This window comes from Nesoenas mayeri (assembly GCF_963082525.1).
Source record: "Nesoenas mayeri genome assembly, chromosome: 13".
Classification (NCBI taxonomy): domain Eukaryota; kingdom Metazoa; phylum Chordata; class Aves; order Columbiformes; family Columbidae; genus Nesoenas; species Nesoenas mayeri.
In genome coordinates, this window is record NC_137550.1 from 19,861,659 (window position 1) to 20,004,102 (window position 142,444).

At 53.4% G+C, this 142,444-nt stretch overlaps 3 protein-coding genes across 6 annotated transcripts; all 3 read right to left on the minus strand.

Annotated features, from left to right (window-relative positions):
- Positions 1–7,546: 7,546 nt before the first annotated feature.
- LOC308045501 (transforming growth factor beta activator LRRC32-like) lies at positions 7,547–10,527 on the minus strand (the record flags this gene model as incomplete). The annotated part of the gene is made up of 2 exons (XM_080352804.1): positions 7,547–9,563; positions 10,408–10,527. The coding sequence occupies 2 exons, from the start codon at positions 10,525–10,527 to the stop codon at positions 7,572–7,574; spliced, it is 2,112 nt and encodes a 703-aa protein (XP_080208930.1). The 3' UTR covers positions 7,547–7,571.
- A 5,811-nt stretch (positions 10,528–16,338) lies between these two features.
- Positions 16,339–87,830, minus strand: EDA (ectodysplasin A). Of its 4 annotated transcripts, none has more exons than XM_080352386.1 (8): positions 87,486–87,830; positions 43,562–43,667; positions 26,306–26,335; positions 23,275–23,454; positions 21,935–21,969; positions 21,485–21,536; positions 18,942–19,057; positions 16,339–16,975 (listed from the first exon to the last, which is right to left on the minus strand). In XM_080352386.1, the coding sequence occupies exons 1-8, from the start codon at positions 87,762–87,764 to the stop codon at positions 16,724–16,726; spliced, it is 1,050 nt and encodes a 349-aa protein (XP_080208512.1). In that variant the 5' UTR covers positions 87,765–87,830; the 3' UTR covers positions 16,339–16,723. The 4 variants fall into 4 exon arrangements, with proteins under 4 accessions (XP_080208512.1, XP_080208511.1, XP_080208510.1 ...); XM_080352385.1 differs by having other exon boundaries at positions 18,936–19,057; XM_080352384.1 differs by having other exon boundaries at positions 18,942–19,066.
- Positions 87,831–107,027: 19,197 nt separating this feature from the next.
- NALF2 (NALCN channel auxiliary factor 2) lies at positions 107,028–124,660 on the minus strand (the record flags this gene model as incomplete). Its single annotated transcript, XM_080352593.1, has 3 exons — positions 107,028–107,437; positions 107,924–108,095; positions 123,875–124,660. 3 exons carry the CDS (start codon positions 124,658–124,660, stop codon positions 107,028–107,030), a joined length of 1,368 nt encoding a protein of 455 aa, XP_080208719.1.
- Positions 124,661–142,444: the final 17,784 nt, after the last annotated feature.

Here is a 142,444-nt window from a genome sequence, read left to right on the forward strand (position 1 = left end):
CTTGCTGCTGTGAGGACCTTCAGGAACCAGGTGGGCTGATGTTTGCCACAGTGGGAGGTGACATTTGAGACACAAGCCCAGCTGACATCAGCTTCATTTGGAGACAGTCACAGGTTGCAGACCTGGCTTCTGCTTTCTCCCTTGCCATGCAGCTTCCTTCTTCACTGGAACGGGCTTTCCCTTGGCAGGACACGAGTGGGTGGTTGGTTTGCAGCCCCCCATGACCTTCCTTTGTCTTGCACTAAAACCAGGACACGCAGCTTGAATTGTTGACCTCCCCAAACTGCTCCTTGGGGATGAAAAGTCCACAAGGTACTTTGTGCTGGAGAGATGGCCCATGAGGAAGGGTCCTGCTAGGAACACGTCGAGGTCGCTCCCAAATCCCAAGCAGAGTTACACGAGGCCTAATTAAAGCACAGAGAGAAAAGAAAGAGATGCTGTATTCGGTGTCCCTGGAATCAGCTGGCTCTGATCCCGTTAACCTTCCTCTCCCTGATGCCCGTGGGCTGACACCAAAGGGCTCCAAAGTTACAGCAAGCTCTTGTCAGCTGAAAAATGACTTTTCTTTTGGCTGGAGTAGCAAAGAATCAGTTCCCCAGAGTCCTTGTTGGAGAGGACAAGGGATAACCCAAACCTATATTCTGTACTCACCAAACCCCATGTTTTGGTTTTTGTCTCTAAATGAGGACTAAGCTGGTTAAAATAGCAACACCCTGTTTTAATGGGCTGAGGTAGCAATGTGCACCCTCCCTCCTGCAGCACGTGCTGCTCCAAATCCCTTCAGACCAAGCGTCAGGTCCTGGAGACCACCAGCACCTGTGGGACAGCAGGGCAGGTCCTGCCCAGCCGCTGCCCTCTCCAGCCACGGTTATTGCCCCACACAGGAAGATGTGAGGGCATGTCAGACACTGCTAGAGCTGTTTGTGGTCCCCAGCTGTGGGACGGGTGACTCAGCCCGAGGGGAAACAGGGCACAGGCGTCTTGGCAGAATTCATCCATCATCAGGAGCACCTGGAGCTTCTCTAGGCTTTCTGCTGGTCCCAGGCATAATTCAAACACTGCTTCCCACATGCAATTTACTACTTTATTTTTAGTGTCGCCTTGAGGTGACGCTCATGGGCAGCTCTCGGCCTCCAAGTACCCATGACAAAATGCACAGACGGGTTTGAGACACGTGTGTGCGAGGGGCTGGAGCTGCACCACGCCATACCAAAGAACCAGGGAAGGGTCCCACCGCTACTCAGCCCACATACAGAATCACAGAATCATTTTGGTTGGAAGAGACTCTTAAGATCGAGTCCAAACACAGCCTAACTCTAGCACTAAACCATGTCCCCAAGAACCTCATCTTTTAAACCCCTCCAGGGACGGTGAATCCCATGCGATCTGCTGCAAAGACCCTTCGCCCACCGCGATCCTGCGCTTGGATGACCTCAGCACACCTTCCAAGGGCCAGAACTCACCAGTGCTGTGGGACAGGAGACAATTTCCTACGTTTTCTGCAAGCCCCTGGGTTGTCAGCCCAACTCAGCCACTGCCTCACCAGCCCAAAGTCTCCTCCAGCATCCCCGATATTTAAGAAAGCTGCTGTTGCTCTTTGTACCTGGGGCTTGGAGCTGCCATCCCGTGTGAGATCCAGGTGGCACATGGCAGAGAACCTCACCTGCAACCTGGTCAGCTTCTCGTGAGGGTTCTGCACTGAGAAACAGCCCCTGTTAAACCCCTGGAGTGATGGATTTTGCTCACACGCCTCACAGGACCTGGGGTCCTTTGCCATGAAATTGTTCATTGTGCTTGGTGAGGCTGAAATCAGACCGGCCTCACCACAGTGACACGGTTCAGCTTTCACCTTTCCCGACCCAGTTCAGTCCTCTCGGTCCTCACTGCACTCTGGAAGTCCCTGATATTTATTTGACATCCCACCTCCCCATTCACGGCTGCTACAGATCTTTCTCTTACCTTGACCCGCGATCAGATACCGTGTCCACACTTCTCCCTCGTGCTCCTTTCCCTCTAACCCAGAGGATTTTAATATTATGAAACCATATTCTGTGTAAGTTCCCTTTTCAGCCTTGGGGAATGGGGAAATGCCTTGGCCCCTGAGGGGAGACATTATGGGGAAATCTGAGCAGCTTCTGGAGGGATTAGGAATTTTCTGAGCAGGAAAAGCTGCTCTTTGTCAGGATGGGGAGGTGCCTGGGTGCTTTTTTGGGGCATCATGTGCTCCGTGGGCAGAGGGAGGACAGTAGTTCAATGAAGCAGGTCCAAGGCAGGAGTTACCAAGCCAATGCAATCCCATGCGCTGGGCATGTCCCACCAGCCACCACCCTCTCCAGCCAGAGGGGTGCAGGGACTCCAGTACCTCCCAGTTACCACTGTTCTGCCTCATCTCTGCCAGGCCCAGAAAGGAGAGGGGATATTGCCACCTTCTGGCCAGTGCTTTTGCTTTCAAAGGCCACCATCTTCTCTTAGTCTGGGAGCTGGAGCATCGCAAATGGGCTTGAGATCTGCAATGCGAGGTTACTGTGGGCACTGGGCAAAGTCCCCAAAAACCAGCGTTGGGAACAGTGTCCTGTGTCCCCATCCCTGGAAGGGTTCAAGGCCAGGTTGGGCATTGAGCAACCTGATCTGGTGGAAGGTGTCCCTGCCCATGGCCAGAGGGTTGGAACTAGATGATCTTCAAGGTCCCTTCTGACCCAAACCATTCTGTGATTCTATCTTTCTATGATTTCTGATGCCAGTCTCCTGTTCCAACTTGCTGTCTCCTACAAGAGGTGATTTTTACCAAGCCCCCTTCGCAGAAAATTCTTGCCATGACTTAGTGGTAGGAGGAAAAAAAAAAGAAGAAAAAAACAGTTTCCTTTTATAGCAAAAGCAATCCTTCGTTTCATGTCAATTCCTCTTAGCTCAACTCTTGAAATAACCATAGGGTAAGTGCTAAAAATACCCCTTCCCCCTCCGCGTCAGGTCTCTCTTGGGGAAGCAGGAGGGCAGGAGGGGATCCCCAGCCAGGAGAAAGGCTTCCCCCTTCCGCAAGAGCCGCCGGGACAGAGCGCAGCCAGGGACGCATCTGTGGGCGCAGAGCGGAGGGAAAAGCCAGGGGGGCAGGAGAGGAGCCGGGAGGGACACTGGGAAATGTCCCCCCCATTGGGGGTGGCTGCCCTGGGGACACGGCCGGGAGGGGAAAGGTCCAGGAGGAACAGGCAGAAGAAGACCTGACACGGGGTCGAGGCTTTCCTGCACACAGAATTTGCTCCTGGGATTAAGGTAATTAGCGGAGAGATATCAAATAGTTGTCCTGGATGGCCAAAGGTTTGTGTCCTCCGCTACTGGGGCTCAGACAGGGGCCAAAGGAAATGCCCACGGGTGTTTTGTGACCTGTGTAACTACACGGGAACCCTCTGCGTGGAATTACAGAATCATTTCAGTTGGAAAAGACCCTCAAGATCATCAAGTCCAACCATTACCCCACCCCTGGCACTGCCCCATGTTCTGAGAACCCCACCTCTGTCTGTCCAACCCTCCAGGGCTGGTGACTCCAGCACTGCCCTGGGCAGCCTGTTCCAATGCCCCACAGCCCTTTGGGGAAGAAATTGTTCCCAGATCCAACCTCAACCTCCCCTGGCACAACTTGAGGCTGTTTCCTCTGCTGCTGTCACTTATTATTTGGAAGAGGAGACTAACACCCTCTGTGCTACAACCCCACGTACCATCCCAGCTTGCAACAGCTTTTGGCTTTGAGGCAGCTTCCTACGAGGACATTCCAGGGGTTCCCCTGCCACCAATGTGCTCATTGTCCCCTCAAGTCCTCGGTGACCTCAGTGCTCCCCCACCCCTTTGCCTGGGAGGCTGTGACAGTGCCGGTTGCGGTGACACAGGCGGCGGTGGCACGATGTCACGTGGTGCTGACGTCCTGTTGAGGATGCAGGTCGCGTGCTCCAGCCGTGTCCCAGAGGTTGTAGATGGGTCCCTGCTGTGGGCTGGCACCTCAGAGTATTCCGTCCCCTCCGCAGGCTGGGGACACCAGTGAGTGCCACCCGGGGTCCCAGGTGACCGTCCTGCTGCAGATGGCTGCTTTCCTTTAGCGAAACCATCCTCCTTCCTCTTTCCGACGTCACGCTGACGTCGGTGACCTCACCACAGGACAGGTTCTCCTCGTCCCGTGGCTTCACTCCCTCACCGTGACGCTGCTGCCACGGGCGTCCATAGAGATGTCCCCTTGCTGGGACCAGGGACTGTGGGTTCAAGCTGTGAGGAGACAGAGGACCTGGTGACACCCCTGGAGCTGCTGTGACCTGGGCTGCCTGCGGCTGTGACACTGTCCCATGGCAGGCAGAGCGGGCTCTGCAGCACACCCTGTCCCCAGGGACAGGTGGGCTGGGGCATCCAGCTGCAGCACATCTGTCAGCATCCGCATTTCCCCCAGCAGCCCGGGCAAGCGATGCTGCAGGAGGCAATGGAGGATTTTGCAAGGCTGGGGAGATGTTGGCAGCCACGCTCCTCATCTGTTCCCACCAGAGTCTCCTCTGGGTGAAGGTCCCCGTGCTGGAGGGTTTGGTGGCAGGTCTCAGCCTGGCCGGAGCCCCGCCAGAGACAAAGAAAGTGTCATGAATCACATGCCCAACCTCACCGACCGGGCTGGAAACAGCTGCCGGCGAGTTCTGTTGAGTCACGCACAGCAGCTGTGGCAGCGAGATAATGGAAAGCAGCAGCAGAATGGGAGGGACAGGCGGGCTGGTGGCCCAGAGGTGACACATGGGGACAAGCCACTACCACCAGCCTCCTGCCCCATCCCGAAGCTGCAGAGCAAGTGTTGCATTAGCCAGGAGCACATAAAAACCACCCGGCAAGAGGACAGTGGTTTACGAGATCAACCACATTTGGGAACACACATTGCAGCAATATCAGCAAAAAATAAAACAAATAAACAAAATTAAAATAAACAGCCATTCTGCTGCTGTCTGAGCACTGATGTGGACTTACCTGAGTTCTGCTCTGGCCTTTTCACACCTTGCAACAGCCTAAAGCTCATTATCTTGCATTAGCTTACAACAGAGATTTGGGGAGATTTAGGCTGACCTGTGCTCCTTCTAAACCCAGAGCTTGGGGGACAAGGAGCTCGGGGGACGAGGAGCCCAGGGGTCAAGGAGCCCGGGTGTCAAGGAGCTGTCTCCCAGCTCTGCTGGGCAGGGGCAGCTCGAGCAGGGATACCTGACAGCCAGTGATCTGGAGATCCTGCAGCTCTGGCTCTCATCTCCATGGAGCAAAAGGGACAAAGGAGAAAAAGAAACAGTCCTCTAACTGAAGTTAGCTACAGACAAGGTAATTTCCGCATGAGTTAGCGGAATAGCTAGTTGGAAATTTTTGATAAGATCTATTTTTCTTTGAAAATGCAGATCCAGTGAAATGTGGAAGCTTTCCACTGGAAAGAATGAGTTCTGTTAGATTTCTCAACTAGTTCTCTACAGAAATTTGTAAACGGTCACAGTATTTTCACCACAACTGCCTTTTTTTTTTTTTTTTTTTTCTTTTTCAGACCAAAATTTATACTCCTCCTGCCTTACAGCTTGACATTAAAATAAAACATTTTTGGCCTTCCCTGAAGGCTAAAACCAGTCCCAGGATCTCTTATTTTTAGTCCAGGCTTTAGCAGATGCTCTAATCCCTGGAGAAAACCTGGGGGCATCAACAGCTCGCTGTCTCCACATGGGTCAACCACCAACTGCTGCTGGCCCATGGGGACTTGATGCAACCCGTGTCAGCAGGGCTGGATAAACACAGCTCCAGAGCACCCCGTAAGCCCAGACTAAGCACGCGGTGGTACTGGTGTCCCCATCAGTCCCCAGCCCTGGTGGCTCTGAGGCTCCAGCCCTCCACAAGCCTTAAGGAGAGGAAGAGGCTGGTGGGAACTGGTGAAGAAGCAGCACAAAGGGCAGAAGATCTGATGGTGATGGGCACGGAAAGTACAGCTTGGGAGGGGGTTTAAATGAGGTACAGACAAAAGTCATCAGAAACACCCACCCAAGGCAGCAGTAGCAGTTTGCGGTCTGGCCAGGCAGCCCCAAGGAGTGTCCCTGCAATGTCACCAAGCACCCAGGCTGGGGGTGAGGCTGCCATGGCTTTGGGGACGGGCTGAGCTCACCCACCTGCTGCTTCTTGGGCGCACAGGACAGCACGTCCCTGCCACAGGGAGCTCGGGTGGCACCTGGGCACAGGGGACCCTGCTGAGGAGAAGTGCAGAAGTGATGTGGGGGACACAGCGGCTCCCGGCACGCTGCGCCAGCTGGTGACATCAGCTGGGACCTGCGCTGGAGCAGCGTGGCAGATCAAAGGGAAACTGAGGCAGGGACGGAAACACGGGGCCACCAGAGGAGTCCCCAGGGAGGTGGATGCCCAGCAAACCTGCAGCCCCAGCAGCAACATGGGCAGCGTGGGGAAGGTGTACGTCTCACAGCAAAAATACCCTTTGCTTCACAGTAAAACCACAATAAGCATGAAAGGAGAAAGAAAAAAGAAGTTAAGCAATTGGGATTTTAAGTGACTTCCAAGCCCTTTTGCTCTCTCAGCCTCTAACCCCACAGGTGTGTGGCCAAGGACGTGGCCTGGGAGAGCTGGGGACTTCTAAGGTGGCACCAAAGAGAAGTGGCACCAAGAAGAAGGAAAAGCCTTTCAGGTGCTTGTTGGGCATCTGACTGCTGTCCTGGGAAGCTGGACATGTCACACCTGGGACAGATGGACAGCTGTTTGTGCACAGACAGGGAGCATCACACCACAACAACAGCCACCCTGCATCACATCCCACGGTGACAACAGCCTGGGGACCACAGCACTTACCCCTGTGCTGAGGACCGAGCTGTCCCTGCTGCCACTGACTCGGGAGTCCAGGCTGGAACGTCCTGCACCCGCTTCACAGAGCCAGGAACAGCACAAGACAGGGGTTCTCTCTTTCATTCTCCTTATCTCAGGGTCATTTAAAGCCCTGCCAACCTCACAGCATCACTCAGATGACATCTTGGCAGGATGAAGCAGGAGAGAAGCGTGTAGGATCCTGCAGAAACTTCCTCTCATCCTAACCAACCGGCACCATTTCAGACTTGGGAGCAGCAGCAGGTACTTAATCCAGCTATTAAACCTATTTAAAAGGCAAATAGTGACAGCTGGGAAAGCTGTGAAACCCTCAGGTGCTCTCAATGGAGACAATTCCCTTTCCACTAACAGCCCTTGGTGGGTTCAGGGGTGGCCAGGTCATTCTGAGCAGCCCAGGCCTTGGTTTCTTGTCATGGGTGATGTGAATGTGTGATGGCAGGGTGGAAAACCCACCCAAAATTGCTCACAGCGTGTTTGATTTTATGCAGGGAACAGAGGAGGTGGGGACATCCTCCCTCTCGAGAGGGATCATCTCTGCCCGGACCAGAGCTCAGCACCAACCACTCTCCCTTTATTGGGTTTGCAAAACACAGGAAGGACAGTGTTGAAGGAAGGAGGTCTGAAATACAATAATATTATTAATATTATTAAAAAATAATTAGAGTTCTGACCCATCGCTACAGTTCCTGCTCCCCAGGGCTGGGCTACACTTTGGTGATGTTCTCTGCTAGCTTCACCTCGGCTGGCTCCTCAGTTTTGGGATGGAGGGGGAAGACCCTCGCCCTGTTGCTGCAGAGTCCCCCATGCCCCGGCACCTTCTGCCCTTTCTTGAGAAGCCAGCAAACCCCAGAGCTGAGAAACAAAAGGCTGATCACGACCACGAGCAGAGCCAGGGAGCTGGTGTCCTTGGGCCGTGGACAAAGCCACCAAGGGCTGCTGGTTATTTTGGCTGAGAAGTTCCTGCTCCCGTCCCGGTAGGAGCAGCGGGTTTGGTCCAGGTCCCGCACGCCCACGCCGGCCGCCCGCAGCGCGTCCAGCCAGCCCAGCGAGCAGCAGCCGAAGGGGTTTCCAGCGATGGACAAGTCCTGCAGGCTGCGGGACCAGCTGGCGCCCACCGGCTTGTCCAGCCCCGGCAGGTTGTTATTGCGAATGTCCAGGCTCTCCAGCGGGGAGCAGAAAAGCCCCGCGGGCAAGAGGCTCAGCTTATTGCCAGAGAGGTCCAAGAGCTTGAGCGTGGCCATGCAGGGCAGCTCTGCCTTGCTGTCGTCCATCTGGTTGTCCCTCAGTGAGAGTTTCTGCAGGGACAACTCCAGTCCCCCCAGGGCTTCCTTTGGCACCAGCAAGTCCCTGTTCCCCGACAGGTCCAGGGAGAGCAGCGAGGTCCGGTGGAAGGCGTAAGGCTGCAGCCTGCTGATGTTGTTCTTGCAAAGGCTCAGATGCTTCAAGCGAGGCACATTGTAGAAGGGGGTGCAGGTGCCTCCCGGGGCTGGTACGTGTGACATCCCAGCTCCCAAACTCCCCCCCCGATCGCTCCTGTGGCTCTTGCAAGGCTGGAGGCTGTTGGAGCCCAGATCGATCGTTTCCAGCTGAGGCAGAGAGTGGAAAAACCACGGCGGCAGCACGCGGATGGCGTTGCCGTGGAGGTCCAGCGACCGCACGGAGAGGACGACGCGGGCCGGCGCTGCGGGCGAGTGGTCGCCAGGCTCAGTGCTGCCGGCCAGCGCCTCCCCGGCCACCTCCTGGAGACAGTTCCTGGCCAGGCTGAGGGTGTGCAGGGAGCCAAGGCCGTGGAACACGGTCAACGGGAACACCTGCAGCTGGTTATTGCTGAGATCCAAGTCAGCGACACGTGTCAGCCCTGCCGTGCCAGGCAAGGTCCTGTTAAACCTCGTCAGCTCCTTGTAGGGAAGCACAAACTCCTCTGGCTGGTGTGAGCCTGGGAGCAGGGAAGCAATAAGGTTGTTGGAGAGGTTTAAATGGGTGAGATAATGGGCTTTGGGGAGCTCTGGGAAAGAGAGGAGTCTGTTATGGCTCAAGTCGAGCACTTGAAGCAGGTAGGGCTCCGCTCCCTCCTCCCAGACAAAGAGCTCCAGGGCGTTGTGGCTCAGATTTAAAACCCGCAGCTGCCTGAGGCTGAAGCCAGAGATGCAGTGGAGAGAATTCAAAGCCAAATTCACTACTTCTAGCTCTTCCAGAGACTCAAAAACTCCCTCCTCGATTTCCATGATGTAGTTGTTGCTGAGGTCGAGCTGGCGCAGCCCTGGCGCGCTCCAGAAGATGCCGGCTGGCAGCTGGGTCATCTTATTCCCGGAGAGATCCAGCATCCTCAGCCTGGTGAGGTTCCTGACGTACCAGCCTGCCATGTGGCTCTCCAGATCATTTGCCGACAGGTCCAGGACCTCGATGTTGCTGAGCAGACGGAAAGCTCGCCCATTAGCCAGGTAATTGCGGTCCAGGTGGTTTGATCCCAGCAGGAGGGAGCGAAGCTGGGGCAGCTGAGCCAGGGTCGTGTCCGACACGGCTTCCAGCTGGTTGGAGCACAGGTCCAGGTACTCCAGCTGCCCAAACCCTGGCATGTGGCTGCTCGACAGGTTTCGGATGAAGTTGTCAGAGAGCTCGAGGTACTTAACGCCTTGCCCAAGCTCCTGGGGAAGGTTGCGCAGGCCAGCTCCTTTGCAAGACACCTTGGTGGGGCTCTGCAGAGAGAGAGGAGAAGCCGTCAGCGTGAGAGGGGCGCCGGCCATGCCAGCTCTGTCCAAGATGGGCACCAGCAGCATGGACATGAGCACAAGCCTGGGAAGGGGACAGTCCACCTAAAGCCACTGCTTAGAGACAAGGAGTTTGTCGCCAGGGTTAAGGTGGGATTTCCAAGACACCGCTGAGTTATTTCTGATGGAGCAAGGAGAAGGCTCAGCCTCTGCCACCCCACCCTGCCCTCCCATGCATCTCAGCCAGCAAAATTGGCAAAAAAGTGGTGTAAGCACTGGTGATGCAACAGGCTGGTGGGGCAAACCCAGCGTTGGGAGGGCATTGGGACAGCCCAGGGACTGGTCCAGAGCATCCCTATCCTGTCTAAGCAGAGGAAGGGCACCGTCCTGGTGGGAGCCAACTTCCAATTGTTTTCCTCCACCTGTTTGGAATCAGGAGCCTAGACGTGGAGCGGATGCTTTTTAGCGCCCCCCCCCGCCACGAATGTGGCGGGGGGGGGGGGCTAAAAAACATCCGCTCCACGTCCAGGCTCCCAATGACCTTGCTAACATCCATGGCCGCTCTCTGAATCCTCATGAGACCCCGCACTCCATCCTGCCTCTCAGCAAGCATCTCGAGGTGACATCCCCATGGCAGGGACTGCTGGAAGGTGCCACCAGCACAGCGGGGACACGGGAGCAGCAGGGCGCTGGGGACCGGCTAGACAGGAGAGCAGATCAAAGCTGGGATGGTTAAAGAGAGGGTGGGTGGAGGGAGACGAGAGCGGTGGGGAGGAGATGCGTAGAGGGATGTTCAGCCCTAGCGGTGCTGCTGGGGCCATCCCAGCCTTACCTGCTGGCACGGCGTGGACCTGGGCTTTGCGTCCCAGTTAGGCTGGGCTCTGAGCACAGACGGGAGCAGCCAGAGCAGCAAACATCCTCTCTGATCCAGCCGGTGTTCAAACAAGAGCATGTTGGGCTGCGGGCACTGCCAGCCCCGTCCTGCTCCTCCGGTGCTCTCAGGCAGGAGCCGGGCTGTGTATAAATAGGTTTCAGGATGGGACAGGGGAAGGAGATAAGGCATGTGGGTGTTTGTAGCTACGGAAGTGGGAAAAGAAACACATGAAGATTGCAGAGGGGGAAAAACAGCACAGAAAGCCACAAGGAAGGGAAAGAGAAACGGGTGGGATGGGCTGCACCAGCGCTCAGGTGATGGGCTGCAGCCACCGCCAGCAATGACATCCAAGGCAGAGGTGGTACTCGGGAAAGCCGAGAGGTTTTTGGGGAATTCCCCTGCCTGGACCGGCTCTTCCTCCAGCTTTCTGTGTCAGGGCCAGGCTGTGCCTGGTGCCAGCAGCTGGTGACAAGGACACCAAGAGCAGTCAGGGATGGCTCCTCAGCCAGGGGCTGAGCTCCTGGTGGCAGCCAGACCGTCCCCTCTGATGTGAAACACCAGATCCCCAGTCTTTGCCACCCATTCCCAGCGGGAAGTGCAGAGCTGCCACCACCTTCCTCCTCCTCTTCCTCCTCCTCCTCGTCCTCCTCCTCCTCCCCAGTGCTGCCCGTGCTGGGCTCCTCGCTGCCACATCCCTGTGTCCCAGGGGGCCAGGCCTGGGGAAGAGCTGCTGGGTCACCTCCTCGCCCAGGGCAGGGACCTGCAGGGACTTTCCCTGCAGCAGCTCCAGGTGGTTTCGGGGCACCCAGAGCTGCACCCCACCCATAGGGATATTTTTGCGGGGACATCTCCGTGTCCCTGTGCCACCCAGAAGTGGCACACAGCACCCAGGGACATGGTCCCTGCACGCTTCATGGGCTGTTCTGCAAAACACACGCCTTTGGAGCTTTTGGCTTATTGTGGCCAACTCCCTTCCCATCTGATGAGCATCTCCAGGCTGCTGCACAGCTGCCCATGTGTTTTGCTGTAGTTTCAGCTGTAGAGCTGCTGCTCCAGCCCTAGATGGGTCTGGCAGAAAAAAACCTATATATATATACATATATAGAAAAGAATATAAGTAGAGATATACACACGCCTACATACACATCTGGAAGATGCAGCAGCTTGGCTTCTGCTGCTGTTGCCCACCTGACAGCTGGCACGGTGGGGACATTTGTCACCTCCGGGATGTGGTTCAGCCTTGAGCCACTGCCACCAACCAGCCGGGGCACGCACGGTGGTGACAGCCAGCCCGGAGGCCAGGGCCGGTGTCCTTGCCTGATGGCCACTGTGCTGGACGGGGCTCCGGGAGCAGCGACCATCCCGCCATCGTTTTCGGAGGTGTGGGGTGAGCACATCTGCACAGATGTGAAGTCCTGCAGGGCTCCAGCCAGGGAAACACCGACCTCTGGATGAACCTTCGCGGTCCCTCATCTCCCACCAGCGGAGCCCCGAAAGTGGAAGGTGACGCAGGGAGGAACGGCACCGAGTGCTCCAGCCCCCGGCACCGCCTCGCCCGGGGAACCCCGGCCCTCTCCTCCCTGCACCCCAAACTGCTGGGCATGGATCTGCACAGCGGGCTCGGCCGATGAAATCAGCTGAAAGTCCCTGATTTTGCTCAGGGACTTCTGTGGAGAATCCCTGGGCATTTGCATCCCAAGGCTGTGAACTCCCTTTGCAGGAGTGGCCGGTGGCGCCAGCCCGGTGTGGACTGAGAGCCGTCCAAGGACCCTGCAAATAAATACCCAGAGGCTTTTCACGGACCAAGAGCCGTCCAAACACCCTGCACATAAATACCCAGAGGCTTTTCACGGACCAAGAGCCATCCAAACACCCTGCACATAAATACCCAGAGGCTTTTCACGGACTGTGCCGCAGGTGGAGTGAATCACACAGTATGAACGGGGAGACGCTCCTGTGCATCCCGGAGCATCCCGTCCTTGCCTCCCCTGGCCTCCAAGCTGGCTCCCACGTTCCAGAGGGGTTCATTAAGGAGAGATGCCTCTGTTCCCCCAAAAGCTTTCATGTCTCCAAAAGATGGGACGAATAACAGCAGGACGAAGGCAGCATAAAGGCACCTGCCCAACGTCACAGCCACACTGGGGGGTGACAGACCCTCGCTCCCAGCCTGGGCAGTAAGGAGGCAGAAGCGTACCTGGTTATGTCTGTATATCAGATCTATATTTCCTTCCCAGCATACATGGTGACAGCAATGCTGCTTTCTGCGCTTTCCCCCGACTGTAGTGGGTCGGGAAGGGCAGACGCTGAGCAGCTCTGAGCCCGACCAGGGGACCGGGGCCTCCCGCATCAGCAGCTGCAGCACCTGTGTATCAAATAGTCCCCGCTTTGCCCTTCAGCCGCGTCCCACGGCACAAGCACCATCAAAAGACCTGCCACAGAAACTCCTGGTTTGGCTGGGGAAGGAAGTCCCACCCGGAACACCGAGATCAGGAAAAAAAGCTTTATTTGCAAAGAAAATATTGACAATTTACATAAACTTACATCCTAGTTTATATACATTATGTATATTTTATATACAGATAGTGTCTGGAATAAAGATGTCGAAGCACAAAACAGCATCATGAGTTTATCACCGCGCAGCTTTGACAGGGAAAGGAGGAGTCGTGTCTCTTCCCACGGCTCCTCTCCCGTTCTGCTTGTGTTGGGGACCCAGAGGCTTCACCCCAGCCTGGGAGGGATGGCCGGGGGTGCTTGTCCCTCCCCTGTCCCCAAAGCCTGTGTGAGGACAGGAGCCGGGGCCGGTGCCACCGGCCCGCAGGGACGGGAAAGGACACCCCATGCTCTGCTTCTTACCGGGAAGAGGGGAAGGACCACGAACAAGCCAATGCACTTTGGTCATCTCCATCCTCAGGTGCCCTTGCTAAGTCAGTGGAAGGATGATGCCAAGTCCCCAGGTGGGGACAGGGGGTGGCAGGGAGACCACAACTGCTGACCTGGGTGGGAAAGGCGCTGGGGGGAAGAAAGAGCCAGGTAGTTTTGGGTAGGAAGCTGTGACTTAAAGCCTTTACCGAAGGGAATCATTCCCTCAACAAGGGCCCAGGACACCACAGCTGAGCTGGCTTCCCTAGAACCCGTCTCTGTACAGAGGAGCTGAGGGGGGAGAAGGGTTTGACAATGCTGCTCGCAACACTTGTGCAGCTGGAGCCCAGCCCGAGGTTGGGCAGCAGAGCCAAGGCACGCAGGTAGGAGCAGAGGCAAAAGCACCGCCGGAGGGGATGGCTGCACACGGGAAAGTCGGCTTTGTGTCCACCGTGTCGGATACGCAGACCTTTGTCTGAAATGAAGCACCTTCCCAACCAGAGCAGGAACCGAGATACATCAGCATTCAGAGCCATCGGAGGGGAAGACCAGAGCAAGGCCCTGTTCCTGCTGGGCTGTGTTAAAACCTCCCGTACGCACCCCCCTCCTACCCTCGGAGCCGCTTCCAGGCCTTTTCGGCTCCTGTTAAGGGCAAGAGGCACCAAGGATGGTGGGACACCCTCCGCAGAAGCACCATCGAGAAGCAGCTGTGCTACAGCCTGCTAACCTGTGCTGGAATACTTCACTAAGGAGAACTTGTTGCTAGAGAGGCCAAAGGGTTCCAAGTGTAAAGACTCTCCATGGCTGCCGAAGGACCAGCGATCTGCTCACCCCAGGGACGAACACGCTCTCGAATGAAGGCCACTAGCTGGCATTCTCTGCTCTCCAACTCCGCGTCTCCAGCTCAGCGCCACCCAGCTTTGGTGTAACGCAAACGCTGGAACAAGCCCGTCAGCACCGCGGTGACGGGGCAGGCAGGATGCGATCCCTCCCGCTCTCCTCCCGCGTCTCGGGCAGGTCCAGCGAGGGAACTCGACAGCGACGTGTGGGGCTTCTACAGAAATGAGTCCCTGCCTCCCCCTGCCCGTAGCCGGGAGCACGTCCCACGTCCCACATCCCATATCCCATGTCCCACGTCCCATGTCCCGGCAGCAGGGGACAAGGAACACAAACTCCATCCACCGCGCTCTCCCAACTCACCGCCTTATTCACGCCGGCCCCTAATCCTTGCTGCTCAGGCTGTATTCTAAAGCAATCCTGTTAATGATTTGTTTCATGTTCTCAACTATACACAGTTGTCCCAACTCATTCTTGTCAGAGGAACATGTCCTTCTTAATCCACTTTAAAGGAAACAAACCACAAAGACTGGGTGAGTGCCCTTAAGGCTCTTGCTAGTCCAACATGTTAAGGCTAGAAAGGAGGAGAACATATTGAAAAGAGGAATAGCAGGCAATTTTTCATGCAGCTATTTTACAAACTGCACGCCTCCTGTGAATAGCGAGGCCGTGGCCAAAGCTGGGTGCCCCCAAGAAATACTTATCTCTCAATAACAGCAATACTTGGCAAGCGAGATCACTGGCTGCGGATGGGGAAAAGCGATGGAGCCAAGAACGCCGCAGCTGGGCCGGACCCTTGTGTCGCTCCAGCACGGGGCCGGGACACGTCCCTCGTCCCCGCAGGTGACAATCCTGAGCCACCTCTGCTTGGGGATGGAGCTCATCGTCACCAAGACATCGGTTTGAGACCCGTCCCCTTTGCTACATCGGCCGGAACGTCACTACCCTCTTTACTTTTTAAGGGGAAAAAAAACGCTCTGAAAAGAAATCTGATCAAACAAAAACACAAATGACAATGCGACCAAGCACAACCCAGGGCACGACACAAAAGAGCAATTATCGCTTCAGCCTCTTCCTCAGCTCCAGCACATCTTATAGCTTTAGGTCTCCCCAGCTGGAGGGAGGGAACGGGAGAGAGTTGCTCAAGAAGCCAAAAGAAACAATAGTGTCCCAGCTCTTCCATTAGTCACCAGCAATCGGGTTGTGACCAGACTCAGCAGGGCTCGGAGAAAAGAAAAGTGGTGACTTCATGCTGGACCAGGCTTTTAAAATACTTGGTTTTTTTCTGCTAAAGACTCCATCACCACTTATTAGAGCGGTTTAGGTAGAAGGGTGCCAAAAGGAAAGGGGTGGGAGAGGAAGGACAGAAACCACATCTAAAAGCAGGACAGTTACTAGTAAAACAGAAAAAAAAAATCCTGTTTGAATAATTTTATTCTTAAACATGACAAACTTCTTCAGAGTGTTTCCACAAGTACTCGTGTCTGCTCTCAAGCCTGTAGAAATGTGTTCTGGTTTGCAAAACATTAATTCAAAAGACAACAAATAAAAAAGAACCCAAACAACAAAGCCGGACCCGGCGCTAACAGCAGCAGTGCCTGGGGCAGCCCCGCTGGGGAGGGCGGCCCGGGGGGGCAGCCCCGCTGGGGAGGGTCACCCGGGGGGGCAGCCCCGCTGGGGAGGGTGGCCCGAGGGGGCAGCCCCGCTGGGGAGGGGGCGCCCGGGGGGGCAGCCCCGCTGGGGAGGGCGGCCCGGGGGGGCAGCCCCGCTGGGGAGGGCGGCCCGGGGGGGCAGCCCCGCTGGGGAGGGGGCGCCCGGGGGGGCAGCCCCGCTGGGGAGGGCGGCCCGGGGGGGCAGCCCCGCTGGGGAGGGGGCGCCCGGGGCAGCAGCGCGGGGCCCTGCAACCGCAAGTCGGCATTTGCTTTGGGATGCTGCGATTTCTGGGGCGTGGGGGCAGTTTCCCACATGCCAAGCCTGAAAATTTCCCCTTCCCCCAGTGCCGGTGGCTTCGCAGCCCCGTCCCGGGCGCTTCGCCACCCGCGCCCCAAGGGCGGAAGTAAACACCCCCGGCCCCGTCCTATTCCCCTCCCTCCGCACCCCAGTTCAGACTGGGGAGGCAGAAAACCAGAACCCCCCCTTTTTCCCTTTTCCTTGCCTTTGGTTAGCGTGCAGAAGCAGGAGCGCCTGGGTGGGACACGGTGGACACGAGTCTGGCTTCTCCCGCGACCGCCTGGGATGCTCTTGCTAGTGCAACATGAAAGCAGAGACCCACACCGCTCCCAACAAGCCTCGGTGAAGATCACAGAGCAAACATCAGTGCAGTAATACTTGAAATACTGAGACAAGGCAGACACAACAGCCTCTCTTCCTCACAACGCTTATTTTTTGGTTTTTGATCCAAGTCTCCATGCAAGTCACAGAAGACAATTGTGCTTCCTGCATTCACATATAGGAATAAATAGCTCTGGATCAGTTTTCTTTTTGGCCGGATTACAGAACCCCCTGAAATACTGATAACGCTTATGAACAGCAGCACGGTGCAGTTCTGCGAGTCTCCTTGGATGTGCCCGAGTTCATCTTAGGATGCTGGCGCATCTCCTAGGCGTATGGCCCCAAAGAAGGTTGTGTGCTTGCTCATGTTGATGGAGATGTCAGCATGGACCATCTTCACAGCGATCTTCTGCCTGGCTTTGAGGAGGCAGACCCCGGCCGTGTAGCAGGTGTTGAAGTTGGTCTTGCCGGTCTCGATACTCCGAGTGCATTGCAGAAAGGGCTTTTCATCCACCACCACCTCGTAGCTGGCAAAATCTGTGAAGTTTATGTAGTATACCTGATGTGAAGCAGGAAGAAGAAAGGCATTAGGGAGTGGGTTTGTGCACACGGAACAAGCCCACGTTCCTTTTAGTGTGTACACACACGTTCCTCTCCGCTAGCGATCCCTGCCTTGGCCCGGGACTCCTACACCACGGGAGGTTGACTTGTTCGAGGCAGAAAGAACCCCAAGCCAACCAAACACGAGGAAACTCTGTCTTCTGCTTCATACTCACACAAGCATGCAAGTGTCCGCGAATCCATGTATCTAAGGCTGAGCTACAAATCCTCGCTTTAGACCCCGCTTATTGCAGGAAAAATAAAATACAAACCTGCACAGGCCTCGTTACAAAAACGCACAGACAACCTTATCTGCTACAAACAGTTCTGCATCCAACAAACAAACAGAAATATTTTAACTGAAGTCCTCTTGCACTTACCTGGCCAGTCCTGCTTCCCGGGTCCCATGAGCCTCCTTTAGTGTTGCCATCAAAAATGCCCTAAGATGTACTGGGAGGCGCCTTCTTTGCAATGGGACTCGAGGTGCTTTCAAAGGCATAAACTATTACAGGGAAAACACTCTCCCAACCTCCAGAGCTCGGAAGGAAATGACCTTAGAGTGTTCGCGCTGGTTTAACTCTGTGATCTAGCGCCTGAGTCCACGACTCCATCACTCGTTACTTCACCACCTCCCACACACTGATTCTGAAGAACTGTGGGATGCCTGAGAAACACCCACCCGAAGAGGAGTCACCCCCGGGAGCTGCTGCTTCCCCCTAGAAGGAAACCAGCCGCCTCGGGTGTACCTGCTAGTTCTTCTTAGGCTACACCCTGCAACCGCAGAAGCTGCGCAAAACTGAGTCCCCTTTTTGCATGGGGGACTACAAACGACAAAAGCTTCAGAGGTACAACGTTGTGGCCAGCAATTAGCACTTGGGGAAATAATTATACTTTGGCCTACGTGGAGTTATTTTTCCTGTCCCCGTCCAAAGCAGGCAGGTGAGCAGTTCTATGCAAGAGCAGCTCCCTCCACACTTGATCCGGCTCGGAACAGTCCCAGTGGGGCTGCGACTGAACAGAGGCAAATCGTGAGCAGCAGGTGATACCAGAAGCCTGAAACAAGGTGGAAGTTGCTTAATTGTGTTTGCCACACAGAACCCCTCTCATATGAGTAAAATCTGCCGCAGAACCTGGACGGTTTTTGAGTCCGCGGGGGGGTGGACGCCCTGCCTGCCCTGGAAGGGGAGAGCTCCACGGCTCATAATCCACGGGGCTCAGCAATTCCACTCAGAGATGTGCAAGACACTGGGAACAGAGCCCATCTCCTGCCTTTTATTTGAATGGGGAGAGGTAATCACTTAGCTGTATATTATATCGTGATAATTCATGACTTTGTTTAGCCCATTCTACAGAAGCAGGTCCGTACATCTGCCACTGGTACCAGCTGAAGCAGCGGCTGGGCCACCCCGCTGCGCGACGCGGCTGCTGGCTCATCGTGTCGGGCTGGAGCTACGTGAAGGTGGAGGCAAAATGGAGTTACCTGGGCTGGAGTTTGGCCAAGCCACCCGGGGCTGCGAGTCCTACGCTTACAGAGGGTGACATGGCTTCACAAGCATCCCCAGCTGGCCGGGTTTTGGTTCTTAATCTCTCTTAAAGCGCAGAGCCCAGCGTCCTGCTGGGACCCTTGTTCTGCAAGGAGGTTTAGATGGGCACAGACAAGCACCGGTGGCATATGGGCTGTGGCGGGGCGCCTGTGTTTCGGTAACTAATCTCTCGCGGCTGGTGTCACGGCGAAACGTGTGACCTTGCCCTTCGTGACTCTAACGTCTTCCTCCGACACACATCTCCTAGAGCACGAAGCGGTTAAAAGTACATACAAGTTTCTTGGCATTTGCTAGTGGTCTGGAGCCCTCTCGTGGTTTCATGCAAGGCTTCCATTGGAACACAAGAATAGGAGTTAGGCCTAGGACCGTACTCACTTCTACCTGACTATAGATGAAGTATGTGCCGTCCACCAGTACCTCCAGCTCCCCACTGCGGGCATGCAGCTTAAACACCTTGGGGTTCATAGTGATGCGAGACCAGTCATTGAGGACTCCACCTGAAAGATCTCAGTATGAGAAAACGGCAGTCACTCAGTACCCGTCAGAAGGAAAAGCGCAGGAGCACACAAATACAGTCACATCGTCAAGGTTTCATACACAACAGCTGGCACAGACTCAAGTTGAAAAGTCAAGTGACTCAGTAAGAAAATCCCAGAATTAAAGACTACGGTGCGTTGATTTGGATGCCTCTCTCCAGCTCAAATGACACCACGTCTTGCGGGTGGACACCCGTTTTGTTCAGTGTGCAGCACAACTGATTTGAGTCTCTACTTGTCCTCGTCAAGAGTTCTCATCCTTGAAAAACAGGCGTATGGCCTTTTGTCCTACACTACGCTCACCCCCAGCGCTGGTACAGGCTGGCTTGCCTCCTCCTGACACTAAGCTCAGCTTATTATCATATTTGAGTGCTTTACAAGGCCTGAAAACGGGTTCCCATCAAAAGTAAGTGGTATCATCCCCACTCCAGAGCAAAGACAGCCCAGCACACGCAAGTCAACGTCAGTACTATAAGGTACTTGCAAAGTTTCCTTAATTCACCTGAGAGGCCAGGGGTTGATTTTTCGCACTATTCCTGTCCTTATGGGAATGGGCCCACCCGTGGCCAATGTGTCTGACCCCTCCCAGTGCTGCTGGGCAGGAGTGCTCATGATGTGCTTCACTTTAAGCCTTGGGATCATCCCTAGAAAAACACTAGTCCTTGAGGGAAAAGAGGCAACAGTATCATGGAAAAACTCATGTTGAACCACGGGACTAGACCATGTATGTGCACGGAGGTTGGCATTACACAATGGGTTTTAATTCTGGTATTCCTTGACTTCGACATTCTTGACTTTGTACCTAGCCTTGTTTTAACACATGCTTTGTCATTACATTTCTTAGGGGTTTAAAAGCCCAAATAACAAGCAAGTATGAAATTGCACCACGTCGCACCCCATTAGCCCCTAACTGCGGTCCTCAGCACGGTCAGAGGTTTATAGATCCACCACCAGTCCCCTGGTGCTGGGGACAGCGGAATAACTGACAACGTGAGTGGACTTCTGCTCTCTGGACGGGCCAACGAGCAGGTCCAGAGGACACGCTTTGCTATGAGCCGGGCACAGAGCCATTCTCTGTAGGTGCCTTGTTCTATTGAATCCAACCCTTCCCCTCCCAGCCTTCCCCTGCTCCCCAGCTCCCTGCCCCAGTTGCGCACCAGCCAGCTGGACAGAATTAATGGCTCACGGCGTCAGATTGTTCCTGAGCAGCAGGGAAGGACCCTCACAGGGCAATTCCCACTCTCAGGGAGCAGCGTACGCTCTGTCAACATCCAGGCTTCCCATTAATAACGGGATAATTACTTTCTGAATGTTGAGCAAAGCACCATCTTTCCCCTCATTTTGTTCCTTTCTTGTTTTGGGGAGCTTTCCCCCACCCCAATGTAAGCACAGTTGCTAACCGTGCAAAATCACAGCTCACGTCTGCTGAAAGAGGGAAAACCGCCTTTCAAACAGAAGTGGTGGGCAGCAGAATGTGGGCAGGGGTCCCGCAGCCCTGTCCCTGCTGCCCCGGCGCCTGGGGGGACACACACTGGGGCTGCTGCCCACGCTCCCCGGGGAGCTGCATGGTGTGAATTACAGAATAATAGAATATTTGGGGTTGGAACGGACCTTTAAAGATCATCTAGTCCAACCCCCCTGCAATGATGCAGGGGACAACACAGCCCAGACATTGTGAGCGGCAGCTAATGAATGAGACCCAGCTGTTGGCAAGAAGAGCAGGAACTCGAGCAGAAATTGGAGAGGGATCCGGGGAGGAAGGAGGAGAGCAAAGAGCCGCCTCTGGACGTGAAACGGCTCAGCAGGACTTGAGCTTAGAGGCTTGGAGGAGGTTGGTGAGGGTAGAGATGCATAAGGGACCACAGAGGATGCGTGTGCACGAAATGTCAGTGTAACGCAGGGGGAGCTGGTGGCCGCGCACCTCTGTGTCCTCCCACTAGAGCTGGGCCTTCCCCTGCCAGAAATTACTGGGAAAACTGGAGAAAAACACAGGCTAACGGGGCTGAGACGGGAAAAGGACACACTGAGGGCTTAAAATAGAATAGAGTGGGAAAGAAGGCTGGCCAGCGAGGGAAACTCTGATACGACGGCAGGTTGGGGGAGGCACATCGTGTATCTGGGGGTCAAGAAGGGAGATGCAGCAGGACAGAGTTACCGGGATTCACAGGATAATCCAGGAGATAAATAGAAACACAGGAGAAATGGGGATGGAGGCTCAAGAGGAGACTCCTCTGAGGGGCTTTGGGCAGGAGAATCAGCCTGTGACAGGGGAGGCCAACAGCAGGGACAACAGGGACGTGTTTTAGGATGGACTTAGACCCAGATACGAGGCTACGGGTGCAGGATGGGCTTGCTGAAAAGGAACTGCCAAAATCATGAGATCCTTACCATTTTTCACTTGGATGGCTGAGCCTTGGCCTTGGAGGTGGACCACAGCTGGCTGCAAACGAGAGCAGAGGGATCACAAATGAATGGGAAATGCTGCGCCACGGGACGGTCACTCCACGCACCCCACAGCCCATGACCGGTACAGAGGCACGACAGCACCCCCAGAGCACTAATGCTTCTCATAAATGAAAAGAGGTATCAGAGCAGCTGACAACAACATGGTTAAGTGCTGGAGAAGAGGTGAGAAGCCCAAACCAGATACCCAGAGCTTTCTTTTGAGCAACAGAAAGGGTGAGCTCAGGCAGTCACTCTGATGTAGCACATGCAGAAAGGAGGTCTTTTTGTTTCAGAGCTGTACCATCGAACACAACGTTAGCAAACAAGGCTGGTGGTGCTTACAAAAATACAGCCATAGCTGGGTGTTTTTCCCTTAAAAGAAGATCAACCAACCTGGACGTCTCTGGAGCCGGCCTTGTCCGTGGCACCTGTAAAGTGCAATCGCACATCACTGAACGGGAAGCTTGAAAGAGCTGCAGTAAACGCTCCCATAAATAAGACTTTTACCCCATAATAACCATTAACCTCCCATTTTTAATAGAAGGTGGACAGCACCAGTGGTATAAGGTGCAGCTTAATGTTAATAAGTACACAAACAAGAAGAAGATTCATCTTACTTTTTCCTGTTTTATTCCTACATTTCTGCCCAACATCATCAAAACTCCCAAAGCTATTTGACCAGTTTCCACTAGAAGGACAAATTGCACAACGCTTCCCCCGATCGGCAGTGCCAATAAAGCCTCTTGGCTGCAAAGATTACAAGTTTCGCTGCGCAGTAGCTCAGGTCATTCATTGCATTCAAGCTACACGCTGAAATCTCTGTTCTCCAATAGCCCAATCCCTCTGAAAGAGGAGATGCCTGTGGGCAGCGCTCCGCGGTGCTGAGGACCTCATGCTGCTCCTGGCCTCTGCGCTGCCAATTTCTGACATACAAAACTGAGAAGTCAACCAAGCTTTCCTTTGAGAGCCATGCGAGCTATAGCGCAATAGTCCTGATTTCTTTGAAGATATGTTTTTTTGATACTAGGCTGTTCATACGTATATATATAACGAAAAACACTGATGTGAACTTGTGCATTTTAAAGAGTTGTTAACTTCAGGGATTTTAACAAAATAATTGGCGCATGACTCCATGGAGAAACAATATGGTGAGGATACAAAGAAACAATGAAAAATGAAACTAAGAACTGTGGGAGAAAACACTCTTTTCGTCTGGCTAGTACGGGAGGCAAGTTCGTGCGGTTCCTGGGCTGGCTCAGCGGCGGTGCTAAGCGCCACCCTTCCTGGTCCCGTTGCAAAGCTAGACTTTGCAGCAGCTTAAGGGGAATTAACGCACACCCCGAGTCACCGCTGGGAAGAGCCACTTTGCACACCCAGAAATTGGTCAGATTTTGGTGGGATGCTTAAGGGGAACCGAGGCTCTGCATGTCTTGCTGCTTCTTTCCTCCGCATGCTCTGCTGACAGGTACCGCACTGCACCCTAAACCAGCACCCGAAAACCCCACCGTGCAGCACAACTTCTGCTCCTCCCGTGTCCCCATGGGCGCAAGGACCAGCCCAGGAACACCTGAGTCCTACACAAGGATGCTGCACAACCAGGTTCAGACCCTCCACTGTCCTCTGATGGAAAACCAGAGCTTTTCTATTTATTTGCACATCCTTGTGCCGCCACGGCATCTCCCGCATCCCCATGACACACCAGGGCTCTGAGCACAGAGGGACAACGCAGTTACCTGAGGGACCCTGCAGTCCGGGAGGTCCCTGAGGGCCTGGCGGGCCAGGGGGGCCGGGTGGTCCCATCACGGTTGTGCCGGGAATCCCGGGGATGCCGGGAATGCCAGGGGGGCCCTGGGGCCCAGGAGGACCTGGTGGCCCTTGGGGACCATTGGGCCCTGGAGGACCAGCCTTCTTACCTGAAAAACAGAAGGTCAGACGTTAGCTTCATCCCACGCCCAGCCTGCAGAGGTCTTTGACCTACAGGACGAGGGGATGCGGAAGGCAGAAAATCTGGGATGGCTGTTTGCTGGCTGGAGGGCAGGGACAAGGAGGAGCATCCAACCATGTGGGATGTTCTTATGCCTTAGGATATAATGGCCATGGCCTGATCTCCCGTCTGAGGAGGAGATGCCTCCAGAGGGCAGTTCCGAGCTGAACTGCAGCTCCTTCCAGCAATGGGAGGGATCCCACATTGCTATGGGGCCAGCGGGATGCAATTCATGTGCACCAAGGGCTCTGATGCTACGGCTCCTCTAAATAATTAATTGTGCGTTTTGGGCTCCGGATGGGGCAAGGGAAGGAGTAACCCATTCAGGAAGCACTGCCGTATTCCCCAAACGCAGCTCACCACATGGTCCCAGAAGGAGAAACAGCACAATCAATTTAATTAAAGACTCTTATCAGACATATCCAGAGCAGACTTCCCGCAGGGACAGCCTGACCTGTGCGCTCCCAGTTTTCCAGATCCCCAATAAAAAAGATGTCCTTTTGGGGCAGTTTTTTAAATGCAGATTTGTCACAGCTTATATGTCAAAGAGCTTTATTAACAGCACAAAATCGCTTCAATTGCTGAAACAAAGTCCACTGTAGGACAGAATTAAACGCTTTTTTAGATGACAGCAGCAGACAGGATATGAAATAATGGTTATTGGAATGGTTTCTGAGTACATTCATGTACTTGTTTCTCTACTGACTACCCGTCTTTGCCATGGAACAATGCTGTAAGAAAACCCCATCTGTTTTAGTCAGTGAAGAAGTGGAAATCTCAAGACGGCCACGAGCAAGGGCACATGGAAATCAGTGTAGGACAATAGTGCGGTTGAGCTTCAACGTGCAGAAAACTAAGTTAAAGTGATTAAAGCAACCCTGGCATCCTACGAGCTTAAGGGGACAAATCATTCACAGCAGAATTTCCACCCAAATTAGCAGCCGTGTCTTCGAATCTGCGCTGGCAAGACGCCAGCCCCTCCTCGGATCCGCAGCTCTGCTCCTCCCCGGGTTAACGACACGCTCTGGAAACTATCGACCCGCTTCTCCTACCGCACGCTCGCTCAATTCTCGCCGTTCGCATCCCCGCCGGTCTGCGCCATCCAGAGCGGGACCGCACGCAGCGAGCGGGATCCTGCTGCTGCCGCTCCTTGCCTTCCTTCCCAAGGGGGGTCCGCATTACAGCTGCTTTAACTAATCTGCCCTGCTACTAAACGAGCTGCTCGTTTAGCGGTAAAACAATCGCACGTAGTTCGGGTGCCGCACAGGGATGCGTATTTTCTGTGCATTCACGATCCTCCAAGGAATTTCATCTACTTGTTAGCACTGATGGAACCTCACTTGTTAAAGTCACAAGGCAAAAGAACCCAGATATTCAGTAAATATAAAGCTCTCGATCCATCTGCTAACAGAGGAGACCCCAGGCCCAGCAGCACCCAAGTCCCAGCTTGCCCAGTCTCCGTCTTCGGCCACATGCACCAGGCAGGCTCCAAAACTCAAAGCAGGCAGAACCACTAAGTTTCCCTTAATCATCCTTCACCAAACAATATGTTCTAATTCTGAAAAAAATTAAATGTGACAATACCATAAAATTAAAACTATTTTATACGGCGCTACAGCTGTATATAATACAGCGCTGTGAGATCCCCCTGCTACTCCGGAATTGCTGCGAACACCACAGCCATCATTTGTTATTAGTTCAGCTGATTTAACATGAGTTTGGGGTTTCAGAGCTTTGCTAGGACAAACTTCTCAAACATAACATTTTATGCTGCTTTCGAGGGTAAATATAAACTCAGTTTCTAACTGCGGCCTGTCTCAGCGTCTCAGCCGTAAATCTTGAGCCTGGATCCAAGGATTAAAAGGGATGGGATGCGCTACTGAAGTAGCGCTTCGATGGCTCCGAGGAGCAAAAATGGGTAACGCGACTGTGCTTGCCCAAAATCAATGCCGCAGCGTATTTCTGAGGAGAATTTTATAGAATGATAGAATCTGATTGATTTGTGTCCTAAGCTGTTCATACTTGAATAGAGAAAGACGACGGCCATGTGTGTAATGTCACTGTGTTGTGTAAAGGTTGTGTTCAGATGCCATGCATACGCTGACAGTAACTTATGCCAGTGTATAATATGCATGTATGTATGTATATGTGAGTATATGAGTTTATACTCACACGTACAAGCAATTCGGATCCTTTCACTCATTTAAGTTCCTGGTGGCAAGTAAGTGTATGAGCGTGAGCATTCCCCGGGACTCCCGGGACCATCAGACACCCCATGGAAACACGGGGCTGTCCCCAATAACCGAAATCACAATAACTCATCGATACGCATCTTAAAAATACCCAACTGCAAACAGCTTGAGGAACATAAAGTCAGACAAAACACCAACGCACAAAATAATCCTTCTAAGGTTAATGCACAACCATAAGTGAGATGCTGAGCGTATCACCGTTGACTTTGGTGGGTCTGAAGGAGACCCCAACCTGCTCGCTGTTGGGCAACCTGAAGCTGTTTGGGCAAACGGCTCCCGAGAGCTGGTGTGTGACATAACTCCACCCAGCTATTTAATTATAGTGTCTTCAGAATTACTTCTGTACAATGTAATTAGCTTGTTGGAGCTTTTAGGGAAGGCTTTAACAAGCGCCGATGCTGCTCTGCCACAATCCCTGCCCGTCTCGGAGACGGAACCTTCTCCTTGGTGTCCTTCACGCTGGCTAAAGATTGTTCACAGCTGGGTAACAAAGGCATGGGAAGGGAAACTGATTCAAACTCAACTTACCCTTTTTCTTGGTTTTAACTGAACTTGGACCTACAAAGGAAAAAACAGAAAATTAGTGAAATTCGGCAATGATTTAATCTTAGGAAATCCCCGCTGGCACCAGCACCCACCAGCCCACAGGTGCCCCTCGGAGCTGGAACAAGACTGTCAACAAAGCCAATAAATGTAGAATTGTCCATTTTCTACAAACAATTGCTGTGTAACGATTTTACCGCGACCTGTATCTGTTTTACCTCCTCTCAAACAAGCAACCCACGGCTGGTTTAACAGAAGTCAGCGAGTTTTGGCAGGTACGTTCCCTCCTCATTGCAAAGATGAGTTAAACCAATGGCAAAGCTCAGGTGACATATGTCCTTCCCCCTTAAGCCAGGTAGCAGTTTAGTTCCAGCTCTGCTGAGCACGGCTCAGTTTTGCCATAGCTCCCTGAGGGAAGTACCTTCAGACCGAGAAATCCTGAGACTCAACAGAAACCATTTAAAAATGTGATCCCTGCACAGCAATTATTTCTCAATGGATGCATTTGTGGGCTGTGCAGCCGTACAGGAACTTTCTCTGTTTGCTTGAAGTTTCCCAGCTTAACATTTAAAGCTGACACATTTGACTTCCTGCTGAGGACAGGTTAGAAGGACGTTAATGTGACCCAGCTGAGAGCAGCAACCCAAATACTTGTGAGCCGCGTTGTTTAAAAATAACAAAATACTAAAAAAAATCCCCAAAGCAAAGAATGAGTCTGAACTGGCTCATTTAAACAATGAGAACAGAACCCTCCCCAGTAACAAGTGACGAAACGTTGAGTGAAGCTGAGAAACTACATGACTTTCTGAGCAGAAGCTGAAGTGTGAAATATGCTCCATTGCCGCCTCAAAAATTAACGAGGGATGGGAATGAACTGCAAAAATCCCCAAATATTCCCTTGCTGTTCATCAGTGAAATGCCTCGAAAATCTGCATTTAAGCACACAGCGAAGATCGAAATCACCATTGACTGAGATAAGCTTATAATGAACAGAAGGTAACGAGGGTGCTTTGAGTCAGCACTGAAAGAGAAAGTCAAATTCCCAATTAGCACAGAAGCGCCACATTCCCATGGCTGGATGGACAGAGGAGAGAACGACCAGAGAAATACCCCGCGACCTTACTGACGCCTTTTCAACAGGAATATTAACTTACCTACATCATGCTGTTGAGTCACGGGAAAATTCTGGTATTACCTAATTTGTTAGTTCTGCTAATTTACTGGTTTTTTTTCACTAATCTGTATATTCACAATATTAAAACATACAGATAGGACAGATGCAAATGCTAACAATGCCAGTCCCAGTAACTTGACAGGGAGCACCATGGAAGCCAAACACCAGCACATGAACTGCGAAACCTTTTAGCTTTGGATTATTTGGATTATTTTTGCATTTCCTGAGCTCCCGAGACGCAGAATGAGCCACAAGCACAGCGGCGATTTCCACCGACCCTCATCTCAGGCACCAGCTGGTTAATCGCATTTTCAGTGCAGAGAAAAAAAGTGTCTGGGGGACATAATTAAAAGAAAAAGCCAAACAAAACACCAGAGCAAGCAAAATGCAAGTGCTGCGTATGTGTCTCTGCAGACCCCGGAGTCACGAGAGTTTATTTCATGTTATATATATCACACCATTAGCGCCATAACCAGAGTGAAAGTACAAATAGCTGCGGCGAGCCAAACACATTTGAAATGGATGGAACCAATTAGCTTCAAAGATGAATGGGAGGAATGAGAACCACATGGGATGTCAATGTTCGCAGTCTATATTACAACACACGCATCTGTTCCAGGCACGGCAGAGAGAGATGTTACGGCTGTGCAAGTGAATCTTTCGACAAACACAAAAAATACTTCTGACATGAAAAAAACACAATATTATTAGCCTTGGGAGCTTCTGAGTCTCTGGGATTCGCATCTGTTCATCTCGCAGGAGGAGGGGGTGGATAATTTAATTGTAGCAGGGAGCCAGGAGGTTCATCCCGTACACCAGAAAACAGGATTTTCTTCATTTTTGCTCAAAATGGTAAACTCAGCGGACCTTCCTAAATTTAGTCTAAAACGGTAACAAAGCCTCTTGCGGAGTTTGGAAAGCAGAGCTCCACCAAAACATCGGGTCTGTATTTCCTTCAGCACAGAACGTGCTGAGGCGCAAGGCTTGAAAACTTCACTTGATATCAGTTGTCCCAACACATATATGCAGAGAAGGAGAAAAACATGAATGCGTATGACCCACGGGTTAGCTGTTAGGTGTTAAATACCTACAAGTTAGGCGATCCTAAATCTTTCCAGAGTCTTCTCCTACCTTATTAATCCCATCTCGCCACCCCACTGCTCCTGCTGGTCTCCAAGCCTTTCACACCACCCACGTTTCTTCAGTCTGGTTTCACGGAGGCCATCAGATGACCTGATTCCAAGGAAGATCTATGAGAATGTACTATTGTTTTCTTTCTCCAAGATGCAGACCACGGGCACACACACCGTGTTCCTCTACAGCCTTGGATAAAAACCCAAGTTACGCGATACCTACTGCTGCTCCGGGGTCCACGGGAGCTGCTGTCTGCTCGTAGGGCGACATTGGTTTGACTTGAAGAATTCTCCACCATCAACACTGCCTGTTACCACTCTCATCTCTCCTTTGGGGGCGCTGGAGGATGTATCCGAGAGCAGCCCGACCGTCAGCTGTTCCCCAGCACCCCTTTTCCCTTCTCCATAAAAATAACCGCAGGTTTGTTTTTCTGCACTTTCCTGACATTGTGTCTCTTCCTCATGAATTCCTTAAAGTATCTGTTAGGAACTCGCCAGAGATCAAGCTCGTGGTCTGGACTACTGGTATTAAATGTGACAGCGACCCACGCGTAGCTATTTACGTCCAAATCTGCTTGCGCTCAACTCTGGCACTTCTCCCTCCCAATCCCACCTATCCCCCACCTCCTTTCCGCACGCTGTCTGCTCGTGTCTGAGGTCAAACCAGACCCCAGACCTGGGGAGGTCCATCCCCTTCTACACTTCCTGTCTTTCATCTGAAATTAAATTTATGCTTATGCTCTAATCCATCCTCGAAGGAGCTGTCAGCTCCGCTCAACCCTTGGGTTTAGCTTTGCATAGCAGAGGGAGGAAAGGTGACAAGAGCTGTTAATGCAGAAGAGGACCGGGCTACCAGAGAGGACAGGCTGGGTGGCTCTGAAGGATGCAACCGTACGCATGGCATGGGATTCAGTCATATAAAATGCACAGTCCTACGAATTACTTCTACAGAGGGAATAATAAACTGTTGTGCTGGATGGTGGAGCTCCTCAGATGGAGGACAACACCTGCACCTGCTGAGCTGCTGTCACACGGCCACGAAAGGCAGGAAGGCAATGCTGAAACACGGTGGTGGAAACAGCCCTGTCAGACATGGCACAATACTGATGCCACTCGGAAAGTGGGGGTGAAAAACTCTAATCCCGATCCTCTACATACAGAAAGATGAGTTTACATAAGAACAATTTCACAGAAGGTCAAGAAGTGGTCAAAGGGAGCTTGGCTGGTTGGCCATCAGTGCTTGGAAAGAGATGAGAACACCCCTTGGAATGGCGACGGTGATGGGCATGGAGGGAGAAGACCCGTTAGGTCTTGAAGAACAGCTCTGGCATGTCCTTGTGGGTGCAAACTGCTCCTCAGGACCGTGATGCTGGCAATGAGAAGGCTTCTTCTAACCTCCAGAAGGGGCAGCATGGGCTGGAAGGGTCTTCTGGTTCAGGGTCACTGCTGGAAAGTCCCTCAAAAGCTCATCAGCCCCTTTGGAAATTGGAGAGGCTATTTGTTGCCGAGCTACTAAAGCCATAGCTACGAAGCTCTAAGCCTGACTTGAAGTGTTTAAGCCAGCTACCTGATCCTCCGCTAAAATTTATCATCTCTTCCACTGGATTTCCTGTAGGAAAATCCCACCGGCTCCTGCTGTAATAACTCAGGGCAGCTCCATCGCCTGTCAGCCGAGTTCTTCATCACGGGACGGGATGAACCCAGCAAAGGTGCTGGAGCAGCAATGCTGCACGTTGAGCTTCTGCACTCAGACATCTCCAAAAGCTGGTTTTCCATAGTTATTTGGAACATAAAACGATAACAGAAAAGGAGGGAACATCAAAGCATCAGTAATGGTAAAATTTGAGGGACAGGTACAGGCAGGAAAAGATGGCTCTAGATGACAATAAAACCCTCAGAACCACCCTGCTGGGCACCTGCAAGGGCAACGCCGAGTCCTCACCTCCAGCTATGGCCGTGGGTTCGAGCGACGAGCCCCTTCAGCTGCAAACTTCTCACTTCAGACCAAGAAAATACTTGCAACCGATGAGCTTTTGTTGTGCGAAACCACAGCTGTGGCCCAGCAAGCAGCAGAAGACATCTAAGCGTGCTTCAGGGAGCAGGTTCTCGCCCCCAGCCCCTGCAGCCCCAGCATCTGCTGGATCCCTTCCAAGGGCTTCAGAAAAAACCCACCAAACCCACAAACAACAGATGGTGATGCAACTCAAGGATATTACATATGACATGTTTTCTCTTATAAAGATTAATAGAGTTTACCCCCCCAATTTTTCTTTCTGCATGCTACACGCTGCTATGATTTACTATAAATAAAAAAATATCAAAAACTTCTTTAGGACATATGCTGATATAAATAGTATATTTAAAAAGCCCTGCGTTCACTTATTAGTTGTGTGTGTGGATTAACAAGGAATAGTTTAAATTCCAGCAAAACGGTTCAAACTGGGTTTATTGATGGGAACAGATCTTTGTAATTACGTGTATTTTATACAAACCTATAAAAGGTTGCCCGGTATAGAAATCACTCAACCGAAGGATGAGTACCTCGGAATGCTGCTGAACTGCCCAAGTTCTCAGCGCTCTGCCCCCATGCTGAGATGGAGGTGCTGGGAAGTCATCCCAGGTTACAAACAGAATCAGAGACAAAATCATGCTGAATAAAGGGCCGATAGCATCTTCCCAAAATGCCAGAGCACTTCTCACTCTGCCATGAAATAAGCATAAGGTCCACAGCTAAATTCAAGATGAACATCTAGTTTTGAAGAGGAAAACAGAAGCAGGGAGCTCTATGTGACTTATCTAATATGCATCTTTTCAGAACCATATTGTCTTTGAGCACTAGAAAAAAAAGTAGCTTTTTATGTGAAGTATCAACTTCTGGCTGTAGCTGGAAGAAGAATATTAGGTTTAAATGATCACTGTTCTCCATAGCTATGGAAATCTGTGTATTTTTCCAAGCCCTGCTAGCCATCTGGTTTAACAGAGAGTCCACTTGCTAAACCTCAGACAAAGCTCTGAATACTGCCCAAATCCACAGACTGACAGAACTGGAAAGGAGTTCCTGGACATCAGCTGGGACACCATTCCTCATGGAGAAGAAACAGAAGCCGAGCACAAAGCCAGGCTCTGAGGTTCAGCTGACAAGTGCTGCTGACCACCCAACCCAACCCAACACGGTGTCTCCATCTCCACAGAAAGCTCTGACCACCAAACGCCCCCAGCCATCAAAGTCTCCCCCTTTCCACAAAGGACATTCTCTGCCACTTGGAGCCTCCCAAAAAACAGAGGGGCAAAGTGGCTATTGAAATGTCACCGTTCCTGACCCACACCTGGGGATTAACCAGTCCCGTCGACTTGCGCAGACAGCAAGACCTGCAGGAACCATTACGACGATCGAGAATTAAAGAATTCCTACCCGTTAAGCCTCTCATTGATCCCTCTGTTTTGATCGCTCTCTTTGACCAATACTAAAGGTGGATGGGGCAGAAAGAAAAGCTCAAGAGCTTCAAGCGATGAAGAATCTTCTACCTCCTTTGATGTAAGTTGGCCCAACCCTTCCATTTCAGTCCAACTTCTGAAACGCAGTTGTTTCATTTACAGAACTGGTGTAATGATATTTACTCCATTCACATGGGTATGAGATATGTCAGGCTTTTCAAATATTTTTAAGTGCGGCATTATTAATGCCAGACTATGGTGGAGCTGGGGAAAGGAGGATGTTAGCTCCCAAACACATGCTTAATCTAGAACATGTGGTTTTGGGGGAGGTTTGGAACCAATATGTTTTCAACATTTTCAGGAAATTTGGTCTATCCAGATGAAAGCTTCTTGGAGCCTACTGAAACACCAGTCAGCGATACAAATACTGAAACAAGATGAATTTTTTCCCTTCCCTGAAAAAGAAAGTGCTTCTTCACCAATTCCAGAACTCGAAGAGCAGCTTTACCATTATTACTCTAGTAATAGAATATATCAGAATACAGCGAATATATGACAAAACAGAATAGGGAGCTCAAAGTAGAAAGCGTGGGAAGGATCAAACCGTGCTGCTTGGTGTTACCAGCACACAAGGCAGAACCCAGGGCCATTCAGTTTTTCCTTCACCACCATCGTTGCTTCTCTCTCTACTTGACTCTCAATTTTGTTTTGAACTGTTGAAAATTCATGTGTGAACACAGTCACCCTTAATTGTCTTTTTCTGGTTACATCTTAAATTGAGATGCTCGATGACAGCATCCCGTAAACAGCGTTCCTTCCTCGTCCTGCGTCTAACGGCATCTTAATTCCACGGCAACACCCAGAGTCAGGCCTGGAGGACACCCCGGCCCCTGCTCTACCATCCTGCACTTCAAACTCTGTGCACAGGAGCAATAAAAGCCCTGAATTTCAGGAATGTGCTGCCATCCAGCGGGACCTGGACAGGCTGGAGAGTTGGGCGGGGAATAACCTGATGAAAATGTAGAGTCCTGCATCTGGGCAGGAACAACCCCAGGTTCCAGTATAGGTTTGGAAATTACATATTAGAGAGCAGCATAGGGGAAAGGGACCTGGGGGTCCTGGGGACGGCAGGGTGACCATGAGCCAGCACTGGGCCCTTGTGGCCACGAAGGCCAATGGTACCTGGGGTGGATTACAAGGGGGGTGGTCAGTAGAGGTTCTCCTTCCCTTCTACTCCGCCATGGTGAGACCCCATCTGGAATATTGTGTCCAGTTGTGGCCCCTCAGTTCCAGCAGGACAGGGAACTGCTGGAGAGGGTCCAGCGCAGCCACCAAGATGCTGGAGGGAGTGGAGCATCTCCCGTGTGAGGAAAGGCTGAGGGAGCTGGGGCTCTGGAGCTTGGAGAAGAGGACACTGAGGGGCGACCTTATTAATGTTTATAAATATATAAAGGGTGAGTGCCATGAGGATGGAGCCAGGCTCTTCTCGGTGACAAACAATGATAGGACAAGGGGTAACGGGATCAAGCTGGAACACAAGAGGTTCCACTTAAATTTGAGAAGAAACTTGTTCCCGGTGAGGGTGGCAGAGCCTGGAACAGGCTGCCCAGGGGGTCGTGGAGTCTCCTTCTGTGCAGACATTCCAACCCGCCTGGACATGTTCCTGTGTAACCTCACCTGGGTGTTCCTGCTCCATGGGGGGATTGGACTAGAGGATCTTCTGAGGTCCCTTCCAATCTCAAACATACTGTGATACTGTAATCTTTGCTTAGTGGTAACTCTGTCATATTCTAGAGTTATAGGCTGCTAAGTCCCCAAGACAGGCCCGGAGCTCATTCACAGCGGACAATTCTTCTGACACCCCACCCTGAGCTGAACTCAACTGCCCAATGCTCAAAGCCAGTCTCCTCCAGCCCGAGAGATCAAGGAGAGTTTGCAGCTCATCTCAGACTCTTTTGAGGCACTCCCTTGGCCCCGTTCACTCTTTGAGGCTATTCACCACATGTCTCCAGGGGAAGCATCTCGCATTGAGGTCTCCCCCAACACTTCTGGGACACCGTGCCTCTTGGTCGGAGGGTCTGAGAAGAGCTTGTGCATCAACACCAAAGGCTGAGACTCATTTCTCTTGTGGTGAGTGAGGTATGAAAGGGGCCTTCTGCTGCCTCGCCGCTCTTCTCCTCTGAGCAACCCGACAAAGGACAAGCCTACACCCATGTGTCATCCAGATGATGGGATGCTGCTCCAGGAGCTCCATGGCTCGGTAGCCTGCTCCCTCCCTATCCCTCTGATCCCACAACACCAGACCTCAGCTCGAGCCTATCAGTCTGAAAACAAATGGAGAGAAGTCACAGCTCATCCCTGCCCCATCTCGCGTGTCCCCAGAGTGACATGAGATGGCAGAGAGCCACAATCTCTCTTCCTCAGGCAGCTTCAGACGATGTAAGATCCCATCACATTACAGGGATTTTTGCCAAAGTTTTTTATTTTCTCCTGCCAATACTCAGAGAGATTTTTGCCTGCTTTGATATTTACAGAACAGGACTCCTCAGGAAATAACATGGCCAAGCTCACAAAGAACAGGAGGGCAGTTAAATGGAAATATACAGAGATACTGGCCAACGGTGACAGCAGGTTGTGATGTACTTTATACTGATCTTTAATCATATCAAAGGGGGAAAAAAAGATCAGTTATTGCAGTTCTAGATGACCAGAACTGAAGTGTGAGCTAAGCGACCACCAGTCAACAACCAGCTCACTGGTCCAGGTGAAAGTACCTTGTGAAGCAACTACCCCCTGCCCGGCTGGAGCAGGGCAAGGAGCGGGATCAACGGAATTGCTCCCATGCATTTACCAGGATCTTCCACATTTAAAGGACAGTGTGACTCGCAGGTCATCAGCTGCTGTCTGAAGAGACTTGTGCTGGAGCACGTAGAGACCCACCAGCCCTGCCTACCTGTGAATGGCTTTTTGGCAGAAGGAACAACACAGGTGTGAGGTCATGGAAGAAACAGGCTGGAATGGCCAGTCTGTCACTTCTGTCACGGTGCTGGTCATGCTTTGGGGGACAGAGCTGCATCCAGTCGCCTTTTGAGGTCCCCTCCATCCTCCGTCACTCCAGGACGCCAGCTCTGCTGAGTCACAACTCACTGCTGGCTCCCTCGAGGTGTCCGCACTGCAGCGGGAGCCCCCACCGCTCTGCGTGACAAAGAACAACCTGCTGATTTATTCCCCTCATCCCACTCACAGCCACTTCGGGCTCGGTGTCGAGGGACCAGGACAACCTGCTGGTACCACGAAGGCTTTTACCAACAATCTCCAGCTAGTAGGTGCAAGCACACCACAGTGCAAATGTGTTCATGAGCGAAGACAAAATCCTGCTCCCAATTAACTACAGAGCCACTGTTGCTGGCAAAATCATATTGCGCTGCCTTCTCGAAAACACAGAAAACCAGTCAAACATAAATCTCCACACTTCTTAACTCTGCTCCCACATAATCTGTCCCAGCCAAGGTCCTGGGGTTCACACCAGAACCTGTGGCCATCGTATTTCATTTTCCACACTCTCACTGGCTATGGAAGAAGAATATGATGTGCCTTTTGTTTTCCTTCAGGCATTTAGGTTGGATTCCAAAGGCTGGATCTTTACAGCAGAGCTGACAAACAACATTACAATTTCTAATTCAAGTACCTCAAGGCTTTTTTTGGCTTGCTGGCTGGACTCACAAGGCTTATTTTCTATACACCACTGCACCCTATTGCTTACTTTATCAATACCACATACTTGAATTCAACAATTTAAAGCGTAGTATTACAGCTGTGTTTTTATTTTGTTTGTTTTATTCGGTTGTTGCTTAACACAAAACATTCTGACATTTTAAGTCATATCCCACTAAGATAAACAACGAACATATGTCATGAATTCCAGCAGAAATGATTCCCAAGTGGCGGAGCAGCAAGGTTTTAACCAAGCGTACGAAAGGCTCTCTTAAATTGTTTGCTGGGTGTTTTCAATGCGCTCCTCCCCACCGCAGCTTTCCATAAGGAATCGAGGGCAGGTGGGAGGAAAAGACTGACTATCACATCCCTGCAGAACTTGACGTGTTTTAAGTAATTCTGCCTCATTGGACTGAAAGCCTCTGTAGCATTGAGTCTGTAAACTGATGGTTTAATTCCATGGAATAGCATGGGATGTATATCCAAAGATATATCTGTGTGCATATACACGCGCTTGTGTTTATACGAATCTGAAAAGGGGTTTGAAGGAAACCCAGAAGAGACCCCAGCGCTCTTTGGGAAGCCAAAGCCAAGTCATGACACAGCAGAGCGGTGCCTGCCTCAGCCAGCTCTCCGGTTTACCCATTCACAGCATTTCAGACAGATTAACGGACTTCACCAAATCCTGCTCGCGTTAATGAGATCCGTTACGAACCCAACAATGTCGCTATACATCATAACCAACAAAGCCCTCATGAAAACTTGCAACTGCCGCGGCTCATTCACAACTTTTTCCCCCAAGACCTTCCTGCTGGTGGTCTTCTCCAGCCTTGCGCAACCGCGCTTTGCTTATGGCTGATGTATCTGGCCTACTATAGCCAAATGGCTTTTTAACGAGCGCCCAGACAGGCCACAACTGAAGACAACCTCCCAATTCCCAGCGCCAGCGCGGCAGCTCTGGGTTTGGCTCTTCAGTCCCACCCCAGCCCCGCAGAGAGAAAAACCAGCTTATTCAGCCCAAGATGTGCAGAAGGCGGATGCAGCAGCATCTCCCTGCCCATTTTGGAAGGTTTATGTGCTCCAGCTCAGCACCAGCTCCTCAGCCTCTGTGCTGGACCCGTGGATGCGGCCAGAGGGCCGGTTTATCCACAGAAATCAAAGCTCAGCTGCAAATGCTTCAGCAAGACAGACAATAGAGCCTCTCATACTGTGGGAAAGAAATCACCAGCTACCAGCTGAGTTCAGCGTTTCCAGCGCTCGGTGCACGGCATCCGTAGCTCAGATGCTCACATAGTTCAGATGCAATCGCATTCCTGCCCGGCTGGGACATCTGTTCTCCTCTCATTAGCCCCGGCCATGTTTTGTAACAGAAGAAACTATCTGAGATTCCTGAACTTCAGTATTTGACCCCAGGGCATCATGAAAGCCTCAGTTTTCAGAAGTGAAATTCATACAGAACCACCAGTCACTTCTAATAATGTTGGGCCCTGCTTAACATGCAGCTGTAAAAGAAAGCTTAGAGGCTGAGTCCGAGCTCCAGCAAAGCCTGCGGAGACACGTGCTGTAGACTACGCTCTGAGGATCCATCGGGACAACTCTGAAACCCACCCCGAAGCAGAACCAGGGCAAAGTATCTGAAAATGCAACTGAGTGGAGAATTCCTTCTGAATGTTCTCCACATCTCCAAACCTTCCAGCTGTCATCCCACCACCTTATCCAGACCCAGCGGGAGGCACCAGGGAAGGACAAACACACCAAAGCTGCCCTGCGGATGGAACGAATCAACAGCACTTCATCACCGCTTTACAAATATTAAGAGTAATGAAATAGGGTTGTGGTTTTTTTCTTTGGAACAACCCAGGTCATGACTGGAAAGGCTGGTGAAGACAACAGGAGGCAAATAGAGGTTGCGTATGGATCAGGACACGTCAAAAATTACCCGGTGAACCCCATGAGCTGGAGTGATTCCTCCTCACAGCCACCACACAATTAGGCTTGTGCGTCTCCCAGCAGGTTAATTGCTTTTCATATTTAACAAGCAATTGGGACAGCAAATATGCCAGAAGAATTCTGGACTCCATCAGTTTTCAGATCTCAGTGCCTTCTTGCTGGCTTCGTGCAGCAAAACCTCATGGAAATCTCCCCCTCAATGCGTCCCGCAGGAACGAATGCCACTGCCCGGGCTTTTCAGCATCACACCTTCTCTAGGTACAGAAAGCGACCCCGAAAGTCTTTAAACTGAAATAGCACATTGGCTCAAACCCAGATGTTAACACCTCTGCTTTGCGTGGGTGTCCACCACATTGTGCTGCTGGACTATCACTGTATCCTCACGGCTGAGAAGTGCCCCAGGTGTCAGACCTTACACAGATACCTGCCTTATTGTCATAGGCAGAGGTGTAACATGTAGGTAAGGATCTGCAAATGAGCTGTGGTCTTAATTTTACTGTAGCAATAACAAGCACTGACAGCAACGTCACAGGAAAGGGATGGAGATCGTGCACGAATGTTCAGACATCACCTCAGTTCCCCCCTTCTCCCACTTTAGGGGCAAATCACCGAAATTCTGGGGGAATCAGTTAAGTGCAAACACTTTGTGGTGAGCCTTTTTTTTCCTTTTGGGACGGTCTCCTGCCCTCCGGTATCCAGGAAACGTCCTGTATTTACTGCGTGCTCATCACCATGGTTTCGGAGCACAATAAGGCTCTATCGCCCTTCATACATCTGCGTTTCTGGGAACGCCGGGGCTTTGGGGAATTGCGCGGGGCCGAGACAAAGGCACCGATTGTTCTGGAGGCCGAGGGACGAACCTGCCCTTTCCAAAGGAGAGGAAGCGGCAGGAAAAGTCACCATTGTGATCTGGATATTAAAAACAAAAAAAAATTAAAAGCCCTATTGCATCGTCAGTGCTGCCAGGTCAGAATGGGGACGGAGGGAGCCAGGGACCCCCAGACATGCTCCGGCATCAGCTACCTGCTAAACCAGCCTGAACCCAATGATGAACACTAACCAGGTTCCAGTATAAGTTAGGGAATGACCTATTAGAGAGCAGTGTAGGGTAAAGGGAGCTGGAGGTCCTGGGGACAGCAGGGTGACCATGAGCCAGCACTGGGCCCTCGTGGCCAGGAAGCCAATGGTACCTGGGGTGGGTTAGAAGGGGGTGGTCAGTAGGTCAGAGAGGTTCTCCTGCCCCTCTGCTCTGCCCTGGGGAGACCACACCTGGAATCTTGTGTCCAGCTGTGGCCCCTCAGTTCCAGCAGGACAGGGAACTGCTGCAGAGAGTCCAGCGCAGCCACCAAGATGCTGCAGGGAGTGGAGCATCTCCCGTGTGAGGAAAGGCTGAGGGAGCTGGGGCTCTGGAGCTGGACAAGAGGACACTGAGGGGCGACCTTATTAATGGTGATCAGTATGGAAAGGAGGAGTGTCAGGAGGATGGAGCCAGGCTCTGCTGGTGACAACCAATGGTAGGACAAGGGGCAATGGGTGCAAACTGGAACACAGAAGGTTCCACTTAAATTTGAGAAGCAACTTGTTTGGGGTGAGGGTGGCAGAGCCTGGCCCAGGCTGCCCAGGGGGGTTGTGGAGTCTCCTTCTGTGCAGACATTCCAACCCGCCTGGACACCTTCCTGTGTAACCTCATCTGGGTGTTCCTGCTCCATGGGGGGATTGCACTGGATGAGCTTTCCAGGGCCCTTCAACCCCTGACACTGTGATTCTGTGAAATACTGAACCCACGTAGCCGGCACATCACTTCCAGAGCTCCGGGCAGGAGGAGGGATGCAGACGAGCTGCTGCTCTCGCCCGATTCGGATTTTCATTTCAACAAAAGCCATTTGCAGCGCCGGAGCCCGCGCGTTCTCATCCAGGACTTTCCCCGGCAGCGAGTGCTGCCAAAGTAGTAGGAACCAAATTGTTGTCAGCTTGGGACAGCCATCTGCTCGGCCTCCCCCGCCGCCCCCTCCCCGGCAGCCAACGGGCAGCGGGCGCTTGTGTTTCTCACCAAGCGCAATAGGAATAAAATCTCGGAAGGGAATTAAAAAAATAACAAAAAAAAAAAAGAAACCCCAAACCAAGAAGCACAAACCAACCAAAGCAGGAAAGCAGCACCGCAGGGATCTGACTGCGAACAGAGATGAAAGCAGGCAAAAAAGAAACTATTTTTTTAAAAAAAACCCAATGTTTCTAAAGAGTCCTATTGACATCTGCTTTGTAAATGCTCTGTCATTATTTATAACCTCCAGAGCACGGAATTGTCTCTGTAGTTACAACCATGCTACTCTCATATTTTGGCTTTGTTAGCAAAGAGCCAGCAGCATTTTTACTGGTGTTCTGGGAATAGAGATCTAACATTTAATACACAGTTTATTTAAAAGTGGACTAATTTAACATTCTTGATGGTTCCTTTTAGCACAACTGTTGCTAATTACCAGCTCCGGAATGATTTGTTCATCTGGGAGCAGCAGCAGTTCCACAGCAGCATAAATACACCAAGACAAAAAGGAAGGAGACATTGGAGAGGGTCAAGTTTTAGCGAACTAAGGGAAATTAAGTGGCAGGTGGAGTTGGTAACACAGAGCAGAAAGAACATTGTAAAATGGACCTTTAAAGGGGATAATCCCGGTCCTTGGGAAAAAAACAGTGGCAATTCTTAAGCCATGCAAATGTTGGTTGTGGTGGCACGAGGAGGATGGAAGGTGGCCTGTGCTCCTCAGGATGGGACAGGCACCAGCCCCCGTTAACGCAGCTGGACAAACAGACGGACACACAGACGGACACACGGACGGCTGAGAGGGGGGCCCGCAGGAACCTCGGCCAGGACACGACCTCGGCTGCTTTAATTGGTTCCAGGGTGCTGTGCGTGGAGGGACACAAACAAACATGAAGCAAACGCGCTCATAAAACATGACAAACGAGCAGGACTGAAGCCGGAGCGCTCCGAGGAGGAGCTCGTGAAATACCGGAGGCATTTTTGGAAGCGCCGGGATCCAGCCGATGGTTTTGCACTTTTGCACACAATCTTTCTTGGGGTTTTTCAGCAAAAAAAACCCAAAGAGGCACCGAAGCAGCTTCACTGCTTGTCCTCCCATGACCCGTCCCTGTGGCCGCCACACTCCCCATGTCCCCACGAGACCAAACCCACCTTTTCCACAGCAAAACGCTTGAAAGCAAATTTTCCTAAAAGAAAAAAACCCAACAACAACCAAACTTTTAGGAAAGGACCCGTGTTATCTTTGGCTCTTGTAAACCATCCAAGCCATCCCGTAGCAGTGCCCAGAGGAGCAGGACTCGAGCAGGCGTGGAAGGGGACGAAGCAGCCGCCTCCCGCCACGGCTTCCACGCCTGCATCACTTTGGTCTTTCACGGCATGTGCGAAAGGACTTGAAAGTTCATACAATTAATTCCAGACAAATATTAGCAAGGCCTCAAGCGCAAAGCACAACTCCTTCCTCCTGGGAATTTATAGTTCATCCACTTTTATCTTCTGCAGGCTCTTTGGAGATCAAAGATTTGATCGACTTTCCCTTTGCAAAACTCCTGAAGAAAAGGGTGTTAGCAATACCGTGACATGATTTCATTTTATCTTTTGCTAAATGATTCATCGCCCTTCTCTAAAAAATGAAGATTCCTTCATGTAGGTCTAAAAGACACAAGAGAGCTGTTCCGTTTATTTATTGATTTTACGGTTGTTGCAAGGCCAATTCCTGTGCCGGCAGCTCCCACCTGTTAAATACTGTCCTACCTAATAAAACCGAGATGGCCAGACATGAAATACAACTGCTCGCCAACACAGCGCCACCAGCAAAACAACCCATCACTGTTGATTTTCCCCATCCCCACCGTCCGATGGGTCCAAAGCTCCTAATTTACAAAAAGACACATACAATTGGTGGAAAAGTGCTACGTTTCTGGAGTCACTCAGGGAACATAAAGCGGATCCGAGAAAGGAGAGCGAGTTAGAAACGTATTATACGACAGGTTTTCACCCAGGTGCAAGGGTGATCAGAAACACCCCCAGAACTCCACCGACTTTCAGCGTCTATTTCTCGCCGAGCAGCAATTCTCTGCACATCTGGCAAGAGAAAGGCGGCGTTACGGCAGCCGAACGGACGAGGCCGATTCCAGTGAACATCTGCCTGCGGCACTTCATCGACACCGCTCGCGTGCGGGGGAAACCTGCTACTTCAACAGCCACTTGTGGCCATGCTGGAAGTGATTTGGAGGACTTGGAGCTGAGCGCTGGAGCGGCACCGGCTCGCGAGACGATGGACCCTGTTGGGCTGGAATCGCTCGGGGAGGCTGCTCCAAATGCATCAAACCTGTCAGCATTTCGGGGAGGAGGAATCCAGGGAGTTCCATGAAGCTCCCTCTTGGAGCGGAGCCACCAGAAAACACTTTTCCACTGTGAAACCGGGAAGGTTTTGGGCGAGACGGGAAGCTCAGGAAAGGCAAAGTACTGATAGCCAAGTTTATAGTGCAGCCAGGACTTGTGCTTAGTGGGCATCAAGCTGCTCACAGACCACTCCTCCCTTATTTTTTCCCTATTTTCCCTGGAATCCAGTCTCCTCCTCTCTGTATAAAACATAAGCTGGGCTTTGCTGCAGTAGGAAAGAGCTGGAGCAATTAGGGAGGCAAGTCCTCGTGCCTCAGGGGAGCCGCACAACCACGAAAAGCCAGCGCTGGAAATAAGAGAGTTTATCCTGAAATCAGGCCGGGGGACGGGCCTGAAGGTGAAGTTATTTTTCATCATTTTCACACTTATTACTTAAGTTCTGAACGAGTGTTGAGAGTGGTTTCGGTGCAATAAAGGTGTCACCGTACTTACCCCCTAAGTTATGCTCTACCTAAGGATTTCAGTGCTGCTCTTAGAAGAACAAAGGTGACAATACGCAACCTCAGGCATGAAATTTAATTCTGGGAGGGTTCATTTTCCATTTCAAAGCATGCTTCAGACATCCAAGGGTCAGCCCAGTGTCTTCGCAGCCATCGGGAATGGCCTCCAGATCTCACATCCTCATTTTCACATTTATCAAATCAGAGATAAATACTTAGAATCACAGAATCATTTTGGTTGGAAGAGACCCTCAGGATCATCGAGTCCAACCATAACCTGACCTAACTCTAGCACTAAATCATGTCCCTAAGAACCTTGTCTAAATGCCTTTTAAACCCCTCCAGGGATGGCAACTCCACCAGTGCCCTGGGCAGCCTGTTCCAATGCTTCACAACCCCATCCATGAAGAACTTTTTCCTAATATCCACACATTGGTATTTTGGTCCCTTTCTACTCTTTCAGCGCAAGCTCTGTACAACTCTGACTTCTTCACATGGGTTTCGAACCCACCTGAGACTCCACTGCACTGAGAAATCTCATTATAAACCAGTTCCCGTTTCGTGACATGGATGTTCCAGCTGTTAATTAGACTACAAATAGCTACTTGATGGTTTTAAGCAAAGACGAGCGTACAGAACAACAAATACAGGTATATAAGCAAAAATTATGACCTTAAATGAGCACGGAGCCTCGCTATTAGAGAAGAAGAGCCAAGGACGAGATTACTAAACTGCATTAACCTGCACAGAATCTCTAGACCTACAGTTGCGGATAGCAGAACTAATGGAATTCCCTGTCTGGAAGGCAATCAAAATCAGAAGCTATTATAAGCCACAGATGCCAGCTTTTCTTTCCACATACAGAACTGTGTATGCAACCACGATCTGAAAACACCCATCAACCTTTTGCCTCCCTGCGCGACGCCGAGCAGCGCGGAGCCGAGCGGGACTCACCGTCTGGCCCTTCGCTGCCTTTACTCCTTTTATTTCGACGGACACGTCTGCCTTCTTCTCCGATGTGCAGCTTTTCTTCAGGGTGAAAGAAGTTCAGCAAGGCCAGCTGGAAGAACAAGGACAAGGTTTAGCACCTTTGGCGAAGGACGGCTGAGCCAAGCGCAGCGACCGGAGCCTCAACACCAAACCCTTTCCGTGTGAGCCGAGGTGGGGATGCAGGATGGATGCTCATGGATGTCCAGCTCATCCCAAGGAGCTGCATCCCCTTGGAAACCACCAAGGACTTGGGAAAACTCAACCCAAAGGGTTTGGCGGGGAGAAGCGCCCCCTTGGGACATAGGGGGCTGCAGGGACAGGGATGCGGGTGGCATCAGGGGAGACCTATTGCTGGAAGTAATCAAACACCCCAAACACCAGTGCAATCGTTTCTAATTATCCACTGCAAAACTTGCTCAACCCTGTAGCTCTTTCAGCAGCATTACTCACTGCCAGTAAGTTTTCCCGCTCTTGAGCTCACTTCTGCGAGCTCCATCAGCCACTGAGATTCAAAGGCCTTCAGGGACCTTTAAATCCAATTCAGTACACCACATAAATTAACACTTTAAACCTAGAGCAAGTACATCTTTATAATATGATTTTTTTTTTTTTGCCAAGAGGCAAAAATTTTATGTAGCGACCCCTTATTCATGAAAAAGTAGTTGCCACATTAAAAACTCTCTGACAGTTATTAAATCAACATCCCTGCTCAGAAACTGGAATTTCGGTTGAGAAACGTGGCCGGTGCTGGCAGCTGCCCCAGGGAGCGCTGGCTCGACACCAGCGGCACTTCCACAGGGATTCCCGCACCCTAAATTCAGGAATTGCCAAAAAGATCAATTAGGAGCCAAACACCTCGTTCTGTATCTTACAGACGCACTCTCTGCCTCTTACCAGGACGGGTTTTCTTTATGCTGAAGAAACCTGATCGCACTTATTTAAGCCATAAATATGCAAGCCAAATACAGCCCAAGAAAAGAACTTAGAGGCTTCAAAAAAGCAGCACCAAAGGTTATCGAAGGGCGTTATTGTTCTGAGAACAAAACGTGGGGCATCAAAAGCATCTCTGAGATAGCAGAGAAGAATAAACTCCTTCCCTGAATGGCTCGTTAAGCCACAGGCCATAAAATGCCTTATCAAAAGCAACTATCACTAAAGGTCTCTTTGCTTTTGAGTGTCTCTGCTCCCTCTCCCACCTCTGGGGAGCGGGGGGCGCACCCTTCTGCTCACAAATGCCGATTCTCCAGTTATTGTCCCCGAAAACACACCTATTCCAGTGCTAGAACATCCCATTCCTGCTTCCCCGTGAGCAGCCACTGGATTTTACATTTACCTCCTGCTTTGCTCCAACAAGCCCTACTGCCGCTTCATGAATGGGATCTGGGAATCCAAAGGGTCTTCCCCCATAAAAACCCCAGAATGTTTCCCAGATTCCCAAACTGTTGCTATTTAATTCCACTCGTGAGCAGGCAGGGCTACATTTACCACAGTTCCTAATTTGTTGTCCCTGCAAGGACTCCGTGTCCTAAAGGACCTCGAAACGCTGCAGGATGGCCTGGGACCGGCTCACCACACGCACAGTTATTCTCTTAAACATGCCTAAAAAGCAACAACAAGTAAAAGCCAGTGCCTATCTCCCTAAGGAAGGAGCAGGCACAGCGTCAGGTGGAGAACCAAAGGCTCTTAATTTCCAATATACATTTAGTCAATGTTGAGAAGAAGGGGCAGAGCTCCCCTCTGCCCACCCTCCCCACCTCCTGCATCCCACCAGGGTGACCCCACATGGACCGCGGGATGAGGGTGCTGGTACCCACCCCTACGCCACAAAGCGCTTATTTACATCAAGCTGAAACATCGCAGAACTAATTGAAGAAACAAATCGCATTGTAACTCAGGTTAAAAGTCCAACAAAACCACCAGCGCTGCTTTTGAGTGCTGTTAGTACTTGGCTCTCTTATCTGAGCATTTAAAAACAATGATTGAATAAAAGCTCTGCAAATGAAGCTGTGGGAAACCAGCCCGCTCAGATGTGCGGGTTCCTGCCTCACATTGCCGAGGCTAAAACTGACATTTTTCATCTCGAGAACTCAGATTTTGTAACAGCACAACCCTAATTGTGTCAAAACAAACAGATTTCCTCTTCTCCCTGCTATTACCAACACAATTCTAACATGACATCCTCAATTTTGAAAAGCTGCAGCATAATATGAAGCTCACCCTGTGTCACCTCCTTCTGCACATCTGGGCATTGACACAGAGTCCAGTGACAAATGCACTGAATTCTTTTCCAGCCAAATATAAGCTGGATCCTCACGTCACCCCACGGCCATGGTGTAAAAACCAGAACTATGGTGGGCTTGGAATAATTCGGAGAAGAGTTTCACCTGGAAAACCCCCAGGATTTGGAAAGGATGAGCCGCCCTGATTTCTCATTTTGATTGATGGGTTTTGTTGTTTCCAGCGAAACAATCAACATTTCTTAAGAGACTTGAGAGCTTTTCGCAATCTGAACAAAACCATTTATGTTTAGTCTCAGAAGGGGAAATACAAGAGATTGACACAATATGTTTATTTTCCTGAAGAGTTAATGAAAATAACCCTCCTACTCCCAAAACTCCAGCACCAGGGCTCTAAGCACGCTTTGGTCAGCACTAATAGTAATGCCAAACCTTAGATCCAAAGGTCTAAAAGGGGGGTCTAAAAGACATTACTGTCCTGGTCCAGCATTTCACTGGAACTCCTCATCCCCAAAGTCACAGGGAATTGACTCCCCAGCTTCCCCAGGCTGCACCACCCAACTCCTGCTTCATCTGCTGCCCCTTCTCACCGACGTTTTATTATGTTTATTATTTAGGGACAAACTAATCAGTCAGAAAACCACTAAATATTGTCTAAAAGTAATCTACCAATTCAACTTTGTCTTTCTAGTAAGACCAAGTCAGAAAGAGAAACGACAGTAAGGGTAAATGACCTAAATCTACTTTTTACTTAGGAAAAAACTCTATAGAAATGGCTTGTGACAGCCATTGTGACCACACCAGCTATGGGCACATGGTGCTTTGAAGCTGAATCTAATGAGAACAAGCTCTCCTGAGGATGTAACACCAGTACTTCCAGCTCAGCCCCGTAATGGGCACAAAGAGAGAGAGAAGGTTTGTCCTGGGGACGGCTGCCGCTGCCGTTGTCATGATGCAATGGATGGCATCTCACCTGTGCTGAGCAGCATAGAGGCTTCCGAGAGAACCATTGAACAGCTTGGGTTGAAGGGACCTTCCCAGCTCCCCAGTGCCCCCCCTGCCATGACAGGGACATCTGCACCAGCTCAGGGTGCTCAGAGCCCGTCCAGCCTGGCCTGGGATGTCTCAGGGATGGTTCAGCCACCACCTCTCTGGGTACCTGGGCCAGGCTCTCACCACCCTCAGGGCAACAATTCCTTCCTCCTGCCCAGCCTGAATCTCCCTTCTTTAGTTTAAAACCATCACCCCTTGTCCTGTCATAACAAGCTCTGCTCAAAAGTCTGTCCCCATCTTTCTTATTGGTCCCTTTTAAGTACATAAAGGCCGCACTAAGGTCTCCCGGAGCTTCTCTTCTCCAGCTGAACCCCCCAGCTCTCTCAGCCTGTCCCCAGCAGAGCTGCTCCAGCCTCGGGTCATTCCTGTGGCTGCTCTGGCCCCTCTCCAGCAGGTCCATGTGTGTCCCGTGCTGAGGACAGAGCTGGACCAGCCCTGCAGGGGGTGTCACCAGAGCAACAGACCTGCTGGCCACCAGGTCACCCTGTGAGGAGCCACGCTGGGGACCGGCCGTGGGCACAGCTGCACCGGCCAGGGGAGCGAGTGACGCTTTTTCCATTCACCACCCCCCGAGATACGATTAATACGTTCACTTGCAGATCTTGGACTCCGCAACTTCTGTCTGGACCTAAGGCTGAATGTTGTTGTGCCTTAAGTTGAACTCATCTACTCCCTGTAATTTGGTGTGGCCGCAACGAGGGAGAGGATTTCCAGAGCCGAACAAGCAGATGTTTGCCACCCATCTTGCGAATTATGATGCAGCCACAGATGCGAAAGGAGAAACAACCTTCAGTGAAAAGCTGCTGGCTGGACACTAGCGTTTTAAAACCACCCAGAAACATTTTGCACAAATATCAGTCGAATCCTCTTACAAAAATGTGGAGCAAACACACTCGCAGGGCTTGAACCCTTGCCTGCTAAACCTGGGTGTTCCTCACCCCTCCCCGAACTGCAGTTGGTGATTTGGAGGCGCAAGAGCTGGACCTTGGCTGGGTCTCCAGGAGATGAGATGGAGCTGGTGGAGCAGGACCAGGGGTGTGGGGGGTTGGAATGAGGTGGGTGAGATGCGGACACACCTGCAAGAGCTGAGCCCCCTGCGCTTGCTCCCTCTGGGAGGGCTACAAGAAATCGCTGTCCTGGTCCACTAATTTCACCAAAATTCCTCATCCTCGAGGTCACGGAGAACTTGTCCTCTCAGCCTTTGCACTTGTAGAGCAAGAGTATTTGTGAGGAGCCCAGTAAGCACATACCTGCTCCCCAAAAAGAAGCCGTATTTTCTCTGTATAGTTACACAACAGCGACAGAAAAGTTTGGAACAGTCACCGTTTCCCTCCTCCCCCAACCTAAAGCACTCAAATTACCTTTAGTTTAGAAACACCATGTAAACCCATTACGACTCCAAACTTCTAATCAAGACAATCACTATAGGATGCAAAAAAGGTCAAAAAGCCAAGAGAGGAAAAATCCCAGGGGAAACCAGACCTCAAAATAACCTGGGAAACAATAGTAAAGACGGGGCTCAGCAGAATGAACCCGCTCTGCCTTGGTTCCTCTCAGCAAAACAGAGAAAAACAAAGGCTCGCACACAGAAGTGTTGATTTCCTCTGCAGCCGCAAGTGGAACCCGCTCTGGAATAACCCAAATAACGCAGCCTGCGGTCCCCCCGAGACTCAGCTGCTCTAGAAGGCCAGACATTTCATTCACTACAGAACAATAAAGAGTTATATGCATAGATGCATATTTTTTTCATATCTTTTTTTAAGGTACCATACAATAGGAAGCTGTCTTCAAGCTCTGAAACCCAAAGATATCACGGAGCTATGGCTGGATATACAAACCGTGTGCAATAAGCAAACCAGTGCTGGGATGCTGACATAACTGCTAACGTTTGCGTATTTCATTGCATCCCTCCACAAATGCCCCGAATACCACACATCCCTCACAAACACTTTATAGGAGCGAAGACCTGCTGGACACCAAGGGAATGTATTTCCAGTGGTAAAACAGCATCAAAGTGAGGGAAGGGGAAAAATACAACCTGATCTATGCAATTATGTGCAAATGGCACTTCTTTTTGGTAGGAAGAAACAGCAGAATTGGGAAAAGCACACGGGCGTTCAGGTGCACGACTCCTGCAAAGTCTTCCAGAGCATATTTATCACTAACAAAAGCCCTCAAGACTTCTCTGCGTGCTCTGGAACAAAGCTGGATCCCAATTAGCCAGGAGAAAATGAGAGCAGCCAGCTCTAGAGCTGATCAATAAACCCCGCGCTCTCCTACGGCACAACATCTTAAAGCACCAGAGGAAAAGAAGGCGGCATGAAATCATCCTCTTGCATTATTGCTTAATGGTATTGTTAAAGTCAAATTCCCCCATCATTTGCAGTTTTGAAGATCATTAGTGTGAGGAGGCTAATAACGAGACTAAGCTCTTTAGGGACATTCTTTGCCAGCAATATTGTTGTTTTTCTGGAGTTCAGCTGTCGAGGCTGCGGTTCAGAGCAGCAGCTACTTGAACATCAGCCCCGTTGTCCTGCATCAGAAATTTGCCTCTGGTAACACGTGGCACAAAGAAGAAATTAAGTAGATTATTTATTTTCAAAGAGACTAGAAAGAAGTTTTGGGAGTAGCTTTGCTTTACTGAAAAAAAAATTTGACATATTATAAACCTTGGTTTTGTCATTCTGACTTTTTTTCTTATATAAATGAAAGAAGCAAAAGCGTAAACAATTCCCATTTCAACACGATCAGAATTTATACACGACGTCTTGTCTGCAAGACAAACCATGGCCCTGAACGCAAAGCTCCTGCAACATGATAAATGCCACCAGCCAGAACATGGTCAGAGATAGCGATGGAGAGAGCAGAGATGGTATTTTCTCCAAGCCGTAACTCTCACAACCCGTCTTCCTCCCCTAAATCGGGTGTTTTCAGCCCAGCCTGCCTGTGTGTGTCCTTTCCAAGGGTCTGGAGCAGGTTACACAACGTCCTCTGCAAACTCCTCCACCACCTTCTTTTCCGCATGAAAGCTCAAGTACGGTCCTGTCCTCCAAAACTCTTCCCGTCCCTATTGCGTCAGGACTCTCGTCGCTCCAACCCCCCTTTGTTCTCATCACCTATTCACAATGAAGCCCAAGGTTCCAGGGGACCCCACCGCAATTCCTCCACCTTCTGATCTTCACTTCAGCGTCCTTACTGAGCTTTTGAGACCCAAGGGTGAGCTTTGAAAGCTTTTTCCTCCCAAAGCTACGAGGCAAAGCAACTCTATACTATCCAGTTCCTGCTTCAGAAATAAAAGCACCAGAGATGATGAAGAGTTTATCCAAAGCCAGGTGGGAGTTTTGGGTTGATGGGGGAGCTGAGCGATGCCTCCGGGCAGGAGCTGTATCAGCAGAGCCACCGCCATCCCAAAACTCATCAGGAGTGATGGGCAAGCAGCCATGCAAGCATTTGGCCATTAGATAACAGAACTTACTTGGTCTCGCAGATGGAGGTGAACCAGGTAATATGGACCAGTGGCACCGCACCAGCTCCTGCCCGCCCGTCTCGGTAAATCTACAGCCCTTAACACGCCACCACCGCTGTTTTAAGCAGCAGATTTGAGATGCTTTGGATCTGCTGAGCGTTTCTGACCCTGGATTGAAAGGGCGTTCCAGAGCGGGCTGCGCAATCCCTGTTTGCAGAAGGCCAGCGAGCCACGCTCCCAGGTCTTCGAGGCACTGTGGTAACAGAAAGCTAGTAGACAACAATAAAAGAGGAGGGAGCATATTTGCCTAAGTTTTTATTGGTATTCTAACTTCATTACCCAGGAAAGCCACTGTATTCTTCAGCACAGAACATTAAATCCGACTGCCAGCTATCAGTTCAAGCCTCGTTTCAAGTGGATGAACACGGTGAATTAGTTGCCATTGGGGGGGTATAACGCAACTCAAACATTCCTGCAGATCTGAACCCTTTCAGAAACCTTCCTCCCCATTCCTCCTCCTCCTCCTGTCACAGAGCTTTAAGCAGCAGTCCTAGATATGTGACAGTGCTCTTCTTTTCGCACGCTGCACACTCCCAGGTACAGCTACCAAACTTCCACTGCCAAAATCGATAACCCGTCCCAACAGAGGGCAACCAGAACACAGCTTCAGTATTTGAAAGTGTCATTAGAACTTGGGAAGTAAGCTAGATCAAAGAAACCCACCAAATGCCACATCGTTTGCCAGAAACAACACTATCTTTAAAACAAAAGCATTTCCCCGCCTACCAAAACAGAATGGGACTCAGGCTTTCTGCTGGCTTGGGAGCGAGTCCAGGTCTTTTCCTGTGACCACGCTGTGTTGGCCTGGGGCTACACGAGGTTTATTATACAGGCTATGGCTGCTCTTCCATATTTTCAGCTGCTGGTACGCGACTTTAGCCCAGAGGGACAGTTTCACCCATGCAAAAACCTCAGCCACCGTAATTAAAGCAGGAGCTCCATAGACACTCCCGAGGAGACAAAACTTGAGGCTCAAGCCAGAGCTGCAGGCTAAGAGCAAGATGAAAGCAGTTCTGGGACAACATCAACATAATGAGCTTGGACAACAACTCCTTGTATTATTTTCATGATTTGTCTTAGCAGCCACATGTGGGCTGCGGGTCAAGGAATGAGAGGTGCTAGCATCCATGTACAACGTCCCTACGGCCACCTGGCAGCAGGGAGAGCTGACCACAGGAGAGGGTCTTCACCACACACAGATCACTACCCAAGGCTTCCACCCAGCACATCTGAACCAGAAACCAACCACGGGAGAACAGACTTCGATGAACAACTCTATGAAAAGTCAACCATGGGAGAACAGACTTTGATGAACAACTCTATGAAAAGTCAACCATGGGAGAACAGACTTCGACGAATAACTCTATGAAAAGTCAACCACGGGAGAACAGACTTCAGTGAACAACTCTATAAACAGTGGTGTTTTCTGCACTTTAAAGAAAAAATGGGAAATAAAAGTGCAAGTGAAACAAAAACGTGATCCAGCTGAACATACCACTGCTTTCTACTTTCTATCAACTCAGGGAACCTGAAGCAAATGCACTTAAACCCTGACAAGTAAGAACACGGCAGAAACAGCAGGCAGATGGGTTTGCTCTGAGCGGAAGAAGAGAATAATATAACATCAGAGAAGGAATGGTTCTGACATTCCTCCAGCACAGGCAGAATAACCCCTTCAGCCCTGCAGAACACAGCTTCTGCCACAGATCTCCATATGAAACCTATTTCTAGCATAAAATGGAACCAGGTACGCAGTCCAGATCCCCAGCTCACACATGCACCACAGCTTCAACCAGCCTTGTACGAGCACTTGAACAGCTAAACGTGACACCAAACCCAGCATCACCTTGGGCCTAGGAGACTGTGGCTTGGTTTACAAGGCTGCTCGCCCAAAGTCTCATCTCGGGACACCTTCCCATGAGGACGGTGGATGGAGCTGCGATGCTGCTGGTGGACGTGCCCTCGGCACTGCGTACGCTCCGTACGGCACAGAGCAAGGGCCGACGGTTCCAATTCATTCCACCTGTCGGCACTGGAAGGGAAAGCTAAAAACGTGAGCCAGATGTTAGGAAGAAGAAGGTCAAAGCTGAGTTTAACACCCTATATGAAGACACCTGTAGTAAATTTTTTAATGGTGGCGAGAGTAAGAGGTTCGTGCTGCAGGAACCCGGCCCTGAGCTGGGAACATGCTGCTTAAAACGCCGAAAAGTATCAATGTCAGTGCAAGGTAAGGAACCTAAATCAGTTCCTTTTGTCTCCCAAGGAAATCAAATTTAGCTGTGAACCAGCGCCAGACAGAGATCTGCTGTCTATTAGCAGGAATTCTCGGTTTTTCACATTTTAATTAGCCTTCGTAGTCTTTTTCAGTCAGCTAGGCCACGTCCCCCTCCAGATGGAGGTCACGGTTTCTTCTCCTGCATACCAACTGCAATTCTTTCCTTATTTTAGCATTTATATTATCAAAGCGCTTGTGCACTTCTAAAAAGCACCATGCGCACTCGCTCTGGGGGGAAACCTGTAAGTTTAAGTGACTCAGTCTTAGCCGTATTTCTTCCCTTTGCCTGTTTCTCCAGCTGTGCCTTTGCTTTCTCACCACCTGGGTCTTCTCCAGCACGTCCAGGACAGCACCAGGTCAGTAACAGCGTGATCTTCCTCAAGGCCATAATACGCCTTAAAGAAGACCCAGCTCCCGAAAGCTCTGCTGCTCTCCTCGCAGCACCTTGCCCAACACAACAAAGAACTGGCGTCTCTCCAGCCTTCAGCCACCCTCCGCTCTCCTCCTTCGGAGAAAGTTTCCTTTTGCTGTGTTTGACAATGCTTTTAAGGACACCTGGCATGTTCTGTTGGCGACGACAGAAACACTGATCTCATCTGGCTCCCACAACCGATATAACATGAGCCATGATGAGACCGAGAGGCCGTTCCCAGAAGACGCCGTTGGGCCGCTCTCCATGGCGCGGTTCTCTTGCACTCAGCGACTTCAACTTGCACCCATTCCAGACGTTTCTTGTGAGACAGGAGCACTGAAGTCCCAGCAGCTGGGAAGAACAGCTTCTTGAATTAATAGTCGTCATCTTTTCGAGTCCCACCTCCAAAGCGGACGCGCGCTCAAGGGGACAAAGCCACCTCTTGCAACAAATGAACAGGCAGCTCCTCCTCTGGAGCTTTCCATCAAGAATACAGCTGCAGGACCTGAATTTATTCCACTTTTCAGTTCTCTGATATTTGCCTTTTCATCTTGTGAAATTCAACATAAACCCATTGCTTGAGATGGGACTAGTGACAGCAAAGAACAGCTTTGGATTCACTCTTTGGGATGACCCCACAGGAGAATATGTCAGACATTGGAACTGATATATCTCAGCAAACTTATTTCTGCCCTTGCTATCAGAGATCTATTCCTATCCCCCCTTTTTTTTTAATCTTAAAAAAATCTTCATAATTTTGAAATCTTTTTGCTATAAACTGTTCAGATAGATAAAGTTCTAAAAACATCTTTCCTTGCTCCATTAAAAAAACACAAAGGCTTCCTGTTAGAGTGCATTTTTCCTTTCAGCACAAGGGTTTTAAAATCCTATTTTCTAAATCTGGATGGTAAAATTGGCCTTCAGCTATGATTAATTTTTATGACATTTTATTGGAAGGAGAAAAACAGAAGGGAAGGAAACAGGAGGAGGGAATCGAGGAGTCCGGATCAAATAGCATTACCATTAAAAGAAAAACAAGTCCACTGTAAATGTAACATCCACAAAATAATGCAACCAATATAAAGATAAAAAGTCCACTGCAGCAACTGGGAAATAATCTCAATTATTACACACATTTAAAATAGTTTCCATGCTCAAGCCCTCAATGAAAAAGCCAGAGAAACCCAGAATGAGCTGATTGCCCATTTTTTAGTTGCTAATCCCCGTGGTGCAAGCGGAGCTCCCCTAATTGCAGGGGCTGGGCAGCGGCACCGCGGTGTGTCCAGACCTGCCGCGGCACATCAGCCGGCTCACAACCTTCAACTTGACTTGTTCTATAAAGATATCTGCTCAGACAGTGACGGCTTTAACGCTGACTCCCGTACCTGCAGGAACGCACGATATCCTGATGGGAGACGGCGGCTGCCAGTTCAATTCTATAAAATTAATCTGCTCACATCAATTACGCTGCGTTGACTAATTAATCAGATCCACCGCAATTAGTGTCAAGAAGAGACTGTGATCTCATACAAACAGGATTTGGAGGCTCAGGAAGGGCTCGTTTTGTTGCAGGGCACGGCGACGCAAACAAGTCCCCGCAAGGCAGAGCGGCTGCGGTGCCACGGCCCCCGGGGTTGCAAAACACCACGTCCCGCTGGCACGGTGCAAACCGGGACTCAGGAGCAACTGGGACCAGCATGGGAGCCGGGGAAGGAGGGAACGGCCCCTCCAGAACGCCGGGAGCACCGAGGTCCTGCTCGGCACACGGCACCCGGGAAGCGAGCTGGCTCCGCTTCAACGTCTTGCTTGCCAAAAGCTGAAATTACGCTGCTGTTCGGTCTCCTCCTGGCTCGCTTTCCCCTGGCTGCGTTATTTCAGCCGCAGGATCTGCCTCCTCTGGAAGCGGAGACACCCGGAGCACGTTCCCACGGCCCCGGCGCTCACCGAAAGCATCGGCTCAAGGGGAAAACCCACTGGCAGCCCCTCGCGCACGGCTCCGTCCTAAAGCCCACGGCAGCCTGGCCGGGCCGGGCCAGCTCCTTGCCCTTCCCAACTCGCTCGGTGTCACTTGGGCAGCTGAGGGAGCAGGAGGTGGCACAAGGAACTCGGGTGGGTCGGGGACGGCACCACTCGGCAACGTGCCACAGAGCCAGGCCAAGCAAACGGCGCTGGGTCTACCCAGGGACTTCATAAACCACCATTTCACGGCAGAAAAGCGAGCTCTGAGGGAGCTAATGGTGGCTGATGGGCACGAGGAACACCAGGACGTGCTGGAGAAGTGGAAACTACGGGAAAAGAGCTGGGAAGGAATTCAGGAATCTGAATTTTCCACAGGCCGCTATCTCGCGCAGTTGGTCCCGAGCGCCGGCAACGCGCGCAGCCCCAGCCGCGTGCTAGGCTGAGCTTTGGGGCTGCCAAATAACCCAGCTCCACTTGCTGCTGTAAGGACCAGACGGCTTCATAATTAGAAAAACATTTGCCGTTTACTCTCTACATGGAAACAGAAGGACTGCTTTTAATCGAAATAAAACTGCAACCAACCACCCCACTGTCTGAGCAGCCGTCCATCGAGTAGGAGGTGCAGCTGGCACAGCACTAGCAAGTGCATTTTGAAGCCGAGCAAAAGAATTACGTTATCTTTTTAGCACACGAACCTCAATGACACCACTCAGCCCCCGGCTGTGAGCAGAGCCGCAGCAGCCCAAGAAAGGAGAGGTGTTAAGTTTTGTGCAAGCCAAGCCTTTCTGCTCCAGACTTTGATGTGATGAACCGGCGAGCACGTCCTTCCACCAGCGACGGCGAGATGCTGCGCATCGCAGCAGCCGGCACAGCGCCTCAGCCGCGAGGCTCCGTACGCTGTCAGCCCATCCAGATGTTTCCACCCAGCACGTCAGGCCAGCTGCTGCACAGCTGCCTCGAGCCGGGCTTTGTGCGCTGGGAAGCGCTCGCTCGTTGCTCGCGTACAGGTTCTTACTTTCCGATGCGGAAACAAAATGCTTGTGCATAGTCCTGCTATAGTTTGTCAAGGTGAGTTAAAGTATTTAAGTAGTACGGAGGTATTATTACCGCTTGGGCAGCAGCTGCTTTCTCCACCATACGGACAGTGCAAACCAAGGCGCTGAAAAGACTTAAGTGGCTGTCTGAAGGTTGAAAAAAGAAATTCACAAACAGTTCTGTCCATGCCCAATTCCTAAAGTAAGCTGGCTTGTACGATTTTCAAGCTGGCTCTCAAGTCTTTCTGAAATACCACTCATCTCAGCTTTTGAAGTTCATCATCCTTTGAAGTTCAATATTCAACTGTAAATGTACACGGAGTACATGGGGGTATCCCCGACCTGCTCCTCTGAAGTGGACCCCGCTGAATCATCCCCAGGGAAAAACTGATCAATCAATTTACCATTATCCTCTTCCTTCTACCCAGAAAACTGCTGGGTACCAGGTACGGAAGAGGCAAGTCCTGTCCCACGCCATGTCCCGCTGGCCGTGAGGCTGGGACAGCTACATGAGACAAACAGCTACGTGGCTTGAGGCTCGGCAGAAGAAAAGACATGTTTCTAGATGGAATTTTGCAACTTGTCCAGATGTCACTCCAGGTCACGCTTTGCCCATGACGGGGACACAAAACCTGAGCAAGACTCCGGAGTCTGTGCATCCCGAACACGCACAGGCAGAAGGACCCATAAACCTTCTGAAGGCTTGAAACTGAAGGAGGATGGAAACTATTTAACTTTTGCCAGGAAAAAGTATCAAATATATCCTCACTGGGTTGTTCAGACAGTTTGGTTTGGTTTTGTTTGTTGTATTATTACTTTTTTATTTTCTGAAGCTAAGCAGGCTTTCTAAATCATCCCAGACAGCCAAACAAGCTGGAACATCGCACTGATTCAAAACCCAAAGAAAAATCACTCCACTGGCCAGGTTTTGCTAGAAGTTAAGTGTACCGAAGCCTTTATTCTTCCCACAGCACACACTAAATCTGCCACGGATCCAGCGCCATGGCCTGTGGAGGGCGAGGGCAGGATGGGGCCGAAAGCCCATTTCTGAGGAGCATCAGCGCCCAGCTGGAACCAGCACCGTCCGGGTCACATCGGAGCTCTCGGGTTGATCTCAGTGTCACGATGTTTTATTCCCCTGACCCTCAGGATCAGCCAAGCTGGGAAAGGCTCCCGCACCCCCCCAAAGGGAAGGGACATTTTACCGTCACCCTAAATAAACAAAAAGCAAAGGAGACAAGATGCTGCCAGCAACTACAAAGGGCGGCTGTAAACACAAGGGCAGATAAAGCAGATGGATGTTTCAAACAATCGTTTGCATCGGAGAAAAAACACATGGGATGCGTCCCCACACCCCCGGGGAACGAATTCACTGCAGCCAGAAACCACGTTACACAGACAAATTCCCATCTATAAACATCACCTGCTGACTCTGAAAAAGCCCACAAGTAAAAGCCGGGACAGAAGAAGTTAGTAATAACTTCTGTGAGAAAAAACAAATGACTGAGGATCCCACGTGGAGATGACGACGCCATAAACTCCGATGCAGAGATCTTAAGATCTCCCAAGGTGAGGGATCTTTTTTTGACACCCAGCACCCAAAAGCAGAAGGACATGCCTGGTCTGGACCACATTCAGACTCAGTTCTGGCCCTCTTTAGCTTGTCATGCATGGAGAACACAATTTGGGTTTCTATTAGCAGACTGGAGAAGCACAAGGTTGTGATGGAAAGCAGAGAGAACAGAGCCAGGGCAAGGAACCAGCCCCTTGTGCGAGACCTTATTGTCCTTATTAAACAAGAAACCCCTCGTACACACAAAGTAGCAAAGAATAGAAACTACCCACAAAACAGCCTCATGAAATGGATTATTTTGGAATGACACCATCATTCAGACGCCGGTATTTTGGAAGACGCCTTCCATGGGATTCGTGTCCCTCAAGAGTTGCTCTTGCTCCCCTGGCGGCACCTTCACCCACCGCGGCACCTTCACCCACAGCTCAGCAGCTGAAGTTTTTAACTTAAGCAATTAAAACTGCTGTATAATTGACAAGGCTCGGGGCGCTGTCTGCTCCCTTGCTCCCGGCTTCCTCTCCAGGATCTGTGAAATCCACCCGCCAACCGTCCAGAAGCAGCACCAGGCAAGGTCAATATTTAGCTAGACTGGGGCTGATCTTTCTAAAGCGTAACCCTGCTTCTTACCATGAACTCAGCTCGTTGTGCTTTGTTGACACTCAATATGTCAACAACTGATTGCCCAGCTCAGCTCACATTTGATTTGAGTCCCATCTCCCAGAAGGAGCGACCTACAAATGTCCTATGGAAGAGCAAACCCACCAAGGAGTTAAGACGAGGGCTTGAATGCGCAAGGCAATGTCATGATGCCCAGGTGTCGGAGCAATCCCAAAAGAAGGCAGGACAGAAAAAGCTGGTCTGTCTACACACTGGGACATCAAATCTGGCCTGTCCACACGCCATGCCAAACCCAGGCTGATCCCACCTCTGGTCTCCAGGCTGGACAAGCTATGGCAGCTCCAACATGGAGATACAAGCAGGACGCTGAGATGCTGCGATGGCCAGAGGGGAAACACAGGCTGGATCAGAGCTGCCTCTGCCCCAAGGTCTTGGGGGACAGGGGGACGGGCACCTCAGGTGACACTGGGTGACATCCATGGGGCACCCGGACACTGGTTCTTGCAGGTTTGCTCAGCCAAGCTCTGACCACAGAACAGCAAAGGGGGAAAGCCAGTGTCCTCGGGCAGCAGAGGAGGAAAGATGTTTCCTTCTGCTTTAACTGCTGCCCAAGAGCAGCTGAGGGCGAGTTGTTAAGACATGAGCGTGGGAAAGGCCTGTGGGGTCTCCATCTTCGTGGGGTTTGCAGTGTAGGTCCCCACTGAAGCCATTTACCACATATATCTGAATGGGTACGGTGGGGGCTGAAGCCTTCACCCCTCCCTCCCCACAGCAACCACGCAGCTCAGCGAAAGGGAACACCAAACCCATCCTAACACCAATGCTCGTGTCACGACCAACACCCATGACGCGCAGCAGCCCACCCAAACATGCCCAGGAAGGCAGGAGGAGACTGTATTCACCCAGATCGGAGGTAAACTCAGATATCAGATGCACACATGGGACTAATTCTGATACACTCAGCAATCGCAGAATATTCTGGCCCCCCAGAAGGGCACGTTTACCCCTCTGCTTTGCCCAGAGAGGCGGCTCTGCCCGTGGCCCTATACACGGGGCTGGCTCCAGCATGGAAGCACATCACCAATACAGACCCTGGAGTGTATGTGTGATCTTAGTTACAGAAATCCAGAAAAATGAATGATCAGGTCCCCCCGGCAGTTACCAGATGCTCACATATATCACTTGGCAGGGAGAGCAGACAGTCAGACAACTTTATGCAGTAAGGTCACCATTCAAAAGAAGCAGCAACCCAAACCCTCTTTCAACTTTCAGAGTTGAAGAAAAAAGGAGAAAGAGCATCTGAAAGGGATGAAATACATACAGCACCCCAGACGCACAAACGTTAACCCCGAGATAACGTCAGCTAACTCTGCTAAGGAACCAACCACGCTTTGACTGAACGTGCAAACCAGCCTGCACCTCCCCAACTCGCTTTCTTCTGGGATGCTGTCAGTTTTGCATTAGCAAAAGAGAAGATGGATTTCTAAAACAGCTGTTTCTGTGCAGACACGAGATCCAGCAGCATGTCCCAACACCTACCCCTCCGGTCATGCTTTATCGTCTCGCCCACACCCCTTAAGTGGCTCTTTGTCAGACACCCGAGTGTTGACATATCCTGTCCTGCAGAATTATGCAAAATGGAAAGCAACAAAAGGTTGGGCTGCGCATGTTTCTGTGGATTAGCTGCTATCATCCTTCTAGCCAGGAGCAGTACTTGTACTGGGTATTTATCAAGATAATTCCCTTACACATGCATTAAGCAGAACGCCAAGTCAAAGTCGGCAACAGCTTAAAGCACCAAAACAAACAGTCGGTGCTCTCGCGCTACCCCGTGAGATGCAGGAATGTCCGTTGAGACCTTCTCTGAAGTGCTTAGCTTAGAATCACAGGATGGTTTGGGTTGAAGGGATCTTCCCAGCTCCCCAGTGCCCCCCCTGCCATGACAGGGACATCTTCACCAGCTCAGGGTGCTCAGAGCCCCGTCCAGCCTGGCCTGGGATGTCTCAGGGATGGTTCATCCACCATCTCTCCAGTGAAAAATCAAGCAACCGCCACGTTCTCACTGTGGGGAGGGCAGCAAGTAAACTGAGGCAGGGGAACGTGTGAGCAGGCAATGGCGGAAGCTGCTCTTCCACTTTGTGTCTCGTTCAGCATCTCCAAATCAGCTTCCAGCATCTCACGGGGCCTCAGCTGTGCTGCAGTCCACGGTTCATCCGTGCTCCCGCATCACTTCTCGATGCCACTGTCAAACTGTGTCTTTGACGTTCAGCTATTCACCGGCAAGAAGATTCTGAGACACATCATTATGTGCTACTGGAGTCTTTCCATCGCCAGGTTGGGGCAGGCAACACCTCTTGCTGTAAACAGATTGTGAAACCTACGATCCGGCGAAAAGAAAAGCATTTCGGCAAAACCCTGAGTCACAGGCACTAGCAGCCCAGGGCACAAGATCCAAGTCCCGTGGAGATGATGTCCCCGGTCATGTCACCTCACCTGATGCCCCCAGGCTGAGGGCAGACGGTGCCCATTGTCCCCCACAGCCCAGGCTCCACGTTCCCAGGGAGCCACCCCAGCACCGGGGCAGGGACACCACCGCCAGACCCTACAGAAACCACCAGGAAAAACAAACCAACCCCAAAACCAACCAGACAAAGAACCAAAACAAAACCCCAATTCACAACCAGAAAAACCAACCAAACTAACAACCAATTCCAAATCCACCTCCCGTGCCTCTGACGCACAGTGCCAGCTTGGCATGATACCAAACCCTCTAATTTTAAGTCGAAGAAACAAACAAACCAAACCATATTTATCAAACTCTGGGTATTAAATCCCACATCTTCCACTAACTGCACAACTTTCCTTTTCTTAATAACTGATTAAGAGGCTTAAACTTCAAACCTCACAGGGCCTTGTGTGGCCTATTACATTAAAAAGCCAAATGAGAGGAAATAAGGCTTTATTCATGCTCTGCAATCAGTAGTTTGGGCACGACGAGTCCCTTTCAAATCAGAACAGCGCTCTGTTAGCAGACGCCGTCGCAGCCAGCAAGACGCTCCTTCTTTCCAGTTTATCCTCAAACAACTTGTGCAAAATGAATTGTTATTTTCCGTGGAGCAAGCACTTGGATGCCCCATTACCCGGCGTCTCAAGGGCGGGATTTCTCCGTGCAAATCAACCAAAAAGAGACTTAAGGCACAAAACCTGAGTGTTTATATAGCTTGAGGTCACCTTTGTGTTTTTCCTGGTAGAGGGACAACACTCACGCCAAGCGCACCGGGCGGCTGGGGCACACACACAGAATAAACCGCAGGGGCAAGGAGACACTTTGTTATAACGAGCATAGAAATTAAAAAAACTAGAATTAGGAGGGAAAAAAAATAAGCTCATGCAAATGTGAGCAGAGGACACTTCTCCAAGTCAACCCAGACATTTCTGGGGTGAGAAGGAACGGCTTATTGCAATGAAATAATTGTAAGTGCCACGCAGCCATCAACAGATTGACGGGCTTATCGCTCCTTTTCAGCGGGGCCGAGGGAGCGAGGCCATGGCGAGAATCATTTCAAACAGTTGTAGCGCAAATACGCACGTGGGTTTGAAATGCGTTTCGCCAGCTTGAAGTCATATGTTGCCTGAGAGGCTTTACAATATAATCTGGAGAAAGAACAGCACATAAACACAGTGCCTACACAAGCCAAGGGCCTCGGAAAAAAAGGAAAGAAGGAAGGTTACAGAATGCCCTGGCAGGGTTTGAAAGGGATTCCGCGTCAGCTGACAGCCTCTCCAGATTAACACAGATAACGCAGCCGTACTTGAACTTTCAAAGACTTATTTTGCAAATAGCGAGAAGCAGCCGTTGGACGGGGGAGCGATATGAGCTCGGTCTAAGGATGGCTGGGGATCTGTGCGCAATGGAGCAGCCGATGTCCCCTCCGAGCCGGCTGCAGCCCGGGTGACCGCGCAGGAGGGGTCACGGCGCTTCGCATCACCAGGTTTTGTGAGCATGAAAGAATCGGTGAATCGAAGAACAAAAACGCACCCAACCAAACAGTGGCCATTGAAAAACACTAATAGTGTAACAGCGTTGAATGAACGAAACCGCCACCAAAGCGACTGAGAGCACACCTCCCCCTGCCTCGGAGCCCACCAGCTCATCACAACGGATCCAACGTATTTCTGCACAGTTCTACTTGCTTTTAGTTCAATTCCTCCAAGTTTTTCATGTCCTCTCCACCAACAGGTCCTTGCCGGTGGTTTTCACACTGATCCAGGAGGGATTTCCAGAGCAAATCCCATGTTAAGGCTTCCAAACCGCCCAGGAGATGGCAAAGACCTGAAAGTTCCAATGCACCAGGACCCACATTTCCACCCTACAAACCTCTGGGACGGACTTTTGGCTTTAACTCCTTGCAGCTTCTTCCCACCCAAACATGTTGCTGAACGTCCTCTCGGCAACACCCGCCGACCAGGTTTTGAACACGCACCCTCAGCTCCGCAGAGCGTTTCCATTCATCCGAGGACAAACACGTCGAAGCTTTTTCCAGAATCACCTTACACGCTGCGCAGCAGATTCATGGATCGCAGGGGTCCCTGCGCCACCATCCCCAGCACCACGGGGACACAGCCCAAAAACAACCCACAGCCCTTTTCCATTTAACCTGACCCGATGCTTTCCAGGGAATGCACTTGTGCCGCCCGCAATGGTTAAGCTTCACGTTGACGTTCCTCTGTAAGCGAACGCTGGGCTGCTCCTCAAGCTGCCAGCTCGGGATGCCTTTTTTTCATTAAATCACTCGTTCCAAGTCGAGAGCTTTCCGTAAATTTAATTTGAGCTAATCACTTTCTTGCCAAAGGAGAAAAACGAATCAAAGGTTTATTTTAATGCTATTGAATTCAATGCCTGTAAATTTAATTTCTATCTGTACTTTTGTTTAAGCATTTTACAGTGTTAATTACAACAAGCAATGCAAATTAATCTTCCAGTATAATAAAGGGCCTGTTATAACAGACAATAAATAGCTTTGAACCATAAGCTCATTAAGATGCTGCTGAAGTGCGTGCTCTGACTCACAGGTTAAGATCAAAATCTTCATCCCAAAATCAGGATGAGGATCCTTGTGGCTTCTACGAGCCCCGAGCGCTGACGCAGAACGTCACATTCTTTCCAAAGGAAGATCTTGGGGCCAGCGGATGGGCTGAAACCAAAGACACGGCAACTGAAAACCCCAACCCGGGACTCCCGCTAAGCTGGTTTAGACAGGTACCACGAAGTGCTACTCACTATTTCCTCCTGTTTGCGGCCATTTAAATGCCAAGCTCGATGCAAATAAACGATTTATTTATTTGAATGACGGAAATCCTGCGCGCCCTGATCCCCTTTCTTAGGTCCGCAAAAAGTGCCAAATAAGTTCATTCCTCGCGGTGACTGCAGGACAAGCTCAGCCCCTTTCTGCTCTTCCATGGGGATGCAATAAGGTCACAGTATGTTTGGGATTGGAAGGGACCTCAGAAGCTCATCCAGTGCAATCCCCCCATGGAGCAGGAACACCCAGGTGAGGTTACACAGGAAGGTGTCCAGGCGGGTTGGAATGTCTGCACAGAAGGAGACTCCATAACACCCTGGGCAGCCTGGGCCAGGCTCTGCCACCCTCACCAGGAACAAGTTTCTTCTCAAATTTAAGTGGAACCTCTTGTGTTCCAGCTTGATCCCATTACCCCTTGTCCTATCATTGTTTGCCACCGAGAAGAGCCTGGCTCCATCCTCGTGGCACTCACCCTTTATATATTTATAAGCATCAATAAAGTCACCCCTCAGTCTCCTCTTCTCCAAACTAAAGAGCCCCAGCTCCCTCAGCCTTTCTTCGTAAGGGAGATGCTCCACTCCCTTAGTCATCTTTGTTGTCCTACGCTGGACCCTCTCCAGCAGTTCCCTGTCCTGCTGGAACTGAGAGGCCCAGAACTGGACACAATATTCCAGATGGGGTCTCACCAGGGTGGAGTAGAGGGGAAGGAGAACCTCTCTCGATCTACTAACTACCCCCCTTGTAATACACCCCACAGGTCCCACCACAACCTGCAGCCCGAGGGAAAACCACGGACCCAAGAGCGGCAGGAGGGATGGACAGAGGTGCAAGATTGCAGGAGACAGCTCGGAATTCCAGCTCCTGGGACCCCTTACCAAAACCCACTGTGCACGTGCCCCAGCTGAGGCACCCAGGCACGGGGCAGCAGCAGAGACCCCAAAACATTCTGTCTTCCTGAGAGCTTGCAGGGATTCGGCAGACCCGCACACGGAGCCCAGCAGGGAAGTTCTTCTTGCTGGACCCCAGGCCGACTGCAGGATCCGCGGGATTTTGAGGACATCTGGTTGATTCTCCTCTCGTGATCCAAAAGCCTGAGCAAGACCAGGGGTGCCTGCCAACACGCTTACATGCCTGATACACTGCTGACACGACGCCAGCACAGACTTACCACTTCCAACAAGGAGCAGGTGACGGCGGCTGCGATTTGCTGATATGAAATACAGCGGTGCTGCTGCCAGCCAAGCCTTGCACAGGATCCCGCTCTATCCAAGGGAAAAACAGCCAGTAGCCCCGTGCTGGGACATACAGACACCCTGCAGGGACACACAGATGTCCTCCCGGCTAGGGCCACCACATCCCAGGAGACGGACCTGAGCCCTCAGCGTGCTGAGGAGCTGCTGCAGCTCCGCATCGGGATGGAGACGTGAGGACACCCAAAAAGCCACACACGTAAATCTAAGAGGAAAACCTCATTCGCACAGGTAAGAAAGAAGACAGAGGTATGAACATGAGCACCTTGCTGGTCAGTGGGACGCTGGCCTCCTTCTCTGGACCTCACCATCCTTAACCTTCACCTATCTCCAAAGCGTCCAGGGCTGACCATGCGCCACTGGAGACCCCGCTGATGCTCCTCCTCTCCTGCCTTTTGGAGGCACACCAGTCCCAGCGCCAGATGCAGTCACCCCTGGTCCTCACAGTGCCTCTCGCGGGACCAGAGGTGACCCAGCCTCAGCCCAAGGAACGTCCCTTTCCTCCGCCCAGTGCTCGGGGTGGGTCATCCCAAAGGGGAGGATGCGGATCTTCTCCTTGCTGATGGTTTCCAACAGGCTGGACACCAAGATCACCATCTGATCATCATCTCGCTTTCTGCTGGATGGAGATACGACAGCTGTGGGCTTGGAGTACCAGCTCCACGTGGACAAATAGCTTTGATCCTTATAGTTTGGTCCTAACAGGAATTTATATATATATACACATATATATATGTGTATATATATATATATATAATTTTGCATTTAGTGAGGAGGGTAGTTAAAAAACCCCTATATTGTGAATCAAGAAAGCCTGTCCTTGATACCATCACTGGTTGTTCTGTGGATTCAGGCCATGTCCTACCCAAGATAAAAGATGCTTAGAGAACAAACCTATAACCAATACTAAAGATGTAGCTTTTGCTGAAATGCCAATGCTTTGCCAGCGAGTGCTGCTATCAGATCTCCGTTCTCCTGCCTGCTGTGGCTCAAGCGTTGGTCGAAAGGAGGATTTACCACAGAGAGACGACCACCGCTCACAGGTTTTCAGCCACCACCTCCCCACCTACTTGCCTTGCCAAAGACAAGAGATCCCGGGCAAACCACCACCAACCGCTCTGCCCTCAGGCGGCCACGAAGGAGGCAGATTTTATGACCACACATCTGGCACATCAATGGCTTTTCCTTGATTCCTTCTGTGCGGTGCAAATGACATCAACTCATTGATCTCACAAGTTAATACGGATTGCAAAATAAAACACGCAGGCAGGTGTTCTTCTCCGCAGTTCGCCCTTTGTCTCTGTTTCAGATGCAAGAACAGCTACAGAGAACTGTAGGAACATCCCATAGGGCTGGCTGGGGGTAGTGACATGGTGTCCCAGCACACCAGGCTGCCTTTCAGGAGATCTGGTTTGAAAACGTTGGCTCAAACACAAGCTTCTGGGGAGACCTTTAGCCAACGAGGCTCCTCTGCACCAACATCTTCCATTTATGACCCAGGGTGACGCTGTCCCCAACCCAAGCGATGTCCTTCTGCTCTGCAGAGCTCTTGCAAGGACAAAGTCCACTCACATTGCAAACACGGCACAAAACCAAAAGCAAAGTTTGTATTTGCAACCAAAAAGGAAGAGCCTTGACCAGATTCTCTAGGTACACAAAACGATCACAATGTGCAAGAAAGAGAAAGGAGCTGAGGCTTGGAAAGACAAAGAAAACGAGGCTAAAGCGGAAGAAAAGTCCCGTTTAAGAGCGAGGTGCATGGCATTGCGCCCTTTCAGGGGTCACACAAAGGTCTGGAGGGGGTCTGGGTGGTTCAGCCCCAGGGTGCGTGGGGAGCCGAGGTGCCTCTGGCTCCCCGTTCTGGAAACATAAGCCTCAGTTGTTCTTCCTGGAAAAGTATGGGCAGCTAGAAAGAGAGCTGGTAAGTTTACACTGCAAGAAGAGAATGGCACAACACAGACGGGAAGGAATTTTCCATTCAGAATTAATTTGTTTTCATTAACACCCAATTCCATTGCTGGCTATTAGAAGAAAAGCTCGTTTGTTAAAATTTCTAGGGGCTGAAAAGGCCAAAGAAGGGCTGAAAATGCTCCTCCCATAACAACGGATTCGCTCCATGAGACTGTCCACAGATAATAAGCAACATCATGGTCCATACTCCTGATACTTCTGAGGTTATAAAGTGTAGGAAAGCCCCTTAAAAGCAGAGTTTGGTGCCATAAACATGCTGAGTCATTTTCTCTATGATATAGGAATCCCAGGAACCCCAGGAGAGCAGCAGCCATATGGGATATGAGCATCTTCATTAATAAACTACTGCCACTCTTTAGGATAGTTACCGGCATTTAAAGAGAACCCCATAAGGGGATGGAACAAGGAATGAAATCCAGTAGAATGAGATTAGAATTAAAATTAACAGAAAGGCGACTGCCGTTCTTCCCTAAAGACTAACACCAAAAAGTGAAGCGAAATGAATGCTGGGACAGCGCTGTAGGTAAAAACACGAATAAAAGTCACTTAGCAGGTTCTGAAATAAGGTTTTTTGGAAGCTAGTGTACGTTTTACAGATGAGAAACCTAATATTGTAATCTCTTTCTACGGAGTTGATGCAAAACTCCGGGAAATCCAGAATCAATTGCAAATATTTACTCCCGATAAAGAGATTTAAACAAGTGAAAGACGATTTCACCGAGGAGTAAAATCTAGCGGAGCTGGAGGATGTGGCTTAATAAAGCTCTAGAAAAACACACACAAAATATGATGAGCCTGCCTGTTTCGAGGTATCATGACCTCCTTCCCTTTGGCTTCCTAAACTCCTTTCATGGCGGATATGAGAGTTTTGCAGGAATTTCCAGGTGAGCTGGTACAAACTGAGAGAGCTGGGGTGTTCAGCCCAAAAGGTGACAATAAGAAAGATGGGGACAGACTTTTGAGCAGAGCCTGTTGTGACAGGACAAGGGGTGATGGTTTAAACTAAAGGAGGGAGATTCAGGCTGGACACGATGAAGGAATTGTTGCCCTGAGGGTGGTGAGAGCCTGGCCCAGGTACCCAGAGAGGTGGTGGATGAACCATCCCTGAGACACCCCAGGCCAGGCTGGACGGGCTCTGAGCACCCTGAGCTGGTGCAGATGTCCCTGTCATGGCAGGGGGGCACTGGGGAGCTGGGAAGGTCCCTTCAACACAAACCATCCTATGGTTCTAAGTGAAGCACTTAGGAGAAGGTTTTACTGAAAAATGTAATGAAAGCCCTGGCCTTGCTGCCCTTCCCCGAGCTCCGTTCCCTGCAACAGGCTCGGACAGGAGCGACAAATAAACTTTAACAGCATAAAAGATGAACTAGAGAGGAGCAAGGGGATGCTAACACCATCCCCCAGGTTGAGCAATGGCCTGCATGACTTTGTAGCTACAAGACCAGTGACCACAGGACACAACAACGCACAGAGACGGAACGCGCTGGGCCCCAAAATAACGCAGGATTGGAAGATGCACAGCCCTGGCCCTGGCACCCTCCTCGGAGATGTCCCCGTGACGGGGGGAGCGCCGCCTGCTCCGGGAAGGCGGCTGAGAAAGGACAGGAACGTATACGAAACGTCCCCCGGTGCGGCCGTGGAGCCAGGCGGCTTTGCTGGGGACCAGCTTTCCACATCGCCCCACGGCTACGAGCGCTTGTGCAGCCCAGTCACGTCTGGCAGCCCGGCAAGAGCTGGCAGGGACACTGTCCCCCCCGAAACCCCGGCCTGGGGGGCACCCACTGCCCCCCGGCCTGACGGGCACCCCCAAAAACCAACACGCTCCCTCCTCCGCTCCCTCCAGCCTGGCATATCCCATATACATGCTCTCCACTGCTGCCCTGCTATACAGCACTAATTCTGCTTTATTAGCGTCTTTTTCTTTTTTTTTCTTTTTTTTTTTAATACTATGTTTAAAGTTGTATATTGTTCCAAAGTTTCCTTGTTTCATGTCATTGTTTGTTGCTGTGTTTGAAAGTTGGCACATATTTGTTCAATTAAAGATTTATTTGCACTATTTGTTGAATAAAGATTATTCTTGCTAAAAGCTAAATAAAGTTTCATAAAAAACTCGCACAACCCATAAACAAAATACAATGTCCCTTCCAAAAAACCATTGCACAAAACATTTCAAAATCACTCAATTCATTATACAATAAATCCACACACAAAATAACAAGACCCTGCCAGAATACATAATAAAATCTCATTACAACACTTTCAGACCCGAGCTTCAAAGCGGGAACACAAAGCCTCCTCGGCCTCAAAAATTGCCGACGGCGTGGCCGGGGACTCTCCCGAAAGCCTCCGCACCCCCATCAGCACCCATGGGTGCCAGCTCCGCGCCACTCGGCTGCTACCGGCGGCAATAAACCCACGGTGGCTCCCAGCCAGCGCGTCCCCATCCCTGTCCCCCACCCCTGCCCCGGGCCAGCTCATCACCATTGTGCTGGAGCGGGGATGCTCCTCATGGCCCCAGCATCACATAAAAGCGCTCGCAAAACCACGGCGACAGAAGGCGAGCAGGGCTGCCAGCGGCACCGCATCGCATCGGGAGGAGTCAGCACAGAACTGCCACACGAGCCCCGAAAGCAGAGCCCCGCTCCTCATTAAAGCACCAGGCGGAGTTTCTAAAAACCACGGATCCTCACAGAGCCCAGCACATCAATAATCAGGTTGATGACGGTTATGGGTTGGCTTTCCAAAGCCCGGCTAGTAGAGAGAAAAAAAGTCCTTTGAGTTTGAAATGGGGTTTGGGGCAAAAAGCTGTGTTGCAATACGCTTAGGGAATCCCAAGTCATGCAAAAGCGTCCTCTGTGCTCCCGGACTCGGTGACAGCGCTCGGCACCAACTGCAAAGCAAAATGGTTTCCTTGCACCCGGCCAAACGCCAACGTGGAGCGCGGCAAACGCGCCGGCAGCATCGGCCCGTGTGCCGGCACCCCCAGCACATCCTGACCTGCTGCAGAACGCAACAGCGACATTTGCCACCCCTGCCATTGCCGTGCCAAAACTAGGTTCAGCTAAACCTTGTCTAACCCCCAAAAGCACGCTGTGAAAGCTGCGCTGCCGTACACGGTGCTGTCGGATGCTGCTGCATCCCCAGGGCAGCTCACAGCACAAACGAGGGTCTCTGTTCCCCGGCAATCGCTGTCATCCCAGAATCATTTAGAATCCCAGAACCCCGCCGGTTCTCCCCACCAACCACAACTTGCAAGGTGGAGAGGGGTTCTTCCCCTCATTTTAAGCGCTCCCCAAGCGCACAGGGCTGTACAGAAGGGTCATCACCGCGCACCAGCTGCACCGGCCGCAAAGCGCAGCTTTATGTTTGCGTTCACCTCCTCCCCTCCGAGCAACAGCTGTCCATGTGGATTCAGTTATTGCGGAGCAGCTACTCCGAACCAGGAGGAGCCCCCTGTGCAGAGAAGCCCTTGGCAAATATCAAAGACAGATAGGGCAGATCACGGAAGGCGCTGGCGATGGCAGGACTCGCCTCGCCAGGCGCAGCGCGGCGCTCGGGCTCAGCTGAGCGAGGAAAACTCGGGAATAACGCTCAGAAGACCTGGCTGAGAGGGACGAGGCTATGGAACAGCTCGCCAGTGGAAATGGAAGTAGAGTTGGCTCTGCTGCCCCATGAGTGAAGGGGAAATGAAGGAAAAGAGCAGAACGCAGAGCACAGCGGGGATGCCCTTCTGACAAAACAGGTGCTGAGGGACACGCTTTACATCACCCAGATGAGCTCCCTTTTTAATATAAGCTCCTAGAGATGGTGCCGCAGGCTGGGGGGCAGGGGACAAACTCTGCTGAAGGACAAGGACCCTTGAAATGGTGAGCAGCACAGAGATGGGCCGTGCACGGGCCACCCCACCCCAAAGCAGGGGTTAAAAACGGGGCTTTTTCCTGCCATTTCAAGCACATAATCACTTGCATTAGTTGCTAGAGACGCCTCCCTCCCAGTTTCTCACTGAATATATTGTCTCACCAGGCACAGGAGGATGAACTCATCGTGGTTTCCCAATCCTGACCAGGGGCTCCGCGAGCTACTGGCAATACATATAATAAGTTATTATGCAAATAAAAACTGGACTCAGCCAAGGGAAATATGCTGGCTCTTCAAGTCCCATCTGCATCACAGCAAGGATCTCAATGAACTTTAAAATACTTATTGTCACCACAATGGGCAATATTATATTCTAGTTTGGATCTGTTCCTTCAGAGCGTTAGCGCTCATTTGTAGATATTTTTAGATTTTCCTATCCCACTCCTCATTATGAAACACTGAGCTGCAGATTGATTTATTTCTCAAAAGCAAGTTGCTGTTTTCCCAATAACAGATTTAACAAATTTGTTCCACCTGTTCAGTTATGCTTCCAATGTCTTTTTTGTGGTTTCATTGAAGTTTTTTTTAATTCAAACCTCAAAGACTCCAAGCTCAGCATTAAAAGACAAGCTCAGCATCATCGCCACCACTCACAATTCAAATGCTGCTCCAAATTACTGCAAGCTTTCATTTGTAAGTCGATACAGACAGCAAGATTATTAAGCTTAATGGCTGCGGGCACAAACACACGCTCTTCGGAGGGCATTCGCCTACTGTAAATCCTGGGTTCGCTGCATCCTCCTCAGCATCTTCCTCCCATCACCTCGGCTAACCTCAGCCACAAACAGAGAGCTAGTAAAGAACAATTAAATATCCTATATATAAATATATGTATATTCATCAGAGTCCCTCTAGCCCAGTGTTTTTCATGGCTTTTCTGCATGGGTCAGACAGCAGGACAAGGAGCCTTGGGAAAGGCAACAGGAGATCTCTTGGTCTGGAGGTGACGGATACGGAGCCATTAACACCCCGTTTTACTCCGAGGTGCAGGGTTTTGGTCCTGGGGCTTGAAAGAAAAGCTTGGTGCTGCGATATTTCATTAACGTAATGACAAGCAGCTTTCTCGCACATGCGGCTCACCGAGGAGCTTTATGGGTTAATGTTAATAACTGCAGATGGAGGGTCACCTTACCAGCCAGAAATCGCCCTTATGGCGACTCCTGGTAACTAGGACGATAACTGGCTTCCTCAGACCTCTATGGCCAGTCCAGATAGCTGCCAATTCTGCAATAACTTGAAAAAAAAGCAGTGAATGACAGGAAAAATCCAACACATTCAGCCTTTCACATAAGACCAAAAGTCCATCCTCATAATTGTTAAACATAAGATTAATTACCTTGGGATTTTCTTTGTTTTAAAAGTCCTATCTAGGGAATTCTTTGCTATCTTGACTACAGTCAAGAGCCCTAAATAACGACAGGAAATACTCAGCCATTCGGATAGCGAGAACGCACAAAGCAACACAAGGCAGCACGAAATTAGAAAGCGACAGAGACACTTGTTCTGCAACACCCAAAAGACTCCACAGCTGTGAATGGAAAAAAGCAGCTTTCCAAAGCCAAAGCATTTCGTAACGGGCCAATTCTGCTCACAGCTCTGCACAGACCCGCTGGTCCAGCTCCATCGCACCGGCCCCACGTCTCCAACGCGGCGCCCAACGCCAGCCTGGACCACGCGCTTCCTCACCAAGAACTCCAAGCTTCATTGGGCTTCTCCTCGTTTGCCTTATGACCTTTTCCCCTCCAGGCCCGTTGAGCAGCATCTTGTCTGTGGGTCCTGCTGGTGGGTCCTCAAGCAGGTGATGATGCCAGCAATGATGTGCTCAGAGAAGAGCTGCTGGTGGGTCTTCTGTGCCAGCCGTGCCAAAAGAGCCACCACCCAAATCAAGTACTGAGCACAAAACCCGTACCGAGCACTCACCACGCTGGTTGGGATCAGACCAGCACGATGACTTAGGGCAGCGCTGGAGGGAAGAGTCTTTGGAGGAGTCTTCAAGACAAGATGCTCACTAACATCAGAGTGGTTTTAACCACTCATGAACCAAGAGTCCCTCCTGATGGCTGAAGGTCCAGAGGGACGGAGTCCACCCTGGTAGGAGCAGAAGGGAGATTGGTGCCAAGGACACCAGGGCACTGGTGGCACAAACGAAACTTGGCTGCTGCTCCAAAAGACCCAACAGAACAGTTCATTTGCTTAAACAAGACCCTATTTTCACGTAGCCTTGGTTCACAAATGACCATACAAAAAGCCCAAGTCTACGTCTTAGCAAAATCATTTTTAGATTTCCAAAATCATTCCTCAGCAAATATTTCAGAAGCAACACTTAACTGCAGCGATTCATTGGCAGCACACGCGAGCGCACAGGTGTGCGCGAGAGCCGGCCAAAGAATTCCAGCCGATGTGCAAACAGTTGTGCTGTGGAGATAGCGCAGGGGAAAGAAGAAAACGGGGCTCCTGTAAGAAATAACCCGAGTCTTTTCAGTCTGAAAATGTCAGCGTTGTGCAACGACAGCAGAAACCTGAGAATAATCTTCATTCTTAGCATGGGACTGGGAAAACGCAAAATATTTGTATTCACCAAAGGGATCCTTGAAGTGGAAAATATACATAGTGACACGTTTCCAACTGGGTAGCATGACAATTTAAAACTTAATCCGATTTTAACCTAAAGCAAATTTTTTAAGAGTATCTGAGCCTTGGTATTATCAAAGTATTACTTGGGAGACCCGAGCCAGGAGCAAGGCTTGCCTCTCCCACCCAGAGACCCACAGCCCAGCCTCCCCCAAATTCATCTGCAAGGCAAAAGTTCCGTTCCCCTTGCAGCTGCTCACAAACACAGACGAGTGCTCCAAAAACCAAAGCCATGGCCCTGCACACCCGCGGCTGCACCACATCTCGGGTACGGATGTTCTGGTCCTCACCAAAAGTGCTTTGGATTTGCTGCCCGAAAGAAAAGGGAAAAAATCCTATAAATCCTGCTACACTAACAGAAAGAGTCTGATTTCTCCTCAGAGCATGGGTGCAGCCCGAGGATGAACCAGAAGCTGACGGCGGTAAATACCGACTGCCGCTGAAAGCCATTTCATCGGGGGCTTGGAGAAGGCAGAGAACAGCAGAAGGGAAATCCTGCCGCAGACATACAATTTGCACATGCACTCACTTGCTTTTATCCAACAATTAAAGCAGGAGACCCGACTGAGTGACAGCTTTACAGGCCTGAAAGCTATTTTTTGTGTATAGAATCAAGAGCGCGACACAGCCCGCGCTGTCCAGACACGAGCCCCGCGCGGCGAATGGTACCCAGAGCTGTCAACATGCTCCGCTCATAGAATCAACCAAAAATGTGTCGAGCTGCCTGGAAAAAACATCCACGTCGCCAGTGTGACCCTTCCCACGGCCCCCAACTGAACAAAACCAGTTCTGGAACGTGCCAGTGTTCAAGAACTTTCCAAATGTGAGCGGCTGGAGGACGGATCCAGCTGACAGAAGAGCAGCAGGTAGCGCCATGTTGGTGGTGAAAAGAGAAGCGTACCCATAAAAGCAGGCAAGGCTTGAAAAAGTAGACAGCATCTACAAGACTTAACAGTTCCACCGAGAAGACAACTTGTCTTCCTTTCATCTTTTAAACGTTTATTTTGCTCAGAGGTTCATTCAATGGGTTAATAGCCACCAGCCTACAGGTCTCAAACCAGTTTTATGTCAAAGGCTCAGTACGGCTCAGAATTACCCATCAGGCCACCCCCAAGGGTGACCCCCCATGATGACACTGCTGGACCTCCCTCCAGTCTTGGAGGTGGAGCTGACAACCAAACCTGCACCACTGTCATCATTCCCACCCAATACGCAACCCATTGCTTCTTGGCTTTCTGCAACAAGAGGCTGCGAGATCAACTGAAACCCAGCATGCCATTGAAGCCTCCTTAGGAGCAAAGCCCAACTTTGCTGATCTTCTGAAGATGCAGCCATCGGCTCTTCTGAACAGATGGACACCACTCTCTTCCCCATGGGCTACAACCCTGGCAGGTCATCTTGGAAAAGAACTTTTGTGGATGAAGAGCCCAAACTCAGCCCAAACCAACCAACAATTCTCAGAAACGAGTGGCGCAATTCATTGTACCAACAGCTATGAATGAACCATACGCAAGACTGTCCAATCTTCCCACAACTCGAGCTGTAAAACACATGTCTTCATCAGCTTTCAGTCAACCTACGTCAATGCAGGTTCCTACACCAGTTCTGAAAGCCGTTAGTGCCCCAAGCCTGGTTCTGTCAACCAACCCAAAAGCCACCGCAACAGCAGCTGCCTGGGACGCGGGACCAACAGGGCATCGCTCACCACGTGGACAATCTCTTCGATCTCCAAACCGCTGGTAACCACCATAAAACTTCCCCACAAAAGTCCTTGATACTCAAACGCAGAGTGCTGGCCTTAAAACAAAATAATAAAAGACAAGAAAAGAGAAAAAGAAATTGTCCTGGGTTCTGTCACTGTTGTCACATCACAGGCACCCATCAGCCTGACACGCAGCGACACGAGATCCCACGGGCGACCCAGCCCCACGAGCCACGGGTGGTTCTCACCCCGCGGCTCCGCCGGCTCTTCGTCAGACCCTCCCAAAGCACAACCGATCTGCGCTTCTCCTTCGCCATCAAGCTCTTCACCAGCATGAACATTCAATTTGGGTCCATTTCGGGGCACAACCGAAAATAAAGAGCAGAGGAGAAGAATTTCTTGGAACAGCAAGAACTCCAACTCAGTTCTGGAGATGTAAGGCATATTTCAAGATGTCATTTGCTCACATTTAATGCTAACACTGTCATTTGCCCTTCAGCTACAAGAAAGGCATGTAAGCAAGCCTAACTAAACCGAAATTTCCCCATTGCAAAGCATTTCTGCCAGGAATCACAATTTGAGTGTCATGTTTCTTATGCCCTTCTTTGTACAATAACCCTCCAAGTCCAGGCTTAGAGACAAGGGTTTATTGGTGGGTATTATACACGCCAGCGTTAATGGAGCATCCTAGATGTCATCTGGACCAACTTCACGCCAGTGTTTTTCTGTAGGATACCAAATAATATTGAAATAAAGCAGAACAGCTGGATCAGAACTAACCTTAACATTTTATAACCGGAATTATGATTATTGATTTTGGTTTGTTCATTTGTCACAAACGCAATTTTGCTTCATTCTCCAAACAAGCAGAAGTCTGAGGACACCGGGGCGGCAGAGGGACATGCGCCACGGCATCCCGCCTCCTCCCAGGGACATTTCAGGCCAGTCCGAGTCCCAACGCAGGGAAAAGTGGCTTTTCAGGTGACATTGCTGCAGCGCCCGTCCCCGCAGGACAGGCTGCACGAGCTGTGCCCCCCGTCCTCCCACCCCTTCCAAACTCAGTCTTTTCCTGTCCAAAGCAAATGTTTGCTTGTAGATGTTCCTAAACCCCTGCCTAAACAGCCCGATAGGCTAACATTAAAAAGCAGAATGCAAAAACTTTCAGTTCCAGGGCTTTTAAAATTTTGGTTTATGATTTAACAATACTCTGCCTCACTCTAATTAACCACTAAATGCCAAGTCGTCAAACAAAGAGCAAAAAAAATAATCATTTGTTATCTTGAAGCTGCATCTGCTCACAAAACCTACAGTGGTTTTCGTTGCTATTGTTCTCGAGGTTTGGGCTGTTTGAGAAAGTGTATTTAACGATAACAAAATTGCTAGGTAAATATGTCAGCGAGGCCGTCCCTGTCGGCCGCCGCCTCGGGGCGCGATGGCTGCTCACCACATCAAAAATCCGTGCTATTTGCCAGATTTCAGACAGCAAAGCTGGATCCCCCGGAAGGTACCTGGCGCTGCTCCGCACCCGGGGAACGTTTAACTGCTTGAGGACCTGAGCCGGAGAAGCCGCGTGAAGCCACACGGGACCTTCGCTGGGACCTGACCCAAAGTTCAACCTCCCCAGTCGCCCCGGTGACTGTTGTTATCAGAATTGCCATTTATCCAATTGGTTTGGCACGGGAAGAAGAAATGGTTTTGAGGCAGGAGAGACCAACAGCAGAGAAGCTCATGGTCCACGAGGTGGGGGGACACCAGCCTGGGGGTCTCTGGATGTCTTCTGAGCCCAGCTGGGCTTGGAAGCCCAAAAGTCCTCATTAAATGGGAATGAGCTAGTCAATATTTGAGCCTAAAATGTCCTGTTGAACACTTTGGTACAATTTTTAGGTACCAGAGGTGAAGAACTCGAGTTATTCTCAGCTTGATGTGACCTTCAGTCCCCACCTCTGGGTTTGCAGAGGGTCCCTTGGGGTGTTTCTGGGTGCACTGGGTGGCTTTGGGGACCACGAGGACTGAGGGAAGGAGACGGGGCTTTGCTGAGCGAGAAGCAGCATCACTAAGCACCAAGACATCCCAACTTCCACATCATCTCCAAACTGACCGGTTATTCCGAAAAGCAAGAGGAAAGGCAGCCTAGGGAGGAAAGAGTCGACAGCTCTTTGCTGCACCGAGCGTAGTTTTCCTTGGCAAATCCAGCCTGTTGTTAGAAACGCGCGCCAGGCGCCGACCGGCAGAGCAGAGCGACGCTTTGTGCTTAACGCTTCAAGACCTCCATTTCGGAGGGCTCGTCCCACCACCCCACGCATCGAGGGGCACCCACGGAACAAGGGGTGAAGCCAAGGGAGCGATTCAACACCAGGTCACCAGAGACAAAAAACACCAGCATCCACGTGAGCGCTCAGCATTGAGGCGCTCTACATCTCCTAAGGAAAATCCACCCCGCGAGCAAAAGGTTTTGGGATTTCTCACTGACCCCATGTCTCGCCAGACACAGAGCTCGAGTGCAGCTGAGCACAATTAGTGCTGAGCCTCCCCAGGCCTGGCTTAGGGCTTTAGGCAAAGGACTTTTCCTGCACAGGAAAAGCCCTCAGCATCACCACTGCTGAAAAATGAGCTGGGATCCTATGGCCCCAGCAGCATGAGCAAAGCCGGGCTGCAAAGCCCAGCTCTGGCTCGCCACATCTTTTGCTTAATTAAAAATGAGAGCAAACTCATTCACGAAAGCGCTCATAGTCTAGAAGAGGAGCTTGCAGAAGGAAAGAGGCTTGTGTGTATTTTATTTCAACAAGAGAATGTCTCCATCCCCCTCCAAGCTTTCCTACCCAAACGCCTTGTTTGCCAGCAGCATTTCCCACACTTAGAGTAAAGCAGAGCTAAAGAGAAACAAAAGACAAAAAACCCCAAACTACCGAAGCCTCCAAAGCCCCCAGCGATCCCAGGACAGCGCAAAAACCACCGATCCCTAGATCCGAGTTTAAACCTTCCAGGTGCCGTTAATGCACGCGTGGGCTTTCAAAATGAAGCTCCACGACCCGCAGAACACGAGGGGCTGTGGGAAGGGTCGCGGGTGGGTTTGCAGCACCCGCAGCACAACAGCCCCACAGAGCTGGAGTCAAAGCTCAGCACCACCAGCAGAACAGCTGCGCTTTCTGCTGAATAGCACCAAGTCCTGCACGTCCAGGAATCCGCGCGCGAGCCACGTTCCAAGTCAAAACAATTCCCTTTCGACAGCAGGGGAAACAAAAGAAAACTCCAAATCGGCACTAAAGACATTGCTGAAAAGAAGATACAATAACCCTTTAAAAATGACAGTTAGCACCTTTAAGCTCTACATTTCCCAGCACACAGAAAAGCTCTCCTTTCCATTTGCAAAGGAGGAAATGTCAGTTTGCTGGCGCTAAGGGGCTCGGTGCGAGCAGGGTTAACGGCGCAGAGCGGCAAGCGCCAGCACGCCAGCCCGCAGCCCCCAGGCACCCAACCTGCTCCTTCACCTCATTATCACTAAAAAGATGGTAACAGCTGCAGTGAAAAAATAACTATTTGCTTTATGGTTTTCGCCCTGTTCTCTGGATACACCTCAGCAGCAGCTCCCATTGGATTTTCTCTGCCATAGGGGATGTTTTATGGGGGAAGCACAAGGTTTGAAGCTTTCCGGGCAGAACTACCACCTCTCGGTGCTCCGGCGGCCCTGGTTGTCTTAAACCCTGATTGGACTCTGGGTGAAATGCACCGACAGGCAGCAGCAAAAAGGAAAAATAAAGCTTAAAATCTCATTTTTGAGTCTGAAGCATTCAGTGGCCAGCAGGCCAGCAGCAGCCGCAGCTATTGGCTTCAAATGGTTTCTCCTATTTTCCTGCCCCATGGGAAAACTCAATAAAAAGAAGTGCTGGTTAAGGGTAGCGGTAGCTCAGCGACCTGCAAGATTGAAGGAAATAATTGCTCTAATATTATTTCCTGGATTAACTTTGCTGAGCCCGGCACATGGAGGAGACCGGGAGGAGACGGGGAGGACCACGCGAAGTCTGTTTAGACCATTAGCACCTGCCCCACGGCGTTTCTTTGAGACACAAGGGAGGAATGCCAGCCTTAAATCATTTCAAACAAGAAACAGAAAACGGAGGAGGGACAAAAGAAGAGGACAGGTGAGTACAAAGTGTGATGAGGTTTGTCCAGCAAGCACCCAGCTTAACTATAGTGGAGAAACCAGAAAAGCCACGAGACACCCCAGAGCGGGGCCAGGAGCACCAGTGACCGGCCCCGCGTGGAGCTGGAGCGACCACGGTGGAGATGGGTCACCCCAGTGTCCCCTGGAGACCACAGCCCCGATTCACCAGCTCCTGCTCCATCCCACCCATATAAACTACAACTACAGACCCGTTACATGCTCTGAGGCGGATTTTACTTCCAGTGCTGGCTTAAAAAAAACATTTCACTGTTCTCCCCCTTCCACCTTGTTTTGTGCCTCAGAGGGATTTAAGGCACAGCAGTGGAATGAATTGCAAAGAGGGATTAAAGCCGGCAGACAAAGGCTGCCCAGGGCGGGACATTGACCCAGCTTTGTCCCCCGGGCTGCCAGGGCTATTGTAGAGAAGGCACAAACAGGAGACAAGGAGGAGCTGATCCTGCAAAGCCAGGTTTGGCACCGCTTCTGCGGGGGCAGCTCTGCGCTGGCCCAAGTTTTGCCCCGGTACAGGCAGGACGGGCAGGGAGGGGGAGACGGAGCCTTCGTCAGGCTGCTGCTCCTCAGCGCACCAGCAACCAGCCAGCAGGTTCCAGAGGTTGCTTTGCCAGCCACCGCATCACCAGGCCACGCAACGCTCGCTGCTGCAAAGCCACGCAACGCGACAACACGCAACGCGCTCAATCCACAGCAACACAGCACCTTGCCAAGCAAGGTAATTCCTGCTGCAACACCATGTCAAGCAATGCTCACCGCGGCAAAGCCACGCAATGCAATGCCATGTCGCTGCAAAGCCACGCAATGCAATGCCATGTCGCTGCAAAGCCACGCAATGCAATAACACACTGCTGCAAAGCCACGTCACTGCAATAACACACTGCTGCAAAGCCACGTCACTGCAATAACACACTGCTGCAAAGCCACGTCACTGCAATAACACACTGCTGCAAAGCCACGTCACTGCAATAACACACTGCTGCAAAGCCACGTCACTGCAATAACACACTGCTGCAAAGCCACGTCACTGCAATAACACACTGCTGCAAAGCCACGTCACTGCAATAACACACTGCTGCAAAGCCACGTCACTGCAATAACACACTGCTGCAAAGCCACGTCACTGCAAAGCCACGTCACTGCAAAGCCACGTCACTGCAAAGCCACGTCACTGCAAAGCCACGTCACTGCAAAGCCACGTCACTGCAAAGCCACGTCACTGCAAAGCCACGTCACTGCAAAGCCACGTCACTGCAAAGCCACGTCACTGCAAAGCCACGTCACTGCAAAGCCACGTCACTGCAAAGCCACGTCACTGCAAAGCCACGTCACTGCAAAGCCACGTCACTGCAAAGCCACGTCACTGCAAAGCCACACCACGCCATACAGCACCCACCGCTGCAAACCTGTGCAACGCTATCCCCGGCCATGCAACATGTGCTGCTGCAAAACCATGCAATGCAATCCCATACAACGCAATGTTGCTGCTGCAAGGCCATGCAATGCAACACCAGGCAATACAACGCTCACCACAGCATCACACCACACAGCGCTCACTGCTGCAAAACCATGCAACGGAGCAACACGCAGCGCTCACAACCCCATGCCGTGTGCTGCAATGCCCACAATGGCAAAGCCACGCAACACAATGCAATGCAGCTGCAAAGCCACAACACGCCACGCAACACCCACCACCGCAAAGCCGTGCAACACAATCCCATGCCATGCAACACCTGCTGCTGCTAAACCATGCCACAAGCCCCGCAATGCCCGCTGCTGCAAAACAACCCCATACCATGCAACATATACTGATGCAAAACCACGCAATGCAAAGCCTGCCCGATATCCCACACTCTTCTCAACACATTTCCACCTCCTGACGGACCCGACCGAGAAGCGCGGCCGAGCAGGGTCGGGAGCCGCTCCAGCAGGAGGAGGCTGGCACTGGCCATGTGGAACATGTTACGGCGCTGGCATCCCATCAGTACAACCCCGCATATTTAGTACTTCACACTTACAACAGAATTTTACTTGGGCTTATGGAAAGAGTTCATTTTAATATCCATCCATCTGCGAGTAATTATTTTGGTTATAGTAGCATCCAGGCCCAACTGGCATCAGCACCATCCGCGTACAAAAACAGCGCGTTTCCCCCAGAGTTTAACAAGGGAGCGCTTACAATGGCGACATGCAACAGTCTAGGCAAGAGCTTTATTTTGCTCTCCTATAAAGGCCGTTAACTATTTTAGAATTGCATCCAAATCTCCCTGTCATTCTGCACTTGTGCACAATGGATCGTGACAGATGACAGCTCTTCAGAGACCCACTCACCACTTACTCACTGCCCGGCGTTTACTCAGTGCTTTGCATTCACAAAAACCCCTCCGCTCACCTTCCGCAGCCAGACACCTCCAAGAATAACATCCTCTCCAAGCGTTGAAAGACACTGAAATATAAAGTCATTAACACAGAATAAGAGTGGAATGAGAGCTTCGCATGCTCTGGAGCTCTCAGAGTTTGGCTCCCAGTCAAGAAAAATATATTGGATTAGTATGAGAGCAAAATTAGGGTAGTGTGCAGTTTAATTAGCATTACAAGACACTACATGTGTATGGAAGAGCCGGGAAGATTTATAGTATTATGCGGTAAGAAAAATAAAGTTAAAAGGTTAGAATAATATCAGTTTGATAAAGCACTATGTAGGCTGAGGTTAAGTTTAAGATAACTTTGGAATGCCACTGAGTGCTCTTAAAACCCGGGTCTGAGCGTTCGCCAGTTCGCTCGTCTGGGAACGGCTGAAAAACCCTGCGGCTCGGGTCACGAGTCTCTCAAACACTCACTTTGGCAACCACGGCCTTCTCCGTTACGGAATTCAACAAACGCTGATAACAAGTGCCGGTTCTCGCACAAAGTTGCAGTATTTGCCCTCCATGGAATGACCAGAAAATAAAGAGAATATCCCAGCAAGCTCAGCTCGGAAAGGGAAGGAAGAGAGGGCACAGCCGCTCACTTCATTGTTCCTATAGCACACACCGGCTGCTGGGGCCAACCCTGCCACTGTTATTCGCATTTTCCCATATCCGACAAGCCACGAGCATCCCCACGTTGCAGCCTGTCCCGCTCCCTCCCCACGCATCGCTGGCTTTATTTCTTACTGATCCCCCCAGCCGCTCCCTCCGCGGGTGGATAATCCACCTGATGCCGATACAAGCTGCAAGTTGCAAAATATATTTAATATTTTCCAACTGCTTCTTCCATCCTACGTGTGAGGTGGTTTCTTTAACCTGTTCACTATCCTCACCAGCATCCCCAGCACTTCGGGGGTTTCCCGCTGAGATGTGCCTGTGCTGGGACACCACAGAGCCGCAGCTATTGGGTTTTTAAACCCTTTTTGACCATTTCCCCCTTTCCAAAGCAGAATTCCTAAGCTCAGCCCTGGCGGACGAACAGCTCGGGAATGTCTGTGTCGCCTGCTCGCTGCAAAACAAGCAGCGTTGTAAATAAGCAGAAGGTGCCCGAAAGCGCGTGGTGCCAGCAGCGCAGAGCCCGGGCCACTAAGGAGACAGCAGTTCAGTGGCGGCACAGGGGCGCACCCCAAACCCCAGGCAAGGCGCACCCCAAACTCCATTTTCCCATTAATGCCCCATCCCCGGCCGATCTCCTGACGTGCTGCACCATTTCCTTTTGGAAAGAAGGAGCTGGTGGATTCGTGCCACGTTTTGCACAAGATATTCATAGACATAGGAGCAGGGATATGGTTCCTATTGGATATCAGGTGATCCCGCCGCAGCCCCCTCACCCCAGCAATGTCACTCGCTCCGGCGAGGGACACGGGTGGAGGTCACCAGCGCCCTGACGTGTTATTAGCCATTTATTGCACTGACAGTCTCCTGTTGCCCTGCAAGAGCTTCCTTCAGCGGCAACCAAGACCTGCACGTACAATACAAGGGAACACCCACCCCGACACGCATCCCTAAACAACATCATCTGCCGCAGCTCGAACGCCTCTCAGATCCTGCAAATCCCACCTAAACGCTGCCCTTTGCTCTGGAGCTGGAATTGAGAAGAAAGAGCAAATTAACTGCAATTCCACACTAGCGAGGCCAAAGACAGCAGGTGCCCCCACAGCTGAGCACGGACGCCCTTGTGCCTGCACACAAGTCTTGCCTGGCCATTCGGAGCCACCTTCAGAACTCCATCCAGCCACTTACACTAAACTGACAACATGAAAATTTTCAGAAACGCTCAAGAGAAATATTTGCAGAAACACTCACATATTTCCAGAAATGCTGTGTAATTATTTGGAGAACAGAGGCAGAAAACACCTGGCCACAAATCCCTATTTTCAGTTGTGACCCTTTGGGGGCAGAAGGTGGACAAGTGTGAGACAACGTGACGTCCACCTGTCCCTACAACCCACAGCCAGTTACAGGCAGCATAACCCTCCTCATGGTGAAACTGCCCCAATAATTCACTAAGAACTGCCCCGCCACAGCATCCTGACCAGAAACAGAGAGAAACCTATATAGTCCTTCCTAAATCCTTCCCCACCTCCCCCTCGAGTAGCGCCAGCTATTCATTTTTAGCAAAAACAACAAAAAGCAGTGTGTATTTCTTTATCCACAACTACAAGCAAAATCCTGCTGTGCCTCTAAAGCTTTACTCCTCTATTTCCTCATCAAATGAGCAAGCAGGCTTTTAGGAGACAGATATAAATTAACGAGGTTGTGCACCGCTTAATGACAGCTGGAACGAGACCCTGACTGCTCCGTCGGGGATACGGGTGGGAAAGGGATGAAAAGCAAGCAAATGAACAATCAGGGCGCTTATAGATGTTGATATTGCCGGGAATGCTGATGCTGGAAAGCAGGTACACCCCTGGTTACAGAGGCGAGAGGTGCAGCCCCAGGAACGGGCCCTTCGGTGCTGATGTGACCAAGTTCCTGCTCAGCACATTTTTTCGGCCGCCCCCCGGCCAGCCAGGACGTTGATCCAAGATATCTGATGGGTATTTGATTTCATTCCAAGAGACAGACGTTGGCAGTTCCTAAGCCCATCTCAGGATGCTCACAAGGGCACGCGCTTCACCTAACGTCTGCGGAAAAACCAAGTTTGTGCAGAAATGTGGCTCAGAGAAAAAGCACAAAAACGCTGCTCCACAAGGCGCAAATACTGCAGGGCTCATTTCTTTGACAACAAACCACCATCTGCTTTAGGCACCAAATACTGTAACGCGCGGTCCGCGGTGCCCTGCTGCCCGTTCCCCGCGAGCTGAGCCACCCGCAAAGCGCCTGCCCAGCGCCGACCAGCCCATCCACAGCATCGCTTTGTGTTCCACGGCACGTCCAGCCGAACGCTTTAGGTTTTACACCCGCGGTCCGGCAGCCCATCGGTAAACAGGCTCCGCAAAGCCGGCAGCGCGTCCCGGGGACGGCGAGGGAAGAGTCGCCGCGGTAAAGCCGCGTTAACCGGCTTCTCATCCCCACGCCAAGGCGGTGATGCAACACCCCGCGGCTGCTGGGACAAAGATGTGAGCCGCAACGCCTCAACCTCTGCCATGAGAAATCGCCCTCCTAGCTGAAATGAGTTGCATATTTGAATACCCTGGAAGCCAGGGAAGCGGGGCGGTATCGGGCTGCCAAATCTCACTCCTGTCATGAGGTCATTTCTGGCAGGCGGCCAGGCGGGGTTTCTGCCAAAATCCCGGTGCTTGACCATCGCTCCCCCGGCTCCTTCCCCCCGCCCCAGGTCAGGGAAGGAAAGAGAGAAGAAAGGGTCAGGGTGGGGAATGTGTTTTGTTTGTACAGTCGCAACACACGCAGTCATCACTCAGCCCATTTACTGAAAATACTTTTTACAGCAAAACACTGTGCAAGGGCTGTTTGAGGGCTCATCTGTCCATTGAGACGCTGGGTCCCCCCAGTGCACCCCAACTCCGCTCTCCCTCAGGTCCCTGGGAGGGAAATCCCACTGATGGCAGCTCTTGAAATAATCATTTAGTAATTTCTGCTTAATTTCTGTAAACATCTCTCTGCCAATACACACGCACAGAAGTGCACTGTGGATTTACCAGCAGCACAGGCTGCCAGGGGTTGGAAAGCAGCTCGGAACACCCCCCCACACCCCCCGAAGGCTTTAACATGGCTGATATTAACTTTTTAAACACGGCTGTTTGCAAACACCTCGTTCCATCGCTTTAATCACAGAAGGGATATATTCACAGCACCCGGGGACACAGAAGGGGGGTGTTTTTAGCTGAGCAAATGGTGAGGCAGAAAATGCAGCGAGGAACAGGAGAGCGGCGCTACTACAAATAACATTAATTACACGTTGTCACAGCAGCAGTTTCCAAGCAGCGCGCTGGCGGTGCCAGCAGCTGGACGCGGTCCATGCCAGCAGCTAGATGCGGCCCATGCCAGCAGCTGGATGCGGCCCATGCCAGCAGCTGGATGTGGCCCATGCCAGCAGCTGGATGCGGCCCATGCCAGCAGCTGGATGCGGCCCATGCCGCTCAGCGCTCCGCGTGCCCCCACTACAGCGAAACTTTCTCTCCCAACCAACTGCTTCAATATGTTCGAAAGGATTTTTCATCTGACGTCCGACAGGCCAGATGTAAAACAAAGAAATAAATAATTAGCATTACCTTATCTGGAGTATGTCAGCTGCAGCGAGCGGCGCTCGGATCTCTGTACGCATCCTGAGACAAATTATCTAACGCTGTAATTTATGAATGCCTGAACTATTTACCCTGGTATTTCATTTTACATTTGCTAGAAAGAAGAGCTCTGAAGACTAAACAGATCCAGCACGACAACACGAAAGGAACTTCAGCCGCATGCTATCACAAGACAACCTAAATTCCAACACGACATCAAGCTGCTCCGACTCTATGTTAATACCGCTTAAGTACTGAGGAAAACAAAAAAGCGATGTCTAGATAGCACGGGTTCTCTCCAGCTCAACATTTACTTAGCCTTTATTACGGAGAGCTGCAGAACACAAATACTTGCTGGAAGGCGTGAGCCCGGCATTCCCGGAGCAGCCGAGGCCGCGGAACGGCCGCCCCTGCCAAGTACGGGGAAGAGTTTCCAGACTTGCAGCTTTATCAAAGCTATTTTTGTGTCTCCCCCCCCGCTTCGCCCATGCATTGATAACCAGCAAGGCAAGGACTGCCAGGGTGCTTAGGCTGGGCTTTACACCTCTGCTTCCCCCGGGACCCCACGGCAAAGCCACCCGGCACTTTTGGGGAGCAAGGCCATCCGCTTGCAAGGCTCGAAGGGGAGGAAACTCCTTCCTCCGGCTTATCCTGCTTGCAGCGAGGTTTTGTGCCTGGAAAAAATGAGCTAAGTTTGCGAGCGGAGGCCCCAGCTCCGCTCCTGCTCTCCCAGAGGCTCCCGGGCCAGGGGAGCCCCTCCGGGCACCGCTGCTCCCAGGGGCTCCTCGCACCAGCGAGGGAAAGCGGAGGCAGAAACCAACCTGTCCTGCACGGTTCAGACTTACAAGGTCCTGGGGGGCTTGCTGAGCCACCACCCCAAAGGCTGAAGCATCTTGGTTGTGTGGTAGAGAGGGAAAAAATAACCAAACCCACCAAAACCAAGCACGGGGTGTGCAGTGAACAGGATTTCCACCGTAAAACACGGTGCGCTGGAGGAGCGGGTTTAAAGCTGAGCTTTGCAGAGCTCTGCAGCTGCACTATTGCCTGCCCGGGTTTAAAGCCGAGCTTTGCAGCTGCACTATTGCCCGCCCGGGTTTAAAGCTGAGCTTTGCAGCTGCACTACTGCCCGCCCGGGTTTAAAGCTGAGCTTTGCAGAGCTCTGCAGCTGCATTGTGCCCCACCCGGCGGGAGACCCCGCCGCCGGGTACCGGGCTGCCCTCCCCCGCACAGGGAGGGCTGCGGGAGCCGAGCCGACACCGCAGGGCTGTCACGACAGAGGGAAGCGACAGATGGGGCTGTCACGACACACAGGAAAGCGGCGGGCAGCAGGTGGAGCCCCTCGGAGCCCCGGCTCCCCCTTTACACTCCCAGCCAAGGCAAAACAAACGCAAGTTCTCTGTAAATTTAACTCCCGCCAGCGGCACTTTGGGGCTTTCTAAATAAACAGAAGCGAGGTTTGTTTGTGGCTACGGGAACGGGGCGGCCCGAACCCCGCGGGCGGGCGGACGGAGCCGCTACCGCCGGGGGGTGCGCGGGCTCCGCGACAAGTGCGCTCCCGCCCGGCCGGACCCCCCGCCGCCCCCCGCCCGGCACCCACCTGCTGGCGCCGCTCCGCTCCCTCGGCGGGTCGCTGCGGCCGCCCGGCGCCCGGGGAGCCCGGCGCTGCCGCCGTCCCGTCCCGGCGCGGCGGGGCAGCGGGCTGCGGGCCGCGGTCGCGGCGGAGCTCGGAGCGCAGCTCCAGGTAACAGCCCAGCGTCAGGACGTGCAGCGCCAGCGACAGCGCGAAGAAGCCGAGGAACAGCCGCCAGCTGCCGCCGCCGCCGCAGGCGCACGCACCGCGGGGCGCCGCCGCCTCCCCCCTGCGCTCCGCACCCATGGCCGGCGGGACGGAGCGGCGAGCGCCGGAGCCGCTACTGCTCCATGCTCGGCCGGGAGCGCCGGGCCGCCGCGGGGCTGCGCGGCCGGGGCCGCCCCAGCGCCCCGCCAGGGGGCGGGACTCCGCGGGGGCGGGGCGGGAGGGGCGGGGCCAACCGGGGAGCCACGCCCCCTGCGGGCAGGGCCGGCCGCGGAACGGCGGGGGAGCGGGCGGGGGAGCGGGCGGGGGGGGTGGGGGGGGCAGAGGGCTGGGGTGGCCGTGCGTGATGGGGCAGAGCAAGCAGTGCCTTCGGATGGTCGTCAGGGCCACCAAGATGACCCGAGGCTGGAGCAGCTCTGCTGGGGGACAGGCTGAGAGAGCTGGGGGGTTCAGCTGGAGAAGAGAAGCCTCAGGGGGACCTTATTGCGGCTTTTCCATACTCAAAAGGGCCGATGAGGAAGATGGGGACAGACATTTTAGCAGGGCTTTTTGCAACAGGACAAGGGGTGATGGTTTTGAACTAAAGGAGGGAGATTCAGGAGGAAGGAATTGCTGGCCCTGAGGGTGGTGAGAGCCTGGCCCAGGTTGGCCAGAGAGGTGGCGGATGAGCCATCCGTGGAGACACCCCAGGCCAGGCTGGACGGGGTCTGAGCACCCTGAGCTGGTGCAGATGTCCCTGTCATGGCAGGGGGGGCACTGGGGAGCTGGGAAGGTCCCTTCAACCCAAACCATTCCGTGACTCTCTGGTGGGGCAGGGGGCTGGGATGTCCAAAGCCACCGCCACTCCTCCAGGCAGCCTTTATTTTATACACGTTGCTGGTTGAAGGTGCAGTGTCCTGGCACAAGGTGCAGTGGATGCTGAGAGCTGCAGAGGCTGGGACATGTGCAGGAGCAGAGCCTGTTGAGGACAGAATGCACCCAGGCGTGTAACCACGCTGCACGGCCTGTGCCACATCTCCCGCTCACGGGCATCCTCTGCCGGACTGTGGCAGGCGCCCCGTGTCTTCCAGCCCTGTCCTTGTTCTTTTCTTTAAGCAAATTGAGCAAAGAGTTACAGACTGAAGCTGAAAATCGGTTGCTCAGCACAGGCTACAGACATCACTAGTGTTGGAAGCAAGCGAGACAAGGGTGGAAACCAAGAGCTCGTCTCTTACAAAGGGCAGTTTTGCTGCAGCCCCGGTGGGACCTCAAACACCTGAGAGCACGGTCACGTTAGGCAAATAGGCTCTCAAAATGAGTTTCATCGCCAGGCAGCTGCACATGGGGGGGGTGCCCTGCAATGAGAAACCAGAGGAGGATTTCCGAGAGCAGACAAAGACACCCAAAGCCCAGGGCTCAGCAGGCTGACTTAATTCTGTCGGCGCCGCTTGGAAGGTGAACGCAGCCGAGCACTGCGCACACAGCAGGTTTTTTGGTGTTTGGGGGTGTCACTAGTTGCCTTCTCCAGCTTTTCTGAGGTTTGGTTCTGTCTGCTAGAAACAAATCGAAGGTGGAAAGCAGCTTGAGCAAAAGTTAACCAGAAAGAAGCGCAGGTTTTGAGAAGGAGGACAGTGAACTTCAAGAAAGCGAGCTTGAGTAAACTATGAGTTTGGGTACATACCCCTCAGAAAACAAGGGAAGATGTGCAGGGAGCTGCTGCTTCCTTATTGGAATTAGAGGAATGGCGCATACGCAGACCATCCCCATCCAGAAGTGAGATGGAAAGAAGAGCATGAGATTGGCTTGGTCACCTCAAACGCAATAAGGAACACTAGAGAGAAATTATATTAAGAAAAACAATCATGCTTCAGTCAGGCGACTGCAAACAGCAGCAACGGGAAAGGCTGCGGAGGGAGGGGAGACGGACACATGAGGACCTGTGCAAGCAGCTGGGCCTGCGGAAGGTGATGCTTTAGCCGAATCGTTAGGGGTTATCATCAGGAATTTCCAGGGTCAGGGACGGCCTAAAGCATTAGAACATTATTATAGAGGCCACGCAGCTTGGCTGAACATCCCCAAAGCATTGCAAGTAATCAAGGTGTTCGTTAGCACCCTCATGGTGAGGCGGCTAACGGGGATTTGTTAGGGTGGCCTCGTCAGGCCAATGTCACCTCCTTGGTGGCCACGAATGGCAACTGCTTTACCTTGCTTTCCACATTCCTGCTGCTGCATGAAATCAAATGGGAGGCTCTGTTTTCATTTAAGAAATGTTTCCCTAGTATTTGTGAAGAAAAAGCTGGGTGCATCAACCACTGCCCACCCTACAAACTCAAGAGCAAAAAGCAAATAAAAGCAAATGAACCCTCTGTACAGAATTGTGTAATTCTTTTAGGACCATTTATAATATTTGAGTGCTTAGGGTTGTTACTGTTAGAGACAGAGACACAATTTATTTAAAAACATTCATACATCAGCCTACTCAGACTTGCAATAGCCGAGTTCCACTTCCAAGAGTAACTTATGATGAATTTTAGAGGACAGTTAAACCCAGAAGTCCCTGAAATATTTGGTACTGTGTGTGTTCTTAGGGCCTTAAAGACAGGTCCATATTCCAAATGTCTCAAGCTGGGCCAATCAGTTGTTAATATTAACCATTCATAAGAAGGGACTTCACCATTTCTGCTCAAATCTCATTAGGCACATTTACCAAATGGAGGTACTCGTGCCTCCTAGAGCAGCTCCCACCAATTAAAGAGAAATCCCATCTGATGCCATAATTAATACATAAACCTCACAAACGAGGTGTTGCGCAGTTTCTCCAGTGTTTGATTTTGATTTCTCTTGTTGCAGGCGCTGCTTCAGGCTCTGGCAATGGAGAGCCCTCCCCTGCCCCACACGTTTCCTTTCTCAACCATGAGTCCTGTTTCTCTGCCCTTTAATGACCAAATTTCGGCCCTTTTTACTGCACCATCCCAGAGGAACTTTGTTATGTGGTTGAAGAACCTCGTCCCGGTCCAGAAGAGGCAGAAAAACTTCTCGCTCGTAACAGAAACAACAGAGATTCGCAACGCTTGGACGGGCTGATCAAAGGCAGGTTCCACAATAGCAAAATCAAGAACAGTTCTTTTCAATCAGGAAACAGCATTGCTTCTTGCACAAGGAAGAGGTCCCTGCACCCAAATTTTGCCTCTTTATATCTGCCGGACTTTATTGGGGCCAGCTGCCCCTGCTTGCTTTATTTTCTTCTTAATCCTCAGGAACAATGGAGAGAAATCTAGGAAAAAAGGAAACATTCCCCAAATAAAGGCATTGCTCCCTGCGGGGCACACAGCGGGACGGGTCCTCGGGTCCTCGGGGCGGGCAGAGCACGGACAGAAGAATGCTCGGAAGGAACGTCTCCAGTGCCACGGGATGTTTTATCCCCATTGCTAAACTTGTGGGGTTTGCTTGGTTGGTTTTCTGGTTTTTGTTCTTTTTCCAGTATCACAGTGCAAGGGATCCTCCCTGCCTGAGCAGGATTTGACCCAAGGTGGAGGGAACACCCTGGAGGGTTTCCCTTCCCTTTGGAACGGGTAAAACTCTCTCAGCGTAACACAGGGCACTCTATGGCCGGTCCAAGTGCCGGCTGCAATGCAAATTCACAGCAGTGAATCTCTTAGAAGGAAGCTGTGAAGAAGATTTTAGCCCATTTTCCATTTACATTTTGGCGACAGCTGTAATATCTGCAGCAGCAACAGAGGAGATTTTAACATATGTGACCTAAAAGCTTTGGAATTCATGACTTTCCTTTGAGGAAAGCTCCGCTAAATTGCAGGAAAGCCATCTCTTGGTCTCTCGGAGATGTTAGCAACAACATCAATACAACAGAGCCTCCCGAAAGCTGAAGTCCTATCACACCGACAGCACGGGGCGCTAGGACAAGGATCCTGGCTTTGCTAAGCTGCCGTACATCACCACATTTGCCATCGTTTTTCCTCAGCGAGAGCCGAGATGTTTCCTACAATCCGGTTCACTTAGGATTATCTTTTCATAAGTACAAGCTCTGCCTGCGCAGTGGGGTTGTTATTTGTGTCCGACCGCTTCTACAGGGGCACGAACTGAACAATATATCACGTTATGAGAACAACATGCACGAAGCAGTTGCATGCACGGGGTGCACCGGGACCATCCCGTTCCCCCACTTGAGCGGCAGCTGCAGCACCTTAAGCCTGAGTTATTTTCTGTCCCCACAAGCAGCGCTCACATGCACACAGCACTCGAGGGCCCGTTTTACACCACTAAACAGTAAAAAAGGAAAAGCAAAACCTTCCACTGTGTATCAATGGACTTTTTTCTTTCTCCGAGATGCACTACCGATTATCAACAAGCAATTAATAACAACCAAAACCTACATATGCTGGTGTCCTTTTTAAAGAGAGGGAAAAAAACAAAAAAAGGGTATTTTGCCTCCTGCTGTGCTTATTTTCACATGTTCTTCCCTCTGCGGTACCGACTTCTGAGAATTAGCAGCACATTGCTATCTGGCTTTCCTGTATAGACAAGCCTTTGCTGTTTTAAGGGAAGATGGAGGCCTAATTTCTCCAGCAGCTTTGCTATTTCATTTCATTACAGAATATATAAGGAGGAGGTTTGGCCAAAGGCAGCTAAGCTAAGCCTGAAACACAGCTCCTAGAGGGGGGAGCTAGGATGTTGCTCTTGGTTCTGTTGTATGTTTATTTATATGTTATTTGGCGATAATGAAAAACAAATGGTAGGAATCTATTCAGTTCTTACAACTTTTATAGACTTATTGTCTTGTATTTTCAACTGTGCAACCGTCTCTCAGCCTCCCCCTCCCTCGGCCACAGGGAAGTGCAGTCAGTGACCAGGCTCAGCTGGGCTCTTACTCATCCTGGCTGGGACAATGATATTCCACACCGCGTTATACAACACCCCCGCTCCTCATCGTCCCGCCACCCCGACCCCTCCGCCCCCCACGGCCCGCGTGGCTCAGGCGACACAGGAATCGCCCAAGTGCTCGTGCTGGAGCGCTGGCTCTGGGATTTGCTGTTGCCGGTGAAAGAGGAGATGAGCTTTGCCTCGAGGAACACGTGTGATGTACAAAAGACACCCCTGCAGGGAGCCCAGAGCCTCTGGTGTCGGTGACACTCGCTCACCAACAGCCCCTGTGAAAACGGGGAGGAGGAGGAGGGAGCTGCAGCCTTCAGCTTGGCCAGAGGACCCAGAGGAATCAGAGAGTCACTTGGGTTGGAAGAGACCCTCGAGATCATAGAGCCCAAATGTTACCCCACCCCTGGCACTGCCCCATGTCCTGAGAACCTCATGTCTGTCTGTCCAACCCTCCAGGGATGGTGACTCCAGCACTGCCCTGGGCAGTCTGTTCCAATGCCCCACAGCCCTTTGGGGAAGAAATTGTTCCCACATCCAACCTCAACCTCCCCTGGGCAACTTGAGGCCGTTTCCTCTGCTCCTGGCGCTTGTTCCTGGGGAGCAGAGCCCGACCCCCCAAAGGGGTTGAACAGACACAGAGATGAGGTTCCCGGGGACATGGGCTAGAGGTGGACTTGGCCGTGTTGTGTTAACGGTTGGACTTGATGATCTTAAAGGATGATTCTTAAAGAAGAAAGAAAAATTAGCCAGATTCCAGCAGGTTTTTGGAAGTCAGGAGCTACCAGGAGCCAGGGACCGGACACTTCCCATGTAGTTTTGGGCTAAACTTGAATTTTCAAACATCTCAGGTAAGGTAGGTGAGTCCAGGGAAAAGAGCTGAAACCCTGGGTTTGAAAAGGGTAAATCCTAGGAATTTATATCAAAGTGGGAGCAGCTATTAGGAGGACATATGGAATTGCCATTTTCTGCTCACTTTTGACATTATTAGAAACTGCACACCCAAGGTCCTGACCCGGCTATGGGACCTCCATAGACAGGGCTTAGTGCCCAAGTGACCTGGGCTTTCAGTGATTTGCGACATTGAGACCGTTAATGTTACATGATGGCGATAACTAGGGGAAGGAAAACCTGAGTGTTTGTTCCCAGATGCATCACAGCAGTCGTGGATTTAAGCGAGGGGAAAGATCACAAAGCTCAGACTTAATATCCTCCAGCAACAGCCTTAAACCTGCAATTTCCTCCGCGCATCCCACCTCGGGTCAAGGCCGGATCAAACCCGCGCTTTGAGCACGGCTTAGAGGGTGTGCAGAGGGGCAGTCGCCATTGGTTACAGCATGGAATAGCAAAAGTTAAATCGCTTATTACAAAAGCGTGTTTGAGGTGCAGCGAGCGCCGCTCACCTCCGGCTCCTGTCCCAGGGCTGCCCAGCTCCGCACCGCGGGCGCTGGGGACGCTGCGCTCCTGGCCACGCCGGCCAACGCAAACACATGTGTTCCATCCCCGAATAGAAGAACTGGTTGAAAAATAGCAAACCGTGTAATTTCTGAAAGGAGTAATTCACTCGTGATCTGAAATAACCCACTTTTGGACATGAAGGCCGGTTCCTCTGGATCAATCGGATGAAGACATCTGCTTTACTTTAAAGAGATCTGAAGAGGTAAGACTTGACAGCTCTTTGTTGAAGTCTTTGCTATCTCCTTTGTATATCTAAATTACATTTATTGATATACAATGTTGACGTTTTTGTAATACTTCTAAATCTCATAACCTTCTGTTTCAAATTCACAGTCTTCTACCACTAAAGCTATTATTATTTTTACCAGTCCCAAGGGTGTGCTAGAGTCTCTTTCCTACAAATTAGAAAGGCTTTTATGAAAAGCTTACAGTTTATATAAAGAGGTTCTCCCTTTGGCTTCCTGACTCCGTTGTCCCCAATGCCAACACAGTGACAGTTTCTAGTGCAGACTCACCCAAAACGGGTCCCGCAGCAGCTGGTGTTTCAGGACTGATGCGAGGCTTGTTCACAACCCAGCCTGCGAGCATCTCAACAAGTGCTGGAACAGCAGCGACTTTCCCCACGAGCCAAAAACAAACATTAAACAAAAACGCCGAATGCTAACAAGCTTGTGAACACAAGCAAGTCACGGCATCTTCCGACAGCAAGACTTCCCTCTGAGATGGTTGCAGGCTTACCTGTGGCTTTATGGTAGGCTGGGCTTAACGGCGAGTGATGGAAGAAACATCTTTTGCCGGGGAGGGGGAAAGAAAAGAAAGAAAAAAGTACTAACTGGTGTTGCGAGGGACAAATGCTGGGGTATAAATGACCGAATTACCGTTGCTTAGGGAGGTGTAGGGCAACCCCGATTAGTTTTGGGGCGAAGATGACGCCGAAGGCAAGACGGGAAAGCGATGGAGAGGAGGGCGGTGGGAAGAGGCTGAGGAAGCTGGAGGAAGGGCAGCGTGAGAAGGTGCGAGAACAAGCCCTGGAGGAGGTGGCAGATGAGGGGTGGGTAGGAAGCGTGAGAGAGACGCTATAATCTGATTTGTCACGTACATGGGACTCATTTCCTACTGAAATGATGACGGGGATGGGCAGGGAAAAGGGAGCGAAGCTGAGTGCTCTTGGCTGCTGCCACTAGGAGGGACTTTTTTCAGTACACAAGTGATTTAACACCAGGGATGAGATGTTTGCGGAGCGGGACAGAAACGGGACACTGATCTGCTGCGAGAGGGAAGACTCCGTGGGCCAGGAAGAGCAGGGGCTCTAGGGGAATAAAGAACAGTGGGCTTCGTTCTGGATCATACCGTTGGACTGGAAATAACTCATAACTAGGCAGGTCCACACCTTCCAGATCCATTTGCTCATTAAGGCAACAGGAGGAGGAGGATTATGTCCAGTCCTTCCCAAACCCAGCCTACAACATCCAGCCTAACCTCACCTATTATTTAGTCCCCGGGGTGGGAGCAGCGCATTCCTGCTGACCACCAGCGCATCACCCCTGCAGCGAGGGCTCTGCCCTTCTATAGTTGCACCTGATTTGGTCTTATTAACAGGGGTTTTGGGTAAATCCTGGCTCAGGGCAAGTCAATAAGAGCGGATGAGCATCCAAGTGCCACATGGCATCAGCAACACCTTCTCCTTCCGTGTCTGACCCTCTCCTTGAAACACGCATCTCCAATTATAGATGGAATAGAGGCACTTCTATTGGTTTCACTTGAAGGCAGAAAAAAACCAGCCCTTTCCCATCAAGGGGCTTCAGTTCAACACAATTAAAGCTGAATTAATAAAGACACTGATGTTTTCCGTGGAGAAAACATGTTGGTACATGTTGATCTTCCTCAATTACCAAAACAGACCTTAGAAAATGACAAGGACCAAGGCCATGAACCGAAGTGGAGAAACCATCAGGAATGGAGCAAGAGAGAAAGAAGTTGCACAGTAAAACCCATCTGGTATCTTAACATATAAACCATATAAACCCATCATTGACAGCCCAACTCCTGCTCTGCTATGGCAAGGGGGTTTTGAATGAAAAATAAGCTGTAAGCTCTTAATGCAAATCTTGGACAAAAAGAAGAGAACAAATAAGTCCTCCAAGAAAAATAATAATGAGGAAAGTTATGACCATGAATAATTTCTTCAACTCTTAACTATTATACAAGGGTTTCATCAGTTTTCTGAGGTAGCACAAAAATCCATAAACCCACAAAAATCCCCAACCAGCCACCTGTTTGGCCACACAGATGAGGAACGCCTCAGCACCATCGGCGTGCTCCGGTGTGGATGGATCCACAACAGACAGGCTTTGCAAGGCCTGGGAACACCCCTGAGATCCTGGTAGGCAGGACAAACCAGAACCGTGTGTGTCACCTATCAAAACATATACAGAAATAGATATAGAAACACAGGGAACTCACAACTCCACAACTCATATCCAGGAGCGATAATGCTAGAAATCCAGACCCCATCCATCACACAGAATCACACAGAATGTTAGGGGATGTGGTTCCCCAGGGCAGAGCAGAGGGGCAGGAGAACCTCTCTGACCTACTGACCACCCCCTTCTAACCCACCCCAGGTCCCATTGGCTTCCTGGCCACAAGGGCCCAGTGCTGGCTCATGGTCACCCTGCTGTCCCCAGCACCCCCAGCTCCCTTTACCTTACACTGCTCTATTATTTCATTCTCTGGAGAAACCCACCTACATCTCAAACCATTTCCCAGCCTGGAGTTCACTTTGGCTCTGCAGCACTTTGTGTTATTGTCTCCAAGTGCAGCATTTTCCACGCTCTTTCCAGCAAAAACACCTTTTGTACTCTGCCCATTTCAGTTCTCACGGAGCCACGGGGCAAATTTACAGACGAGAAATTCCTCTCTCACCCCAAACCACCTTGCAGCTTTCATGTCCGCAGGCCTATAGGCATGAAAACTTATATCCAGCCCCATAAATCTTGGATTGTTTATATATAATGTCCAAGCCCCAAGAGGTGCCACCAACCAGCTTTCCGAGCACTCTGGAGATGGGACACGACCCTTGTCCCTCTCCGGGAAGGTGGCAAGGGCAGAGATGGCAGAACAAACAGGTCTAAGCTTTTACCTGTTTGCCAGAACAAATACAGTTTGAGCATTGCTAAAACGTCACCTGCTTTCCATCGGCACTAACGATTTCTTTTTGCTTTTAACAGCACTTTAAGAGCAAGAAATTTTGAAATGAATGGTGTTCATGATTCAGAAAGGGCGCCCAGTTTCTTAATAATTTTCTATCACTGACTACTCAAAGATTTCAGATGACGCGACGTTTACAGAGCCAAAATTAATATATGTAATTATATATATATGTAATTATATACAAATATATGAAATTAATCTATGTAAGATAACGGGGTCTGTTACACCAGGAGAGGCCCAGAGATCACAGAAGGGACGCTGCGGCAGGTGACAAGATACAGGTAGAAGATACCAAGCGGGCGCTGTTACACAAGGAGGCGATGAAACGCCTTGGTGCGGGCTCATTGCGCGCTGATGATGGGCGTTTCGGGAGCGCCGGCCCTGCTCGCAGTGTCCCCAGGCACCTGCAACCCAGAACCACCTCACGGGGTCATTCCCAGCAGTGGCTCCATCTCCCACCTCCCCCAGACCACAGACCCAGCCTGTCCCTCCCCAGGCCCGTTTGGACCCTCCCTGGGTCGTTGTCACCACGTCGCGGTGGCACCAGCCGGGGCTTCCTCGTGGCTGCAGGTTGGTCGGAACAAGCGATGGCGTCTGGTTCACTGTGACTCGTCCCACCAGCACATCCCATGAGGAAAACGATCCCAAATGCATCTCCGGAGCAGCTGCTGGTGTGTCCTGGGACTATCAAACAGCTCAAGCCCTTGTAAGGCTCTTCTGTGGAGTTTCTAGAGCTCAGGGAGTTCCAATGGGGGCAGGTCAGGAGACACCCATGAGGAACCACTGTTGAAACAGCAGCCAAGGCAGGTGAGTTGGATTTAATGCTTTCACCAGGTTAAATGCAAACCTGGGACACCTGGGTGCTGCTCTGCAAACCGGTTTGGCTGTGGGGCTCGGCACAAGAGACCCCATTTCACGCTTCTGCACTAGAAGTTCATGTTCATGCTTCATCCTGGAAAGCACCTTGACTTTGCCTTATTTCTACACTTTGGTGGCACGGCAAAAATCCTCTGAAAATCAACACAATCGGCTGGAACAGACCGGGATAAATGGATTTCAGAAGGAAGAACCACCACCCCGACTGGCACCCCCACTGTCCCCTCGCTCCGCTCCCAAAGCTGCGAATGTTCCCTGCGAAACCGGGTGGAAAATCAGCAATTGCTGCTGGAGACCCTGCAGGTGACTTAATGTAACTTAATAAACAAGCCAACCGCGTGTTTCCAGTTCAAAATGGGCTGGGACAAGGTCGATCTCCAGCTGCCCAAACCGGGAGCAGCACCACGACCCTCCATCTGCTAACATTAACAGTCCATATGTACACATATATATAGATATATATTTTTACTCCCTGAGCCACAAAGAAACCCATCTCTTGCAGACCACTTGGTTCACAGAGGACGTCCCCAATCTGCTTTGTAAGAAATGATTTCTATCATCTCCGGCCAGTTTCCTGTGTCTTTCCAAGCTGTGAATGTTCAGCTCGGGGTAGGACGGCGCGAGTGTCGATCGGGGCGCCCATCCCGTGGCCTTTCGCAGCCCGGCACGCAGCGCTCAATTTGGAGCGGGGCGGCCCCGCTCTGTTGCATGCCGAGATCTGCCGTCCGCATGAATTAATTCCAGATCATAATGTGGGTGCGGACTTCAGCTGGGCAAAATTTGGCTACCCTGGCTTAGTCATTATTCTCTGATGGATCTCTTGGTGACAGTCGCTGCCCCTATTGTTCTGAGGTGAGCCCCCGTGGCAAGAAATGCGAAGGCAAGAAACAAAAGGATATAAAGAAAGGTTACGAAATCAAATCCAGCGAGGCGGGGTTATTGTCCCTCCATTCCGCCGCCTCTGTCCTCCATCTGAGATGGGGTTTTGCAGGACAAAAAGAGAAAAGCAGCCACAGGACGGACGGACGGACGGACAGACAGAGCTTGCGGGGCAGGTCCTGGGAGGAGCAGCCTCAGTTAAACCACAGAGAAAGGGAGGAGGAAATTATCATCAATTCTTAACAGTTTATTTCTTTACTGGGTTAAACAAGGAGCGGAGAAAACCTCTGCCCCAAAATACAACAGAACTGAAAGCATTACAGGTACAGAGACTATTGAACACAGAGAGTAGTAGGATAATATTTTTAATACAACTGAATTATAGCATGGGTTTGTGTTTTCCTTGGGGGGGTTCTGTTTGTTTCTTTTTTTTTTTCATCTTTTTTGTCAAACCGTTTTGGAAAATAAATGTAGTAGGAACTAGTGCAAAAAAGTTCTAAACATGAAGCACAGTGTATAAAATGGCATAAGAAAAGCGTCCCCTCGAGGACACAGTCACTTCTTATGACGGGGGGAGAAAGAGAAACAGAAGGGGGGTGGGAACAGAGGGGGCGGGTCCGGGAGGCAGAGGCCGAAAGCTGGAAAGAAAGAGAAACGGGGCAGGGGGTCAGAAAGAACATCTTGACTTCAGCACTAGGGGTTCCTTTTCTGCCTTTATTTTTCCCCTCGCCACCAGGTACTGTAAAAGGACCTTTTTTTGAAGATTTTTGTTGGTTTTTTTTGTAGGTCTGAGCTCTGTAACCACCGACGTTCCACAAGCACTTGAGAAGGGTTCGGTCACAAGCAGCCTGGTCACAGTCCCAAAGCCCAACCAGCAGGGACGCCCCGGTCCCCTCTGCGCCCCGTGTCCCCCCCGGCACCCGAGGGACAGACGGACCCGAAACAGCGTCTCCCATGTCCCAAACGGAGAAGGGCAAGAGGGTGAGATGTTTTCCTCGGGGATCTCCCCTTGAAAAAGCCGCTTTTCCCACCGCACGCCGTCCCCGCCGCCGCGGCGCACGAGTCCCTCCCCATTTCAGGCCCCCGTGAGACGCGGCAGCACCTCTGGTTCTGAGGACATCCCGCCAGCGTCACATCTCGAAGGGAAAGGCTCCAAGAAGCCGGATTTTGGGGTTGGAAAAGAACACAGAGCTTGGTCAGGGGATGGTTGGGGACCTGGAGAAGTAAACTCCGGGGGTGACTGTCCCCGAGGTGGGTGACGCGGGCGGGAGTCCCCCCAGCAACAACGGCCACTCTCCAGCTCCTCCAATCTGCCTTGTCATTGAGCTGCTTGGCCCCAACAAACCGGCCGGATGCTATTTTAAGTAGAACTGGTTGGAATTCCTTACAAATTGCTATTCTCTCCGGATCCGCTGCCACCGGTCCCAACTGTGAGAGCAGAAAAAGTGTGATTGATGTGAAAGGAGTTTTTCTTTTGGAAAGGAAAGGTTTGGTGGGAAAGGGCCGCTCTCGATGCGTTTCTCTATTTGAAAACAATAAATCGGTCATAATTATCAATATGGCTTGTTTCGACAAGTTTCAAAATAAAAAAAGGTCTGGCTTGAAATGTCTTTTTGTTTTGCAACACGAGCACGTACGGTTCCCAAATAAATACATTTAAAAATGGTAAAACTGAACCCAAATTTCCTAAGTCAAAACCGGTTTTCTTTGTCGAGTTTCAGTTTCCAACGAGCGAATTTGTCAACTTCCTGGGCTGAAAAAGGATCATCGTAAAACGCTAACGAGGCTGGAACCCCCTCCTGACCCCGCTTCCAACAAAAGTACCAGATGGGCAGCGGGCTTGAAAACATCCCAACAGCTTTGAAAGGGAATTACCTTGGGGGATGCTCTTCTCTGCTCAGCCACAGGGAACGTGGGTGTAAAGTGCCAGGATTTTCTGATGTTCAGGATTTTTTGGGGGCTGGCGCTCAGGGGACAATGTGGTGACGCACGGGACCGGGAGCCGTCACCTTAATTGCTCCGTGGGCCAAGAACACCTGAAGAATTGCTGCTGAAACGCTTAATTCCTGCGATACAGATGCTGGGATGCTGGGAGCTGAGCGGGCCCGCAGAGCTGCCCGGATCGGGCTCCTTCTGGGGAAAAACGGGCCGATTTGGGGGGTTTTGTCACGGAGGAACCGCGCTGGGATGCCCGAGACTTGGTTTGATGGGCTGAAGTAGATGGTTATTAACGTCCCACTGCCCTTCCAACGTTTAAAGGATAATGTATATCCGCAGGGACCTCTGGGGCTGGGCGACAGGACCCTCCATCGCCGCCGAGGCCACTCCTGCCCCAGAGCCGCCGAGAGCGGGGATTGGCTCCTGGCGGCTCCAGCGCCGCCCGCAGCCCCGGCTGGCAGCGACTGAGCTGCCCTGACATCTCCTATTGAAGCAAAGCAAAATGTGTTGAACAAAAACCATTTCAAGATGTTTTCTGAGTGTTGCCAAGTTACTCAACATGTTCTGCTTTAGTTGTCAGATGCTTTCAAAGCGATTTCCCTAACTCAGAGCACGAATGGTGAGGGCTCTCCCTGGGAATCTTTCGCCTGGGGCTACCATGGATCTGTATTTTCATAAGAAAAAGGCTCAACTAATGATTAATCTTCACCAGAGGAAGCAGGGCCTTTCTTTGGGATTTTTCTTCAGTTATTTTTAATTAATTTGTACAACTGGCAGCTACATTAAAGTGCAGAACCCAGGACTAACGCAGCAGGAGGGCAGGACCCAGGTACCTTTTCTCCTGCATCCCAACCAGGGCCAGCATCACCCTCGCCCCGCTCATCCTGGGGCAGAATCCCCCCTGCCCCGGAGGCGTTTTTGGATGAACAGAGAGACGTTTATCCACAGCTGAGTTTTACATATTAATCCCAATGCGTGGCACCTTTTTTCAGGGAGAAGAAATAAGATTGCGGAATAAAAAGCACCTCAGTTTTAAATTCCCGGTAGGATAAAGGCAGGTGTATCCAGGGTGGCACAGGAGGGGCTGCAGTACCTGCACACGTGGAGCAAAAACCCCTTTTCCTCCTCATCCCAGGCACATTCACTCCATGTTTTAATAAAAATAATGTCAGTGGCATTAACTGAGACAATGTTAACGTCTCCTTTCTGGATGTTTCTCTTGTACAGCAAAGAGAAATCTAATATGGATGGAGGATTATTGAAGTTGTAATGTCAGACCAAAGAGAAGATTTTTATCCGACGACCTTATAATGATGGACTGCGACATGCGCCGCTTCCAGCTGCTCCGGCCCGCTCTCTGAACAGCCGCGTCTGGATCCGTTTAACGAGATTGGCAGAGTGTTGAATACAGCATATGGTGCCCTAAAACCACAGAACTTATTGACGGCAGCCCAGACTCGCTAAATAAAAGAACTCCTTCCAAAAAGCCCCGCTCTGTGAAGACTCAGCACTTTCCTCCCAGTCACACTAGGTAAGAATCCCAGCCCTGTGCCTGCCCCCCACACGTTATCCTCACGGGAACAGCTCCCGCGATGCTGCAGCCTGGAAAACCTGTGCATCTCTTATGGGGACAGCCCCGCCGAGCCTCCCCCTCCCCTGGTGTAATTACACCTCCTTAATAACCACGCTAAAGACCTCAATTTTGAACCGGCTCAGGCTGCAGAGCCGTGGAGCAGCTCGTCCGCTGGTGTTACGGAGGGTGAAGACCTTTGTCACAGCTCCCGGGTGACTCCAGCCAACCTCTGCCAGCCTCCCCCGGCCCCTGAAGATAAACGGGGGATGTCGGACATCGGTGGACATCACAAAACCTCCCAAGAGAGCGCCCGAGCCTGCTCTGCCCGCTCCATAGCTCTGCGCTGCCCGCTCCATGGCTCTGCTCTGCCCGCCCCATGGCTCTGCGCTGCCCGCTCCACGGCTCTGCTCTGCCCGCCCCATAGCTCTGCGCTGCCCGCTCCACGGCTCTGCTCTGCTCGCCCCATGGCTCTGCGCTGCCCGCCCCATGGCTCTGCTCTGCCCGCCCCATGGCTCTGCTCTGCCTGCCCCATGGCTCTGCTCTGCCCGCCCCATGGCTCTGCGCTGCCCGCTCCATGGCTCTGCTCTGCCCGCTCCATGGCTCTGCTCTGCCCGCCCCATGGCTCTGCGCTGCCCGCTCCATGGCTCTGCTCTGCCCGCTCCGTGGCTCTGCTCTGCCCGCCCCATGGCTCTGCTCTGCCCGCTCCGTGGCTCTGCTCTGCCCGCTCCATGGCTCTGCGCTGCCCGCTCCGTGGCTCTGCTCTGCCCGCTCCGTGGCTCTGCGCTGCCCGCTCCATAGCTCTGCTCTGCCCGCCCCATGGCTCTGCTCTGCCCGCTCCATGGCTCTGCGCTGCCCGCTCCACGGCTCTGCTCTGCCCGCCCCATGGCTCTGCTCTGCCCGCTCCATGGCTCTGCTCTGCCCGCCCCATGGCTCTGCTCTGCCCGCCCCGTGGCTCTGCTCTGCCCGCTCCGTGGCTCTGTGCTGCCCGCCCCATGGCTCTGCTCTGCCCGCTCCGTGGCTCTGCTCTGCCCGCCCCATGGCTCTGCTCTGCCCGCTCCGTGGCTCTGCGCTGCCCGCTCCATGGCTCTGCTCTGCCCGCCCCATGGCTCTGCGCTGCCCGCTCCATGGCTCTGCTCTGCCCGCTCCGTGGCTCTGCTCTGCCCGCCCCATGGCTCTGTGCTGCCCGCTCCATAGCTCTGCTCTGCCCGCCCCATGGCTCTGCTCTGCCCGCTCCATGGCTCTGCTCTGCCCGCTCCGTGGCTCTGCTCTGCCCGCCCCATGGCTCTGTGCTGCCCGCTCCATAGCTCTGCTCTGCCCGCCCCATGGCTCTGCGCTGCCCGCTCCGTGGCTCTGCGCTGCCCGCCCCATGGCTCTGCTCTGCCCGCTCCATGGCTCTGCGCTGCCCGCTCCACGGCTCTGCTCTGCCCGCCCCATGGCTCTGCTCTGCCCGCCCCATGGCTCTGCTCTGCCCGCCCCGTGGCTCTGCTCTGCCCGCTCTGTGGCTCTGCTCTGCCCGCCCCATGGCTCTGCTCTGCCCGCTCCATGGCTCTGCTCTGCCCGCCCCATGGCTCCGCTCTGCCCGCCCCATGGCTCTGTGCTGCCCGCTCCATGGCTCTGCTCTGCCCGCCCCACGGCTCTGCGCTGCCCGCTCCATGGCTCTGCTCTGCCCGCTCCATGGCTCTGCGCTGCCCGCTCCATGGCTCTGCTCTGCCCGCCCCATGGCTCTGCTCTGCCTGCCCCATGGCTCTGCTCTGCCCGCTCCATGGCTCTGTGCTGCCCGCTCCATAGCTCTGCTCTGCCCGCCCCATGGCTCTGCTCTGCCCGCTCCGTGGCTCTGCGCTGCCCGCTCCATGGCTCTGCGCTGCCCGCTCCATAGCTCTGCTCTGCCCGCCCCATGGCTCTGCTCTGCCCGCTCCATGGCTCTGTGCTGCCCGCCCCATGGCTCTGCGCTGCCCGCTCCATAGCTCTGCTCTGCCCGCCCCATGGCTCTGCTCTGCCTGCCCCATGGCTCTGCTCTGCCCGCTCCATGGCTCTGTGCTGCCCGCTCCATAGCTCTGCTCTGCCCGCCCCATGGCTCTGCTCCGCCTTGGCGTGCGCACGAGGGCACGGACCCCTCTGGAACGGGCTCCAAACACACGCGTGGTGAAGAAAAACCGAGCCCGGAACACCACGAACATCATGAAGACCACGAACACCGCGGTGTCTGCGCAGGCTCGGGCGCTGCTCAGTGTCACCCCGGCACACAATGAATAGGGCCGGTGACTCAGGGCCACCGGCTGACGCACCACACTGGGCTATTCTTCTCTCTCTCGATGAGTCGCTCGAAGACTGTCCGCAGCCGATCTGCGAGAGAGGCGCCTGCAATTAGCTTAACTCTTGGCAGTACATGAAAAATCTAATTTCGCTCAGAAGGAGCTGGATCTGGAGGCGGGCGCAGGGCTCCCTGCGTGCTTCTGCGAGTCATCCCAGCAGCTACACCGCTCGCTGCTCAGCAGCAAACAGAGGATTCGGATCCCTATTTCCTGAACTGTTGCACGTCCAGGTTCTCACGGGGGTGTAAACTAGGCTGAAAATGATTAAACAAGAATCGTCCTACCTTTTCTGGGTAGCGACGGCAAGGAAATCTGCTCGGGAAACCTGCATCTTCCACAAGCACCAGCTCTCCTAGCCCAGCAACCGAGGGACAGCGGGTTCACAGGCTCTGTATCTGCGGGACTTTGGTAACAGGTAACTGAGAACGTGTAAACATCACCCCAAAGCTCTGAGATTCAAGTCAAAGCAGAAATCAAACATCCAGCTGCTTCCCAGAGCCTCTTTGGGCTGGAAATGGGCTGGAAATGACCTGGAAAGGTGATCTTCCCCCGAGATGCTGGTACTTCTGCCTTCCTCCCTCCCACCAGGTAGGAAGCAGCTTTGCCCACGGGGCTCTGCTTGGGTTTGCTTCACCTCAACACACCAGAAACCACAAAACTCTTACAATCCTCAACTCCGTGGAGCCTCACTGGGATCTGGGACGAGTTTGAGATGCAGGAGGACATTCCCCCTGCTCCATCCACCCCATGATCACCCCGGGAAGCACCAGCCCAGAAACAGAGGGACCCTCACACGCATCCTCTGTAGGCACCGAGCAGGTTCACACCCACAGCACGACCGGGACACTTCGCAGCTGACTCGTGCTAAAACGCACCCTTCACCCACACCCAGAACGACTTTTCTTGTCTCTGGTGCTCAGCCCGGAGACGCAGAGCTGTGTCCCCCATGTACGACCTCACAGCATCCCTCCTGCAAATGGGTCCTGGTGGGCAGATGCAGAATTTGGGAGTTTCCTAGGAAAGCGGGATCTGACGCCTGTTTGGGGCTGGATCTCTGGATTTGCTGCGCTCAGGTTAAAAAGAACAAACAAGGGAGGTAGCGAGGCTGCAGCAGCCAGCACCTTGCCCGGCCGAGTCCAGCGCTCCCAGCCAGGCTCCTGCAAATGTTCTGATCTGGGGGGGGCACCCACGGCTAAAAAGTATTCACAAAGCCTCTCTTCCCCAGCTGGGCTTCATTAGCGCTTTTTCTTTGTGTGGGAGACTCTCCCTACAGGCCAGATTTCCCCAGCCCTTCTGCCATCCAGCCCATGATTTGTAGCTGGGAAGGACGGAAGGACGGACGCCTTGGACACGCACTCCCTGGCGTAGCCTGTGCACTGCCGGGCTCACATCTCCCTAACTCCCCTTGGAGACCAGCCGCTCCAGGCCCGAAAGGAAGGAAAAAAAAATTAAAGCAAATCATGAGGATGCTTGGCAAAGGGGGAGACGGGAACGCTGGGGGTGTCCCTCCTGCCCCGTGTCTCCTCCCCGCCTCCCCACCTCCTTGCACAGAGGAGAGGGAGAGGCAAGGCTGGGGGAGCAGCTCGGGGACGTCATGAGACGAACCCCGAGTAGTACCACAGTGTAACGTAATTCTGAACCACTCCTGCCCCCCAGATCCCATCAGCGCGGGGAACGCACGTTGAGGACACTGCACCCCACGAGGGTGCTCTGCCTTGAACTGGTGGGTTTTTCCTCAGGACAGGAGCTGTGCAGAGGGCTGCTGCCCCCACCCTGTCGGGATTTATGGACCGAAGAGGAAAAGAACCGGGGCGAGACTGACCGTCAGACCCTTGGCATCACTGGCGGGCACCCAAGGCACTCGCGGCAGGTGGCCGGGAGATGCGTGGCCATCCCACGGGGACCCCTTTTCCACAGGGACCCTTTTTGCGCAGGGACCCCCTCCCTTGCCTCCCCCGTGCCGTACCTTCCCGCACCAGCCTCTCGCCGCGCTGCCCGGCTGCCACTGACCGAACCCTTCTCAAAGCCGAGTCCCGCAGCCCTGTGCGCATTAGAGACTCTTCATCACGGGGATGCCCCGCAGCGAGCAGCTCTTGGGGGTATGTGCGGGGGTGTGTGTGTGTGCGTCACCCCCAATCCCGTGCCTCCCATTGGAGGAATAGCATGTGCCCCCCCCTTCGTGGAAAAAAGATCTGGCATTCTTCTTGGAGGTCGGCTGTCCCCTGTGTGTCACTCGTCCCTTGCCACGCTCTCTTCCAGGGTGGGGAGGCTCTCCAGGCTGAGCCCCCCGCCGGCCGCCCCACCGTGCACGCTGGAGAAGGACACCATGGTGTGGAGAAGCATCAGGACCAGCACGCAGAGTCTGATCCTGCTGCTGCCGAGGCGAGACCCTGCGGAGACCGGCAGCAAGGACGGGGAGTGGGGCTGGTGGTACTGGTGGTGGTGGTGGTGGTGGTAGAGGTGGTAGTGGTTGTGCCGCTGGTGATGGAGATGGGGGTCGTGGCGGTGGAAATGGAGGGACTCGGAGGCCGTGGACTGGGGGGATGTGTTGTCGCTGCTGTCTGGGGGGTGGTCGCAGGAGTCCCATTGCACCTCGCAGCACTTGGCCTCCTCGTCGGGCAGCGGGTTCTCCAGCAGCCCTGCGGGAAGGAAGCGGAGGAAGAGGAGGGTGAGCAGGAGAGGACGAGCCCCGGGACAGAGCCCGAGAAGCAGGACACCCAGACACCCCCCAGGACTGGTCCCCATGGGGCTGCCAGCCTGGACCCGCGTGCAGAGAGCACAGCCCTGGGACACCCCAAAGGCTGCTTGTAGCGGTTAAATATCCCAGCCTTGCTTTAAACCCATCACCTGCAGCTCCTCGCATGCTTGATTAGCTTTCAATTAGCAGAAGGGCTTTAATTGCTGTGTCCCCGTTAACTGCTTACACCTCAGGCACAGATGGCCGTGTCTCGGCGGTCAAGCAGCGTTTCCACGCTGCGCCTCCTCCCCTTCCACCCCAAAAAGCCTCCAAAACCTGGCACGTGGCTTGCAAAGCACGACGGGGCTCACGAGCACCCACCTCTGCCCCGTCCCCTGGTGCCCCCCGAGTGTGCGGGACCCCGTCCCCGCTCCCCGGACCTCCTTACCCGTACAGATGAAGCCAGGCAAACCTCCATAGATCAGCTCGTCATTGTCCGGTAACACGAACGGGCACCTGGTCTGCACCTCCAGGCAGTATTGCTTGCATGGGATCCGCTGCCGGCACTGCTGTTGGGTCACGTTGAAGTACTCGGAGCACAGCCAGGCCTTATAGACAGCCTAGGAGAAGCCACCGAGAGGGACGTGTCACCTCCCCAATGGCTGGGGTAGCCAAAGCATCACAGAGACACGGAGGGAAGGGGAAGGGAGAGCTCCCAGCTCACACCAGAAATCACACAATCATCAAACCCCAGTTGGAAGGGACCACAGGGATCATCTGGTCCAACCTTTCTTGGCAAAAGCACAGTCTAGACAAGCTGGCCCAGCATCCTGTCCGGCTGAATCTTAACAGTGTCCAATCTTGGGGAATCTGCCACTTCCCTGGGGAGATTATCCCAATGGCTGATTGTTCTCATCAGGAAAAAACTTCCTCTTGTGCCAAATCAGAATCTCCCCAGGAGTAACTTGTACCCATCGCCCCTCATCTTTTCCACGGGACTCCTTGTAAAAGGGGCATCTCCATCTGCTTTGTAGCCACCCTTTAAATCCTGACCACGGTGACGAGTATGTCAGTACACAGGGGTCACTTACTGAACTCACTGATCAATTAAAATAAACCGCTGAACTGCTGGGGCTGTGGGACTCGCCTTACAAGCTAAAACCACCGCAGAAGTAGAGCAAAGTGAGCACACGGAGTAACGTCCCCTACAGACGGGCACTGCAGAGATCACAGTGATTCTGCCAAGGCTGGTGGCCCAAGAGCTCAGTCCATCGTGTGAAAATCCAAGCACCGCTTATCCCGTCCCAGAGCGTCTCCCCCGCCAGACACCCCCAGGGCAGGGCAGGGATTTACATCTGCTCTAAAGCGCTTTGGTCCCCATCAGCTCTGACCACGGGCCAAGGGACAGCAAAACGGAGCATGGGCTGAGCCTTTTTGACCATTTCCAAAGGTCTCTGCCCCGGGCTGGTCCCTTTGCCACCAAACGCCACCTTCCTCACCCATCCACCTGGTTTGGGGGAATTCCTGCCCCCCAGCCCATGCTGTCCCCCTTCCCCAGCAAAGCCAGCTCTCCCCCCACCCGCCGTGCGTTCGTGCCCATCGCGGCCAGCCGGGCACGGCCCAGATGGCTTCGGTTAAGACCGTATCTCCCGCATCCCTCCTTATCTCCCGAGCATCAGGCACAGGGGGAAATGGTTTGTCTTTGCTGTAAAAGGGAGGGAGATCTCTGGTTTCTCATGGGGAGAAATCATTCCTCAGGCTGCAAGAAACAGCAGCAGCCTCGGTGGCACTTCCAGCTCATCTCTGGACACATCTGGGCACTGGGGACGCAGTGAAGGTCACGTTAACGACCACAGCCAACTTCCTTTGAAACCGAGTCGAAAGGACTCCCCGTGATTCAAAGGGAATGAATTCTCCCTCCTCGGCGTGCTTGGAGAAAAACCCCGTGCTCCTCCTTCCAGCTGCAGTTTTATTTTCTGGAGGCTTTATAACATCGCTTCTTTGTTTCCCCATGTTTCCATAGATCCTTATCATCGCTTGTTTGGACCCCGGTAGTGTCTCAGAATTAAAGCTAGTTGGGAAATTCTTGGCAAGTTATTTTAGTTTCTTTTTTTTTTTTTTTTTTTCCTGGAAAATGCCAAATCATGCAAACCAGAATGTTGATGGAAGTGTGTTAGTTTTGGTGGCGCTTTCATCACTAGAAGTTTAATTGGGAGCAGGACACAAGCCTTTCAGAGCAGCCACCAGCCCTGAGGTCAGAGCACTCACCGGGATGCGGGAATTCAGCCCTGCTTGGGCTCCCCGGCCCCCTGCACGTTAATCACTCAGGCCCCAAACCACCCCGGCCTGTCCAGGTGGGACACGGCCCCGCTCCGCTCCGAGGACTCGGCCGGTCCCGGTTTCCACACAATGCTGTTACTCACCCCCTCAAGCCACAACATTTTCAGGATTAAAACCCAGCTGCATTAACTACACCACAAACAGCCTGCGAATTTAAACAAGAACTAAGAGATGCCCCAGAATAAAACCAAAGATAACTTGCCACTCGCTTTTTGTGATTAGGCATTTGGGCTTTTTCTATGCAACAAGTTCCGCAGCACCAACAATGTCCCGCTGCTTACATGTCTCTCTTGCACTGGCTTGTCAGTGCTTCGCAGTTATAAATAATAAATAGGAAGTGAATGAAGCGCATATACACAGCTCGCAGGGTTGTATGTGACCCCAGCATCCACCCGCAAACGGGTCAGGAACGGAAAAGGGATCAAATCTGCAATGGGCCCACGGTGCATGGGGCCGGCGGGGGCTCCCCCAGGCCAGGATGCTGCTCCCCACGTCCCAGGACCGAACCCTCGGGGTGCCACAGGACACGGAACTGCTGGATGTGAAGCCCCACAAGCCACATGTGTGGGGTAACCAGGTCACCCAGCACAGCCGCAGGGACCCAGACCGGTGCCGCTGGTGTGACCGGTCCCGGCGTGCGGCTGGAAGGTGCAGGTGGGACACACGAGTCCGTCCCTCCCACTCACCCCATTTTCCAGGCCCTTGGGTTACACATCTCCACCAGCGGGACCGTCTCGTGTTTCCCGAGGAGCTTGTTTTACCACTGAAAACACTTATTTCGCTGCCTACCAGTTTTCCTTCGTACTTGACCTACATTTCTCCATCCAAAAGTTCATTCCCTTCAATCACTCCACAAACCATCCCTCTCTCTCCTCTCTGTTTACACATTTCTAATATTTGCAGATGTATCACGCTCCCCGTTTAGTCATAACTTCGCCAGGCTCGACTGATTTACTCTCTCCCATCTCCGCCAAGTCTCCCTCCCAGCCCTGAATCATCTCCCTCTCTCCCCCGCGCTGTTTCCCCGGCCCCGGTCACATTCATGACTCCAACCAGGGCCATGTCCTGTCCCGCGGCAGAGGATGGTGGCTGTCACCTGCTGTCACCTGCTGTCCCAGTGCTGCCTTTGGGTTGCAGAGACCTGTGGTTTGGTCCCACAGCTGGCACAGGAGACTCCCGAGAGCTCGGTGGGAAGGTGCTTGGGCTCATCCTGCTCTCCTCTGGAAACGCAGCTTGAAGGAGCAGACTCCCCGTGGATCTGCATGTTCTCCCCCTAATATGTTTCTGTTGACTCAGAGCAAGAAGTTTGGTGGAGGGCTGGGGTCTCAGACAACAACATCCCCGTGAATTTAATGGAAATACGGAGCGAAAGGCTGCAGAGAGCTGGTGGTACCACAGTCGCCGCAGAGGAGATGCTCTCACCCACAAACTGGGACCAGCACCAGGATTTTCCACGTGCCTTTTTCCCTTTCCTTCCCAGGACACCCACTTGCCCTGAGGGCAGCACCGGCGCTGTGGGGTGCTGACGTGGGGTGCTCTGGGTGCTGCAGTGGGGATCCCCAGGCTGTGCGTGATGGGATCACCCAGACCTGTTCAGAACCGCGGTGCAGAGCGGCTGGCGCAGCAGGGCCGGCATGGGACGCGGGCAGACCTGCAGAGCTCCAGCGTCCTCCTGTCACACACCTGCGACAATCAGCGTTCCCGGCAAGATCCAACCTCCCTGGGATGCTCAAGCAGCAGCCTCAACGCTTTGCTTTTTCAGTAGCTTTCGATATGTCCGAGCTCACCCAACGCGATCTGCTTTCTCCTGCTGCTATAAAGGACGCGTGAGAATTTAGGACAGGAAGAAATTTATTCTCGGCTTAAAACAATGGGGAAAGCTCATTGTTTTCCATTCTTGCCCTTTATGGTTTGTTCAGGAAGGGAGCTTGGTTGCAATCAGGGTTTCTTCCATTCTGTTTTCGCTTTTTGGCTGATCTCCAGCCTCACCAAGTAAATATAAGTGACCTGAACTCCAAAAAGCTCTATTTTGGTGCCTTCTTCCTGCGTGTTTTAGCTCAGAGGACTGGCGCGACGACTCCGAGAAAGCACAAGGAGTTCTGCTGCCCAGGAAAGGAGCCAAGTTCAGCCACCCGATTTACACGCAAGGAGGAGGACAGGCTCTCCATCTGCATCATAAAAGACACTAAAGAAACCCCAAATGAAATGGATTTCCAACAGCTACCTGTCTGCTCACACTGCCACCGACCCCTGGGAGCAGCAGTCAGCTGTTCGGACACTTTGCAGTTGCTTCGGTGCCAAATCGAGCTCCTTGCTGCCCGCACGAGGAGAGCATCCCCCACCAAACAGCTTTTTCAGAGCCTGTCTGCGTTCTTCCTACTTCTGCACAAACCACCATACTCATTTTTTGAAGTAATTGGGCTGTTTCCAATCTGGTTGCTGCCAGCTCTCTGCCAACACCGCCACTGCCTCCTGAACCGCCCCAGCTCAGACCAAGGGGCCGGGATGCAGCAGCATCCTTGGGATGCGGCACCTTCGCACAGGGGACGGTGCTCAGGATAACGTGGATGCCCACTGGGACCACCAGCTGTAATTCAGTCCTCTTTTCCCATGAGAGCAGGAAGCAACACTTGGGAAGTTTCCCCCAGGATGGCGCAGGGGGCCCAGCCCTGCTCAAACGAACCCTTCTCCCTAATTAGAGGCATGGGCAGCATCCCCAGCCCAGCACCCGCTTTTCTGGCAGGGGGATTTGCAGACCAGCGGGGAAGCGGGAAACCTTCCCCTACAAAATAATCTCATTTTGTATAGAAAAGGCAAGACTTGCTGTGTTTAATTGCATTATTTGGCTCTTTTGACTGAGGAAGCCACGTGGGGCCGGGTGGTCCATGAGCATCCCGCAAGCTCCACCGCTCCTTCGGACCAGACCTCCTGCCCAAAATCGTCCTCCCCAGACCCCCCCACCCACCTGCACCCCGAGGAGCTCATTGGGACACCATGTACACCCAGCAAACCCTGCCAGACCAAAACCTGCCCGCTCCCCCCCTCCCGCACTCACAGCTCCACCGTGGCCTGAGATGAGCATCTGGAGCGGCTGCGCCTCATTAATCTTGGACACAGGGAAATGAGCACTGCTAATGAGCCGCTCGGGCATCTCTCCAGGCTCTGGCACATCAGGATGCAGCGCGGGAAGCAGGACACGCCGGGGGGGCACAGAAGAGCCCCCTCGGATGGCAGAGGATGAAGGGAATGCTCACGGCCACGGCCAGGAGTCACAAACACAGGCTGCAATGCCCAATTACTATTGTATTCAATTACTGCCGCCTGCCATCCTGACATTAACAGCGCTGAGCTTTATAAACAGCTTAGAAAAACCAAAAAAACCCAACCCACAAACAAACCAACCAAAGCCCAGCTTTGCTATAGGCTGTTCTAACACCATATCTGTAACAGCTGTAAGTTCTTTGACAGTTCTGCAGCTGCACCACCCCTGCCTTGCCACGTCCACATGCTCTGGTTTGGGGGATGAAAAAAATCAACCCAACCCAACCCCAAACCCCACAATTGTGTGTGACTATTGTTTTTTTGTATTGTTTTTACTTTTTGGTTTTTGTTTTTAATATAATGTTGAGTTTTGCCTGGCGATGACAGCGCTGGAGCCGTGCGTCCTCCGTCTCGCAACTGGGGGCTCCGCTGCCCATTGTACCCCGGTACTGTCTGCGGCTCCGGGCACCGTGGTGGAGGTGCCAGCAGGAACAGGGACAAGGACACGGCGCTGGGAATGGCACCAACCGTCCCCTGGCCAGGGAGCCCCAGCCCCAGCTTCCCACCCACATCCCTTGAGCGCCTTGATTAAATCACTCCCAAATTACCTCAAAGCAACACAAGTCGGAGCCACCTGCTCACAACACCTCAGTGACCTCATGAAGAAGCTCGTAGTTTTTAGCATTTTAGTTTGTATTCCTAGTTCTGAATCCCCCTTCTTTTGTAGAAGGTAAAAAATAAAGCTTCCCCAAAATAACCCCCCCCTCCAAGCTACTTGAAACAAATCTGAGACACACACAACTCCCTAAGCGCTCATCTTTGAAAACTCAGAGAAAACAGCTTTAAAGCACGACCTCCACACACCTTATACACTCAGATCTCAGGTGAAAATCTTATCGCAACAAAGTTCACGGTACTAGGGGATGAGCACCACATTTACGGGTTTATTTCTTTGCTAATCTGCACATTGCAGCCGCGGGCTGCTGCGTGCAGAGAGCAGCACAAGCTGGGGCTGATCCCAGCAGATGCAGCTCTCGCCTGGGAACAAACCCAGGAGGAATCGCCCGGAACTGCGGTTTGTCCCGAAATGAGAAGCACCCCCTGGAAGGGCGGAGAACACCGGGCAGCCCTCAGCGGCGCTGAGCCACGGCGCTGGGCAGCCCTCAGCGGCGCTGGGCAGCCCTCAGCGCCAAGGAAAACAGTCATCATAATCACACTAATTAACGCCACAGCTGCACAAATGGAAAGGCAGCGCCCACTGCCAAGCCCTCTCACCTTCCACAGCCGGTACCTGTGTCCCCACATGTCACAGGTCCCCTCATTCCCCTGCACCCCCCAGCACCCTCCAGGTGCCCAGTCCCTGCCCAGTGCTGCCTGCAGCCCCTTCGCTCCCACCACAGCTCCCAGTTTGCCCAGTGCAGGTTTGCCGTGGTGGCCCTGTGGCCACTGGGACCCGGACAGGGCCTTCCCCGTGGTGCAGCTGCCAGCCCCGCATGACCACTCCTGCAACAGGCTCTTGAGACCGTATCACTGCTCAAAAACATCACAATTCCCACAAAATAATGTTTTAGTTTAATTAGCAAACTCCGCCTTGGTATCAACGCGTCCTTTCTCCAAGAGAGGATGATGATGGGGTGGAAGGGCTCTGCTCACTGCTGCCCACACACCCCAACTCTTGCTCCAGCGCCCATGTTGGGTCCCGCCGCACCCCGGGTCTGTCTCCTTTGCTCACCCTCCGATTTGTCCTGGCAGCGACCACTCGCCTGTGGACGGTGTCTGGTACAAGGCGGCCCCGGTCCCGGTGGGCTGCCTGCAGGCGCTGCTGTAAAATACATGTGTTTAACCCAAACAAAGTGTCTGTGGAGCCTGTTCCTCTGGAAGCGCCTTGGAGTGGGACACCAGCTGTGTCCTGAGAAACATCTGATGGGCACAAGCCTGAGAGACAAGCAAAGGCCGAAAGGACTGGTACTCCCATGACAAGCGAGCAAATCCAGAGCACTGCTGTGTGCTCTCCTCTCCAGAAGGGTTTCGGCTGAGGTTTAGAGAGAAGACAGCTCGCCAGGATGGTGAGGCCAGGATGCGAGTGTGAAGGGATGTATGTGAATGGGGTGGACACCAGGAGATGTGTGGGTCAATGCAGCGACAAAACCCAAATAACCCAGTAATAAAGGAGGAGCGACTCCACCTACCCATGTGCAGACTGGAGAGGTGTCATGACAAGACGCTAAGAAATGAAATTTCCAGCAAGCGGCAGCCCCGGTGACAAGGATGCTGTGACACCCCATAACTGCCCCCAGTGCCTGGTCCTGCCTGGCTGCCCTGCGCAGGGGACAAACCAAACCCTAACGCAGCAGGTAACCGCTGGGTTAGTCAGCAGCCTAGTCTGTTAGTAGCCCAATTAGTTAAAAAGTAATTAGAGATTGCTATGAAACTGAAGATGAACACAATCGAGTTGGGACAGAGGGAAAGTCAGGTCCCTGCAATCTATTAGCATTGCTTGAGGAATCTGCTCCCATTAGATACTGCTGCAGCCAGGAGCTTAGCAGGGTTCAAAAGTAGATTAAACATTCATACAGATAATGAGAACATCCTGTTACATTAGATAAGATATAAAAAAAAGGCGGCTAGACACTTCAGTGCCACGAGTCATCCATTACCCACCAGCTGATGGGGGCGAGGAGATGCTCCCGGCCGGATTGCTCCCCAGGGATGGTGCCGTTACCGGCCGTGCTGTGGATCTAACAGGGGAATGCTGGGCAAAGTTCAGAAATACTGAGTCAAATGCCTCGGTTTTCACAAGCACCTCCTTGGATATGTCTTCTACGTGCCCAGCCAGCTCGGTATGAGGTTGCGATGCTCCAAGAGCTTCCAGCCCCAGGAGCTCCACCGAGCAGGTTTGCTTTGTGGACATGGGACAGGGAAGCTCTGCAGCCTGTTTAAGAGAAACGGCCTCACGAGGCCATTACTAAGGTCCAAATAACTAACAGGTGCACAGCTCCAAAGCACACACCTAGAATTCACCAACTAAGCAGCAAAATCACAGGACTTTGGCGTTGCACATGCCTTGCACAAGCATCTCAGCTCGGCATGCAGGCAGATGCATCCCCAGACACAGAGATGTCCGACACCTCAGAGAACCCTGGGGCGGGAACAGGGGCTACAAGAAACATGTCAAACATAGCCCTGGAGAGCTCTGCAGACCAAGGCGCATCCACACCCCACAAACATCCCCTCTCCCTGCACTGGGGGCTGCAGACCTGTTAGCAACAACCCACACATGGTGGGGGGAGAGCAGCTGCCCCTCATGAAATAATCATCACCAAACTGTGCCTGCACCTCCTGCCCAGCCGGGACCAGCCCAGAGAGGGCTGAGGACATCTCTCCATCTCCATGAGCGTCTCCCGCCTCAGTTTGCCAAGGCTGAAGCAGCAACTGGTAATGTTGCTGCTGGGGAATGTTCTGGCTCAAGGTTTGAAAATGCCAGTTCTTGGAAGCCGCAGCATCCCCAGGGAAGACGGCAGCTCAGAGATGCTTCCCTGGGCGAGAAGTGGAAATTCTACTGAAACCAGGACCTGCATGAGAGAGGCTGGGGGGTCCTGAGGTGGGACGGGACCTGCCCTCACCATCTCCAGCAGACACCAGAACTTTGGGGATGGTGTTGGGAGACCCTGCTGTGAGGAATAAATCATGCAGAGCTTCCAGCCAGCCTCGGGCTGGCAGTAGCTGCTTTGTGACAAGCACGAGGACTTACCTCCTTTTACTGTTCACTGCTTGGTTATGGGGTCACTCTCCTGTCTCCCCAGGCCAGGGACCTGCTGCCAGCCCTCCCACTCCTCCATCCAACAGAAACGCTGCAGAAGCTGCTGTGCAGAGGTCAGACATCAACTGAGATGCCAAATACAGGTATTTTTCACTTGTAAGGGGATGCACTGCGCAGGCAGCGTTTCCTTCTGCAGCCGGGCCAAACAGCAGCGGGATGCTCGTGCAGGCAGGGCTCTGGAGAGCCAAACCCTTGCCAGGTAATGCCATTTTTAACACAATGGCCACATCAGCAGAGTTTCGGGGAGCCCACTGTATGCACACAGCATCACTTCTCCCCCTGGCACCCCTGCATCGTGGCTGCAGAGAGGCCCCGCAGAGAAGCCGAGAGCAAAAGCAAGCGGGCCGAGGAGTGAGGCCAAACTGGCGGAGCGTCCCCAGGGCAGGCAGCTGGGGCTGCAGGCAGCGGGGACAGATGGCCACTCCTTGCCCAAGCAGCCTCGGCAGCTCATTCACAGATTTCACTGTCCCTGAGTCACTGCCCTTCAAACGCCAGCAGAGCTAAGCTTCCTCTGCGCGGAGCCGGGCATGAGCCGCATCCTAATGGCATGGCGGTGACAGTGGGGACAGCCACTGGCAGCCAGGGGTTCCTGTGCTCCTGCCTCTGCTGCAGGCAGCTCTGCGGGTGGGCAGCACAGGAGAAGCCTCGTGGGGCATCTGGGCTGGGGCTGCTGTGTGTGCCCAGGGGAGGCCGGGCTGCGCGCGATCCCTCCCCTGCACAAAAGGCCCCTTTCCTGACGCAAACCTGCCCGTCCTTGCATGGGGAACACGTGAAGCCCGGTCCAGCACGTCCTGGGTTAGGCGGACACCACGTGCATCCTCTTCCCCCTCTTGGCGTTCAGCTACGGGGAAGGTGCAGCACGGGGATGCTCGCACGGCTGGCAGTCCGTGTGACACCAGCAGGTCCCTTTGTCTGTGGGGACAATGCGTATCGCTGCCTGTTATGAAAAGCAGCATCACAAGCTGTCCCCAATCCGGCCCACCCCATGCAGCTGGTGGCAATGGATGTGTACAGCAAGTGGGGACCGCGGCGGGGGGTTGTGTCATTTACCAGGTCACACATTTTGCCGACACCGTCACACACACTGCTGAGCCCTCAGACTCCCAGCAGGACCACGGCACGTCGGACGCTTTCCAAAAAACCACCATTAGCCGCTGAAGCATCGCACCGCGTTGTCACCGCCGGAGCTGAGCCTGCCGCTCCAAGGAGCTCAGTCCACCCACTGGTGAAGCCCCCGTGGACCACGTTCCTGGGGACGGGCACAGGCAGAGAGGAACCCGGGCTCGCACACATCCAGCCCCAGTGGGGATAGGAACAGGCGCTGGCGTCTGCGTCACTTGTAGCTACTTGGTGACAATTTGATGGAGACAGATCTCTCGCCCTCCCTCACACTCTTCCCTGCGCCGTTTGCCAACGTGCCTGTTGCTGCACACAGACTCGCTGCCTTTATAAACTTCTATTTTTTCCCCGTAAGCACCGCTGACAGACGCTAACAGACAAGCAGCCCAAAGCAGGCAGCCAAACGCCTCTGGAAGCGGCAGTAAACCCCCCCATTCACTGGGGGAGCACCCCCCAGCCACTGCCCCCGCCCCAGGCTGCTTGGCCCCACAGCAACCCTGGGGGTCCAGACACCGGGCACCCCCAGATGTCCCGACCCCAAGCAAAGCTCAGCACTGTCCAAGCATCAGCTCAGCATCCCCCTTCCCACACATCCCAGGCACCACTGGCACATTTCTGACACCCTGACACTTTTTTTTAAATTACAGAGCAAACTCCTTTCATCAATGGGTTTTTGGTTCTTCTGTTTTTTGATCTTTGATCTCTATTTTCAAACACCTTGGTGGCACCCGAGACAAGGTGCAGGAACCAGCTGGGGGCTGCGGCTGCCGTAACCGCATGCCAAAACCCATACAGCCCGTTAGTTCCAATTCTTTATACAATACACCCGTATCTCTGTGCACGCCTGAAAAAGCCTACCTTTGCGGATAGGGAACTGGTGTGTAATGCACTTGGCTGAGCTCGTGCAGGTGGCCTTGCCAAAACTGCCACATTACGGACTGCACTGATCTGCTAGAATTACTCTGGAATGTACTCCGCAATGTTTGTTCACCTCTCGCAGTGCCGGTGAAGCTCCAGCTCAGCGGCCAGGCCTGTTCCTGAGGAGGAGCTGCAGGTGCAGCCCCCAGAGCTGCCCGGGTGCTGGGGAGCAGCCTCTGCCCCCCGGGGCCCTGCAGCACCCACCGGGTCAGCGATGCTGCAAGAGGGACCCGGCGCCCACCCAGATTTGGCACAAGCCTCAGTATTCATGTAAACTGTAAGGTGGGAGCTTCGCTCTGGACTTGACGTTTAAAAACAAACAAACAAAAAAGAGCAAGTTGCAATCCAAGCTTGGAGCCAGAGTGCACCGGGTTGAGCAGCGTCTTGGATAAGCCCAGCCAAACTCAACTCGAGTGCTGCTGTGGAGGTAAAACTGCTGCTTTGGTTCTTCCCAGAGGCTTCCCCAGCCCCGAGGTGCCCCCAGGACATTGCCCTCCCAAAGCTCCCAGCCCCGCTGTGCTTGAATTTCCAGGAAGATGCTCGGCAGGGAGGGATGCTGAGCAGAGACACAGATTGCTGATGCTGTTTTTGGCTAAACAGGAGCAAGAGAAACACATTTGCTCTCCAGGCGCTCGGCGTGGGCTGTGCCAGGCGCGATGCTGCGGCACCTTGCAGCAGGGACTGGCCTCCGTCTCTCACCGCATCACCTGCGCGCTCAAGGCAGGGAAAACACCGACACGGCGCCAAAGCCTCAGGACCAAAATCCTGCCCTGCCAGGCTCTCCCAGACGGGATAACGGGGAAAGCAGAGGTGGAGAAATGGATCTGGCCAGGGCTGCAGCGGGATTCAACAGCCACTGGCCCACGCGTGCAGAGAAACCCAGGTAATCTAATATAATTTGAGATGCTACAGGTCCTGTCCAGCCTCTGTTCCCAGCCCCGGCCCTGCAGCTCCCGGCTGTCAGCCCTTCTCTCTCCACAGCTTTGTTTCTTGCAACCTAATGAGTCCTTAATTCAGCCGGCTTTGTCCCATAGATCTTGATTTTCCCCAGTACCAGCGGGAGTGTGTACTTTCAGAGGAGCTCTGGGCAGCGGCTGTTGGAGAGGGAAACAGTACAAATAGCTCTGCCTTTGCAGAAGCAAACCCCTCATCTGGCGGCGCTGAGCTGGAGCAACGCTGCGTTTTGCCTGTTCAGAAAAAGGGAAAAAATGGCAGAAACCAGCCATAAGCATCACACAGGGCTTCGCTTTGGAGGGACGGGCATTTCTTCCTGTGCTAAGTCCTGCAAAACCTGAGCCACCAGTTCCTACAGATCCCGAGGGACATTCAGCTGCAGCGTCCCCATCCCTGGGCTGTGACCTCCTCAAAGGTCCCTTTGGAAGGATGCTACCAACAGGTCACCACAACCGCTCAGTGCAACAAGTTCATCGTGACTTGTAGCAACAAATGGCACAAGTCACGCATGAAGAGGGGAGATGGAGGCGGCAGGTGGCTGCCCCCAACTCATTTAATGAATTTTTCCCTCCTACAGACAGAAAACCACAAGTATTTTCCACCTTTTTTATGTCCATCAGCACTAACCAGCACCACGACAGAAGCTGCCACTTGGGTCTTCTTCACTGCAAGACGTATTTCGGAAGACGGGTGGAGCATGTGGACCCGCTTTGTCCCCTCCCTCCCCTGTCCCCATGGTGCTGGGGGACCTGCCCGCAGGGGCTGTGAGATGCAGCCTGCATGAAACCCCAGCCCACGCGAAATGCAAACAAACAATAAACCCCATCAATGTATTTTCAGGTTTCACTGTCGCTCAGCTATAGGGATTTTTGGTGTTAGTTGTAGGAGTAACAAGTAAAACACTTTCATAGTATGATTTGGAAGCTGTCAGTGCTGCACGGGAATAACAACAACGTACGCAGAAGAGTGGGATCTGCCTGGGGATTATTTCCAAGCAGAAAATAAAAAGGCCTGGGAGAGTAGAGAGTATTACAGCAATGAGTAATCTAAGCAGCTGAGTTACAGAGACCCCACCATTTCACAGCATCTCTGTCTCCTGCAGCTCCCAGGGAGATGTTGGCACAGCCTTCCCCGAGCATCCCCCAAGCTCCGCGCACGGACGGATCTGGGGTTTGGACACTGGGGATGCTGCTCACCCCCAACAGCACCTGCCTTTCCCCTGAAACTGAGGTTTTGTGAACAGGGAGCGATGGGACTCATGGGTCCCCTGAACATTGAGCCACTTCTAAGTTCTCAACCTGCTGCATAAGAAGGAACGAGCTCCTCCGGCAGGGCTTTTGTTGTTGTTTTAAAGCAGAAGCAATAAAGAGCCAAAATCACCAGGGCGATGCGGCTGGCACAGAGCTCTGCTTGTGCTGCTTGTCGAGCCACATGGCTCCTCGGGGAGGGGCCTGCGGGGGGCTGCGTGGCTCTGCAGAGCGAGCCTGCGTGCAGGTGAGCTGGACCTGCCTTGCTTCCCTGCCTGCGTCCTTCCAGCCGCTCCAGTGGAGCGGGCAGGCTGTGAACGGGAGGCAGCCGCGCGGTGCAGCACCACGCACAGTCCCCTGACACACACACAGATCCAGCCCCAAAAATTGTATTTAAATCCCATCTCCCCAGCTCTAGGGCTCTCTGCAGCCAGAGTCCTGCTATGAGGATTTTGTGGGAGCTGCTCACACCGGCTAAGCTGTCTATTCTGTTTTCCTCCACTCTCCTCCTATTTTGCTGTCACTTGCTCTCCTGCGTTGTTACCATCGAGCGACAGCTCTCTGCTGTCGCTTATAAGCGGGTGTTCACATGGGCAGCGCATAGCCGCAAGTCACATCAGAAAATGCAGTATTATTCAGCATCTGGATAGGAATTACAAACTCAGGCTGCTTTAAAAATCCCGCCAGCTGGATTTTCCAATGCAACGAGTAATGACAGCCCCTGCTGAAGTCCAAAGGACTCGAAATCGGGCCAAAACTCGCTCGTCACAACCATGCTGGATGAGTTTGGTGTTAGCCTCACTTCACAAATGGGGAACAGCCACTGAGAAGGCGAGGTTGAACCCCACAGTTGTGGAAGTCTAAAGGCAGCTAAATGCATATCAAATCACCTTAACTGAAACAAGCAGGAGCCGCGAGGGCGAGGGCCGGTTTGTGCAGACTTGGGCACACACTGGGAATGCCCTGGGCGAGCGCGGACAGGTCGGCTCTGCTGCTCGTGCCCTCCTGTTGCTTCCCAAACGCCGCCTGTGAAACAGCAAAGCTGGTACTCACAGACACTCTAAGGATGTGACCGTCACCGTGACACAGAGCGAGCTGGGAGGTCAGTGCCTTGCTGCTCCTACCTCCAGCTCTGCATCTTCCAAGCTCGTTTCCTGTGTACTCATCAAGGATGTTAAAACCAGGGACACTTAATGAAGACTCATCTGAGCATGGCTCCGTTTCTAGATGCTTTACAGCCCATGGCAACATCTCCTTGCCCAAGACACAAAGGTAATGATTAGTTTCTTGTCTGTCTTTGCTACTCTCTCTAGGTTTTTATACCAGTAAGTACAAGCCAGACTCAGCACTAAGCCTGAAGCGAGGGACATCTGTACAGGCTACAGGAGACAGTTCAGGAAGCCCCCACTTCTGCTGCGCCCCAGGAAACAGGAGCACAATCCTTCCATCCGCCGTGGAACGGGAGCAGCAGGGCCAAACCGCTTGGTCCAGGCTGAACACTCCGTGCCTCTGAAACCGCGGCGGGAATTTGGGCAAGCAGATTGCAATTACCTGGCCTGGCACCGGCCCAGAACACCGGCACTAGCTCCTTTCCAAAACCGACTCCTTACAAAAGCGATGCAGGAGCGTGGGCCTGAGAGCAGCGGCCAGGATCTCGCCAATGTGTCCTTGACGAAAGGTACCACCTCAGTGTCCCCAGAACTGCACCCGGTGCTTTCCCAGGGGACAAAGCACCACACCAAGAGCCACCCACACTGCCACTGTGGCTCCAAGTGTCCCTCAAAACTGTCCCAGAAGGGCAGTGTCCAAGCACCATCCTGCCATCGTCCCTCTGGGATACAGCTGTGAGGAACAGAAAGCAGGTTTAATTCCTGAGACCATCATGCTCCCCGGAGGTGATGTCCGGAGGGAGCGCGCACAGGTGAGCCACGCAGCCCGGAACAGGGGGAGCCTGGTGACAAGGCAGGGGAGCGCCCAGCAGAACTGCTCTGGACTGAGATGCGACCGCAGCTCTCACTTTGGAAAGGGACAGCACCGGTCCAAGGTTTGATTTGGCTGATGCTTGGGGAGGCAACCCATTTGCTTTGAGAACAGGGACTGAGGACGGGCAGCGATACTGCGGGGAACACCAAGGGGGAGGCACATCCCGGCACCCCCAGCCTGTCTCGCTGGGGAGAAGGGGTGGAAGGGCTGCAGAACAGCTGCTGTGTGAGGGAAGGGGCTCCAGCACCACGATTCAGCTCAGCTTGCCTCCTCACCTCAGCCTAGCGATGGCCGGGCAGAGCCCTGGGCTGCCCCAGCCCCACGCAGCACCTTCCGCAGCGGCAGCAGGCCAGAGGCACCGGTGAGGGGCCCTGCACCTCCCTGGCTCGCCCAGCGTGTGCATGGATGTATGTGCACGTGTGCGCATGGATGTAGGTTCCTGCACACCTAAGGCAGCGCAGGCAAGGCTGGCAGGGAGCAGGGTGTCAGGAGGTGTGTGCAGGGACGTGTGAGTGCACGCACGCCCCGGCCAAGCCCCGCTCTGCCCCCTCACTCCCACCACCCCTTACCGGCTGCCCCAGGGGCTCTAGACCCCTCGCACTGGCACAACCAGGCTGCGGCTCGGGGGCAGCAGGAGACCCCCAGCCCGTGGGCAGGAGGGTCGCGGCACCCTCCCGCAGCTGGGACCCCCGGGGCTCGGAGGGGCTGTGGGACGGCATGCAGCTCACCCGGCGGCACGCACAGCACCCCTTCCTACCTTGCAGTCCGTCAGGCAGGATCTGACCGAGTACTCTTCTGATTGCAAGTACTTCTCCAGCAAGAGGTCGAACTCCTCGTATTTTTCCTGAGCGTGTTGGTCCAGCCGCTGGTACGCCTGGACGCAGCTGCTACAGGCCTCCCCGCCCAGCGCCCCAGCCGCCGCCACCATCAAGTCCACCATGAGGTTGTCCACGCTGCAGTCCAGGCCATCCGGGCCGGCCATCTCCCGCAGCAGGTCCCAGATCGTGTAAGTATCACAAAAGGAGAGGTTGAAGTTCCTAAAGTAAGCCTGCAGGAAGGTCCTCTTGGAGGAGGGAGAGGCGAAGAAGGGGGCGACGACGGCGGCGGCAGCGGCGGGGGGCGAGCGGAGGGGAGCCCCGGCCAGGGAGCCCCGCGGCCGCTGCAGGGCGTGCAGCCGGGCACAGGCCGAGTCCAGGTCGCCGCGGGCGGCGGGGCAGGGGCCGGCGGGGCCGGGGCCCCGGCTGAGGTTCCCCAGCAAGGCCTCGCAGCTGCCGCCCGCCGGCTCGGCCGCCAGCAGGGCCCGCGGCCCGCGGCTCCGCGCCCGCCCGGCGCCGCTCCGCTCCCGCGCCCGCAGCTTGGCCCCGGCGCAGAGCCACAGATGGTCGGAGAGGAGGACGGTGAAGAAGAGCAGCGAAGCCAGCGAGAGGCGCCATTTCTGCGCCCGCTCGGGGTCGGCCACCGGCTTGTCGCTGCGGCGCGGCGCGCAGCACACCGCCCCGCCGCCGGCGCCCCCGCGGGGGTACATCCAGGCGCCGCGGATCATGCTGCGGGGGCGGCGCGGGAGGGAGGCGGCGGCGGCGGCGGGGGGGAGCGCCGCGCTGCCGCCGCTGTCACCTGCGGCCGCCGCGCCGCGCCGCCGCCGCCGCCGCCGCCATGCCCGCGCCCCCGCCTACAGGCCGCCGCCGCCGGCCGCCGCGCCGCCTCGGCCCCGCTCCCGCTCCCCGCCCCGGCCGCGGAGCGCCGGCCGCCGCTCGGGGGCATGCCCCGGGCCCGCTCACTCGGCTTTCCGCTTCCCCGTCGGCTGCGCCAGCTGCCGGGCCCCGCCGCGCCCGCCGGGCCCCATTGCCCTCAGTCTGTCGCCATCTTCGGCCGCGCCGCCAACACCTTGAGGAGCCGCGGCGCCCTGCGCCTGCGCGCCCGCCCGCGCCCCCCCCGCCGCCCGCCGCCCGTGCACGGCCCGGCCCCGGGCCCCGCCGGCCGCCCGGCCCCGGCAGGTGCCGTGGTGCTGAAGGACAGCTCCGCCCGCCCTGCCGGCCGCGCCGCGGGCAGCGCGCCCCGGGGAGCGGCCGCGGGTCCCCCCGCCCGAGCCCCGAGCCCCGCGGTTGTCCTGGCCCCGGGCAAAGCCCCGTCGTGCCGGTACGGGACGGGTCCTGCGCAGGGAGGGGTCGTGCGGCTCGCAGCCAACGACGAGGGACACGATGCCCGCGGGGTCGTGGAGTCGCAAAACGTCCCGAGTCGGAAGGGACCTGCAAGGATCACCGAGTTCAGCTCCTGTCCCTGCATAGGACAGCCCCAAAATTCACACCGTGTGGCCGTACAGTTCCCCCGTGGCAAACACTCGCTGGATGTCCCCCTTGCTGCCTGCCCGCCCTCCGCCCCGACAGATCCAAAAAGAGCCTGAAACAATTCCATTTCTGGGTCACCAGGAGTGACATCTGAACAGGCAGTTACTAAGAGGAAGCCAGCTTCCAGGGAACATCACTTCTTTGTCCCAAACAGGGGTTTCTTGGGCAACTTAAATGAGAGACTACTAGCTTACTGGCAGCAAAAACCAGCTCTGCAACATGAAATCCTGCCCTGAGCAGAGCAGCAGGCAGAGCCTGCTCCAAGCTCTCTTCTCTGTCCATGAAGCCAGCCATCCTCACCCTCGGACACTAACCTGGCTGTGGGAACTGGTTCAAGTGTTCCTATGTCCGGGGTTTTCATCAAGCTCTGTTCCAAAGTGAACCAACTCTTTCATGCTGGAACTGGTTGTCCGGGCTTCCCCAGGCTGACCCGGTTGGGATCCTGCAGGCACAGGGAAAGTCACTGGAGGCTTTGTCCTTCTCCCATTTATCAGCCTGACCTGTGAGAAGAACAAGCCCAGCGGGAAAGGGGAGCTAATACTCAACAGTTAGCTCTGCTCTAGCTGAGGCACTGAGGTGAGAAAATATCTGATGTAGAGCCAGGAGAGGCTTTACAGCTGGAACGAACAAATGTTGAACATCACTGAGAGTGATATAAGGAAAACCACAACCCAGGCTGGAGACTGAGCCGTGCTACAGCACCAGAGCACAGGGCAGAGCTTGGAGGCAGGTTCCCTCTGCCTCTTCCACCCCACCCCTTCCTGCTCCTTGCCCAGCTGGGGCAGAGATGCTGGAATAACTGAGCACGCTGTTCCTGCAGGTCTGGGGTTTCTCGGGTGGAGTTCCTTTCCTGGGACTGCCAGGGCCTGCCTTTTACCCACAGGATCCCGTCAAGAGTTGGGGCACTGGAGCCATTATTCTGGAAAGAAATACTGACTATGCTCCCTCTGCATGTGCAATAAACCAGCTCTGATACCCCAGGCACAAACGCCTCGCTGCCTCGTGTGCAGTGTGGGAGCAGCTCCAGTGGCCATGCTCTGCAGGCAGAGCTCTCTGGGGTGGGAAGCACAAAGCTGTGACCGCAGCAACTCCTGGCAGGGCTAAAAAATTGCTACCAGAGCCCTCAAAGCCTTGCATACCCTGTTATAGCTGACACCAAGCCCTGATGTCCTTCAGCCCTGGCTGCTGGAGGCAGCTCCTTCCCTTCCAGTGCTCTGTGTGCCGGTGCTGGGAGGCTTAGCACAGGGGGGGACATGACATCCCACGTTCCCAGAGCTGGGTTTAGTGGCTAGCCAAACCAAAGGCTAGCTGCCTCCCAGCTACGCCCAGTGCTTTAGGTGCTATTTCTGTCAGCAGAGGGAGTGTTCTCTTCCTCCCGTCTCCAGTGGGGGCCTGCTCTTCAAACCTCTTGCATGCCTTTTCCTGCCTTTCTCCCCAAATCCCCACTGTTCCCATCCTATTTCAGCTTTTTCCCCAGCCAGAGGAGTCTGCTTTCTTTCTGCCCCTGCACTCACCATGAGGTTGAGCTCAGCCCCAGCTTCCCTGCATGCTCGTGCAGGGCTGTGATGGGAGCTCATCACTCCCACCCCCTTTGGGAGCAGTTCTCCACCTGCATCCTGCTCAGCATCACCCAGCTGAGAGGAGGCTGTGCCAACACTGCCCTGTTTAGTGACAGGCTCCGTTTCCAGGACACAGCGCTATTTCCACCTGGGAGTTTCCCCTTGCTGGGAAAACATTAACTGCTCCTCCCACTCGCTGCTCTCTCATTGTAAAAACAGCCGTCTACACATGACTGTTCAGGAAAGAACAGGTTTCCTTGCTCAGCCTTCCTTGGCTTTCTCTCCATTTACTGCCGCTACCGGTATTCAAAGGACAGTGTGGTTTATGTTTTTCTTACACCAAGCAGAGACGCACGGGCTCAGAAGTCTTCCCTGGGGAGCACCAGCACCCTTTGGGGATCTGTAGAGTTCCCATCATTGCCTAATGCTAATCAGCTAGCTGACTAATGGGGCAGACCCTCGGATGGGGAAGGAAGTTGCCACCAGCATCAGGCCAGTGTTTTCTTGCCACACGCTGCAGCTGAAAATGCTTGTCCTGGTCTTTGAAAGGGCTCCCCACGATGTGCTTTTGTGGCATCTCAATGCTTTATTAATTATTAACTGCAAGAGGAGGTAGCCCAGGTGCCAGAAGAAGGAATGAGGAGGAGACCCCAGGCTCCAAGCAATTTTCAGAAGCACCAGGGCAGAGACATCCCCAGGCAAAGCCAAAGCACCTTGAAGAGATGCCAGGGGTGGACATGGCTGAGGTCTCCGGGATCTCCTAAGGGATTCCCCCAGTGCGGGGTGCTTTGCTGCAGCCAGAATGCAGCTGAGGTTGCAGAGAGAGGCCCTGAGCGCTCCCCAGCCACAGCAGCCCTTGCTCTGGTAGCAAGTAAATCAAGTGCAATCAGATGGAACAGCCAGAAGGTGGGGAAGTGGTGGATGAACATCCTGGCCCTTCCTCCGCGGAGGCTGGGGAAGCAGGTGAGCTGTGCCTTGTGCCCAGGGTTTGCCACTTTGGTGTCAGACCTCGGGAGCCCCCTGCCCAACATTGCCCATGGGACCCATTTGCTCTTGCCTGGGGGACGGCTGAGGCAGGGAGGGAGACTCAGGGGTCCCCTTCTCCAGGAGGACCCCCCTATCTCACCCACCAGCACTGCCCAAACCGTTCTCATTCACAAATCTTCCTCATCCCTGGGCTGGCTCCATGCCCTCTCGACCTCGGTGGCCCTTGTTCGGCGCCACTTGGCTGCATTTCTAGACATACCCAGGATGATGTCAACAACATTCAGCCCTGCTTCTATACAGCCCTCCTGGGAAAGCCTGCAGACCACACAGCCGAGCTGCTGGCCAGACCTGCCAGGCTCCTTGGGCAAGGGCTCCTATTGCTTCAGCTCCCAAACAATGGGTGCTGGCGGGAGCTCTCAGCTGGCCTCCAGGGTTGGTTTTCCCATCAGGTCCCACAGCTGGTGTCACCATGTCACCTCTCGGCACAGCCCCGTGCCGGGGGACCTGTGACACACAGGAGGAGGCTGCCTTGCGCCCCTTGCTGCGAATGGCCGCATTCACATCCCACTCCTCCTGGGGAAAAGGGGAGCTGCTGGGTGCAGCAGGCCATGAGGGAGCCCATGGGACAGGGCTCCCAGGACCACCAGTGCTCCCAGAAGAGGGGATGCAATGGTGGTACCTTAACAAGAGCCTGTGCCACTGATGAAAGGAGTTCACCAGCTGCCTGAGACCTCACACACATGTTGTGCCAGAGCAGTGCTGCACCCTCCTCCCGAGGGTGAGAGCTCCCCGTCTCCCTGTTACTTGCCCTCTTGCTGGGACCTTTTCTTGCATTATTGATGAAGGAGGAATTAATTTTGGTTTTGGTGCAGGAGAAAGGCCATTTGGACCCTTCCCAGTGCCTCTCCTTTCTGCCTGCCCCACAGCTTTGCTGTGGGACTTCTGGCTGGGAACCCCTTGGACCCAGCATGGCCAGCTGCACAGGACAGTCCTCTCTGCCCAGTCTGTGCCAGCTGCTCAATCTGCAGCCTGGGCGTCAAGGGGCGAAGCAGCCAGCCTGGCCCCAGACAGGTCTCTCCAGTAGGATAGAGTGGGGATGGACAGAGACCATGAACTTCATTGTCTTCCCAATGCTACTGCCCTCAGAGGAGGCACCTCCTGTGGGTGCTCCCCGTGTGAACCCCAATCTGTGTCAGTCCCACACTGGGTCCTGCCACCCTGTGCCCCAGTACAGGCCAGGGATCCCCACATCAGAGGGGAGCAGGGCTGCAGCACGCTCTGCTCTCCCCGCAGACCTCCCCCCAATGCCTTTCCCATTGCTTCCCTGATGTTTCTTACCACCTCCTAGGAGAGACAGGGATGCACATGCTCCACCAGGGTCCCTACACTTACCTGATGGGAGAGATCTCCATGTCTCATCCTGTTTCAGGCTCCATCACACCATCCTCTGCATGCTGCCCCCCATGCTCCCCACCTGCTGTCGTCCTGGGTCCAAGGGTTGAGCAGAGCGGTGACAAAGGTGGCACAGCGTGCCACACCATGTGGCTCCAGCCTCTTGCAGCCCCATGTTGCTCCCAGCTGTGAGCACTCCGAGCGAGGGAGGGGAGCAGGGAGAGGGTTTTTACAGCCTACAAAAGCAGATGTTGCTAATTGAGCCTTTGAGCCGCATGCCAAGCCGTGGCATGGAGGCTCTGCCCGGGGTTTCAGAACGACTGCCAGGTCCGCTGGCTTTGAAGATGGTGGGGCTGGGAGAGGGGGTGGCCCCGCATGCGTATCGGATCCGGCAGGCAGCCCACAGCCAGGCTGGGGGGCTCATCCTGCTGGAGCAAAGACCTCTGGAGTGAGGGCCCTGGCACCTGTACCGCAGCCACGGCTGGGCCAGGGCAGGGCAGTGCCTCAGTGTAGGAGGGAAGGTGGTACCTGCAGGCACTGGTGGCTACTCTTTTCCCTTCTATTTTCTTTAACTGTTAAGGAAGAAGAAGTCCTTGGTAGTGATGGTGGGTCCTGGAGTTGCCTAGGGAGGAGAGAGGATCTGAACACCTGACTTGATCAGAGCATCCTCCCCATCAGCCTGGATGCTGGCCAGAACCCACAGCCGATAATAACAGGGCCACCCCCTGCTCCCCACACCCTCCTGTCTCCCTTTGCTCACCTTTCTGGACACGCTTGGTTAGAGCCCCAGTTTATCTCACCAGTGCCCAACTCTAGCCAGGAAACTGGCCGCATTGGTGCTTTTGGTCCCTGCCGGCAGCAGTCGCTGTCTGTCCCAGCAAGGTGAGCTGAGCATGACCCATTCTCACTACAAAAAAGCCCTTGAGGTGCTGGAGCAAGTTCAGAGAAGGGAACGGAGCTGGTGAGGGGCTGGAGCACAAGTGTGATGGAGTGGCTGAGGGACCTGGGGGGTTCAGCTGGAGAACAGGAGCTGAAGGGAGACCTTCTGATCTCTGAACTGCCTGAAAGGAGCTTGGAGCCAAGGGGGTCGGGCTCTGCTCCCCAGGAACAAGTGCCAGGAGCAGAGGAAACGGCCTCAAGTTGCACCAGGGGAGGTTGAGGTTGGATCTGGGGAACAATTTCTTCCCCAAAGGGCTGTGGGGCATTGGAACAGGCTGCCCAGGGCAGTGCTGGAGTCACCAGCCCTGGAGGGTTGGACAGACGGACATGAGGTTCTCAGGACATGGGGCAGTGCCAGGGGTGGGTTATGGTTGGACTCAATGATCTTGAAGGTCTCTGCCAACCAAGACAATTCTATGGGGTGACCCGGGTGCAGACAATCTCACTGTGACAGCAGATGTCACCAGGCATTCAACAACAAGCAAGCCTCACCGTGGCATCTCCCCACTTGCTCTGGGCACCTTTTCTTTTTCTCCAGTGGGTTCAACACCAACACTGCTCTTTTTGGGGCTGGGCAGCCCCGCTGTGAGCTGTCTGCATTTTCCAAGGCGGCCTCTGCAAAAGCAGCCCGGAGCAGCTCGGGGTTACCGGGGCGGAGGAGGGGGGTCCTGGCCGCACCGCTCGGTCCGGCCGGTGAGAAACGGGCGGAGCCGGGATGGGGTGGAACGGGGGGGACAGGTCGCATCCCTGCCCTCTTCGGGCAGCACGAGCCGTCCCCAGCGCTCTGCTGCCCCCCAGCGGGCCGCCCGCGCCCCTGCGCGCCCAGCCCTGCGCGAAGCTTTGCGGGGGGCCGGTCCCCCGCACCCGCTGTGCCCCGGGGCTGCCCGGCCCCTGCCCCGGCTGCTCCGCAAAGGGCCGGAGTGCTCACCCCACTCTGCAGTATCATTTTTGGCTCTTATTAAATAAAAGGCAAGGGGTGCTAGGGAAACGGTCCCAGTAGGAAAGGTAGAAACAAGGTTTTGCTGCAGCACAGGAGGAATTCAGCAGCACCCAGCCAGGGTCCATCCAGATAGGGAACTAAAGCCTCCAGGAGCCAGGGACAAACCCAGAGCTGGAGATGAACCAGGACGGGCACCCGCAGCCACCAGTTACCTGCACACTGAGGTCTATACAGGAGGCAGGTCAGAGACGGGCAAGTCCTCACCTGTGTGAGGAAGGAGGTGATGGCCCCAAGCTGAGCTTAAATAGAGGCACAGGCAGGTGTGGGGAGCTCCAGGTGAGGCTGCTGAGGACCTGACAGCCCCGCAGTGCCCCAGGGGCTCTGACAGCCCCGTCCCTCCACCCTCTCCACTCCCCCTCACTCTTTTTCTCCTTTCCCCATCCATGTGCCTGTGCCAGCTCCACACACACTGTGCAGGTAGCTGCAGTGCCCTCTGCCCACCCATCACCTGTGCGAGAAGAATAACCTTCCCCAAAAAAGTGTGGAGACAGAGGTTAAGTTGGAGGTCAAGAAAGATGACAGGCTGAAAAAAAGTGCTGGACAACAAAAAAGTGGTGATCAAAATAAAAGTGGTGGGCAAAACAGTTGGAGGCTGTGAAAATTGTAGGGGAGTCTGAGGCTGAAAGGGTCTGATGAATAGTGGAGGTCACTGAGGAACAGGAGGCTGAGAAGGAGCGGGAGTCTAAAGAAAATGTGGAGACCATTAAAAATAGAAGCAGCTAATGAAAAGCTGAGGCCAAAGGGGAGTAGAAGACCACGAGAGAGGGGAAGGTGGGGAAAAAAATGTGAAAGGCAAAGAGTGGGATTCTGAATAAATAGTGGAGCCCCCAAAGATGTGGGAGGCTGGAAAGTGGGAAATGCGTCTTGGTGGGACTCCCTCCTTGCCCGCCCTGCCTGGCATTGCCCCGCCTGCCCTGCCCGCCCGCCCGGCCCCGCGGCCCCGTGTCATGGAGCCGGGCGTGCACTAGAGGACAGCCGAGCTCCACGCAAGAGGTTTGGGCATGAGCCACAGCAAACCCTGCCCTGCCCGCCAGCACCCTGCCCTCCAGCACCCTGCCCGCCAGCACCCTGTCTGCCAGCACCCTGCCCGCCAGCCAGCACCCCCAGCCCACAAACACCCTGCCCATGTGCTCCCTGCAGCCCCGAGCATCCCCACAGCCCGGAGCATCCTCACAGCCCCAAGCATCCTCACAGCCCTGAGCATCCCCACAGCCCGGAGCATCCTCACAGCCCTGAGCATCCCCACAGCCCGGAGCATCCTCACAGCCCTGAGCATCCCCCCAGCCTGGAGCATCCTCACAGCCTCAAGCATCCCTGCCAGTCTCAAGCTCTCTTCCAGCCCTGAGCATCCCTGCAGGCCAGAGAACCCCCGGCAGCCCCGAGCATCCCTGGCAGCATCCCTGGGTGGTGGATGAACCATCCCTGGAGACATCCCAGGCCAGGCTGGACGGGGCTCTGAGCACCCTGAGCTGGTGCAGATGTCCCTGCTCATGGCAGGGGGGGCACTGGGGAGCTGGAAAGGACCCCTCAACCCAAACCATCCTGTGATTCTATGACCTACGATCCCTGGCAGCATCCTCCAGCCCTGCACACAGCCCAGCCTCTCACGGGGCTCCCAGATCTCCTGGACCTGATGGTCCTGGGGCCACTTGCTAAAACCCTGATGAATGAGTCATGGCAAAGGTGAAATTGGGGGAATTTGGTACTTCTGTTTGCACGTGGGGTTTAGAGATCCTTGTGCTTTATTTAAATCCAGAACTGGGTGCGTTACTTTGGAGGAAGCAGTTGTGAAAGTTCCCACTCACGGCTCTGCCCTGGAGCTGCTGCGGTTGCATAGTAAATATGGGAAATGTTCCCTTTCTCCTCAGTTTCAGGTCGGATGGGGTGGGGACCTCTGCGGGCTGGGGATCTGCAGCGGGCCCTGCTGCCAGCAGCTGCTGCCGCCTTAAAATTAAGGAAGAATAGCAGGATCTGGGAGATCCCAACTGTGGTCTGTCCCTGCAGAGGTGGCTCCTGTCCTGTCCCAGGAGCAGCAGAGCCTGGCTGGAGCTGGGAAGTGTTTCCTGATGCTTAACCTCCATGTCACCCGGTCCTCCAGATGGACATGAGCAACTGTGTCCCCACGTGCCGGCACCAGCCTGTCCTCTTCCCGCACACCCATCGCATCTTCCCTCCTCTGCTGCTCTTGTCCCCAGGCCATGCGAGGACAGGTCCCTGTGGTGGCCACTGTGGGGTGGGCAGGGTGGGGGGGGCCAGGGTGCACGGACGCTGCTTGGGGTGAGCAGAGCAGCTGTGTTTACTTTCCATCTGCTGGAGGGGAAAAAACAGGGGAATTTTTTGTTGCTGTTGTTATTTCATTTTATTTTTCTTGAGGCTTTGTATGTCCTTCACCAGCCAGAAACCCTCATGTAAACATCCTGCTGTTTCACCAGGAGGAGAGAGCGTGGTGCTGGAGGAGGTGCCCTGGGGCTGCACCCCCAGCCCCCCCACCATAGAGATGGGGGGCACAGGAGGGTGCTGACATCCCCTGGGTGGGGACACAGGGAGCCCCATGGGTCCCCAAGAAAGCAGGAGCCACGAGGGCTGCAGCTTGCTGCCAGTGCCAGCCTTGAGCACAGCATCCGACAGCCGAACACCCTGCCAAAAATGGTGCAGGAGCTGCCAGGGGCTGTCCAGGCTGGCTGGGGGGCGAGGAGGGTGTCTGGGTGCTTTTGGGCAGGGGGGAAGCGAGAGGGGGTGTCCTGGGGGCAGCGGGTTGGGGTCCCCAGGGGAAGCCACCAGCCTGTGCGGTACCTGCTGTATCTGTGCACAGAGGAGGTGGCAGCAGCTCTGAGAGGGGGTTTGGAGGTCGGCAGGAACATAACCCCCCCCAAACCTCATTGCACAGCTCAGTCTCCCTCCATCCATCGGAAGCGCCTCGGGTGCCACCTCCTTGCTGTACTCTCAACACCCCGTCACCTCCCTCCATGTCAGAGCCAGGGCAGCGGCTCCACGTCATGTCATTCCCAGGGCAGGGGACGCAGGGGACATGGGAGACACAGGGGCCACGGGGGCCACGGGGGCCACGGGGCAGGCGGCTGCAGCACTGGTGGCAGACGGCTCCAGAAGAATGCAGTCAATCGCTTCCTGAAGGTTTGTGAGCCCTCCCGCTGTGCCTGTGCGGGAGGCGAAGGGAAGGTCCTCGGCACACACCACCGTCTCTGCCAAGGCTTAATCAGCAGGTTTGTTCTGAGTTGTGGCCAGCCTGATTAATCCAGGCTGTCTCTGCTGGGATGCTGATTTCAGAGCCTGCTGCTGAGAGCAAATTTCTGGCTATTATGCACAGAAAATTGTTCAGGTTCTGGCTGAATTATTGGTGTCCTGGGAAATGGAGCAATACCTCGGTGGGACCCATGCTAATGGCTTGCTGTGGTGCTGATGCTCCTCTGTGGGTGTCAGAAGGGCTCAAGGGGCCTGGGACAAACCCCAGGGGCTTGGAGACACGTCAGTCCTGCCAGGAGAGATGAGCCCCACTGCTGGCCCAGAGCATCATTGTCTCCAGTGAGGAGGAAAGGAAGCATCTGACTTGAAAGGAAACATCACCCTCCCGACCCCTGCGCTCGGGCCAACTCTTGACTCATTTAACATCATCCCCTTCTTGGCCAAGGGAATCTGGCCACGTGCGCTCAGGCGATGCCGCAGCCCAGCTGCCTTCGCTGCTCGCGCCCCGCGGAGGGGCCGGGGCGGGTGAGCAGCCCCAGCGCCCGGGCCAGCTTTGGTGGCGGCTTTGGCTTTGTTTACCCTGCAACTTCGGCTCTGGCTGGAGTTTGTTAAGGGGTCAGGCTGATTGGGTTGTTTTCCTGTACTTTACAATTTCCTATGTGGTACTTTAATAGACGTTAGGGCGCCTACAGCTACAGAGAGGCACTCTATTTTATTTTAGAAATGGAGGTAAGTAAAGAAATAAATGCGCTCAGGCATCGCCTCCCCCTGCCCAGCCGCCTCGCTCACTCGCTATCTCTCCGCAGTCCCTCACCAGTTTCCTCTGGCTTGGGGGAACCTTGTTTAAACCAACCGCAATATATTTTTAACGAGGACTGTTAATTAGCCCTGGCCCCAGCCTGCTGCGCGCGGCTTCCTCGAAGCCAGGGCTCTCCGGAGCTGCTCAACGGAGCCTCTTTCCTTGGTGCAGACACCAAGATCTGAGAATCTTAGAATCATAGAATGGTTTGGGTTGAAGGGACCTTCCCAGCTCCCCAGTGCCCCCTCTGCCATGAGCAGGGACATCTGCACCAGCTCAGGGTGCTCAGAGCCCCGTCCAGCCTGGCCTGGGGTGTCTCAGGGATGGTTCATCCACCACCTCTCTGGGTACCTGTGCCAGGCTCTCAGCACCCTCGGGGGCAACTGTTTCTTCCTCACGTCTGGATGAGCACCAAGCAAGTGGCTTTAAGCTCTTCCCTGGAGGATGCTCCTCTGGGAAGGGTCTTGCTGGGATCGGATGGAGGAGCCCAGGAGGGACGAGGAGGACCCAGGCATCTTGCTGGCTCAGCCCCAGGCACTCGGTGCTCTCCTCTCCACCACTGCACGTTTAATCCAGGACAGCCGTGACCCGGCAGGTGCCAGCCCTGTGCCCATGTCCTGCCCAGCCCCGGGTCCTGTCCTGCTGCACCTCTCCGAGGTGAAGCCATTGCCGGTTCTGCAGCTCCGGCAGTGGCTCTGAGCTGGGTGGAGGTGACACCGTTGTGATGGATGGACTTGCCAAACCCACCAAAGACCATCGCTGCTCCATTCAACCCTGGTACAAACCGCAGCAACGAGCAGGAGGTGGTGTGTGTCTGAAGGGCAGGTCCCCATCGCAGCTGGGGTGATGTGTCCCCCGTGGCACAGTGAGTCCCCACGTACCCGCTGGCATCGCCGCACCCGCTGGCATCCTGCTGGCAGCTGCCGCCTGGGGACCTGCCGCTGGCACTTGGTTTTGCACAAAGAGCAGGGCTGGTGTGTTGATAAGGTGCCAGCGGTGCCTTTCTCTGGGCCTTTCCCTGCTCTCCCTGGCCCTGAGGACAAACATTCCTGGCATATTTGTCATGTTCAGCTCAATACAGCATCCTTCAGAACAGAAAAAAAAATCAAATAAAAGAAAATCCGGTTCTTCCACTGCTCCCTTTAACGTTCTTTTACACTCAAGCTTTTTAATTCCAGCCCTGAATAACACTCTTTATGGGGAGGCCTGAAAAGCTGCAGCCGGTGCAGGGGTGGCAGGGGCTGTGGGGGGTGCGGGGTGAGCCCCGTGTGCTGTCCCTGCTCCCGGCACCCATGGGGACCCTCCTGCCACCAGCCCTGGAGCCTGGGGACCTGGAGGTGCCATGGGGCTGCGCTGAGCAGGTGCCCATGGGGCTGGCAGGTGGCGGGGACGTGGGAAGGGTGGCACTGGATGGCCTTAAACTAGACCTGGGGTGACAAACAAGAGGGTTTCACATATGCGGTTTTATTGGGATGAACCAAGGAGCACCTTGGTCCCAAGAATGCTCATCAGCCCTGGTGCCCGGGGTGCTGAGCTGGGGTGGTGGCACTAGCGCTGTCACCCTGTGGCCAAGCACTCGTGGGAGCCGTGTGTTGGTGCCCAGAACCTCTTCACCTTCACCTTGTCCACGTCTCTCCTCTCTCCCTGCCTCACCCACCACCCTTCTTTTGTGCCTTTCCTTCCACCAAATCACTAAAAACACCATCCTGCACGCCTATAAGTATTGTTTTTTGAGACTGAAGCTTTGGTAGCAGGCGAGTTTCCACAGCTCAGGGCACCAGACAGTGGCAAAGTCCTGCAATAAATCACCTTTCTTGGCCACTCATTCCCTGGCAGCCCGAGCCCGCAGCCCGCTCGCCCTGCCCGTGCCGCGGCTTGCTCCTTTTCAAAGGACACCTGGCTACGGGGGCGAGCAGGACGCGGCTTCAGAGAGCTCTCCCAGCTTGGGAAAAAGCCTCCCAGGCTCTTCCCCAGCTGTTTGCCTCCCCAGACTCGGGGATCAGACCGAGCCGCTGGCACGCTGCCTCCCCACCGCGCTCCGACCTCGCTCCGCCGCGGACACAGAACCAGCCTGGGCGCTGCCATGGGCAGGTCGGGCTGGGGTGGGGATCCCCCCACATGGGGTCTGGGACGGGGTGACGGGGTGAGGGGCAGCTGGCCACAATGCGCTGCCAGGGCCAGGTGATGCTCCCTTCTTTCCCACTCCCTCCCCTTTATTCTCCCCCGGAGGAAAGTGATGTTTTTGGAGAAGAATGAAAGGAAAGTCAGGGAACGCTCGCTGTGCTAATTCTGTCAGGGAGCCAAGGAATATGAAGTGCCCCTTTGTTTTTTTGGGGTTTTTTTTTTGAGCAATTATCCTCCACGATTTGGCTTTTTGTTTTGTATCTCCATGCACGTAGAACTAGTGATTATATCCTCCCTTATCTGCGGGGAGCCTGCTCTCTGCACCCCCTGCACTCCCACCTCTCTCGCCCCAGCAGTGAGTCAGAAAGGTCCAGAGCATCCCTAAAATACGTCCCGAGCATGGGGGTTTGCTCAGAGCAGTTTCTGACCTGAGCGCTGCAGCTCTTACCCTGTTGCCATCACCCCGTCCTTGGCCCGGGGCTGCACCAGCCGCCCTCTGCCCTTAAAGGAATTTACCCCACCCGGGGTTTTATGACTATTTAAACACATGAAGCTCCATCTGCTTGAGGCCGGAGCCGTGCAGAGGCCGAGCAGCTGCACCCCCCATCCTGTGCAGGCCCTGCACCCCGTTTCCCGCAGCCTGGCCCCACATGGGCTCTTGCAGCATCGTTCAACGCCAGGTCTTGGCAGCAGCACTGAGTGGCCGGTGCCCTGGTCCTGCTTTGCAATTTTGCCTCCCAAAGGCTTCAATTTTGACAGAAGCAGTTCGCAGCTTCTCCCTGCACTGCGGGGTGGGGTGTGTATGTCCCCTGTCCCCGGCAGAGGACGTGGGGACAGGGCTGGTGATGGTTCTGCATCCCCCTCCTTCGGTCTCCCCCACACTTGGCTCTCCATCAGAGGCTCTTTCTGCAGCACCTTTGTGAGCCAAGGGCTCCCTGAGACATCGCTTATCTCTCTGCAGGGCTGGCAGATTTTACGAGGGGCTTTTCTTTAAGACGCAGAGCAAATCTGTTGCTGATGAGGGGGCCGGAATGCGGCAGGTACAGCGGGTGCTGCAGGCGCCAGCCCAGCCTGGTGGCACAGGTCCAGGGTCCTCTCCATGACGCCACTAGCATACAGCGTGGCATGGGGAGTAGCTGCCAAATTAGAGCACGCCTGGGTTTGCTGGCTGAAGATTTAGCAGCCCTTGCATCCATATCCCGCAGAAGGGGCTCGAGATCTCCACGTGCACAGAAATCGGAGCAGCTTAAGCTGGAGCGCTCCACGTGTTCCCATGCAGGGTCCAGCCACGGGGTTTTGGCCGGGGAAGCCACAGCAGGATAAACAAATCTGGGCTCTCCGGGCTCTGAGAGCATCACAGAACCCCCTTCCCGCATCCCCTCCAGCTGCAGCTGCCTCCGCCTCGCAGAGCCCCCGGCTGGGCCGGTAAACACTGCTGGCGGTCCGTAAACAGGCAGAACGGGACGTGAGCCGTCGCATCCGTCCCCGGGCCGGGGGCAGCCAGGCAGGGGCCAGCGGTGCTGGGGGTGGACTGTCCAGTTCCTGCTCCCACCATCGCGCACCCCCTGAGCTGCCCCGAATGGGAGGATGTGCAGATGCTCCGTGTTCGCCGCACGTGCAGCCGGGGTGGTTTTGCCTCCCTTTTCTCCCGAAGGAAGGACGGAAAGCAGCATCTGCGAAAGCTGCTGCTGAAAAAAACCAAAACCACAAGAAATCTGTGACTTAAATTTGATTTTTATACGTGTCTGAAAGGGCTCTGCACAAACTTGGAGCTGGTGATCCTGTGCAAACACTAACTGGAGCTCCTGCGATTCTGGGGGAATCCTGTAGCCGTTCTACAGGACATTTTGTCCCCAGTGGGGACGGGTGCAGGGGCTCTGGGAGCTGATGGGGCAGTGAGCAGACAGGGCTGCACCCCGCACACCCATTTCTGCACAAAGCAACTTATTTCCTTATCAGAAACGACCTGGCCGAGCCCCAGGGAACTGTTTCAGCTCAAATGGAGGAGCTGACAGTTCCATGAGCTGGGGGTCTCCTGGCAAAGGGCAGCAGGGGGGACACGCCGCAGTTTGGCTGCTCCTGGGGAACATCTTTGCCTGACGGCTTTAATGGCAAACGCAAATGTGTGCGAGGAGGTGTAAGCCAAGGAGCCTGTGCCAGGTCTTGCTACCTACTTAATACCTGGGGCCTGCTCAATTCTGATGACTCCCTCCTGGGTAATGAATATTTTTAGCACTCTGCTATAGCAATTTTAGTGCCCGCAGAGGCCGGCTCCTGGCCGGCTTCAGAAGGCGGTACTGGGGCTGCGTATGTTATTCCAAGGATGTCGTCCCCTATACAGATCCCGAGGGACCCACAGAATATCCTGATCTCTTTCTCTCTATTTTTTACCTTTTGTTTTCTAACACTTTCTCTGATGTAAGCGGAAACAAATCTGCTGCTTTGGAAGCGGGGGAAGCTGCTGGTCCCCTCGCTGCTTCAGCATCAGGCTCAGAGCTGGACAAAGGGCAGATCTGTCCCTCCTGCCCCCCAAGCGCGGGGCCGAGGAAAAGGTCCGTGCTGGGAGCAGAAAGGGGGGTTCAGCCCTATCCTTTGGTCTGTGCGAGGGGCTCCATCTGGAAGCACTAAGGATGGAGGAGAAACTGAGTTTCCTATATTGTGTTTGGCCGCAATCTTGTTGTAGCGACCGCTGTTAATGCAAATCCCGTGTTGATTTTCTCCAGCTCGCTTAGCTGGGTCGCAAGGCAAAAAAAGCCGGATTGCAATGCAGCTGGAGCCACAGCCAGGGCTGAGGAGGAGGAGGAGGGACAGGAGGAGGGGCGGGCGAGGGCATCAGGGTCCGTGGCTTCACCCACACGCTACCCCAAGCACCAGGGTCTCCTCGTGACCCCCAGACATCCCTCTGCTGTATTTGCTGGGCTCAGGAGACCTTATTCCCAAACATCCGGGGCATAAATCCTAGCCCAGTGCCCTGAGAAGGAGGGGGCTGGTCTGAGCTGCGGGCTGCACCCCAGGACGGGTGATGAGATCCATCCTACCCAGTGGGACCCGCTCCCTTCAGAGAGCTCTGCTTTATTCATCGCCCTCAGAGGAACTTCTGTCCCACAGCGTTTAGTAGTGATTCGGGGCAGTCAGTGTCTCCAGAAGAGGAGCGCTGAGAAGGAGCACGGGCAGCTTGCCACGAGCACTCTCGGCCATTTGAGGCAGAATCCTGTTTTCCAAAAGCAACCCCCGGCTCAGTCACCTGTTGATTAATTCTCCTGCCTGTGAGCCTCCGGGTGACACCTCCTCGAGTCGCCTGAGCTCCTCTCCTCTAATCCCCCTCAGAGCCCAGTGGAGCTGATGCCACTGGCACCCAGCCGCCTCCCACCCAAACCAGCTCTGGGTTATTTACCCCAGGGACGCGTCGCTGATAAACCAGAGATGCTTTTGGATAGGAGGTGGCAGGGTGCGACCAAGCACCCCGCCAGACCAGGCTGAGGAGGACACACGCGGCAGCCCCGGGATCGCTCCTCGCCTTGGCCTGAGCTCTGGAGAGCTTCAACCAGGAATGAGAAAAATCCATCTGACGTGGGGAGCGAGCACCGACACCTCCCTGCAGCCCTGGGCTGAGCTGCAGATGACAGGTGAGGCTTTTCCTGCTCCGAAAAGCGACCCGCATCGCGTGGCGCTGCCCCGCAGCCTCCCCTCCCCGCACCGAGGGCAGGGGCAGGGTCAGCAGGTGACAATTTGAGCAAAACCTGATCCCATTCCAGGTTCTTGAAGTCATTTTGCTTTTTGTAATGTGCTAATTCCTGGGCCCGGAGTATAATTGATTCCAGATCCTCGAGCATTTTTGCAGGAGGGCGACGGATCTTGGCAGCCCTTCCCACCTCCCGCGTGGGGAACCTGCAGCTGCGGCGGGACCGGGTCACGGCTCCTGCTGCGGGGACATCAGTGGGGGTGGCATCACCCCCGTGTCACTGCACTGCTCCGTCCCGCAGAGCTGGGCTGGCCGTGGATGTCACACCGCTTGACCTGCCCGTGGGTGCACCCCAACGTGGGTCCTGCCCCCTTCCCCGGTGCTGCACGTGTCCCCGCCGCGGACATCTGCTCGTGCTTTTCTCTCCAGGCCGGAGGTGCAGCTTCCATCTTTCTGAGAATTCAGGAAGGTCAAAGACTTTTCCCAGAGGTTCCCTTCGGGCAGTGTCCCCCCCGAGATCGCACCAAGGCTCTGCATTATGTGCATTATCTGCATCTCACCCCACGGTTGGCTCATTCCTTGGCTGGGATGCTCCCGGATTTATCCACACGGACCCCGGGAGGAGATGCCTTCTGATCTGTCCTCCTGGACATCCCGGCCAGAGCACCTGCACTGTGTGTGTGGGGAACTCCCTCAACCTCCCGCATCAGTGCTGGGGGGTCTCAACTGCCCCTCAAACGCAGCTCTGCCCCCGCAGGGCTGGGATGTGGAGCCAGGGGATGCGCAGGCAGCATCCACTGCGGCTCGTCCCCTGCACATCTCCAGGGACATCCTGTCACCCGTGCAGGGGTGGAGGGATGAAAGGCCATGGCTGGGAAAAGGGTGGAGGGGACCAATGTGTGACCCAATCCACCCTGGCAGCCCCACAGCTCCTGGGTGGCTGGTGACATCTCTCCTGGACCTTCCCTCCACACCACCCAGCAGCAAGGACCTGCCTTTCACCAGTGCTGGAGCCTGGGGCCAGCACCACCTGGGTGCCCTCCAGCAGCCCCTACTCACTATCAGCACCCACTCTGCACCCCCACACGAGACGATGTGCACCCACAATGTGTCCTCCCCGGGCTACAGGCTGAGACAGGCCCCCCCGCTGTGGGTTTGGGGGCGATGGGGAGGACAGGCGCTGGGGGTCACCGCAGCACTCGGAGCCCAAGGGGAACCTCGGTGCAGCCGGGAGCTTTGCTGGTGAAGATCACACCCGAGCGGAGTCAGCTTACGTTTATTTTTGCCTCTAATAAAAAA

What these genes read in the sequence shown, in the direction of transcription:
- EDA (XM_080352383.1), bottom strand. Translation starts at nt 87,764, where the DNA reads ATGGGTGCGGAGCGCAGGGGGGAGGCGGCGGCGCCCCGCGGTGCGTGC. An exon ending in GAGCGGAGCGGCGCCAGCAG is followed by an intron (nt 43,668 to 87,485) that starts GTGGGTGCCGGG and finishes TTGTTCTTCCAG; the next exon opens with CTGGCCTTGCTGAACTTCTT. An exon ending in CCGGCTCCAGAGACGTCCAG is followed by an intron (nt 21,537 to 21,934) that starts GTTGGTTGATCT and finishes TCTCGTTTGCAG; the next exon opens with CCAGCTGTGGTCCACCTCCA.